This window comes from Myxocyprinus asiaticus, chromosome 23 (assembly GCF_019703515.2).
Source record: "Myxocyprinus asiaticus isolate MX2 ecotype Aquarium Trade chromosome 23, UBuf_Myxa_2, whole genome shotgun sequence".
NCBI lineage: Eukaryota > Metazoa > Chordata > Actinopteri > Cypriniformes > Catostomidae > Myxocyprinus > Myxocyprinus asiaticus.
Window position 1 is genome coordinate 9,509,738 of NC_059366.1, and position 121,896 is coordinate 9,631,633.

The 121,896-nt window shown below is 40.5% G+C and overlaps 1 protein-coding gene across 2 annotated transcripts; it reads right to left on the reverse strand.

The window, feature by feature from the left end:
• Positions 1 to 49,496: 49,496 nt before the first annotated feature.
• LOC127413712 (synapse differentiation-inducing gene protein 1-like) lies at positions 49,497 to 121,153 on the reverse strand. Of its 2 annotated transcripts, none has more exons than XM_051651073.1 (4): positions 120,837 to 121,153; positions 114,198 to 114,827; positions 94,590 to 94,727; positions 49,497 to 50,695 (listed from the first exon to the last, which is right to left on the reverse strand). In XM_051651073.1, exons 2-4 carry the CDS (start codon positions 114,735 to 114,737, stop codon positions 50,537 to 50,539), a joined length of 837 nt encoding a protein of 278 aa, XP_051507033.1. In that variant the 5' UTR covers positions 114,738 to 114,827; positions 120,837 to 121,153; the 3' UTR covers positions 49,497 to 50,536. The 2 variants fall into 2 exon arrangements, with proteins under 2 accessions (XP_051507033.1, XP_051507034.1); XM_051651074.1 differs by having other exon boundaries at positions 114,198 to 114,872.
• Positions 121,154 to 121,896: the final 743 nt, after the last annotated feature.

A 121,896-nucleotide genomic window follows, 5' to 3' on the forward strand; every position in this document is an offset into this window, starting at 1 on the left:
AGGTTTTGGAAATGTGTGTGTTCATTCAGTATCGCCACTGGGTGACATGTGAACTGCCTTTAGCAGGGTTATTGAGTGCCACCCTGTCAGTGACTACCACCTGATGTGGGCTGGCCAAGCACTTATCGACATTAGATGGAGAAGGTGAACAGAGGACCGTGACGGGAGATGAGAGCGGAGGCACTGAAATGATATGCAATAAAAATGTCTCTCGTGTGCCAAGGTCATAAAGGCATGAAGGCCACGCAGAGCTGTATAAAACTTCTCCTAGCTGTATAAAACATAGCTATCAAGCACTGTATGTGAGCCATACAACTGAAGGACCCTTTCCTAAGTCCCTTGGTTACAGTTGCTTGCTCAGACAAGCTTGACTCAGGAATAACAGCCTGATCTCACAGTAAAATCGAAAAGAGTAGGTTGTCTTTAGGAAAAATTGGTATATGCTGACCAAACACTGCCCTCAGTGGCCAAAACGGTGTTGTAGGGCATATAGGCACGTGTGAGCTCCATTTATGTCCAGGAGAGGTCACCAAAAGCTAGTTGTGAAGCGAGTTCAATTCAGCTCTATAGGATGTAAAACGGTGGAGAGGAATGCACTATTTATGGACTCTACCAACCCCAACCTAAACCTAACTATTAGTGGAGTAAATTAATTGTTAGAGGGGAAAAGTGCAACCTCTGAATCACGCTCGTCACTGATCAAGTGAACGCTATTACTTCCTGGTTTCAATGCAAATACGAACCTGGGTCTCTCTCGCTGTTGGTCAAACCACGTGGGAAGGTAAACTCTGAAACCGATGCAAAATATATGATGGCAAATGCCGCATGCTGTCCTCGATCCTAAGGTACTGTAACTTTCGGAAACCACATGCCGACTTCCTGTGTGATCACGTTGCAGCAGCCTTGAATAATTGTAGATTTCTTTGGACAGTGCAATTTTTAGTAAATGCTCAATGTGGTGAAATTAAATGGATATTGTTCTTAAGTGGGCTGGAATGAAGTGTGGCATTTCAAAGCATTTTATCTGCCATTTTTCTTTTGAGGAAATTGATATATTATACAGAAAAATGTGGAGAGAAATCATATTTGTTTATTTGGGAATGAGGGCTGATGTACAGTTTAATCCATAGCATGAAATTTCTCAACATTTATTTAATGATTTGGAATAGTCAAAACATCCTCATGTATCTTCTCTGGCAACAATGTTTCAATGACCAGTTTTTCTCATTCCAATCCATATTGATCATAGTCAGCCTTTTGAAAGGGTAATTATCACTGGATTTCATATTGCTTAAAATCTCACACAAACCGTGTATTCACCTGGTTTCCAGGTGGAATGTCATGTTCTTACATTTGGGTCACCTGGCATTTGAAATTCTTGGTAAGTAGCCAATTTAATAAGGTAATGTAACAAGCACATAATCTCCAATTAATAGACTTGTAGACCTCTTGGAAAGCATCTTCTACACAAACGCATGAAGTCCCTTTGGTGAATCAAATTATGCTTAAAGAGAAGCCTGGCATATTCTCAAACATATCTGTGGGGGATAAGAACTACAAAACCACCCATTGAGGAAGTAAACGTTCAGGAAAATTTTAAAGACAAGTTCAAACAACAATGAAAATGATGTCATTTACTCGCATCTCTTTCTGTTTCATGGAAGAACGAAAATAATACAGGGTCAGAAGAACATGAGAGTGGATAACAGATTCTTTATTTGCATTTCAGCCTTATTCATGTTGTTCAATTTTTTTTTTAAGTTCTTAGTGAACAAAGTACTTGAAGTGGTGGCGCTTGACTTTGTCAGCTTTTCCAAAATGTATTTGTCCTTGTGGAACTAGCACCTGTTTTGTGCTGAATGTGTCGTAAGCAGACAAAAATCGCTTTCACACATACAGCCTTTTCCAGAAAATTAACTGCAATTTTTAGTTTAGAGGTTATGCTTTTGTCATTCAGGATGGGCCCTTTAGATTAGAAACCTCTGCCAGGGAGAAAACTGATACAGCTTATCATGCTTCCATGAAAGAGGCACAATCTTGATTCCACATCTTCCTCTTAGGATTTCTGTAGTTTATAGTATACTACAGTGTTGTTGTTTACTAAAAATAGTGACACTACTAACATAACTACAAATTTTCAGTAGCCTGACAGTAGCTCAGCTATTTTCACAATAGTGTAGCTTTTCCAGGAATGAGCGACATTTTCCAACGAGTAGCATCACAAAATGCTAAATCTGTCATTTTAGGTGCGGCACCAAACAGCACACTTTAGCACTATTCCACTGAATTTTGTAGTGTGAGTAGGATGTTTACACTGAAAATGCCACAAAGAGAAGTGTACTATACTGGAAGTACTCGGATGATGTACTTTTCAACCGTCAAAACAGAGTGTGGAATGTTGGACACTTCATGCACTCAGCGCTCGTGGCTTGCTGTATGTAGCAGAAGGTGTTGTTTTGTCAGACTATTAACAATTATAAATGGAGAATGTAGCAACTAGCAAAACTTCACTGAAGACAGCACCTTACAAATGTATGTTGAATGCTTTTACAGTGTATTCTTGAGTGATGGTAAAGATGTCTGTAATTTTAACGGTAAGAGACTGTAAAAATGCTACAGAAAAGTTAATTGAGTATTAACCGTAAAATATACAGTAAAAATTTGTAATATTGACAATACAGTAGTTTTTACAATAAAATGTTGTAAATTGAATTTTTTTTTCTGTAATTATACATTGTTTAACGAGAGTACATATACTTTTTTAAAGTGAATTATTGTTAAAATTACAGTAAAAAAACAATCGGGCGTTCCCACAATTCCTTGCATGACCCATCATATTTCATTATATTTTATGGGAATAGTTATGTTTCTTCTTTCTTTTAATATCAGTTACGTACATTGGGGTGTTCTGTTTTATATTTTGATGTAGTTTAGTTAATGTTTATTGCATAATTTAAACTTCACGTGTGTTACACAAACACTAAACACCATCAGGGTGTGACACTGAACACTGTCTCTACGTTTATTGGTCATTGCTCCTGGAAGAGCCACTATTGGTGAACTTCATGTCATCATGTGCCCTTCTGTAATTACTTCGGTGAATAACAGTACATTTATAAAGTGAAAAGCAGATTTTTACAGTTTCAGAAGGATAATATAAAATAAGTTTTTTTTTTTTTATTTATTTTTTTTTTTTCAGTGCCAGTGTACAACAGTTTTAAACTATAAAATTTTACAGGTTCTGTAAAGTTGTTTACATTTTTACTGTAATTTTACATGATGATTCTGGCAACCACAGCTGCCAGTGTTTTTTTTGTTTGTTTTTTTTTTTTTTTTTGTGTGTGTGTGTGTGTGAAACAACAGGATTGTTTTTACAGTGTATGTACGTTGTTTGAGATACGTGTTATAGCAGAGATTATTTTATATAAATTCAGCAAAAAAGAAACGTCCTCTCACTTTCAACTGCTTTTATTTTCAGCAAACTTAACGTGTAAATATGAACATAAAGATTCAACAACTAATACATAAACTGAACAAGTTTCACAGACATTTGACTAACAGAAATGGAATAATGTGTCCCTGAATGAGGTGGGGGAGGGGGGTCAAAATCAAAAGTAACATCTCCTCCTCATGGACTGCACCAGATTTGCCAGTTCTTGCTGTGAGATGTTACCCCACTCTTCCACCAAGGCACTTGCAAGTTCCCGGACATTTCTGGGGGGAATGGCACTAGCCTTCACCCTCCGATCCAACAGGTCCCAGACGTGCTCAATGGGATTGAGATCCGGGCTCTTTGCTGGCCATGGCAGAACACTGACATTCCTGTCTTACAGGAAATCACGCACAGAACGAGCAGTATGGCTGGTGGCATTGTCATGCTGGAGGGTCATGTCAGGATGAGTCTGCAGGAAGGGTACCACATAAGGGAGGAGGACGTCTTCCCTGTAAAGCACAGCTTTGAGATTGCCTGCAATGACAACAAGCTCAGTCCGATGATGCTGTGACACACCGCCCCAGACCATGACGGACCCTCCACCCCCAAATCGATCCCGCTTCAGAGTACAGGCCTCGGTGTAACGCTCATTCCTTCGATAAATGCAAGTCCGACCATCACCCCTGGTGAGACAAAACCGTGACTCGTTAGTGAAGGGCACTTTTTGCCAGTCCTGTCTGGTCCAGCGAAGGTGGGTTTGCGCCCATAGGCGACATTGTTGCTGGTGATGTCTGGTAAGGACCTGCCTTACAAAAGGCCTACAAGCTCTCAGTCCGGCCTCTCTCAGCCTATTGCGGACAGTCTGAGCACTGATGGAGGGATTGTGTGTTCCTAGTGTAACTCGGGCAGTTGTTTTTGCCATCCTGTACCTGTCCCGCAGGTGTGATATTCAGATGTACCAATCCTGTGCAGGTGTTACGTGTGGTCTGCCACAGCGAGGAGGATCAGCTGTCCTTCCTGTCTCTCTGTAGTGCTGTCTTAGGTGTCTCACAGTACGGACATTGCAGTTTATTGCCCTGGCCACATCTGCAGTCCTCATGCCTCCATGCAGCATGCCTAAGGCACGTTCACGCAGATGAGCAGGGACCCTGAGCATCTTTCTTTTGGTGTTTTTCAGAATCAGTAGAAAGGTCTCTTTAGTGTTCTAAGTTTTTATAACCGTGGCCTTAATTGCCTACCGTCTGTAAGCTGTTAGTGTCTTAATGACCGTTCCACAGGTGCATGTTCATTAATTGTTTATGGTTCATTTAACAAGCATGGAAAACTTTGTTTAAACCCTTTACAATAAAGATCTGTAAAGTTATTTTTGATTTTTACAAAAAAATTAAAATACAGTGTCCTGAAAAAGGGACATTTCTTTTTTTGCTGAGTTTATAAAGAGATAACAACCTCTGTGGCTCTACAATAGGAGCGTAACGGTCAACTAGCGTGTTACGACAGTAAGTCACCATTTGTGGATACCATATTAATGAGTGTGGAGAGCTGTAAAGTGACATCTACCAGTCGCAAAATTGTCCGTGTCCTCTTATAAAACATCAATTTATCATAGTAAACTCCACTCGTAGTTCATTCCAAAAGCATTTTTAGTGTAAAACAGGTTGACGATTAGCTGAAAGGCAGTCATTTCATTAAGTGATGAGCTGTTTCCTCACAAAAGCAGTTTATTCAGCACATTAAGGCATCTCCTCCATAGACTTCCATTAAAAATAACGGCCTCTTGTCTCCTTGCCAGTGTATCACCATAAAATTTCTATGTGCCACTTTATGCTATTTTAGGCTAAGCTTGTAGGCTCCCCTATTAGAAGGGTTCTGGTTATAGACCATTTCAAGAATGTAAACGATTGCGTTGAATTCCTTGTTAGTTTTCCTGCAGCACTTCCAGTATCATTAATGGATCCTTTAAATAAAGCTCTGAGCTAACATTTTATCAAAGAATGTCCAACATTTACCTGAAGTGACTTATCCAGACGTTTTGCTGATACTGAGCATCTGTGTGGGAGAGGCGATGAAATTGTATCGTAGTTTAGATTCTAATAATTTCCTCAGCGGAGAGATTGGGAATATTAGATCGGTCCTGTTATAACAAAGTCTTTTTAGGCAAGTCAGGTCACTTGGTGGACATCTTTGGAACTCTCTCGGGCAGATATTTTCTATGTAAACAAGCAGCACACAAGTGCAACTCCTATACTTTAATAGAGGAAAAAACTAAATCCCCAAAACATTTGATCAAGATTACCATCAAAGAACATTTCAAATCAACAGTAAAATCTGACAACACTGGTATCATTAATTGTGCTTCTTTACCTCAGATTATGCTAAAAGAAAAGATTTTTCCCAGCCTGTATAGCTAATGTGCATGCACGTTCTCGAGTTGACTGACAGGTGATTGGCTCGTTTATCTGTAAGGCGGTACTTCCTTTCTACATTCGTTGACTGTTGTGTGCTCCAATTTCTCCTGTTCATTTTTAATAAAGTGACCCATCTCTGCTAAATAGTCTGTGGTTATAATCAATTAAGCTGTCTGCGTGACCTGCGGACAAGGTAAGGATTTCTTTTTTTTAATGATTAAAATACTTTTCTTGTCTCTTCTGGATAAAAGCATCTGAAAAATGACTAAATGTAAAAGTAAATGACTTGGAGAGCTTAGTAATCATGTTAAAGTTGCTATGAATGAAGCGCCTCGTGCTTTTTTTAAATGAGGGTGCGTTCTATTCAGAAGTGATCATCCCTATGCATTTTGAAGATTTTACTGTTTACTGCGAGATCTTTGAATGTCTAAAAGGTGTGGATCTCAATTTTGTAACTCTCTTTTGAAGTAATTGTTATTGGAAATTCTGTTCAAAGTGATCTTGCAGCATGATTGTTCTCCCCTCAAAGTGCTCTTCGGAATGTGATTTTTTTTTTATTTTTTTTTTTTTATCCCGTTTAGAATGTACAACTTGCAGGAAATGTTCAGGGATCAAAAAAACATCACTTCCTTAAACCATCTTGAAATGGTCTGTACTGAGGATGGCTAACGCGCTAAAGCTCGCAGCAATACAGTGCATGCATTTGAGACGTCACTTTCGTCAGCTGTTAAACGGCGAATGCTTCTGTGTAGTAAAAAAACATTAAGAGTTCCATTTGGGATAGATTATAAATTGTAAGTGTATAGTGCATAATCTGGGACACCGCTCTTCTATTACGAATGCAGCAATGGAGCGTAGGGAGTAATCAAACACACCAAAGGCTATGTAGCCCTAAGACGGAGCATTTGTATTAAAATGAATAGAAGAAATTACCCAATATGGTGGGTGCAGAAAGGTAAGTACCTTACCCCGAATCACTACAGTAAGCCTATAAAAATGATTTGGATTTTGAGCTGTCGGGTCAGATTTGGCATGAAACCGCTGGCTTATGTCATTCCTCTTTGCGTCATGATGTCATGTCCGTAAACACAGGAAAGAAGTACCGGCTGGCACGTGTTCCGGCTGAGGATGCTGTTTGGTTCAGTCCGTCACAATCACACAGTTGAATGGCATCGCTGAAGTCTGGATGGATGTTTATCTGTTACCCGTTTGCCTGCTATAATGCTTAGAATTGGATACAGTGTGTTGTCTGGTAGGGTTGCATGCTTTTATGAATCAAACATTACCCATGTGTTCAGGGGCAGACTGGCCATAGGGAGAACTGTACTTTTCCCGGTGGGGCGGCCGCGAAACTGGGCCGCGTTATGCCGAAGGGGGCCGCGATATGCAGAAAAGGACGGCGAAAATGTTACACTTATATTGATACTTATACTGTATAAAAGGTGTAAGAAACACTACATAATAACAATTTATGGTCCATTGCTATCATTAGTCTCAATTGAACTTACAAAATGTATCTCAGAGTAAGACAGTTTCTTGCTGGCATGGTGTACAGTACACTACTAAAGCTTGATATTAAATATCTATTTAAATTAATAGGTTTTATTACCTGTTCTTTTAATTAACTGTAAAAATGGGTAACAATTTATAATTTAATCAACTAATACATACATTACCTTATTCATAATAAACTGTTAAGCATTGTATATGTATGACTGAGTGTTGTAATGTTCGCGTTAACATGTTATCTTATATTACGATATACAGTGCATAAGAATTCATTATTAGGTTATTTGTTTTGTGTACAAAAATGTTCTTTGTATAGTGAAATAGCTTTCCTGTTAAGAAATATAAATTAAGATAAGTTGATATCATGAGGAAAAAAAGGCACCACTGACAGCAGTAAAAGATATCTGATACAATTAATCCAGTGTGTTGGTGATTTCTCCACTTGAGCTGTGTGAGTTGAACTTGCCAACACGGGCAAAATTAACTGCTTTAAAACGCATCCTATTTATACATGATTCATCAATATATCCACAACATATATGGAACAACTTATAACAACAAAACGAATTAACATGTGAACTTCAGTTAAATGAATAATCGTAATTTGCATTACGTTTCCAAGAAACACGCTGCACGCAATGTATACCGTCACGGAAAGTGTCTAAAGCATGAAGATTTCAGAGTACAATAGGCCAACTTCTAAAAAGTAGCTAATATTTCAGTCTATTCATTATTATTTCAGGATCTTGAATTTTTCAGAATGACATTTATACTGTATGCTTGATACATGTTTACATTAGAAAAAAACATTCTAAATATTTGAATATTTGATTAAAGTTTGGTCAGTTACAGTTTAATACTTGTCCATTTTGCACGTCATCAAGTAAAACATTATTTTTGTTGACTAAAATGTCATTTTTGTAAAACTGACTAAAATTAATGAATATAACATGACATTTCTACAATTTTTAAAGGACATTTGTCAAAAGACTAAAATTAAAAACTGAAAAAATGAACACGGCAGTTGATGAAGCAAGTGAAACTGTTCTGGCACTGTAAACTTAAAAACATAAAATGATCAATAATGTGTGTGGGGAAACCACGCACCTGTGCCCACCTATCTTTCAAATGATTTTGCGTATGCCCACCTAAAGAGTTCTGATCCGTATGGCCGCCAGAACAGCGAGGAGGCTTTTGACCCATAACTTAATTTTATCGAGGAGATGCTTCAGCACCGTTGAGTGAATTTGTGATTTTATTTTATTTTATTTATTTATTTATTTATTTTTTTGTATTATTATTTTAATTAGTGTACAGAGATTCTCTCTAACCACGCACGGAGCAGCGGGAGGCGGGACCGCAACTGAAGGCACGGGCAGAATTGACAGTTCGACTCAGCTGAGCTACCAATCAGAACCGTTTCTTTTAGACGCGATATTTTTAACCAATCATATTTTTCGTTTTAATAAGGGGCGGGACATTTCTAGCGTCTACAGTGAAATGCTGGTGCGCCAGCAGCGCTGGAGTCACCATTTTTACTGTATATTACTTCCCTGATAAAAGTGAAAATATATGAATGCATTTAAATAAAAACTTCTGCTATTCAACTCTGGGGAAAATACTGGGTGTCACTGCACCCGTACTTGTTTTTTTTTTATGCTCTTCACAGATGACGAGTTATCTATAATGGATTAGATGAATCCATATCTACAAGGACGGATTACGAATTGAGAGGCCCATGGCCGGCACACTTTGGAGGCCCCCCCATGATGTGTCACTTGACTGTTCACTTTTATGCACTACAGAACAATTACCAGATTTGGTAGGATTTTTCAAATTGTTGGGTGAAATTGTGAACATATGTACTTTTTAATTATGAACCGATCCAAACTCATGCATTATTTATAGGTATGTGCATGGTATTCAAATACCAAAATCACTGTTTGGTTATTCTGCACGTGTTTTGAGGTCTTCAACCCGATTGGAGTTCTATGGTACCCAACAAACCTACAAGTTTTGGGCCAGGTTCGGGTCAGTTTTTCCAAGTAGGCTATCCACCTTTTTTCCTACATCCCGTGATGCTTGGTGCGAAATGTGGGCGTTACTTCCATTCATTCTTTCGTTACAGTGTTGGGATTTTGAGGAGAGCATGTATGATTTCATGAGGACATGCATCAATCGCTATATCAATGTGTTATTGAATGATAATGAACTGTAAAAAAACTCAAAGACAAAGAAAGCTCAAACAAAACCGGCACACTATTGAGATGCAGTTGAGATTTTAATCTAAGCACAAACGCAACATTTTCAGCAAAATTATCGGTCGTTTTAGTGGAGTACCTGAGTTTGTTCAGCTTCAGATGTGTGTGCTTGTCATCTTGTCACCCAGCATGTTGTTATCAAACTGACACACTGAGGAAGAGCTGTGAAGTTCTCATACTTGGGTATGTAATCGCTTTTTCAAGTTTTCCGATCGGATGGTTATTTCCTTTTTAAATCTGCATGTAACTTTGCTGCCATCCGGGAAGCATCAGGACAGTGCTTTAAACCTCAAATGTAATGTGGTTTTTGACTACCTCTGTATGTGTGTTTTGCGATCCAATCACAAAACATTTTACACCCCATTTACAACTATATATAGCGCTGATCAGATCGTCCAAAACGTGTCTTACTACCAGCTGTAAACCGGGTCTAAAATGACTGCAGCCAGAGCAAAGGAATGCTTTAGAACAACTTCGGCGGAAGTCCCACCCACATTCGTCTCTCCAGTAATACCCCCAGGAAAAAGGTGGATTGGATGAGTTACAGGCTGTTCACCCGTGTGTCGAGGCCATGTAAACATGCACTGGATGGGCGTCATTGATCACTGTTAAGTTTAAAATAAATATTTATAAATGCAGTTCAAGACACCTGCATTCTGTTTTACAATTCGTTGTGCTGGACCGTTGCTCTTTTTTTTTTTTTTTTAAGACTCCATTAACTTTAAAAATAATTTCAATATTTATTAACGCATCTCGACACACCTGTGTTTCGTTTCACCATTTGTTGCGCTGCATCAAACTTTATCAACACTGGTGTCACAAATCGACATTCTGGTGAAGTTCAGGTATGAAAAATGAAGACCTAATGTGACTTACACATGATTCCAGATTTGTTTTTCACCTGGCAAAGTTTCAGAGCTTTATAAACTGGTGTGCCGACAATAATTACCCAAGTTAAATGCTGAATCATTTAAAAATCAAAGCATCTTGAAATAGTCCTATAATCTGTAGTGTTCGCTGCCTCATGGAAAGTGAACCTGCCCGGGCAGAATTATGCATTTTCCATTGATTAAGAATAGGCCTACTATGTTACAAGCAGTGACAGATTATTTTTGTTCGACTTTAATGTGATTTTATCTTTTGAAGATCTATGTATTGTGCTATTTAGACTCTGCTCACTGTGCACTTTATTCCCCGCTACCTGAGCTATATGTTTGATGCATCCATGGCAATAAACGTTCTTTATCCCCGAGTCTCGACTCCCGACAAATAACACAATAACCGTTCGTGAACACTTGCGGTTAACCAAATATTACCAAAGGTTAGCATGTACATATTTAGGGTATTAAGGCATCTTTCGCTTTATCATTAAACATTAAATGTATGCAGGACTTAAACAGTTTAAAGTCCTCTATACTGTTGCACGAATTCTGTCACGAATGCTTATATGAATTTAAACCATCAGCTTTGTATACAGCACTGCACCTTATCTTTGTGTTTGGAAGCATTTTGTAAATCAGACACTGTTCTCTGTAGTGCTGCACCCGTGAGACGCAGATTCCCTGAGTGCGCACTCAAGTGACTGTGCTCGCGCTGCTGTAGACCAGCACGCATTCGGCCAAACAAATGGAATTTCGCATGAGCCTGACATTTACATGGATTTATAATAGATATCTCAAAATAAATTTAATTTGATTTAGAGCTCTGGGCCCTTTGAGTTTAGAGGCCTCTGGGCAACGGCCCAACTGGCCCGGTAGTTAATCCGTCCCTGCATATCTAATATCTTCTATTTACAGATTATCAAGATATTTGTTCTTCTGTTTATACTTTGCACTGTTAATATCTTGCAGTATAATTTTTTATCGTCATATTTTTGTCAACAGTATGCTTTAATAAAATAATTTAATCTTCATGATTAGCGTCTTTTTCATCTCGTTTTTGTATCATAGACTAAATCAAACTTTCGTCATTGAACGTTTTCGTCAGTGATTTAGCTGACAAGATTAATAATTAAGTCTTACACTGAACTCAAATCAGCAGTATCATGAGTTTCACCTCTTAAAATGATAATACAATACAAATATTAATGGTCGATAAAACACTTGAATAATCATAAGAAAATATTCTGGTAACTGGTGGTCCCCTGTTCTCTATGTAAAGCACTTTGGGTATAGTGTCAGAAAAGTGTACCATTCATTCAATATATGTAAATAAGTGTTATCTTCATCAAAGCAATTAATATTTCATTTCTTAATGTTTAATCGTATAACCTAATTATATCAACATGACAATAGCACGTTATGACTCCGTCTCTGAATATCTTCCAGTCATGATCACACACAGGCGATGTCCAGGTAACCTCAAATCATGAGATTCATCCGCCAGAAGAGCAGTGTCGAAACACAACTGATGTAAAGTATTCGTCCATAAATTACTTGCAGTTTTAAATTTCAACCACAGATGTCGCTAGAGAGCACAGTTACGTAGTGCAGCTTTAATGAATTGACTGCCTGTCTGCTAATCTTCAACATGTTTTATACAAAACAATCATTTTGGAATGAACTGTGTGTAGTTTACTACGATAAAATTGCTGTTCTATAAGAAGACTCAGACAATTTTGCAACAGGTTGGTGTCGGTTTATGGCTCTCCCTATTCTTTTGTATGGTATCCACAAACTGTGACTTACTGTCGTGACACACTAGTTGACCGTTACTCTCTCTCCTATGATTTGAGCCGTGGAGGTTATCTTAGTAATTTAAAAGAATCTCTGTCGTAAACTCGAACACGCGTGTGGTTAGCTGGATTAGCCTGAAGAATTAGCGCTGTGATCTGAACTAAAGAAGCACAATTTATGATACCATTGTCTTCAGATTTTACTGCTGATTTGAAATATGTGATCTTTTAACCAACCGTTATAGAGTTTTTTTTGTTTTGTTTTTTCTCCCCCATTCAAGTAGACTGGGAGCGTTCCAAAGATGACTGCTGAGTGAACCGACTTGCCTTGAAAGGGTCTTTCAACACACTCACCTAAACCGTCTTCTCTCTCTCTCATAGCAGTGCTGAGAAAACCAAATCATTAAAGCTAATCAGTTCTTTCGGACCTTTCATGTAAACAAACCAGTTAAAAGAAATGAGTGTGTGTGTATAAAGAGCCAAACGCGTGTGTGAACACAGTGCTGCAACAGCTGACTGATCAAATCACAGACACAGAACAACAATACCCGGACTCAGTTATTATTATTCTTGGGGATTTTAACAAAGCAAATCTCACACGTGACCTGCCCAAATACAAACAGCACATTACATGCCCCACCAGAGACAGGAACATACTGGATCATTGTTACACAACAATAAAGGATGCATATCGCTCTGTCCCTAGAGCAGCTTTGGGACTCTCTGATCACTGTCTGGTTCATCTTCCAACCTACAGGCAGAAATTAAAATCAACCATGCCAGTAGTAAGGACTGTAAAGAGATGGACCAATGAAGCAGAGCGGGAACTACAAGCCTGCTTCGATTGCACGGATTGGAGTGTTTTTGACACAGACCTGGATGAGCTCACGGATACTGTTACATCATATATTAGTTTCTGTGAGGATATGTGCATTCCTACTAGGACTTATTTAAAGTTCAACAATGACAAACCGTGGTTTACAGCAGAGCTCAGGCAGCTTCGTCAGGCCAAAGAGGATGCTTACAGGGGTGGGGATAAAGTCTTGTACAATCAGGCCAGGAACGCACTGAATAAGGAAATCAGAGTAGCTAAAAGAAGATACTCTGAGAAGCTGAAAAACAAGTTTTCAGCTAACGACTCTGCATCAGTGTGGAGTGGCATGAAACAACTCACAAATTACAGGACTCCTATCCTCAACCCTGTAGTGGACCAACAACTGGCTGACGACCTGAATATGTTCTACTGCAGATTTGAAAGGCCCAGTCTCACACCCCACACCCACTCTGACCTTCACTTCACACAAACACCAACACCTCCTGCAACCCTCCTACCCCTCCTGCTACTCAACCTGCACTTAAGATCTGTGAAGATGATGTGAGCTGGGTCTTTCGGAAACCAAAGATGAGGAAAATCTTCAGGCCCAGATGGCGTCTCACCTGCATGTCTTAGATCCTGTGCTAACCAGCTGGCCCCCATCTTCACACAGATCTTCAATATATCACTGGAGCAGTGTGAAGTCCAGTGCTGCTTCAAAGGCTCAATCATTATTCCTGTCCCAAAAAAATAAATAACAAAATCACAGGATTAATGACTACAGACCTGTTGCCCTGATGTCTGTGGGCATGAAATCATTTCAGAAACTGGTGTTGGCCCACCTGAAGAGCATCACTGGACCCTTTCTAGATCCCCTTCAATTTGCTTATTGAGCAAACAAGTCTGTGGATGATGCAGTCAACATGGGATTGCATCATATCCTGCAACATCTGGACAGAACAGGGCTATATGTAAGGATCCTTTTCGTGGACTTCAGTTCAGCTTTCAACACCATCATCCCAGATATACTCCAGAATAAATTACATCAACTCTCTGTTCCCATGTCTATCCGTCAGTGGATTACCAGCTTTCTGACAGACAGGCAGCAGCTTGTGAGATGGGAAACTCACTTCCAGCACCTGTACAATCAGCACTGGTGCCCCCCAGGGATGTGTGCTCTCCCCACTAGTCTTCTCCATCTACACCAATGACTGCATCGCCAAGGACCCCTCTGTCAAGCTCCTGAAGTTTGCAGATGACACCACTGTCATCGGCTTCATCCGAGATGATGATGAGTCTGCATGCAGAAAGGAGGTTGAACAGCTGGCTGTCTGGTGCAGTCAAAACGACCTTGAGCTGAACACACTCAAAATGGTGGAGATGATTGTGGACTTTAGGAGGAACACCCCAACACTAACCCCCCTCACCATTCTAAATAGCACTGTGGAAGCAGTGGAGTCATTCAGGTTCCTGGGCACTACCAGCTCACAGGAACTGAAGTGGGAGACACATTGACTCCATTGCGAAAAAGACCCAGCAGAGGTTGTACTTGCTTCGCCAGCTGAGGAAGTTCAACCTGCCACAGGCGCTGCTGATACAGTTCTACTCAGCAGTCATTGAGTCTGTCCCCTGCATTTCAATATCTGTCTGGTTTGGTTCAGCTACGAAATCAGACATCAGAAGACTACAAAGGACAATTTGGACTGCTGAGAGGATTATTGGTTGCCCCCTGCCCCCCTTCAAGAACTATACACTTCCAGAGTGAGGAAAAAGGCTGGAAAAATCACTCTGGACCCCACTCACCCTGCCCACTACCTTTTTGAACTGTTTCTTTCTGGCCGACGCTTCAGAGCTTTGAGCACCAGAACCGTCAGTCACAGGAACAGTTTTTTTCCCCTCAGGCTATCCATCTCATGAACAGTTAAATTTCCCCACTGAGCAATAACTATGTGCAATACACAGTTTAATCTTTCTTATATTTATCCAACACATCCAACCTCTTCTGCCATTTTCATTCCTCCTGAGAAAAAAAACGAAAAACATTTGCACTGTACATAACAGATTTGTATTAGATTTGCACTATGTATGTGTGTATGTACGTATGTGTATAATTATTTTTTATTATTATCTATGTCTTGCTGCTGTTTTTGTATTGTTGTATACTGGAAGCTCCTGTCACCAAGACAAATTCCTTTTATGTGTAAGCATACTTGGCAATAAAGCTGATTCTGATCACTGTACTTCGATTCAGCTAAATAAAATCAAGTGTTTTCTAGTTTTAGTGTATTAAGAATAAATGAGTTCATTTAAATGTCACCCTGTTTGCTTAACCCTTACAAAAATTAACCATGATTTTACTTTAGCAGTATTGTAGTAACCATGACTGTAGTAACCATGTTTTTTGGTAAAAACTATGGTTTTGATGCAAATAACAATGATTTTAACTTGCACCATACAAATAGAAACTTAATTGATTTACTAGTTATATTTTAGTAACCATGACTGTAGTAACCCTGGTTAATTTTCTTTACAATAGTTTTACTACAAATACCATGGTAAAACTATGGTTACTGATTAACCAACATCATGGTTAATTTTCGTAAAGGAGCTGTCATATTAATTATATAGCCTACTAACAGAACTTCTGATTAAGTAACATCATCCGACTGAGATACACTATATTGCCAAAAGTATTCGCTCATCTACCTTTAGACGCATATGAACTTAAGTGACATCCCATTCTTAATCCATAGGGTTTAATATGACGTCGGCCCACCCTTTGCAGCTATAACAGCTTCAACTCTTCTGGGAAGGCTTTCCACAAGGTTTAGGAGTGTGTTTATGGGAATTTTTGACCATTCTTCCAGAAGTGCATTTGTGAGGTCAGACACTGATGTTGGACGAGAAGGCCTGGCTCGCAGTCTTCGCTCTAATTCATCCCAAAGGTGCTCTATCGGGTTGAGGTCAGGACTCTGTGCAGGCCAGTCAAGTTCTTCTACACCAAACTCGCTCATCCATGTCTTTATGGACCTTGCTTTGTGCACTGGTGCGCAGTCATGTTGGAACAGGAAGGGGCCATCCCCAAACTGTTCCCACAAAGTTGGGAGCATGGAATTGTCCAAAATCTCTTGGTATGCTGAAGCATTCAGAGTTCCTTTCACTGGAACTAAGGGGCCAAGCCCAGCTCCTGAAAAACAACCCCACACCATAATCCCCCCTCCACCAAACTTCACAGTTGGCACAATGCAGTCAGACAAGTACCGTTCTCCTGGCAACCGCCAAACCCAGACTCGTCCATCAGATTGCCAGATGGAGAAGCGTGATTCGTCACTCCAGAGAACGCGTCTCCACTGCTCTAGAGTCCAGTGGCGGCGTGCTTTACACCACTGCTTCCGACGCTTTGCATTGCACTTGATGTATGGCTTGGATGCAGCTGCTCGGCCATGGAAACCCATTCCATGAAGCTCTCTACGCACTGTTCTTGAGCTAATCTGAAGGCCACATGAACTTTGGGGGTCTGTAGCGATTGACTCTGCAGAAAGTTGGCGACCTCTGTGCACTATGCGCCTCGGCATCCGCTGACCCTGCTCTGTCATTTTACGTGGCCTACCACTTCGTGGCTGAGTTGCTGTCATTCCCAATCGCTTCCACTTTGTTATAATACCACTGACAGTTGACTGTGGAATATTTAGTAGCGAGGAAATTTCATGACTGGACTTGTTGCACAGGTGGCATCCTATCACAGTACCACGCTGGAATTCACTGAGCTCCTGAGAGCGGCCCATTCTTTCACAAATGTTTGTAGAAGCAGTCTGCATGCCTAGGTGCTTCATTTTATACACCTGTGGCCATGGAAGTAATTGGAACACCTGAATTCAATTATTTGGATGGGTGAGCGAATACTTTTGGCAATATAGTGTATAAACTATTTAAAGAAAATATTATATATGTAGTTAGCTACTTGTTAGTAGCTTGTAGTGTAGCTAACTACTATTTTAAAAGAGTAGCTTGACTAGTTTAGAAAGCTACAGTTTCAAAGTAGGCTATACTGGTATGCTGTGCATAGTATGTGAATGTACTGGATCAGTGAATACCTGGAGGACCAACTACATTTTCACAAATTTTGTTTGGGATAACCGTATTAAAGGTTTTTTTTTTGTTTTTTTGTTTTTTTCTCTCTCCTTCTCCCTTCTTCCTGATTCTGAGCAGTGTGTGATGACCATGATTGATGAACATGATACTTTTCTGTGATGTTTTAAAAATATTTGAAAATTTCATTTAGTGTAGCCAAAAAGGAATGAATAATGAAGGGGGCATACATTTTCTAAGAATATGCTGTTATTTTGAAGACAAATATAGCATATGAGCTCAGATAAGAAAACCTAAAAAAAATTTATTTTAATGATGCTGTCTGTACTGGTTTATTGTGAAAAGAGACAGTGCTATTTAAACAGGGAGACTCAATTGCAGATTGCTTACAACATAAGATGGTTTTGCTGATGGATATGCTTTTTAAATTAACAAAAAAAATAAATAAAAAAAATGCTGGGAAAACAGATTTAGTTTGATTTTCACTTGATTCAGGAAAAAAACTTTCACATCACAGCAAAAAGCAGCTGAGACATGTTGTTCCCACAAGTATATTTACTGAATGAATCAAATAGATCGTGACAATCATCATATTCAGCACTTGATACAATTTGCCCACTTTTATTCAATAGTCTGAATGATCTGAGATAAAGGAGCAGTCTCCATCTAGACCTTTTCTAAGTCTAATACTTTGAAATAAATGAGAGATGCATTTGAGCATGAAAGGTTTCATCTTGTATTTACCTCCTCCTGTGTTATTTTCTGCTGCCAAGTCATGTATTCTTCGCCTTTTTTCAGGGGTAATATTACAGCACGAAGTTTGACTGAATACAGTTGTTTTATGAAGAAAAACATGACGATTATGCCACATTTTGGTAGAACACCGATGAATGCCTCTCTGTCAAAAATGAATGCCTGTATGATTGCATATCTGATCCTCTGTTCATGCTGATCTCATTTTGCCACTCTATATCTAATACATAGAAATGTAAACAACTGTGTGACTAAGATGGATCATGTCTGTCAGGCATTTGAATAGCACTGGAAGTCTTAATTACTTTTACAGTATGCAATACTTAGTGCACTTTTCAGGCCCTCTCCTGCAATTTGACATATGGCAATGTATAGCCTATTGTTTGCTTTATAAGGCAAGACAAAAAAACAATGTGAATTCATCACATAAGGAGCCATGCTTGGATATTGATTTAATTTGGTAGATTGATAGTTTGATTAATTTCCGTTCAAACTATCGGTTTAAGTGAATCAATTCAAACTGATTTGTTCCTGTTCAAAAATGCTGTTCAAAAATGTTGTCTTTTTTTTTTTTTTCCTTATTAAAATGTTTTAGTAAAAATATGTAGGTAAATATTGCTATTTACTATTTGTTGCTATATTTCTGTCTATAAGTGAAAATAATCATTGTGTTTATCTGGTGAAAAAGAGTATAGAGCACAGGTCAGGATTTTACTATATTTTATTCTTGCATTACCTATTTTCAATCAACTTCGCAATAATGGTTATTTGGTTGAAATGATGGTTTCTCTTATTGAAAAATAAAAACCCCTTTTAAGCCATTTCAGAGCAAATGCATTCAAATATATATTTTAGAAGGGGGAGGAGGGGGACAGTCCGGTCAGAGTGCCCATGCTGACCCCTGTCCACCGTTGAAAGTGCCTACAATGGGCACGCGAGCATTGGAACTGGACCATGGAGCAGTGGAATAAGTACGCCTGCTCCAATGAGTCCTGTTTTCTTTTACATCACATGGACGACCACGTATGTGTGTGCCATTTACCTGGGGAAGTGATGGCAGCAGGATGCACTGTGGAAAGATGACAAGCCAGTGGAGGGAGTGTGATGCTTTGCCAGACGGGCTGGTTGAAGTATTTCTGTTACTGCAGATCTCCTGGGATTCTCTCACAAAACAGTCTCTAGAGTGTATAGAGAATGGTGCCAAAAACAAAAAATGACCAGTGAGTGGCAGTTTTGCGGACAGAAACACCTTGTTGATGAGTGAGGTCAACAGAGAATGGCCAGACTGGTTCGAGCTGACAAAGTCTACGGTATCTCGGATAACCCTTCTGTACAATTGTGGTGAGAAAAATAGCATCTCAGAATGCACAACGTGCCGAACCTTGAGGCGAATGGGCTACAACAGCAGAAGTCCACGTTGGGTTCCACTTCTGTCAGCCAATAACAGAAAACTGAGGCTGCAGTGGGCCTACCATTTGTGTACCTCAGCAGAAATCCAGATTTGTCAGACCAGGCAATGTTTTTACCAATTGTCTACTTTCCAGTTTTGGTGAGCCTGTGCCCACTGCAGCCTCAGTTTCCTGTTTTAAGCTGACAGAAGTGGTACCCTGATGGGTCTTCTGCTGCTGTAGCCCATCTGCCTCAATGTTTGACGTGTTGCCACGTTCAGAAATGCTTTTCTGTTGTAACGTGTGTTTATTTGGGTTACCATCACCTTCCTGTTAGCTTGGAGCAGTCTGGCCATTCTCCACTGACCTCTGCCATTAACAAGCCATTTTCGCCCACAGAACTGCCCCTCGCTGGATGTTTTTTGTTTTTTGCACCATTGTCTTTACACTAGAGACTGTGCTTGAAAATCCCAGTAGATCAGCAGTTACAGAAATACTCAAACCAGCATGTCTGGCACCATCAGTCACGCCACGGTCAATCACTGAGATCACATTTTTTCCCCATTCTGATGGTTGATGAGAACATTAACTGAAGCTCCTGACCCATATCGGCATTATTTTATACATTACACTGTTGCCACACGATTGACTGATTAGATAATCCCATGAATAAGTAGATGTACAGGTGTACCTAATAAATTGGCCGGTGAGTGTATGTTTGTGAGCATTCCAGAATATCCTTGGTTAAACACGTATGGTAACCATTCACTGTGTTGCTCTGTTGCATTAGTGAGAAGTCTCTTGGTGGTTGTTGGATCAGGAAAGAGATTTAAAACCAGATGCTGCGATTTTTTACATTTTCTTAAGAAGTGTTGTTTGCCCATGCAACACTCGTCAGTTCAACTCAAGGGTGTTCTGAGTGGTGATAAGGGTGTTGCTGGGCAGTTTTAAGGGTGTTTATAGGGGTTGCTAGGATGTTTCAAAGTGATCTGGTTGTTTGCTAGGGTATTACTTGGAGGTTTCTAGGGTGTGGCTCGTTTTTGGTTATTGTGAGGGTGTTGTGGTTACTAGGGTGTTCTGGGTAGTTGCTATGGTGTGGCTCGTTGTTAGGTAGTTGCTAGGGTGTGGCTGATTGTTTATTATTGTTGCTAGGGTGATCTGGCTCGAGTCCACCCCCAAGTGTCTATAATATTGTGGTCCCTATAGACATGGCTTGGGTCCCTCCTGGTAGTTGCTAGGGTGTTCTGGGTGGTTGCTAGTGTCCTGGACAATGTAGCTCATTGTTGCGAGGGTGTTCTTGTGGTTGCTATGGTGTGGCTTATTGTTGTTAGGTAGTTGCTAGAATGTGGCTGATTGTTGCTAGGGTGTCCTGGGTATTTGATAGAGTTTGGCTCATTATTACTAGGCAGTTGCTAGGTTGTTCTTGTGGTTGCTAGGGACTTGGTAGGAGTTTGCTTGGGCATTGCTATAGTGTGGTGAGGATGTTCAGATGGTAGCTACAGTATGACACTGCTAAGTGATTGCTAGGGTGTTCTTGATGGTTGCAAGGGCATTACGAAATGGTTGCTCGCTGGCCCAAGTCAAAAGAGCCCACCCCCAAGTGTCCATAATATTGTGGTCCCTATAGACATGCCTTTGGTCCCTCTTGGTAGTTGCTAGGGTGTTCTGGCTGGTTGCTAGTGTCTGGGTCATTGTTGCTAGCGTGTTCTTGGTGGTTGCTAGAGTGTGGCTCAGTGTTGTTAGGCAGTTGCTATGGTGTTCTGGGTGGTTGCTAGGGTCTGGGTCATTGTAGCTAGGGTGTCCTTGTGGATACTATGATGTGGCTTATTTTTGCTAGGTGGTTGCTGTGGTGTTGCTTGGGTGCTTTCTAAGGTGTAGCTTATTGTTACTAGGCAGTTGCTAGGGTGTTCTTGTTTTTACTAGGGAATTGCTAGGTGTTTGCTTGGGCACTTCTACAGTGTGGTGAGGATGTTCAGATGGTAGCTACGGTATGACACTCCTAAGTGATTGCTAGGATGTTCTGGGTGGTTGCTAGGGCATTACGAAGCGGTTACTCGCTGGCCCAAGTTTAAAAGAGCCCACCCCAAGTGTCTATAATATTGTGGTCCCAATAGACATGGCTTGGCTTCCTCCAATATAAATCTAGCTATGGGATATTCTATCTAGCTATTATGGATATAATATTTTTTTTATTTTTTTATTTTTTTTGTCATCCACCAGGCAAAAATCTAAAATTTGATCTCTTGGAAAGGTAATAGCATGCCTGTCCTCAACAGGCCACATGATTTGAGGTATGATTCATGGCCGTAGCACACATGATGCAGGACAAGTTACACACCAAAATGTAATACTTAGTAACACAGGATTTGACCTAACTGCTATGAAAAATAATAATTATGCTTTCCTTAGCAAACAAATGTGACTAATGGTTTAAAAATGTATAAGTAAACATGTCATTTGGGTGTTTAAAGATAAACATTACCTCATCATTCTCTAGTACTATCACATCTGCACGATGAACTTTAACCCTTTAAAAACAAATGCATATTTCTCACTGTTTAAACAAGGACAGACTGCTCTATTGCAAAGAAGGTAACCTAGCAACAGTTTGCTGAGAAATGATGCTGGATGAATGTTTTACACCAAATCCCAGGATGCTGGCTGAGATGTAGGATGGGCATCTACTCAAATCTAGACATCCAGGTCTGATAATCTATTAGGGTTATCATACATTTTACATCGGGTTTATGCTGACAATGAACATCTGGGAGAGCAATCATTCTGCAATGTAATTATAATAATAATTAATAATTTTCTTTATTTATCACACATTATACATTTGCACATATACAGTGAAATTCTTCTTTTTCACATATCCCAGCTAGGCTGGGGTCAGAGTGCAGGGTCAGCCATGATATGGCACCCCTGGAGCAGATGGGGTCAAGGGCCTTGCTCAAGGGCCCAACAGTGGCATCTTGGCAGTGCTGGGGCTTGAACCCCTGACCTTCTGATCAGTAACCCAGAGCCTTAACCACTGAGCTACCACTGCCCCTAAATCTACTACTACAATGTATGAAACATTGTAAATAAAATGATTCAAAAGGCTTTCCTTATCCAGTTTTAGGAGTTTTTTTTTTTTTTTTTATCTATCTCTTTCATTCATTCTGTGAGTGCTAAAAATCAGTCAGAGTCTAGAATGGTCACTGGTAAATTTGTGAATGGGAGAGAGTAACTCAGAATCTGGTGGCTGTAGGAATGGAAGGCCTGCTTTACAATTAAAATAACTAATCATCTTTTTGATGGAGACATCGGATGTTCTCAATCTGAAGGCTGCAACCTCGAAAGGCTATCTCATCTGCCACATCATCAAGCACTGTTGAAGACCATCTCAGTTATAAGGACACTTGGAAGGCAGCCTCGTTTTGCAGCCTTCATTTGTCATATTTTGGAGGATGCATCGGGTGTATCCTTCGTGGTCTTCAATCACCCACAGCCCTTTGCCCATGTCCCAAATTATTTTAAAAAAGGGCAGAAAACGTCTGTTACGTATGTGTTGTGTCTTATGATGTAATACACTATGCTGCCACTAGAGACGCTGGATAGGAGAGTGTGTGGAGGTTGGCGAAAACCGTGGAAGTGAGGAAGAATGTGCTTAGTGTTAACATGTGAAGTTAATGTTCCAAATAAAGCCGAGTTATTGGAATAACTGTGTCGTGCCTACAATCCCTAACATAACAAATTGGCAATGAGGATACTAAGTTTGAGTACTGGATATTACTGGCTGACCGCCAATGTTCCTGTCCTGCCCGGGAGAGCCGACCATGCCATTCGACATGTGGCTGCGCATGTTTGATAACTATTTGATGGTAATCAATGCAAGGGGCTCTGCATGGCCTGATGCCCGGAGGAGGGCTACATTAGAGAGAGACTGTTACTCGAGCCAGACCTCATACTACAGAAACTGCTCTTGCAACAAAATTAGAAGCCGCGGCTGAGCACGTAAAGAAAATGACGGCTGACAGTGATGTTCCAGTTCAGGCTGTACAGGCCAAGCCACATCATAACGAGAGGGAAACATCATTCACATTCAGCTGCTGCCCCCTCTTCTACCCGTAAGTCATGCTTTCAGTGCGGTTCAGACAGACATCTAGCTAACTCAGCACAGTGCCCTGCTGCAAAAGTTCATTGTAAATTGTGCAATAAGAAAGGACATTTTACGCAAGTGTGCCTTTCAGCCCCAGCTGTTGATGTACTTGCGCCTAATGCACATGACGTCACAGTGCTGTATTTGGAGATTTCTGCCGAAGTACCAAAGAAACTACGTTGCGAAGTTACTGTCAATAACCCTACCTCACCTGGCACCACAATACAATTCGTTGTAGATACAGGCTCTTTTGTGTCTATACTTCCACTTCAGATATACAAATAACACTTCAGTGCCACACCATTGCCTACACCTTCCATCCATCTTGTGACATATACTCAGGAATGCATACCTGTGCTCGGATGCCTGCAAGCACAAGCACGTGTGCTAACTGCAACAGTTGCTGCCACATTTTTTGTTGTGGATAAAGGGACTGCTTTGCTGGGCATGGACTTGATTTCTGCCCTGCAACTTCAAATTAGTGGAGAACACATCTGCACCTCTGTGATGGCCACCAATCCCACACCCCTGGCAGCTATTGACATAGGATGTGTAAAAAACCTTAAGGTAAAAATCAACCCCACGGTAAAGCCTGTGCATCAAGTTGCGACGCTTACCTTTTTGCTGTCAGAGCTTCTGTTTCAGCCGAATTGGACCGCCTACTGAAAGGAGGTGTCATTTAACGTGTGGATGCTTCTGCCTGGGTGTCCCCCATCATCGTAACAGGGAAGAAAAACGGTGGAATACGAATGTGTACTGAAACAAAGCCGTAATTACAGACTGTTATCCATTACCACAAATTGATGAAATGCTTACCAGCCTTAGGGGTACTGCAGTATTTTCTACTATCAACTTAGCTAATGCATACTACCAGCTTCCTCTGCATAAGGATAGTAGACACATAACAGCTTTCATCACTCATGATGTACTTTTTAGATTTTGCAGGGTTCACTATGGCTTGGCATCGGCACCCTCTGCTTTCCAAAAGATGATGGCTACCATCCTGGAGGGGGTGCCGGTTGTCAAAAATTACCTGGATGATCTAATCATATATGGGGAGACAGCTGATGAACATGACCAGAATCTCAGTACTGTATTTTGGAAACTGGAAGAGTCTGAGCTAGTGTTAAATGAGGAAAAATGCAATTTCAAACAGACCTCACTGAGGGTCCTGGGTCACGTAATCAATGCCAATGGAATCTTACCTGACCAGGACCACCTAGATGCTGTCCGGAAAGCCCCGCCACCATCTGATGCAGCATCTTTGCAATCGTACCTAGGATTAGTGTCTTGGTGCTTGAAATTCCTCCCTGGATTTGTGAGGGTCCTTGCCCCTATGCGCGAATGTGCTAAAGTAAAAGGACCGTTCTCTTGGACTTCTGCTGCACAAAGCAGTTTTTAGGAGATGAGACAAATGCTTGTGTCCAGTCCTGCACTTGCCATTTATGACCCCACACTTGGTTCAGTGATTTCTACAAATGCAAGTGACCTACAATGTAGGTGCAGTGTTTGCCCAAATACAATCTGATGGAACTGAAAAACCAGTAGCTTTCGCTTCCCGCACACTCATTCCTGCTGAACAAAAATATTCTATAGTTAAGGAGGCACTGGCATGTTTGTGGGCTACTGAAAAGTGGTGGACGTACGTGTGGGGCTACTGTTTTACACTTCGCACTCACCATCAGGCACTCACCACCCTACTAACTACAAAAGGAATGGTGAGAGCCGGAATGCGGATTGCCCATTGGTCAGCACGTCTGCTTTGCTTTGATTACGATATTGTCTACCCGCCTGGTTCCCAAAAGCACACAGCAGACTGCTTGTCTCGTCTTCCCTTATCTACACCTGCTGACCCTTCTGCTGATATAGAGCCTGAAATAGTGCCACTCATTTCTTCGACATTTGTGCTCTTTCAGTGACTGATTTTGAGACTGCCTGTGCTGCTTGCCCAGAGCTGGAAAAGCTGCAAAAGCAAATTACACATGGCTAGCCATCTTCCATCAAAACGGTGAGTCAGGACTTGATTACATACATCAGAGTAAGATATGAACTCTCAGTGAAACATGCTTTCATTTTCAGAGGAACAACATTTTTTGTTCCTGTTGCCCTATGACACACTTTGATTTCTCTGGCACATGAGGCTCGCCAGGGGGTCATGCACACAGAACAGCAGCTGCGGGATCTCTACTGGTGGCCGCAGATGGCTTCTCAGGTTCAGTCAAGTATTTCTGCATGCATACCCTGCCAGTCTAACAATAAATCTGCTGTTACACACTCAGCACCCTTGCAGCCAGTCTAGTTCCTGAGGGTCCATGGAAAAAACTGGGTCTAGATATAGTCGACCATCTGAAACTGCCATTCCTGCTTGCCGATATGCCATAACACTCACAGACTATTATTTCAAGTGGCCTGAGCTTGCAGTGCAACTACTGAGGACATTATAAAATTTCTGGGTACAGTCTTTAGTCACCATAGCAACCAAGAGAGCATTGTTACGGACAATGGTTCTCAGTTCACCTCAGCTGTTTTCGCTGAGTTTTTGCAAGCACGAGATATAAAGCACATTCATACACCTGTGCACTACCCTGCTTCTAACGTTGTTCTTGAAAGATTCCAATGCACAATGCATTCAGACAGCAATTCAACACTCGCAACAATGGAACAGAGCTGTCACGGAGTAGCTTCAGATATACCGAGCAACCCCTCATGCTACTTCGGGTGTGTCTCCATATGAACTGTTGTATGGGAGAAATATGCGAACCAAGCTTAACATTCAAAAAATGTGATCTTGTTGCTGTCTGTGAGAATGTGCAAAAGAAACAATACACTGATCACAAATGCAGTGCTCGCAATTCTGTCTTTGGTGCGGAAGGGAGAGTGAGGATAAGGCTTCATCGTGCAACCCCAAAAGGCCATTGATACATTTATTGAACGTGCGGGGAGACGGACTGAAATGAAGGACTTTAAATTGATACGCAGTTCCCTCAAAATCTAATCTGAAAAGCTGCCTGTAACGCGGTGCAATTGGTACATGAAGGATGTGTCCTTCAGATCTATTGACGCAAACCAGTCTTGAGGACAGATGTGTGATGAGATCTGTTTCTGGGTTAACATTTTGAATGGGCGCGTCGCAAGTGCGCGATTCAAGCGTCTCCGAACTAGAATGGCCCGAAGCCTGCCATCCTTCTCCAGAACGAGGAAATAATGGCTGTAAATCCCGCTGTGTGTGTTGCAGTCTGGGGCAGACTCTATTGTGCCAGGAGTGCTTTTGCTGCACGTGGGGGGAGGGGGTTCATTGACCACTTGCCAGATGCAGCAAGAGACATTACATCATCCCCAGCGTCAGAACTGGCGGACGTGACAAGGTTGTGCGCTCCTGCAGAGGGCTGAAGCTCGTCACGTACATATTGTATCGGCATAGTATATGGAGATTGAGGGGCTCGAGGGGTGTGTGCCAGCACGAAATCCACCTCAAATTCATCCTGCTCGACCTGTGCCTCCTCATGTGATCCCTCGGGAGTCACAGAGGAGGCGGTGGGAGGGCACGGGAGGCTGAATCGTCCCTCAGAATGAGGCCGATTCACGAGCGAAGCATCTTGAGACTCATGCCCTCACAGTGAGGGCAGTCTGTCTCTGAGAGCTGTCTGTGCATGGGCGCGGCCCAGACAGTGAATGCAGCTCTCATGCTGATCTGACGGCGGGATGTGTCCCCCGCATAATGAACACTTACAGAATGAAATCTTAAAGATGCGAATACGTAAGCGGGTCTTTTAGTTATTTATATACACACACAATATCACAATAGCTTATAAGGTTACAATACTCCTGCCGAAGCGCTTCGGGGAATCAGGATGCTGAAGCGGCCCGTTCACCAGCGAAGTGACAATCAGCGAGACAGTGTAAATGTTCACCGGAACACTGCAGGGGATCGGAGAGTCTTCTTGTTGCCATGAAGATCCCGCCCGCTGACTCATGTATGTTGACGGCGAAGTAGTAGAAGGTTTCTAGATGAGAGATGAATCGCTGTCTTAATAGAAGAAAATTCTGGGGAATGGCGTTTGCGTGCCCCCTTTTATACCGGACAGCTTCGTACCTAAGAGGGTGTGGCTTAAACACCACAGCCAATTTTAGATTTGCCGTTATTGTAGAAAGGTTTCAACTAGGTCATTTAGAAGGACACTCCCCAGAGTATCAGCTTAGTGACGCAATGTCAAGTGTACTGAGTCATAAGGGAACGAGCCGCGTGACCCTGGAGGCAGAAACCTTTATGACGTAGCTTTTGCTTTTTATTAAAACGTTTTTATTTACTTTTGCTACAATGACTATATGTAGAAAATTTTTACAAAAATGCAAGTAGTTTAGACAATAAAACAAATTAGAAGATACAAAGCATCAAAAAAGAAATAAATACAATTAATAAAAGGGCAATTACATGAATTTGAAAAGCTTTAAAAGTTTATAGTTTAGGGTTCTGGTTTTTCATTATTGAAAGGATTTAAATATAAATTCTAAGATCAGTGTTGTAAAATGTATTTTTTATATATACTTTTTTTGAGTGACTAGCTTTGTGAATAACACATTTTGCTAAAATAATTTCGAGATTAAGGACATATTTCTTGTTTTCTGAAAGGTTTTCTAACAAAGATAAAATATCACATGGTTCTAAGCATATGGTTTGCCATGCGCACTTACTAGACCGTCTCATTCTAGTGCTGAAAGCTGAGGAGTCTAGCCTACAGCCAGAAAGAGTAGTCTAGTTAGGCTGTATCCTTCCTAGGCTGCAGAATTCCGTTTGAGAAGCACCCATTGCCTGTCAGTTTTCATCGAGAACGCGTATGCGCATAGAACAGCCTGAAAAATAGTGTTTTTAGCAAGATCTGAGCTGAAGAAGTACATTTATGGTACCATTTATTGTTGTCAGATTTTAACTGCTGATTTGAAATGTTATTTTAATATATTATTGACGAAAATATCTGCCCCCCCCCCCCCATTCAAGTAGATAGGAGCTGTAATTGCATGACTAGAAAATAGCTGCCCGGAGATGTTATGAACACGGCCACCAAGTGACTTGACTTGCCCTCAAGGGACTTTGATTATAATCATTAGTAGGCATCACTAACGTAGACACTGCTTAATCTCACATATAAACTTTTGTGTATATTTCGTTCTTGTTGTATGCGTATGCACAAAAGTCAGATTTCGCACACATTTTTAGATTCAACCGTATTTATGTCTGAACCTATGGAAGGATTTTCAGGACTATTTTCAAAACAAATTGCAAATTGAATTTGCAATTGCGTTTTCTAATTGTGGACGCATAAATTGTGACAATCCAAATGCAATTGCTATTTGCATTTTCATTTACACAAACTTACAAAGTCTGCCAAATTTCAATTGGAAAAGCAAAGTCCATTTGCAATTGCATTTCCTAAGTCTTACGAGTTATGAATGTGTTATATTGATAAAGCAATATTAATTACCCCATTTGCTGTTGAATATATATTTTATATCACAATATATTATATCAGCAGTTAAGGCTCTGGGTTACCAACCAGAAGGTTGGGGGTTCAAGTCCCAGCAATGACAAGATGCCACTGTTGGGCCCTTGAGCAAGATCCTTGACCCTGTCTGCTCCAGGAGTGCCATATGGCTGACCCTGCGCTCTGACCCCAGCTAATGATGTTACATAAGACAGCTTCAAGGCGTGTATCGAGTATGCAGTGCAACTTCCAAGCCCCATATTGAAACATGGATTGGATTATGCTTACACATACAAGGAATTTGTCTTGGTGACAGGAGCTTCCAGTGCACAACAATACAGCAACAAGACATAGATAATAATTAAAAAAAAAATATATATACACACATTGTAGGCTCCCTTTTAGGAGGGCTCTGGCCTCACTTTCTGTGCAGTCATGTGAGCGTTTCGAGTTTAATTCTAATTAGAAACGGCTTTCAGATTACATTATTATATATCCTGTCTGACAAATAATATAAAAGCCACAAAATAATTAAAACACATTTTTACTTAACTCAAACAACTCTGTTAGTTGTGTTTTTGTATTATTATTTTTATTATTGCATTGAGTCTTATTCACTCTTTTTTTAAATATATTGCCACACTTTAATGTGTGAATCATATTATCAGAAGCTTAAAATGAACACACTTGGCATTGTAAGGCTTTTATTTGTGCATAATGGATGAAAACTTTAACAGGCGCTCCATGCAACAGAGTTGCGCACTTAGGTTTATGACTGCTTTATATTTGACTAACCACCGGATGGTTTTCGACACTCCCGAGACTTTGAAACTTTTCCCGAAAACACACAGCAGAAAGCATCAGAGCTTCACTCAGCTTCATTTCCCATCCCTAGTGGCAAGTTGAAATAAAGTAATGTACAGAAACACAAATCTCCTTCTTGGCCGTCAAATGGTAATTTGCAATTGCATTTGGATTGTCACAATTTATGCGTCCACAAATAGAAAACACAATTGCAAATACAATTTGCAATTTGTTTTGAAAATAGTCCTGAAAATCCTTCCATGTGAACCTGCACACTTTATAAATCACAGTTAGCAGAAGACTGAGCGTACATATACATGCTTTATTCCCCACCCCATCTCCTCCCCAAAATTACAATATATGGTGCATACAACGGCTGTTTTTTAATATGCATAAAACCTCATCTGTATACAGGATAATTACCAAATGTGTTGTAACATCCACGCATGTGATACTACCACGTTTAACAGCATGAGCAACTAGGAACATAGTTGATTAATACAGACTGTAAATGCCTCGAGTCCATAAGATAGATGCTGCTGCTAAAAATAATTTCTTAATCTTGGTCTTGTTTTAAGAGTAAAATATTAAGACATCCTTTAAATAAGATCGATTTACCTGATAAATTTTATTTGATAAAATATTAACTTTGAAGTACTTTGAAGCATCATGTAAATAAAATAGTATCTGAATACGGTAGCCATATCAAGAAACCATGGTAGTACCATCTAATACCATCAGATATCATAGTGTTTTTGCTCAGATGTATTGCACTTTACTGTACTATGCTGTACCATGGCTATGATGAACATCATGTGAATAAGTCTTTTAGATGCTTTGTCTATGACAGTATGCTCCATACATCTGTTTGGAAAAAAAACTGAAGTAGCTTAAATGTAGCAAGCTGCTTTTGGCATGTAGCTTGTAGTGTAACTTGCTGCTTTTTATTAAGTGTAGCTTTCAGCGTAGCTTAAATAATGTTAGTAGCTTAACTAGCAACATTTTTTGAGTAGCGTGCCCAACACTGAAAGATTCACATTTTCTGTTACTGAGGTTGAGGTACGGGTGGGTTTAGAAGTAGGGTTAGGGTTAGGGGTCAGGTTAACTGTGTAATTAAAGATGTAATTAAATGCAGGTACTTTAAATGTAAGTACAATGCAACAACACGTGTACATAAGAATTTGATACAATGTACAGTACTTGTGTACATTGTAGTTAAAGACACCTAATATAAAGTGGGTCTGAAATAAATATAATATATATATATATATATATATATATATATATATATATATATATATATATATAATGTGTATATATACATGCATAACATTAAATGTGTACATTACTGTGAGATAAGATGCTTAATTGTCATGAAAATAATATCACAATGCAAAAAATAAAATAAAATAAATAAATACAATTCTTAATGATTACTAATGAGCTTCATTACCTTTGTGCAAAATATATTTATTTTAGTTTTGGGGTGAAATGTGATCTGGATATGTTCTTGACAGGTTTCGTGAGATTCACCCACACAGCCCCCTTAATGACAGAATAACGGTATTTAAAATGGAGTGTACAAGGAGAAGAGATGAATGGCCATATGAAGCAATAACTTCAGTTGAATGAGGCTCAGGGAAAGTAAAGATCTGGGTTTGTTTTTCTAGTAGACTGGGGTTGATGGATGACATGCAACCAATAAGCAACACTCAGCTTGGACATTCTATGAAATATCTCCTTTGGTGTTCCACAAAAGTAGTCAAACAGGGTTTATAGTACGAGGGTGAGAAAATGATGATGGAGTAGCCATTTCTGGGCTAATTATTCCTTTAAATATTCACTTGTTCTTCCGAAAGACTCGGGGGAATTCACGAAGGAGGAATTGTGCCCTTTGAATATTCTTTATTGGGGATGGATGGTGTGACTTAAGGACAGCAGACATCAAGGAAAGGCTTTCATTTTTTTTTTTTTTTTTTTAAATCAAACTCTTGATAATCTATCCACAAATCACATCCTATGACATAATCCCCCCCCCCCAAGACTTCCTTCCCTCTGACTGGACACAGCAGAGTATCATAAATCAGAGTCGAAAAACATAAGCCAGGTGATATCACTTAAGGGAAGCACCCAAATGAGTGTCCACAGAGGGAAATCTGAGACCTGGACCAATTCATCTCTCCTATAAATATGTCATTTTCTATAAATAATGCATAATGTGTAAAGAGGGGACTCAATGAGGGTAGGATCGGTGCTATATTGGACTCCTTGAACAATACCTGATGTAATGCTGCATAACAGCACTTTAGGCTAAAAATGGAGCTGTTGTTGAAATGTGATGGCATGTTGTTCCATTCTCTTCTCAAGAGTCATTAGTTACCAGAGCAGAAATAATTCCTGTATTTTTAACAGACATCATACGTCAGGGAGAAAAGTGGTTTTGTCTAGCAACTTTTGATCCAAATCATTTCTATGCTCTGTCTGACATTCTTAAAATATTTTTGGTCTCTGTCAAAACAGTGAATCATTAGATCATTGGGTTATGTTATGCAGTACCTTTTAAACTTTTACAGTTTGTAAGTTTTGGAAAATGATTATTCTTGTGTTGAAATTCAAGGAAGTATTTTTTATAAAAGGGTATACCAGACTTCTAAATATATGCTCTGGTAGAACTCAGATATTCAAAGGGAAATTTCAAGTTTCAAACCTGTATTATTTTCTTTTCTAAATCTAGATGTCTACTGCATGTTTATGAGCATTATGAGAAGCCTGTTCACACAAGAAATTGTGTGGGTTTTAGCACTAAACAACGCAAGCACATGTAGACACGCATGTCACTGTAAACAAGCTTCTTACATAGTGCTGATAAACGCATTGTGAAGATTTCCCCTGAGCTGTTTTTGGAACGTATAGAAAATAATCTAATGTTTGATATGGGTGGCACGGTCACAGCAAGAAGTTCCTGGGTTTGAGTCCTGCTCAACTGGGCCTTTCTGTGTGGAGTTTACATGGGTTTCCTCCAGGTGCTCCGGTTTCCCTCACAAGTCCAAAAACATGTAGGTTATGTGAATTGGAGACTCTAAATTGCACTGTAGGGGTGAGGGAGTTTCAGGAAGGGCATCCAGCATAAAATCTGTGCCAAGTCAAATATGCAGATCATGGATGGTCCACTGTGGTGACTCCTAAAAGGAGCAGCCGAAAGAAAAAGATTTTGACAGCAATGCAATAGTCAATGTAATAAAGGACCATTCAGGTAAACTAAATATCTTATTAACAACATTATTGGGGTCCTATGTTTTATCTGAGAATGTAGGTCAGAGTAAAAGCTTATACTATTATTCTGTTTGAGGCTTTCAGGAATTATATGTAGGCTCAACATCAAAGAGATGGCAGGGAATCTGGAGACCCCCTCTTCTGCCATTTACCTCCCCCTCATATTATGGTTTCTTTCTCTATCCCATCTTTTGGTCTCATCTGTTCCCTACATGATTTTTATTTTATTTTTATTTCTTCATATTTAGATGCCATTTTTCCTACGAACAAGACTTGCAATCCTTCAATAGCTTCACGTAAAGCTACTCTGTGACCTTCCATATGAAAATAACCAATACAGTTCTACCTCAAGCACTGAAAATACCTCACTGTGTAAGTTATACAGTAAGTCAAAAGCAAAAATGAAAGAAGGGCACTATTTATAGTTGGATCAAGGGAGGCCTGACTGACTTGTGAGGTAATAAAGAGAAGCCGAGGCATCCTGTGAGGTTACATCCTGGTGTATCCGGCATGTATTTGCAATGATAATTAAAAGCCCATTGCTGGGTGAGAGTGATTTGAATATGACTGCATTAAATGTCCTTTTAAAATGTGATTTTTCTTTTAATGAGCGTGTCGCTTCCATCACTCTTTCAGCGACCAACTGTTGTTCTGCATTCTGGCATCAGTTAAAGCTTATTTCCTCTGTAAATAATCTCCCTTACATCTGCCACCCAGCCAGAGGTGACCTCCTGTAAGCAGAAAACAATGTATCTCTGTATCACTGTGACTGCTAGTGTTTTACTGAACCCAGTGTTTCTCAAATGGTTTTGCTTTGGGACCCAGATTTAAGTCAAATGGCGATCCAACACGATAACAATTCATAACACAATATATTGTTATTGTCAAGTAGCAAAAATTGTCCTTAAAGTCAAACATGAAATGTGTTAATGTTACAACAAACTGATTAAGCCCAACAATATGAAGTATTCACATGACACAGGCTGAATAGGAAAGCTGACAATTTTGTAAATGCACAAACAACATCAGAAGTGTGATTTAGCAGCCAAACACATGGAACAAACAGTGGGCCAAGCATTAGAAAAGTCCACAAATGAAAATGATTTAAAGATGAAAACATTGAAAGATTACAAAATGTGGCTTTAGACACAAGTATTTTGTTTGTTGTATTTCCATATCATACTGTAAGCCTGTCGCTGGCCAGACTGATCTCACAATGAAATCGGAAACAGTTGGTTGACTTTTCTTTAGCTGTAATCGGTATGTGTACTGAATTATGAAACACTGCCCCCAGTGGCCAAAGCGGTAACTGTTGTTGGGTGAATGGGCATGTGTGAGCTGCATTTTCTGGGTGAAATGTGCAAGGAGGGGCGCCAAAAGCGAGTTGTAAAAAGAGTTGTTTTCAGCAGTACAGAATGTAATACAGCGAAGAGGAATGCATATTTTATAAACCGTACCCTCCACTCCAAATCCCAAACCTAAACCCAACCATCAGTGGAGTAAAAATGTATTGTTAGAGGGAAAATGCAACCTCAGAATCACTCTTGTCACTGATTATGCAAACACTTCTTGGTTTCTATGCGGGATCCGAACCTGGTTCTTCCACATTGCTGAAGTAACGTGCCACCAGTTGCACCACAAGGGAAGGTAGAAACAATGGAGCCAAAGCAAAAAAATGTCTGATGAGGGATGGTGCTTGTCGGTGAGTCGGCATAATTTGTCCGATCCTAGAATACCAGAACTCTCAGACACAACATGCAGAATTCCCATGTCCTGAATTCTACAGTCCACGGCGATATATTTCAAGTAGGTATAGCTGCAGGCTGGTGATCTCCAAATGGGGGGCGGAATATCAAAATGGGGCGTGGTTTTTCCAGAAGGGAGCAGTTACTCCAAAAGGTGGTTGCGCCAACTCCAAAAGCAGGGCAACACTTCCACAGAGGGTTAGGGAAAGGGTTAGGTAAGTACCTCCCTATATTCAGCTCATCAGTTGAGTCAATCTGTCCGAAATAGATTAAGGAGGTGTTCACAAAGGATGCGTTCTTGTGTCCATTCAAAAACATCTAGACGCAATGCAACTGAATGGACCAGAATGCAGGGGTTTTGAGACATGGAACTTCTTTTAACTTGACATGCTTAACTAGATGTTAAAAAAACAGTGAAGACACATCGCAATGTCTATCTAGAACAGGGGTCAAGAACCTATGGCTCTTTGTTAAAAATCAAGTGGCTTGCCGGGTGTCTCACCATTCACCAACACATGATCGTTTAAAACTTTCTAGAGATAATTTTCCTGCAGAAAGTGTGGGTGTAAATGTTTGGATTTGGGGAGGTGGTTATATATAAGATTTTTTAATCACTTAGTTATTGTAATTGCTTTTTTAGTTTCATTTAAAGTGCAATTTGAATTTAGAAATGCCTTTCAAGTTTTTTGTGTTTCAATAAATTAATGTAATTTTTAAAGCAAAATCAATAAAGCAAAAATATTCACTGGCCCTTGGCAGGGGGGGTTGACCATGTAATCGGATATCGCAATATTTTAAAGGCGATTATCGTTAAAATATTTTTTACATGTCGTCCAGCCCAAACGGGAGGTTACATTTTTCATGAACAATTGTAAATTGAAGTAATTTTATGGAGACACACACAAACATGTGTACTCAATTCCATATTGCAACAAGTTACCTATTAATTTTAGCATATTTGTTTGTTTTTGAGTGGTCTATGCACAATATAACATTTAATAAATGTTATAACTGTGGATTCTGAAAAACATTAAGGTGGTACTTCAAGCTTGAAATACTCTATACAGGAAAATTCCTTATATAGGAAGAATTTACTGTGCTAAATGGTTCTCGGGACCATGATAATTTCCATTTATTTTTATTATTATTATTTTTTTTACAATTATTAAAGTATAAATTGTACCAAATGAACACACAAAATTGACAGCCCATTACACTGATATACAGTATATACACTGATCAGCCACAAAATTAATACCATCTGCCTAATATCGTGTAGGTCCCCCTCGTGCCACCAAAACAGCTCTGACCTGTTGAGGCATGGACTCTACAAGACCTCTGAAGGTGTCCTGTGTTATCTGGCACCAAGTCGTTAGCAGCAGATCCTTTAAGTCCTGTAAGATGCGAGGTGGGGCCTCCATGGTTCGGACTTTTTGGTCCAGCACATCCCATAGATGCTCAGTCGTATTGAGATCTTGGGAATTTGGAGGCCAAGTCAACACCTTGTCATGTTCCTCAAACCATTGCTGAACAATTTTTGCAGTGTGGCAGGGCGCATTATCCTGCTGAAAGAGGCCACTGCCATCAGGGAATACTGTTGCCATGAAGGGGTGTACGTGGTCTACAACAATTTTAGGTAGGTGCTACGTGTCAAAGTAACATCCACATGAATGCCAGGACCCAAGGTTTACCAGCAGAACATTGCCCAGAGCTTCACACTGCCTCTGCCGGGCTGCCTTCTTCCCATGGTGCATCCTTCTGCCATCTCTTACCCAGGTAAATGATGCACACGCACCACCGGCCGTCCACATGATCTAAAAGAAAACTTGATTCAGACCAGGCCACCTTCTTCCGTTGCTCCATGGTCCAGTTCTAAAGCTCACGTGGCCATTGTAGGCACTTTCGGTGGTGGACAGGGGTCGGCATGGGCACTCTGACTGGACTGCGGCTACACAGCCCCATACACAGCAAACTGCGATGCTCTGTGTGTTCCTTTCTATCATGGCCAGCATTCCGTTTTTCAGCAATTTGTGCTACAGTAGCTCTTCTGTGGGATCGGACCAGATGGGCTAGCCTTCGCTCCCCACATGCATCAGTGAGCCTTGGGCGCCCATGACCCTGTCGCCGGTTCACCAGTTGTCCTTCCTTTGACAACTTTTGGTATGTACTAACCACTGCATACTGGGAACACCCCACAAGACCTGCCGTTTTGGAGATGCTCTGATCCAGTTGTCTAGCCATCACAATTTGGCCCTAATCAAAGTCCCTCAGATCCTTACGTTTGCCCATTTTTCTTGCTTCCAACACATGAAATTCAAGAACTGACTGTTCACTTGCTGCCTAATATATTCCACCTTTGACAGGTGCCATTGTAACGATATAATCAATGTTATTCACTTCACCTGTCAGTGGTTTTAATGTTGTGGCTGATCAGTGTATATACTGTATATGTAATGTGTGTATGTATATAAATGTATGTATGTATGTATGTACAGGTATATACAGTATATACTGTGTGTGTGTGTGTGTGTGTGTGTGTGTATGTGTATGTATATAGTGTATGTATATATACTGTAAGTGTGTGTGTATTTAATTTGTAATACATGGTACAACACTAATAATTGTTAATTAATATATAGTAATTAGTTGTCGTACTCTTGATATCATGTTAAATGTGAGCCTATTTATTGCTCTTTGATTTGCATTGTAGTCCCAAAGCACGGAATAACCTTCAAAAGGCATTTAGAGCAGTCATCTCCCTGGCTAAACTTTGCCAAAGGCTTAAGACACACCTTTATAATATACAACTTGATTAAATTGTTGGCATGACATTTGTTTTTAATATTTACATTCCAAAAATGTAATTAAGATTGCAAATTGTTCTTTCTTTTCTTGTGTCACATAAATTACTACTATGATTGAGACATCTGAAAAAGACACAACAGTACTACTAAAAAAAAAAGTAACAAGGAATAATTTTGGATCTGTTAAACATGTTTATACATTATATTTATGAAATACACTGATACAGCTTTTTTTACTTGCTCAGGTTAACATTTTGAAAAAACAAGTCATCATGTAAGCCATGAACCTGTCTGAGATACTTTGCTGTGATCGATGTTGATGTGCACGACTCCCCTCTTGACAGAGCCAGAGGCACAAATAAGTTTATTTTTCATTCAGGATGAGTGCTGATAGGTGCTGTGTCTCAGCAGACGAGACAGAAAGTCAGGAACATTTAGGTCTACTCTTCTGATCTTCAGACAGCACAACAAACATTATTTATGTGTGTACTGAGATTGAAAGAGCAAGCAAAAAAAAAAAAAAAAAAAAAAAGGACAGTATATAGGAGGATTTGATTCATGGTGGCATATTTGCCTGACACCAATATTTTTTACATAACTTTTTTAATCAGTGATTTCAGAGATTTTAGGCAGACAACTAATAATGACTGCAATAATGAACAACGTTATTTTTCCTAATTGTAATCCCAAACCTAAACCGAAACATGATTGTAACATGAAAAAATCTTTTATGTACCATGGAAGAAAGAAATGAGGCTTTGGAACGAGACGAGGGATGCGAATAACAGGTTGCTGTTCAGTTTAGTGTTACTTATGCTATTTTATTATTTTAATCAATTAAAATGGCATTTTCTTTCAGTAAACTGCGCTGAAGGTTGTTTCTCAAACCACACATCTAATAGTAATGGGAGTATTTTTTTTTTATTATTATTATGTCTTATTAAGTTTCATTTTTCAGTACAGACATTTTAATGCCTGGTGTGCATAATGGTTGTATAATTTCATTAAATTTAATTTCATGTATTTGTCTTCTTAATACATTGTACAAGGCTGAAGAAAGTAAGACTTACACATCTGGGATGGCATGAGGGTGAGTAAATGATGAGAGAATTTTCATTTTTGGGTGAACTATCGCTTTAAACATATTGCTTTTAAACCCTTTTTCCCTTTTAACTTCTGCATTGGAAGAACCTTGCAGAAGTTAAACTGTGCCAAAGTCTTAAGACACACCATTATAATTGTCATGAACGCCGGTGACGATTCCTCAATCAACCACCGGAGGTCTCACTCACCTGAATATTAACATTGAACTACACATTGCATGTGCCCACATGCCTGAACTGATTACCCTACACCTGCCTCATATCACTCAGACTATTTAAGCCCGATGTGTGTGTTCATTCATTGCGAAGTCTTGTTTGCCCCGGCTACATTTCTGAGTGTTATTACTTACTCTGTTGATCTACCCGTGTTTGACTCTGCTTTGGAAATACCTTGTACAATTCTCTGCTGCCTGCCTATTACTGTGTTTGCCTGGACTATCTCTATTGCTGTTTTGCTGCCTGCCCCGATCCTTTGCCTGTTTGACTACGTTACTGCCCTGTCTCTGATATTGTTGGTTGCCCTTGTTATTTTACCCATGCCTGTTTGTACTCTGAACTTGTTGTGTTAATAAACTGCACATGGATCCCACTCAGCCTGAGTCAGTGTTACAGAAGACTTCGCCAACTACCGATCCAGTGGTCCTCATGCATCTGTCCAGTGAAATCTCTGCCCAAGCTAACCTACTGGCATCTCACCAACAACAACTTTGCTGACTCACCGCACTAACGGAAGAGTTAGTGAAATCCGTGCGGAGTCTCCATCAGCCCGCACCTGAATCTGCTTCCACAACGCCTCAAGCGAGTCAGGTACCAGTCTCAATGCCTCATAGTACAGTGACTGCTAATCCAGGTTTAGCCTTTCCAGTAACATTTTATGGCACCCCAATCAAGTGTAAAGGCTTCCTTATGTAATGTTCTATGTTCCTGGCTCGATAGCCCTCGTTATACCCGTCTGATGATAGTAAGATCTCTCTTGTGTGTTCTCTGCTCACGGGTAAGGCATTGGAATGGGCAACAGCTGTCTGGGCCAATCAAGGACTAAACCGCACCACTTTCAATGAATTTGTTCAACATCTGAGAGAGGTGTTCAAACATTCTGAGGGAGGAAGGAGTGCTGATGAGCAACTGCTTGCGCTTCGTCAGGATAGAAATACTGCAGCTGAATTCGCTCTGTCTTTTCGCACTCTCGCTGCGCAGACTCTGTGGGGGAGGATACATTAAAACTGCTGTTTTGTCAAGGATTAAACATTGATGTGCAGTCTGAGCTGGTCCGCCATGATGAAGGCAGAACCCTGGACCAATTAATCGACCTCGCTATTCGTATTGACAATCTCATTCGCTCCAGGAGATCAAATAGATTTACCAGTCCTCTCACTCAAACTCATCAACTCAGTGATGTCGCTGAACCCATGCAGGTTGGTTGAACTCATCTCACCACAGAGGAGTGTGAACACCGCATCAGGAACCATCTCTGTTTATATTGCGGCCAAACGGGTCATTTAAGAGCTGACTGTCTGACATGACCCCCTCAAACACACAATCGCAGGGTAGGTGTGTTGATTCCCTCTATCCAAACCACTGCTTGTATTGAAGTGCCAATAAAATTAACGTTGCTGTCAGATACCATCATCATTAAAGCCTTGTTAGATTCAGGGGCAGCGGGCAACTTTATTGATGAAAATTTAGCCCGACAGCATAAGATACCACTAATTCCTTGCGACTCTCCTTTGGCAGTGGCAGCACTAGATGGATGTCCCCTGGGGACCGGCCAGGTTCTGTACACCACCACTGACCTCATTCTGCAAGTTGGAATTTTACACACTGAAACAACATGCCTCTTCATCATCCACTCTCCACACCACCCAGTTATCCTCGGATTACCCTGGCTGAAGGACCATAACCTGCAAATTTCATGGCGTGAGAAACAGATCATGCGATGGGATCCCAGCTGCTCGTCCAAGTGTCTCAAACCAATCATCCCTATGTCTGTGAGTACCACTATGGTGACTAACGAGTCCAACATAGCACCACATATACCTTCTGAATATGCTGATTTGTTTGAAGCCTTCAGTAAAACCAAAGCCTCGCAACTACCACCGCATCGATCTAGTGACTGCACCATTGATCTGTTACCTGGTACCTCACCTCCTAGAGGCAGAATCTTTCCCCTGTCAGAACCTGAGGCTAAAGCCATGAAATTGTACATTGAAGAAGAACTGGCCAAGGGTTTCATTCGTCCATCCACTTCACCGGCAGCAGCAGGATTGTTCTTCGTGGGAAAGAAGGATGGGGGCCTTCGTCCTTGTATTGAATATTGTGGTCTAAATGATATAACGGTTAAATTCAGATATCCCTTACCCCTGGTCCCTGCAGCTTTGGAACAACTAAGAACTGCTAAGTTTTACACTAAGTTTGATCTACGCTGCACGTACAACCTCATTCACATTCGAGAGGGGGATGAGTGGAAAACTGCCTTTTCTACCAGCAGCGGGCACTATGAATATCTCGTTATGCCATTCGGACTGTCCAATAGTCCATCTGTGTTCCAGTCTTTTATAAATGATGTATTCAGAGACATGCTTAACCAGGGCTTAAATGTATATATAGATGACATCCTGATTTATTCAGACACCCTGGAGGAACACATCAAGCAGGTCCAGGTAGTTCTGAAGCATCTCATGGAACACCAATTGTATGCCAAAGCAGAGAAATGTGAATTCCACCAAACTTCAATTTCCTTCCTCGGTAATATCATCAGTCTAGAAGGGGTGTCTATGGACGAGGGCAAGGTATAAGTGGTTCTAAACTGGCCTCAACCCACTACTGTAAAGGAACTACTACGATTCTTAGGATTTGCACATTTTTACAGAAGATTCATTTAAAACTTCAGCACTGTCGCTGCTCCATTCACCGCCATGACAAAGGGAGGTAATACCAAGCTTCGCTGGTCTTCTGATGCCATCCAAGCCTTTAATGAATTGAAAATTTGCTTCACTTCTGCTCCTATTCTGCATCATCATGATCCCAACGTACCTTTCGTGGTTGAAGTAGATGCATCAAACACTGGTATTGACGCTATCCTCTCTCAATGCCAAGGTAATCCCCCTAAGCTTTTCCCTTGTGCATACTACTCACGTAAACTCTCCTCTGCTGAACAGAATTATGATGTGGGCAATCGTGAACTGTTAGCCATGAAAGCAGCATTTGAAGAATGGCAACACTGGCTGGAGGGGGCGAGACATCCATTTCTGGTATTAACCGATCATCGCAACCTCGAATACTTGTGCTCAGCCAAAAGATTAAACCCCAGATAAGCCAGATGGGTACTATTTTTCACTCATTTTAACTTTTCAGTCACTTATCATCCAGGATCAAAGAACATCAAAGCCGACTCACTATCCCGTCAATTTGACTCCACTCCTCAGAATCCCTCTCCAGAACCCATCATCTCATCCTCTCTGATCCTAGCTCCGGTCCAGTGGGACATCATGTCTGAAATCTCCCAGGCACATGCACAGAACCCGACCCCTCCAGAATGTCTGCCCAACCGAACGTTTGTGCCACCTACTCTACGAGAAAAGGTAATCCGCTGGGTGTACTCCTCCACAAGCTCTGGCCATCCAGGCATTACTACCACAGTACAATTGTTAAGAAATCGGTTCTGGTGGGAGACATTACAGGCAGAAACCAGTACATTCGTGAACGCTTGTCACACCTGCGCACAGCAAAAACCCCCAGACAACTACCGGCAGGGTTGCTACAACCTCTACCCATTCCACAACGACCTTGGTCCCACATCGCCATTGATCTTGTCACCGATCTACCCATCTCCCAAGGTAACACCACCATATTAACTGTCATTGATAATTTTTCTAAGGCATGTCGACTAATACCCCTGTCTAAGCTTCCATCAGCCTTTGAAACCACAGAACATCTTTTCCATAATGTGTTCTGCTACTATAGTCTTCCTGAAGACATTGTCTCTGACCGGGGCCCTCATTTTACATCAAGGGTTTGGACAGCTTTCTTTCGACTTCTTAATGTCAATATAAGTCTCACTTCAGGTTATCACCCCCAGTCTAATGGCCAGATGGTACGTCTGAATCAAGAACTCACCAAATTCCTTCGCATGTACTGTCAACAGAATCAAGCCGACTGGAGCCGCTCTCATCCCTGGGCAGAATATGAGCAGAACTCGATTCTCAAACCCTCCACAAAATTGACACCCTTTCAGTGTGTTCCAACCCCCTATATTTCCAAGGTCTGGTGAACCGTCTGATGTACCTGCTGTTAATGACTGGTTTCAGTGTAGTGAGGCTGTTTGGGATCAAGCTCATATCCATCTACAGCGTGCCATCAACAGGGGAAAGGAACAAGCGGACCGCCATCGTCGTCCCAGTCTCAACTACGTTCCAGGACAGTGGGTGTCACTTTCAACCTGGGACCTTCGTCTCCGTCTACCTTGCAAGAAGCTCAGTCCCATATATGTGGGTCCGTTCAAAATCCTAAGACAAATCAATCCTGTGTCATATCGCCTACAATTACCTGCTAATTATCATATTTCTCCCACTTTTCATGTCTCTCTGCTGAAACCTGCTGGTGGCCCGAGGGTGGAGGAGGAAGGCGGTGACGCCGGCCCCTCACCCATGATCGTGGATGGCGAGGAGGCATTCCTAGTACAAGATCTGCTAGATTCCAGATGTCGGGGAAGCCACATCCAATATCTGGTAGAATGGGAGGGGTACGGTCCGGAGGAGAGGTCCTGGGTCAAGGCGGATGATATCCTCGACCCCAATCTCATCTCAGAATTTCATAGGACTCACCCAGAGAAACCAGCCCCTCGACCATGAGGAAGACCCCGACGTCGGATGTGCTCTCGTGTCAGGAGCCGCTCGCGGGGGGGGGGGGCTCTGTCACAAACACCGGTGAAGATTCTTCAATTGACCACTGGTGGTCTCACTCACCTTAATGTTAACACTGAACTACACTTCCCAAGTGCCCACATGCCTGGACTAATTACCCTACACCTGCCTCATATCACTCAGACTATTTAAGCCCGATGTGTGTGTTCATTCATTGCGAAGTCTTGTTTGCCTCGGCTACATTTCTGAGCATTATTACTTACTCTGTTGATCTACCCGTGTTTGATTCTGCTTTGGATTTACCTTGTGCGATTCTCTGCTGCCTGCCTATTACTGTGTTTGCCTGGACTATCTCTATTGCTGTTTTGCTGCCTGCCCCAATCTTTTGCCTGTTTGACTATGTTACTGCCCTGTCTCTGATACTGTTGGTTGCCCTGGTTATTTTACCCATGCCTGTTTGTACTCTGAACTTGTTGTGTTAATAAATCGCACATGGATCCCACTCAGCCTGAGTCAGTGTTACAATAATATACTGTAAAAAGCTTGATTCAATTGTTTTATATATATTTAACCATTATTCCAACCATTCATACCTTAAATAAGTTTGTTAATCTTTTCATTTCTTTGTCACTTAAATTAGTCAACTGATTGTTGAGACATGGTACAAAAGAGGCTACAGGACTGCATTAATAAAACATAGTTGGCACATTTGGGTAATGGAGCCATACAGAAATTTCTTTTGAAATGGTTCAAAAATGGTTCATTTAAGAACTTTGCACCAAAAAAATTATTCTATGTATTATCTATGTAATTGCTGCAACCCACAAACTTTATTTTTAAGAGAGTATCATGATATCACGACACAGAAAAAAAATAAGCATGATTACATACAATGATTAAAAATGAGAAAATTAACTTACCAGAGCCTGTGGGACATTGTTTAAGTTCGGAATAAGTCATAGTTGGTGGAACATGGAAACTGACTTTGATATTGAGTGTTTTCATAAATATCTGATGGTGTTGACAAAAAGTATATGTACACAGCTGTGAAACCATATAAAAGATGTGTATTTTTTAATTAACAATGTCATTCTATCAAGACATATACTCAGTTTATTTATTTATTTTTTCATTACATGCACACACATATTGTAAAGGAAATAAAGATTCCTCACTCGCATGTAAGAGTTCGGTACAGATCTGGGTTGTCTGCAGAAGGGTCTCTAGGTGCAGTGTTTGTGTGCAGGGGAAACTCAGTTGTTGTTCATTTCTAATTAATGGCCCTGGAGGAAAGACAGCAGCAATGATTCCTTGGCCAGTCACCTCAGCTCATGGCCTTGCCATTGTGATGAATGCGCAACCATTTCTTTTTTTCCTATTTCAGTGAGTAATTTATTTATCTGTCTATTAATTTTTCATGTTGTTCAAGTCATTGACATGACTGTGAAATATTACTGCAGAAAAAAGCTTCAACAGAGGTGGGATAAGCCAAAGCATAGTGATCTGTCATTTATAGAACAGAAGTGGTGCAGAACATTCTATAATAAGCGGTGCGGTTGAGAGTCTATGGCTCCTTTCCAAACAGTGAGCTGCCTACGTAGACAGCATGTTAAAGGTTAGTTCACCCACAAATGAAAATTCTCTTATCAGTTACTCACCATCATGCCATTCCAGATGTGCATGACTTTCTTTCTTCTGCAGAACACAAATAATTTTTTTTAGAGGACTATTTCAGCTCTGTAGGTCCATACAGTTCAAATGAATGGTGACCAAAACTTTGAAGCGCAAAAAGCACATTAAGTACATATAAAGTAATCCATACGACTCCATTAAATCCATATCTTCAGACGCAATATGACAGGTGTGGATGAGCAACAGATCAAGATTTAGGTCCTTTTTTACTATAAATTATATAAAGAATGTGGAATTGAAAGTAAAAGTGGAGATTCATAGTTAAAAAGTACTCAAATATTGATCTGTTTCTCACCCACACCGATCATATTGCTTCATAAGACATTGATTTATCCATTGGATTCATATGGATTACTTTTATGCTGTCTTTATGTGCTTTTTTAGAGCTTCAAAGTTCTGGTCACCATTCAATTGCATTGTATGGACCTACAGAGCTGAAATATTTGTGTACTGGTGAAGAAAGAAAGTCATACACATCTGGGATGGCATGAGAGTGAATAAATAATGAGAGAATTTTAATTTTTTGGGTGAACTGTTCTTTTAATCATACTGCCTTCGAAGATGTCTCCTTTTGGCCACATTCCAAGACAGCATCGCATGTGTCTCTTGGTGAAGAAATGTCAATTTTACTTCATCGAATAATGACAATTATTAATTAAAAAACTAAAATTGACTGATTTACTAATATTCAAGTGTAAAACTTTGAAGCCTTTTAGCCTTTTCCCCTCAGTTTCAGTGCTGGTGTAGTTACTGCATTTTGCCCTTATTGGTCATTTTTCTGACTACAGCCTGCCATTTATTGAACAGATATGTGGCACGGAACATTCTAAGCATTGATGTTGAGAGGGTCCATACATCTGACCAGCTCAATTGACATGCACCTCACATAAACCAGAAAGAACATGACAAATGTTTTCCAATACCCTCTGGCTTAGCAGGCTTAGCAGGATTCACAGCAAAATCGGTTTTTACTAACAGATGAATTTCCAATCTTTAGGTGCTCATTGGAATTATAAGTTCACTGGACAGTCTGATAAGGCCACAAGAGTAATTTTGATCTGCCAGTTAGACTGTAAACCGCAGTGTTTACAAAGCCGTCTCTGACTCAGTACAACAGGTATTATGGTGTCAGAGTTTGGGTTTTAGTGGGTGAGAGCGCTTACCCAAAGCCTACAGATGGAGTAAACACATTCAACCCCCTGTAACATTATTACAGCTCTTGAGATCACATCTCAGCAAATGATCATAAACATGGAACAACTGCATTAGGCTAATTGGACTCTTATGCCCAGCTGCCATTAAACCCTTTTAGCAGAATGAGAGCAGGAGCTGCGTAGATACAGATGCTTGCACTATGAATAACAACCGTATTTGTTGTGAATGACGATTGCAGGTTCACTACAACAGATGGATGTTCATAACATTTTTGTTTCTGGTGTTGTCAACACAACCATCTCATATCCCCACCATTTTAAAGGCACAGTTGACCCAAAATGAATTCTGTAATGATGTACTCACACTCCAGTCGTTCCAAATCCATATGCTGTTATTTTTTCAGTGGAAGACAAAAGGGGGAATTTTCCATAAATTGTCCATACGACTTATACTATATTTCAAGTCTTCTGAAGTCATACGATATCGAAATTTAGGTTGTTATTCACTGATAATCTTCCCCTCTGCCGAGGCTCTGAAATGTCATTTGTGTTCATGGTCAGATTCAAAAATGGCAAGTTGGTAGCAGAGATAGACTGATATATCGATTTTACCGATTAATCGGTGCTGATAGTTGCTCTTTGGAAACTATGGGTTATTGGTAAAAATCTATGGTGATAGTTGTCAATTGTTTTTTTATCTGTGTTTCTCTGTGGCCGGCACTGGAGGATTCTAAAGTTAGAACAGCTTGGTTCTACAGTATAACAGCAGTGTCTAGAAGTGGATATTGGTTGCACAAACTGCATTTGGACTCTTGTAGCCTCTATGTTTGTACCCATAATAATAAGGAAAGACTAAGACATTTTTGTAACATTCTACAAATCCATTAAAAAACTATCAGCCCTTTAATCGATTATCACCCTTTTCCACCACCCTAGTTATCGGTATCAGCAAAATCCGTCGTCCTGTAGTTGATAGTTTGTGTACTATTCATACACATTTTATATAATATTATAAAGTTAAGTGTATTATATAAAGCACTATTTTTTTATTTTAAAGCTGTAGATAAAAAGAAATTAAATTATGCAAATTGTGTACGCTTGATTTATTATAGTAAGCATTATAAATGTCAAAATGTGCAATCAGCCGGTCATTATAATAACTCCAGAGAGGGTTATAAGGGGGTTTATTTTGTGATAAGGACCGGCTGACAGCACATTATCCCACTTATTACACAGCTACTTGCCAAATAATGAAATAAATGGGCATGAAATATCAGTTTGTGCTGGAATGATTTCATTATGTGACCATGAGAAACTAGCCCAGCTAAAATCGGCTGCTTGTGACAATGGTCAGTTATACAGTTTACTGGTCAATATAAAGAAATGTTTGACCACAGAGTGCTGCGATTGACCAGTAAGAATCAAGTATTCCAGAGATGTGTACTAATCACGTTTATTTGTGTAATAAGTCTGGTGTGGTCCTTTCCTCCCTTGCTAGTGGAAAACTGCAGATGTAAACTCAAATGAATGACTCATCTCATCTCTGTATACATGCTGCTGTAAGCTCTCAGAGAGAGAGAGAGAGAGAGAGAGAGAGAGAGAGAGAGTTGGGACTTAAACTGTATATTAAGCAATACATGCTCCTAAAAACTATGAGCTAGGACTGCAGATTTACTGAGATTAACCTAGACAATGCATTATATAACAATCCACACTGATGTAGTGACATTCTTAGGATGTGTTGGGTGTAATCTAATTACAGAGTAATGAATTACTGTAATCAAATTGCTTTTTGTGTACAAAAAATAGTGTAACATTACATTTTAAAGTCTTGTAATCAGTTTGAAGTTACTGATTTTCAGTTAAGTGAATTGCTTTTAAAGACATTATTTGGGTCACATGTATTCCTAAAGCAACATTATTTATGCAAAATACAGTACATGTAAAACATGAATTATGTTCATATGTGTCATGAACGCCACCTCTGAAAATCCTCTCATCTGCCACCGGAGGTCTCTCTCGCCTGAGTATTAGCAATTAGACTACAAATCCCAGAACCCACATACCTGGACTTATTGCACACACACCTGTTCCCCATTTCACAGACTATTTAAGCACTGAGCAAGCTAGGCTCAGTGCCAAGTCTTGCTTTGCTACATTTCTGAGCGTCTCTCCCACGATTGCTGCCTACCTTCTGACCCTGCCTTGTTTATCTGGATATTGTAGTTGTCTGTCTGCTGCCTGTCCTGACATTCTGCCTGCTATGACCACGATTACTGCTCTGTCTACGTTGCTGTTGTTATTCTCGGTATTTCGACCCATGCCTGTTTGTATTCTGATTCTGCAGTTGTTGTTTAATAAACCGCACATAGACTATCCTCAGTTACAGTACCTAAAATAAACACTTTCCCTAATACATTTTAATAAAATGTAACCTAAAATCTTGATGTTAATTAAAAAAGGTTCATGGACATGTTATGCTTCAATTACCCAAATGCACTCTTCTTTTATTCTGTCTTTCCATCCACAGCTAATAGGTCTAGAATCTTTATTAATTGTGTCTAGATGAGCATCCTGCTCCGGCAACTTGAGGGTTTCCTTAATTAAGAAGCAATATGTTTGTCATTTAATCTCCATCTATAGAGAGAAGCCCACGCTGCTTTAGTTGGAAAGCTAAATACACATCCTACCCTCAGTCCTCCTTGCATGTTAAATACATGAATCAGCTTGAAGATGAGGTAGCTAATGTCTCTGGAAATCAGATTAGTGATTCAGTCGGCCCCTGGGAGCTAATGTACTGGCAGGAAAACTACAGGAAAGAGAACAGAGAAAGTCAAGAGACAAATGTTGTTGTCTGCTTTTAAAGGAATAAGTCATCCATCCATCCATCCTTCCATCCATCATCCATCCATCCATCCATCCATCATCCATTCTTCCATCCATCCATCCATCCATCCATCCATCATCCATCCTTCCATCCATCCATCCTTCCATCCATCCTGTTTTTTTTGTGAACATTGAGGAGTTGTTCCTGGATGACACATTATACTCAAAGTTGGCATAAAAAGATGTTACAAACTCAAAATAGATAACCACCATACTTGAATGAAAAGACCACATTTAATTAGCATGAGCTTGCTGGCTAAAGGTGGTTCCCAGATTATGGGAGAAAATTTGATAGTTATTACAGCTTTATACATTGACATTGAAACCGAAAGCATCAGGACGTATTTACAGAGACGTTAAGATAGAATATTACAGCCCCACAAGAATGACTCCATCCATACGTTCTGAAAAAAAAAAAAAAAGTCCGCACACAGGTTTGAGCAACCCATCCATATGGCTTTGTTCATTTAGTGTCTGTAATATCAAAAGAGAGTCACAGACCTTTAGATTCAGTAGCTCTTATTAAAAATGCTTGAAAGCACTGTGGCACTTCATATAGACTGTGTTCTCGATAAACATCACACCCCCCACAAAAAAACATTCAATAAAATCACTGATTGTTTAGATATTTTTGACAGTTTAGATCGGCACACCAAATAGTGTTTGTGACAATCTGAGATGAAAGTTAACATGAAACCCTGTTTGTAACTAATTTTACTTCTGCAATCTGAAGTATTTCCAAGCGAAACAGGATATTCAACAAAGGAAAATGTAGAACGGGACTTGTTTTTTTCATTTTTATTATTATTATTATTATCTATTGGGAATTGATTGGAGAGTGAAAAGTGGGCATGATTCATACTGTTAAGATCATTTTTTTAACAACTTATATGTTGCTTACGAAATTCTGTCTGTGTATTACCTAAGTAAATAGGGTCAATTTGGATTTCATGTTGACTTTAACAGCCGAAATTTTATGTGAGTAGCATTAGATTTCCCCTTTCATTAACAGTGAGTGTAACAAACAATACTGATAATGTCACATGATAGAAAAATGCTGAAAGGTGACCAGCTCGTTTGCACAAATGACGATCTTCTAAATCAAATGGGGCAACTCTTAAAAGTGCAGGAGTGGAACACATTGCTGGTGAGTTCCATATCGTGACCTTTGCTTTTTTCCCCAGACAGCTAAGCTGGCCTTGAAGTGAACCAGTCTCTGTCCGTCTGCTGAAAGGTAAGATTGGGGTGTGCATGGGAAGGCTATAAGTGATTGTTTTTGGAGAGGTATGCAATGAGAGCCACAGCCACACCCACATAGATGCCAGTCCCGATGGTGATGGACAGCACAGCGAGGAAGAGTGCACGTCTGGAGCTGGAGCTGGCGTGGTGGAAGTCCCCTTTAGTCACCGCTTTGTTTGTCTGCGTGAGAGACAAGAAGACACAAATAGCATATGTTGACACGTAAGACCACTGCAAGGTTATTACAATTTTCCATTTCAAATATGTTTTATTTTAATACTATTGTCCAATTTACTTGAAATTTAGGCAGCAAAAAAGTTTAATATTTTTAGTGATAGTCACTACACTAGTTTTGTGATCCTTCCTTGTTTTGCGACTAGCGACCATTAGGGCGTTAAAACAGATTTAAAACAAATTTTAAATATTTTTAAAGAGATTTATAACGTAGATTCTTAAACTCGTGTAAACTGCTGTAATAGTGTCTCTGACTGAAAGTACAGTAGCAAAAAAGACAATATTTGAAGGACCCCTCCTCCAAGAATCTTGTAGTGTCAATAGATCAAAATAAATAATCACAATTCATTTTGTGATTCAGTAAGTTTCAGGAACTGTCAGATTCTCTGTTGGTTTTTAGCATTTTAATTACAAAAAACAATACCAATTATTTTAATATAACTTAGTTCATTTTTAAGTCTTGCTGTGCCCTTGGAAGTTTGCTGAGGCCCCTTAAGGCCAAAGCATAATTCAGTTGTCTACGTTGCTGATTGCTCCATGCACAGTATGCTTGATGCAAATTTCATCATCAGCACAATCCGCGTGGACGGTTTTTGTGGAGTTGCAGTATCTCGGAATGCTTGCCTTTATGTTATCGAACCTTTTTTTTAAAAATTAATATAGTCATAATAAATCCAAATCATTCAAGATTCACTTTTGAAGTATGTGACAATTATGGTTTATTTAAACTGCAAAGGTGAAACATGAATTAAAACTGTTGTGTCAGATGCGAAAGGGGAGTAGAATTTATACGCGTGTCAGGTGCTTCGACCAAACAGTCTTCCGCATAGGATGCTCCGGTGTTTCCTAGCTCAAGCGTCCTGGACAAGCTTCCTCAGTCCTCGATCCTCGCCTCCTTGCAGACTTGCGCACACAGTCCTCAGCTGTGCACGTCTGCGCATGCGCTGGCCATTAACTGTACTAAAAGATTGTCACAAAGCAGTTGTAGTGCGCATGCGTCAAACGCGTTCCTATTAGTTTGCAGTCAAAAAAGTATACTCAGAAAGGCAACACAGTCAGCCAGGCGTGATCCGATCCGTAATGTGCAAAAATGAAGTATTCTTTGTGTACTGTATTATTATTTATTTTATTCTCTCTTTCAATTTTTTTTTTTTTATATTCGTAGTTACACCTTTTGCTTTCCAGTCTTTATTCAGCAAGTGTCAAGTTCATTGTCAGGGTGCGAGCCGCCTGCAGTTCTTCACTTACCGCCTATCTGAGGCCCGCTCGCCATTCCAATGAATTGATTAAATAAAATGCAACCAAATGCGCCCTGTTCCTGATTTACTTTCACTGGCATGCAGTTGCATTTTGCTTCTTTTTCTTTTCTTTTTTTTTTTTTAATCATTACACCTACCTATTTGAACCTGAAAACGGCCCCCTCACACTCAAAGCATGAATCCCTAGTGTAATTAAACTATTGATCATCTGAGTAATTGATCCTCTGTTTTATTAAACTTTTTTTTGTATCAGAAATTTAAATGTAATACCCCAAAAGTGTATTAAAAGTGTTGCCCGTTAATCCAACCTGGTCTTAGAGAAATGGGTTGCTGTTAGGCTACATCATGCCAAAAATCCAAGGCACTCACACGGGGTATAGGCCTAATATTAATAAGGCTGGCTATTATAATGGGGTAATTTAAAAACCATAATCAAATTGTGGCTAGAAGAGCCTTAATCACGTACAACAATTATTTTTCCAAATTCCCAATTTTTAAACACATTCACTGTCCATAAATAACATTTTATTACGTAATGGTTGAACACATAGTGAAGGTAACATCTTGTCTGTATGCAGATCATATAGTCAAGATGTTAAAGAGAGACAACTGAATCATAGATAATGGTTTCATTTTACTCAATCAGTTCATGGTTAGTTGTTGTATCCTAAAAATAAAATGAAATCTATTTGTAGCCATTAAAATGTAAGGTTCATTCTGTTCTGTTTAACACATAGCCTACTGTATATGGACACAAATTTACTCCCCACTGATATTTCACTATAAAAAAGGTATACAGATAGACATGTCAGGCAAAATTAAGTCAAGTCATATTTATTTGTATAGCACCTTTCACAACACACATCGTTTCAAAGCAGCTTTACAGAAAATCATGCATTAACAGAAAATGAAACCGTAATATCTATAAAGTCTTAGAGTCATCATTGTGTAGTTTGATTAAATACGATTATGAAGTGTGTATAAAAATAAGTAATTAAATAATAATTGTATTTAGAAACCCAGTGAGCAAGCCTAAGGCGACTGTGGCAAGGAACACAAAACTCCATAAGATGTTGATTAATGGAGAAAATAACCTTGGGAGAAACCAGGCTCACTGTGGGGGCCAGTTCCCCTCTGGCAAACAGCATGAATTATGCCAATATTACTTATTTATGTGCAGTGCAAGTCATGGTTTAAAATGATTAACGACTACTGTCTTTGAAGTTCATCCTGGATTAACTGCAGAAGTTAATATAGATGCATTGTCCTTTGTTAGTTGGCTGATGAAGGCTTTTTTGGCAATTTATTGATAGTCTATGTATTCCATTTTAAGAGTGTAGTCCATCATTAGACCAAGGTGATGCAGGCCGAGATCAGTGAGGTCCTTCGTCCTTTCTGAATGTAGCCATGGCAATGTGTGCACCTGAAAACACATCGCGAGCACCGCATTGACGGTAAAACAAAAGCTGTCCTCAAATGTAGGCTATGCGATAAACTTGTGGTGATTTAGCGCTAGCCATGTCCCATGTGAAAAGGCTTTTATTCTGAAGAAAAGGAATGAGGAAGGACAGATGACAATGCAGGTTTAACCAATCAGTAGAAATGGGCGTGTCACATCCTTCAACTTGTGCAAATCAAATAATAAGATTGTACGCTTATTTTAAGCACTTGAATGAAAAAACAAGAAATTGAGCAGAATTCAGATGGATCTCAGATGGATTTCAGATGGATTAAAACACTTAAATGACATTTTAAAAAGACAAATTATTGGGGAGGTCATGTGTGAATGGCGAGCTCTGCGCATTTTGCAAGTTTTAATACTTTTTATGACATAAACCGGTGAGATTCGATACACTCTGTTTCATAACTGTTCTAGGAGGACAATATGTCAAAGAATTCAAAATCCTCGGGCTCTGGAGACATTAAAAGACACTTACGTGCTCCAGCTGACACCCCCGAGCAGGCCGCAAGCCTGGGAATTGATTTAGTCGGAGAGGTGCAGGAAATGCGGCGAGAGATGCTGAACGTGTTGGCAATGCTGACGAAGGTCATTGCTGACTTGGAGGATCTTGCTGTGATACATCGATCGATCACTGCCATGGAGGCAAAGTTCACTAATGTGGTTACAAGTGTGGGGGATGTCGAGAAATGGATCGATTACTTGGAGTCATCGGAGAGGGAATTATCTGCTAATCCGCTAGCAACCAAGGTGGATTTGGAGCGTGTCTGGGAGAAGTTAGAGGACATGGAGAGGTAGCCGGCAGAATAACGTCCGTATCGTTGGAATCCCTGAGGGAGCAGAGGGACAGGATACGGTGAAATTCCTGGATGGGCTCTTTCCGAAATCTGCTCGAAATAGCAGGACATAAGCTGGAAATCGAGTGAGTTCACAGGGTTTCTGCTCAGCGATCCGTGGAGGGAGATAGCTCACGATCAATTCTGGCCAAATTTCTGAGATCATCCGATAAAAATCTTGTGTTACGCGAGGTTAGGAGTAAAGGAAGGATTTCTTGGAAGAACCACAAAATTTTCTTGTTCCCAGAATTCGACAAGAGAGAAACGTGATCGATTCAAGGAATGCAGGAAACTTTTACACCAATGGAAGTTTGCTTTTGCACTAATATTCCCAGCCAAATTGAGAATAGATTCTAAGGATGGCCGTAAAACATTGATATTCCCACAGCAAGCAATGTCCTTCATAAAGTCAATGGAGTGAGTAAGTCATCTTGTTGTACTCATGTTGCAGCCAAGTGGACCGGCTCACTGAACATTCGCTTGACTGTTTGAAGATTCTGCACACTTTTTTGTGCTGGTTCCGCCTAGCGGCTGGAGTTTATTTGTAGAGTGGCACACCTTCGGGACAGTTTTGTGGATGAATCTACAAGTTCTTTGTGCTTATTTCTCCTGTTGGCTGGGGTTTGTTTCATGGAGTATTTCTTGCAAAGACATTGGAGTGATTAAGTCATTTGTTTGCATTCATGCTGCAGCCGAGTGGACCGGCTCATTTAACATTCATTTGACTGTTTAAGGAATCTGCACGTTTGTTTTGTGCAGGTTCCGCCTAGCGGCTGGAGTTTATTTAGTAGAATAACACACCTTCAGGACAGTTTTATGGATGAACCTACATGCTCTTTGTGGTTGTTCCTCATATTGGCTGGAGTTTGTTTTGTGGAGTATTTTTTGCAAAGTCAATGGAGTAAGTAATCTTGTTGTACTCTCGTTGCAGCCAAGTGGACCGGCTTACTGAACATTTGCTTGACTGTTTCAGGATTCTGCGGGCTCTTTTTGTGCTGGCTCCACCTAGCAGCTGGAGTTTATTTTGTAGAGTGTCACACCTTCAGGACAGTTTTATGGATGAAGCTACATGCTCATTGTGCTTATTCCGTCTAGTGGCTGGAGTTTGTTTTTAAGATTATCCTTTCCTGTGTAATTCTGTCTCACAGAATTTGTATAGAAACACCGGATTTGAGCAATCTGACGGCATAGTTATCGCAGGGGGTCTCGTAGGCGTGCATGGACTGTTTGAGTCTGGAGGGACGGACGCCAGTTGGCGCTGTCGTGCGTGGGGTTAATGTGCACGTTTTTCTTTTTTCTGTTTGTTTGGTTCTGGGGGATGTTCGGGTTTTGATTGTTGCACTAATGTTGTAATGTGGTCTTTTATAATCTTGTTTTTGACACACAATCTTTTTTTCTTATATGTCCAAATGTCAAATGTTAATTTGAGTGGATTGTCTCTCTCCACGTGGAATGTGAATGGGTTGGGGTACCCCATAAAAAGAAGGAAGGTTATTTCTCTTCTTAAGCATAAGAAATATGATATAGTGTTTCTTCAAGGAATGCATCTTTCTCCACAGGAAGCTGAACAATTTGGGAGAATATGGGGTAGGCATGCTTCATTTAGTGCTGGCTCGAGTAAGTGCAGGGGAGTCATTATGCTGATAAGTAAACATCTACAATTCAAATGTCTCAAACAGATTAAAGATAAATTAGGAAGGGTCATTATTGTTTAGCTGAAATTCAGGGGCAAAGTCTTATTTATGGCTAATATTTATGCACCTAACTTTGATGATCAGGGCTTTTTTATAGATCTTGAAGGGATATTGCAAGCCGCTGGCACCCCTCATGATATAATATTGGGAAGAGACTTTAATCTTTTGATGGACTCAGTCCTTGATCACAGTGAAGCAAAAGTGTGCAGGCCCCCTAGAGCAACATCAACATTTCACAGGATGTGTAAAAATCTTGGTCTTACAGATATTTGGAGACTTTTGAACACATCTGGGAGGGACTATACATTTTTTTCATCAATCCATAAGATTTACTCTAGAATAGATTTGTTTTAAATCCAAGTCCCTCATTTCATCTGTTGTTGATTGCTCAATTGGAAACATATTAGTCTCAGATCACACCCTGGTGTGTTTAGAGGTGTTGCCACATATGAAGAAAAGGATATATTGTTGGTGCTTTAATGTATTCCTTTTGCAAAATCCTGAATTCCAACAAATGTTAAAGGCTTAAATCAATGTCTATATGGAGACCAACTGGTCCTCGGTATCCTCTGTGGTGTGGCTTGGGAGGCACTTAAGGCAGTTCTTAGGGGCCGGATCATACAGTATGCCGCATTCACCAAAAAATCCAAAGCACAAGAACTTGTGGAATTGGAAGGGAATATTAAAAGTGCCGAGGCAGAGCTGAAACACAGAATGTCATCTAAATGCCTCAGACAACTGACCCGAATGAAATACAGATATAATACTATTTTGTCACGGAAGGTGGAGTTTTGGCTATTCAGGGCAAGACAGTCATACTTTGAGTCAGGGACAAAGTAGGGAAGCTTCTGGCTAGATATATAAAACAGAAAGAGTCTTTTTCTACCATTCCCTCAGTGAAATCTGCTGGTGGTGAAATATTTACCTCGGCCACTGATATTAATAATGCTTTTAAAGAATTCTTGATCTTTATAGTTCCACATCTTTATCTACTGATGAGGATATTAGACACTTTGTGGAACCATTAGAACTTCCTAAATTGACGACTGAGCAAAAAAATTATCTTGATTCTGAGATAACCTTGGAGGAGCTTGGCGAGGTAATTAAGGCCTTGCCTACAGGCAAGGCCCCGTGGCCAGTAGGCTTTGCTGCTGAATTTTTTAGATATTATGCTACAGAACTGGCTCCACTTTTGCTAGAAGTTTATACAGAATCATTAAAGAATGGAAAGCTTCCGCCAACCATGACACAAGCCCGGATCAGTCTGATTCTTAAAAAGGACAAAAATCCAAGTGAGTGTAAGAGTTACCGTCCCATTTCCCTGATCCAGCTAGACGTTAAAATATTGTCAAAAATTCTGGCTAACCGATTGAGTAAAGCTATGACATCTCTTATATATATATATATATATATATATATATATATATATATATATATATATACACACTACCAGTCAAAAGTTTTGAAACACTTGACTGAAATGTTTCTCATGATCTTAAAAATCTTTTGATCTAAAGGCGTATGCTTAAATGTTTGAAATTAGTTTTGTAGACAAAAATATAATTGTGCCACCATATTAATTTATTTCATTATAAAACTAAAACTTAATAAATAAAAAAAAAGTTTTTGAAATTGATGACTTGGACCAAATAATAAAGAAAAGCAGCCAATAAGTGCCCAACATAGATGGGAACTCCTTCAATACTGTTTAAAAAGCATCCCAGGGTGATACCTCAAGAAGTTGGTTGAGAAAATGTCAAGAGTACATGTCTGCAAATTCTAGGCAAAGGGTGACTACTTTGAAGATGCTAAAATATAACACAGTTTTGATTTATTTTGGATTTTATTTAGTCATAACATAATTCCCATAGTTCCATTTATTTTATTCCACAGTTTTGATGACTTTACTATTATTCTAAAATGCGTAAAAAAAAATTATAATAAAGAATGAGTAAGTGTTTCAAAACTTTTGACCGGTAGTGTAGATCAGGTGGGGTTTATTCGGGGCCGTAACTCTTCTGATAACATTAGGCATTTCATTAATGTCATGTGGGCAGTGGCGAACGATCAGTCTCCGGTCGTTGCCATCTCGCTTGAAGCTGAAAAAGCGTTTGATATGGTAGAATGGGATTATCTTTTTAAGATTTTGGAAATGTACGAATTCCGGAATATTTTTATTGGATGGATTAAGTTACTTTATAGATGCCTGTTAGTGGCGGTTCAAACGAATGGATTCATTTCAGATTATTTTACTCTGGATAGGGGCATCCAGCAGGGTTGCCCTCTTTCCCCCTTATTGTTCTGTCTTGACCTGGAACCATTAGCAGCCGCGATAAGAAAGGAGGATGATTTTCCAGGGGTGGTGGCGGGAGATGTGGCACATAAGCTTTTGCTTTAAGCAGATGATATTTTATTATTTGTCTCTTACCCTACTAGATCTATGCCTTGCCTGCACAGAATGATTAATTCCTTTTCTAAGTTCTCAGGATACAGAGTGAATTGGTCTAAATCCAAAGCTTTGTCTCTGACAGTTGGGGAGTACACGGCTTTTCAGCCAGGCGCCTTCCAGTGGCCCAAACAGGGCATTAAGTATTTGGGTATTTTGTTCTTAGCAAATGTGTGTGATTTGGTTAGAGTTAATTTTGACCCTTTAATAAAAAGGTTTTCGAGCTATGTGGGCAGGTGGGCTTCAATACATTTATCTATGACTGGGAAGGTTAATGTAATTAAAATGAACTGTATTCCAAAATTCAACTACCTGCTACAATCTCTCCCTATAGATGTCCCCCTCTCTTATTTCAAGCAATTTGATAGCATAGCGAAGTCTATCATTTGGAATGGTAAACGTCCCAGATTACACTTCAGTAAATTACATAGGCTGATTGACAAAGGTGAGTTAGGCCTCCGCAAGATTTTGTTTTATTATTATGCATTCGGTCTCAGACATTTGGCTCATTGGTTGCTTGCACCTGAGAGAGCCCCTCCCTGGTTTTGTATTAAACAGGAAGTTCTTGCCCCATCTCACCATTGCAAAGCCTTTCTATCAAACTAACCGGACAAGTTAAATTACACCCCGTTATCTCGCATTTGCATGCGGTATGGACAAAAGTGTCAAGGATGTTTAATTCAGAGATGTATTTAAATGTTGCTTTGACTATATGGCTGAACCCAAAATTATGTATTGATAAGTCCCCTTTCTGCTGGACAGAGTGGATTGTGAGGGAGATTAATATGCTCAGTGACCTATATGAGAGTGGAGTGTTGAGATTCTTTGAAAATATGGTTCAACATTTTGGGATTCCCTGGTCTCAATTCTTTAGGTATTTACAATTGTGCCACCAGCTCTGTACTATTTTTAGGAGTAGCATACACCCCCCTAAAGCGGCAGACACTCTGTGAGTGGTGATTTCTGCCTTTGGAAAAGGTTATGAGGCATCAGTGTATTACTCCCTGCTAATTCAGAGTCTGGGGGACGGAGCTTCAACTTCTCTTAATAGATTATGGGAGAAAGGTTTAAACTTGGTATTGGAGGAGGGATTGTGGGCTAGGATTCTAAAAAAATGTCAAGTCTGCATCTAGAGATGCAAGGGTGCGCCATATGCAATTTAAGATTTTTCATCAATTCTGTTGGACCCCCTCTAGATTGTATAGGCTTGGTCTTAAAGACACACCCACCTGCTGGTGATGCAAATCAGAAGATAGGGACACAACCCATGTTTTTTGGTGGTGTGTTAAAATACAAGAATTTTGCTTGAGGGTTCAGAGTTTTATATGTGACATTTTAGGCACTCAAATTTCATTTTGCCCCAGACTCTGTATTTTAGGCGATGGGGTGCCCTCATTAATATAGGGGATAAATGTAAGTAAAGATGCTGACTACCACCCCTGGAGTCACAAGTTCGAATGTAGGGCATGCTGAGTGACTCCAGCCAGGTCTCCTAAGCAACCAAATTGGCTCGGTTTCTAGGGAGGGTAGAGTCACATGGGGTAACCTCCTCATGGTCACTATAATGTGGTTCTCGCTCTCGGTGGGGCATGTGGTGAGTTGTACATGGATGCCGCAGAGAATAGCGTGAAGCCTCCGCGGTAACACGCTCAACAAGCCACGTGATAAGATGTGCGGATTGACGGTTTCAGATGTGGAGGCAACGGAGATTCGTCTTCCGCCACCCGGATTGAAGTGAATTGATTATCACTCCCATCACACAATTTTGCATTGGTTCCTGCATGTTTACCTTCCCTTGTGACACGTTGCTTTTTGCACCCCTCTGTGGACATTTCACCCAAAAACTAGCTCATAACTAGCTGTGACCACGATGAGCAAAAGGACACTCTGTCGATCACTTGATTTTTAATTTTGTGGTGTCGTGCCGGTTAGTCCTGACCACTGTGAACTCTCATTGGTCCAAAATCCATTCTCTTAACAGTAAATTAAACATCAAATATGTTGTGATTTGCTGTGATCCTGTGTCGTAATTAGATAAATTGCTTGTCGCTGGAACTACAGCATCACATCTGTTTAGGGCACAGTATTAGTTTTAGTGTATACGAAAATAAGCCTGGTCTGTTGAAAAGGAGCATCAGGAGTAAGATCGTATAAGAGAAATGCAGAGAGAAAGATTCCAATGAAGAAAACAGAGAAATGATTAATTGGCCGCTCTCCAGCAGCTGACTGACAGAGAGCTGCACATGGTAAAGAGCTAGTGCATAAATAATAAGTGTGCATGACTCAGAGCTCTCCTACAGGCCCAGCAGCCTTTGAAGTCTAGGAAATGTTGCCAAGATTAAGGACAGATATTTTGATGAATTCATTTCAATTCTCAACACCTGCTGCCATATTGTTTTCCTTCTCCTGCTCGCATACAGATGCTACTTCCTGACAGTGCAGAGATAGTGCTCCATCTATTATCTTGATGTATTGCATAATGGTGGTAACTGCATCCTGAGAAAAGCTGGACTGTTTGTCTGTAGGCTTCTGTCTTTCATCTTTGCCTTTGTAAACATCCATCAAACAGACCGGCCCACAACAATAACCTGAAGATGCTAATCGTGCCATATTGAACTTGCCCTCACATTTAGCGGCCAATAATAGTTCAGGTACTTCTGACCTAGTCAATATGAGGAAGGAACAAAAGCTGATTATTCAAGCCATACTTGACCTAGCTCAAAAATCTCAAATTTGCATTTTTCTTTGGCTGGGTCAAAGGTTGGGCGATATAAAACATATTGAAAAAAGCGTCCACCTGACACTTGTACATACAGTGGATGCATCCTTAGAAAAGTCTACCTTGAACAGATTGATTAATTTAATTGCATAATGGATTGCTGTAGACTGTAGTCCAAAGATAGGATTATGATCAATGATATCAATGTATTGCCTTCTTAAGCCACTTTTTGTAATGTCAAATCAATGCTTTACTCATTTGTCAGAATAATGTAATTTATTTTAATTATCTGAAATTATCATATTTATTATATACATTTATAATTATTTAAATGTAATTAAAAAATATTTTTAGCTATTGATAGCCCTGATAATTCAGCAACATAATGAATTTAACAGTGATTTTAATGCGCTTTTCATTTGGCCATTAATTTTCCCAAAGGCCACGTCATTAAACTTGTTTTGCAATCCTTCCTTGTCTTGCAACTCATGATTTTGTGAGCAGTCAGACAGAGATGTGTCCGGTATCTCTGATTTAACTCTCAGAAACCCACTGAAGCAGAATTGCAATGTTTGTGTAAAGCAATTAAATATATATATATATATATATATATATATATATATATATATATATATATATATATATATATATAAAATAATATTAAATTATATTATAATATAATATTAAATATAATATTAAATATAAAATAATATTAAATATATATATATATATATATATATATATATATATATATATATATATATATATATATATATATATATATAAAATAATAATAATGAAAAAGTCATACAGAATTCACCCCAAAGCAAACTGTGCCTAAAAAGATTTGCCTGTTGAATGCCACCCAAAATTCACGGCAAGACAAAATATGCTTATGTGGATGAGTTTTAATATGAGTTTTAATATAATTTTCATTATCAGTGGCTTACTAAAAATATCTCCTCAATATCAGTGCTTGGGTCTCAAAAATGGCATTAGAGTTGGTAAATTCAATTTATTTCTGTGAATCAATTCAAAACTCTGATTCATCTATTTATTTGCTCTAAATATTGTACAAAAGCTTGAACCGGAGAGTTTACAACCTTCTTATCATTACTGCTCATCCTCTGGAAATCTTGCTCTCAAATATTTGTTGAACAGAACAGAAATGACAGCTGAAATAATGGAGTAAAAAATGGTCTTGAAGCACTTCCCTCTATGGGATTGTTTTAGAGACTGATTACTTCAGTAAATCTGAAATATGAGGTAATAAGGTCACATATTTTTCTATGTCTCTAAGCAGAACAACATCTTTCTCTTTATCTGCAGTGCACCACTTTAAAGGAACAGAATGATTTGGAACAACATTAGGGTAAATAATAACAGCATTTTCATTTTTGTAGATTAACTATTCCATTAAATCCACATGGCTGAGATTATACAGAGAAAGGATGAGATACAGTGATGTGAAAAAGTATTTGACCCCATCCTGATTTCTTCTGTTTTTGTGTATATCTCATACTAAATTGTTTAAAAAATTCTGACAAAATCTATCATAAAACAAAAGGCAAACTGAGTGAACACATAATATAGTTTTTAAATCATAATGTTATTTGTTGAAGCAAAAAAGTTATCCAATACTAACTGGGCCTGTGTGAAAAAGTATTTTAGTTACTAAATCCCCAAATCTATGAAACTGTATTCATAATGGGGTTCAGCTGGACTAGACACACCCAGACCTGATTACGGCCATCCCTGTTAAATCAAATCAACACCTAAATATAACTTTTTCAGCAGCATGAAGTTGGCTGAAAGGTCTCACCCAGTTGCACACTATGTCAAGGTCGAAAGAAATTCCAGAAATAAGGACAAAGGTGATTGAAATACATCAGACTGGGAAGGGTTACAAAGCTATTTCAAAGGCTCTGGGACTCCAAAGAACCACAGTGAGAGCCAATATCTCCAAATGGAGAAAACTTGGCACAGTAGTGAACCTTCCCAGAAGTGGCCGACCTTCCAAAATTCATCCAAGAGCACAGCGACGACTCATCCAGGAAGTCACAAAAAAGCCAAGGACAACATCCAAGGAACTGCAGGCCTCTCTTGCATCAATAAAGGTCACTGTTCATGACTCCACTATCAGAAAGACACTGGCCATGAATGTCATCCATGGAAGATTGGCGAGGCGAAAACCACTGCTAACCCAGAAGAACATTAAGGCTCGTCTAAATTTTGACAAAACACACCTTGATGATCCTCAAACCTTTTGAGAGAATGTTCTGCGGACTGATGAGTTGAAAGTGGAACTGTCTGGAAGACAGGGGTCCCGTTACATCTGGTGTTAATCAAACACAGAATTCCACAAAAAGAACATCATATCTACTGTCAAGCATGGTGGTGGTAGTGTGATGGTGTGGGGATGCTTTGCTGCTTCAGGGCCAGGGCAACTTGCAATAATTGAGGGAAACATGAATTCTGCTCTCTACCAGAAAATCCTAAAGGAGAACATCCGGTCATCAGTCCGTGAGTCAAGCGCAGCTGGATTACGCAGCAAGACAGTGATCCAAAGCATAGGAGTAATTCCACCTCTGAATGGCTCAGAAGAAGCAGAATTCGAGTTTTGGTGTGGCCTAGTCAAAGTCCCGACTTGAACCCGATTGAGATGCTGTGGCAGGACCTTAAACGGGCAGTTCATGCTCGAAAACCCTCCAATGTGACTGAAATAAAGCAGTTCTGCAAAGAAGAGTGGGCCAGAATTCCACCACAGTGTTGTAAAAGACTGATCTCCAGTTATCGGAAGCGTTTGGTTGCAGTTGTTGCTGCTAAAGGTGGCACAACCAGCTATTAAGTTTAAGGGGACAGTTAGTTTTTCACATGGGCGATATAGGTGTTGGATAACTTTTTTGTTTCAATAAAAAAAATATATATATATTTTGTGTTTTCTCAGGTTGCCTTTAGTTTATGTTATATCTCGTTTGAAGATCTAAAACAATTTAGTATGAAAAATACACAAAACCAGGAGAAATCAGAATGGGGCAAATACTTTTCCACAGCACTGTAAAATGAGAGAGTATCAGAGAGAAAAAGAAAGAGAATAAGTTAGATAGACAGAGAAATACTGAAAGAAACTAAAAGGAGCTTTTCACGAGGATAACTGGCCCATGAGATACATTTTTTTACCCCACTTTAAACGCACCCTTCCCCTTCATCGGTTCAATGCAAATGGCAGTGTTCTCGCCTGCGCTGATGATGCATTTGCAGGGCACATCAAAGGGAGCACAATCCATGCTTTAGGGTCATTCCAAACAAAATTTCCAATAAGAATGACTTAAAGCGAGTTCTGAATGACCATTATAACCGTTCAGCCCTATGAAGCTCTCACAGTGGAGGGTAATTGTCTTTGAAGGGAATAGGGCATAGAGAAGATCACTTCTGAATGGAACACGGGAGTTGAATGCGAAGAAAGTCATATTTTTTTCGAAGATATCTTTGGATGTACAGCACGAGTTCTTTAATCTTTATGTTTAGTGTATAGTAATTCAAATCATTGATATATTGTGATCTTTTACTCGCTTGTTTCTCCTTCATCTGCATTGGACTTTCACAACTGCTCCAGCAGAAGGATCCAGCTTCATGTTTCAGTTGGAAATACATCAACACACCAAAGAAAATGGCACTTGTCAAGGCACTTCACAGGTACTTTAAGCAAAACATTACATAACACAGAAACAGTTCTTGGTTGATATAAAGTTGGACATAAAGGAAGTCATAACTTCCAGGTCAGTAAGATTAATTCAGAAGCTTCTCTGACAGAAGTGCTTTTGATTCAAAGAAAAGAACCTGTTCATAAAAGTCATTCATTCAGAAACAGCATTACACTGGTCACGCTGTGCGTTTCGAGCTGTAGATTCAAAAGATCCGGCTCCTAAGAGTCATTGTGTTCAGAAATCGGACTACACTGGTCGCACTGTATGTATGTTTTGCGCAGTATATTTAAAAGAACTGGCTCAAAAGAGTAATTTGTATGGGAATACTACTACACTTGTAGCACTGTAGATTCAATAGTGTGGCAGCACCGCCGCTGAAAAGCGCTCCGGGAAACACTGTCAGAGTATTTTTGTACAGTGTTCCATCCACATCTGTGGAACAATACATGTTCAAGAATCATTAACGAAACCTAAAGTCATGAAAATCATACGGTTCCAGTATTTTCAAATAATGGGGAACCTGTGGAAAAGAAATCTGTATTTGAACAAACACTTAATCTTAAATATCAAACTTTGGCGTGTAATTCGTGCTGTAGGCATGAATGACACCTAAAATCTTGCAGATTGTTGAGGAGAGGTGAGCTATCACTTTTACTACTTTTACTTTTCAAGCAATCAGATGTTTTCTAAGCAATCCTCAATTTTCACCTGGTGGACAATCTAACAAGCAAAAAATTCCAGAGATTTTCATTGAATAAGGGACCCGAGCCATATCAGAATATCAAAGCAACCACATATAGCGACCACCATGAACACCCCTGCATCCTCCCTAGCAACGTACTAAAAATAACAGAAATTCCTTAGTACCCACATAGTAATCATCTGGCAACCACCCACAACACCATAGTATCAAGGCGGCAAATTTTGCATGGGCAAGAACAACTGACATTTTCTTAAGAACATATAAAGCTATATTTTTTAAATCTAACATTTTCTCTTTTTGAAATACATATGAAGTAGAGCAAAGCCTTCATGGTTCTATTTCATTCACAGTTAGTCCCAAACAAGGGCCTTGTAATGTATAAATAAGAACTGTTATGTCATTTTTCACAAGGTTGAGTACACTTTAGTTCTGCTTTTACCCATACAGAATACACTAAATCCATCACAGAAGACGTCATCTAATAAAACTGTCACTGGCATTATCATGATGCATTGTTTGTAAAGCAAATAGTCCACTGGTAAGCTCTGAGCCCTCATTGGTACACAGGAGTGTCTCGTGTAGATGGTTCCCTTTAGGCTTGCAATACAAACCATGTTAACATGATTTGTGTAATGCTTTCTGTCAAGGTATACATTTTAGCCCCACATGCAGTCCAAGCAGCGAACCAGAATGTTGTTATCTCCAGTTGTGTTGTTTTTCTGGCCTACATCTTGAATGTTCTTAAAGGGATAGTTCACCGTCATTTACTCACCCTCATGCCAATTCTTTCTTCTGCTGAACACAAACAAAGGTTTTTAGAAGAATATTTCAGCTCTGTAAGCCCTCACAATGCAATGAATGGGTACAAAAATTCTGAAACTCCAAAAGCATATAAAGGCAGCATAAAAGTAATCCAGTGGTTAAATTCATGTCTTCTGAAGCAATATGATTAGTGAGGGTGAGAATGTGATCAATATTTAATTCCTTTTTTACTATAAATCTCCAATTTCACTTTCGCATTCTTCTTCTTTTGTTTTTCGCAATTTACTTTCTTTTTTACATATCGCCACCTACTGGACATGCAGGAGAATTTATAATAAAAAAGACTGGACATTGTCTCTAAATGGTCAGCTATTTTTACTTTGTATATTTTTGATTCAATAAAAATTACTCTGTCATTATTGAGGCCTTTAATGTCTCATTTACTCTCAGTGGGAAAATGGTTACAGAGAATGTTGAAGGACAATTGAGTCTTTCCATTATATCATATTCTGAGTGTTTCAGCTTCATGAAAACTGTAAATCCTCTCAATAAGCTTAGAGCTGACAGTTAGTTTCACAAGTGTAAACAAATGTAATCTTCTTAGATTTGGATAAAATGTAAAAGGGACTTTAAACCGCACATCACCCAATAGAACAAATGCCTGTTTTGTGTAAATTAAACTGGAATACAAATAATAGTCATAATAGTTATACATTTTCAACAACCATATTTATTATTCTGAAAGAGCTCTACAGCTATTGGAAAAATCTTATGGAAACACCCAAAATTCTCAATCTTGCCATTTATTATGCTGCATTTGAAGTCATTCTGAACAGTGTTTTATCATCTCATCAGTTCTCATTCATGTAATTGACAAGAGTGAAATGAATAACAAAATGTAGGTCATGTGACTTACAAATACAGGCCATATGAAATTTCTTTTAAAATATGTTATTTAAAAAATCAAGTTGTCTCCTCACTCCAAGAATGTGTTGCATTCAATAGCTGTCTGTGTCTAATATGACCCAGAATTACCTTTGTTTGGACATGCACCAATACAAAGAACTATTCATTTACAGTGTACAGTATATTCTGAATAAAGTGTTGACATGACTCAAATTCTGATTAATACAAGCATGCTAGCTGTCGCCAAATTTCTAGAAACTTGAATATTGCCTTAATCAGGTCATGGAAATCAAATTCACAAGTGTAAATGATGCTCGCATATTTGGAATATGACCGCATTCTAATTAATATTGGAACATTCTTGTGCATGTTTCTTTTTTTTTCTTTTTTTTTGGAATGCCCAATTCCCAATGCACTCTAAATCCTCGTGGTGGCGTAGTGACTCGCCTCAATCTGGGTGGCGGAGGACAAATCTCAGTTGCCCCTACATCTGAGACCGTCAATCCACGCATCTTATCACGTGGTTTGTTGAGCACGTTACCGCGGAGACGTAGCGCATGTGGAGGCCCACGCTATTCTCCGCGGCATCCACGCACAACTCACCACGTGCCCCACTGAGAGTGAAAACCACATTATAGCGACCACAAGGAGGTTACCCCATGTGACTCTAGCAACCCTCCCTAGCAACCGGGCCAATTTGGTTGCTTAGGAGACCTGGCTGGAGTCACTCAGCACGCCCTAGATTCGAACTCGCAACTCCAGGGGTGGTAGTCAGCGTCAGTACTTGCTGAGCTACCCAGGGCCCCTCCTTGTGCATGTTTCTTGTGCAGCTACTATTACTTTGGTATGATCCTGACTGACCCTAACAATTTCAAAACTGTCCTAACCCTGAGGATTGGATTGGTGTAAATCTCATGCATTTTCTTTTCAATTTCTTTCAAACAGCGCTTGGGTAAAGTTGGGACAATAACTAAGAACCGTATCCAAACACAGTGAGAGCAAAGCAACAAAATGCAATTAATCTGTGCTTAATACCATAATTTCACAAAGGGACAAAACATCCACACAGATGTGCATGTTAGCGGCCTCAAATTCACTTTTAGTTGGACATCAGCTCTGGTCAGTGTAGGACATTTCTCGCACCAGTAAATCGTTTGACATTCACATTTAGCAGATAAAGAGGCAGGAATTGGACCCAATTATTTTGCTTGTGTGGCCTCATTCATACACATATTCACCATGTATCTTCTATTTTTATATTACATTATATTATATTATAATAGAGAACGATTCACTTGTTGAAATCAGTAAAACAGCACAACTTTGCAAGTGAGCAAAGCTACTTAAATTAATTTGGTCATTCCAAAAAATACTGTTTGAATACACAGTATGTAAAAAAAAAAAAAAAGATACAACTGGTGAGTCATTACTTGCCATTTGGTTCATTCTGCAAATAAAACCAGGGCAGGTTAGGGCTCTTACATGAATTTAAAAGATGCATGCCATGGCCTAAATATTACATGAAATAACTTTGGAATGACACACAGTTTAACTGAATTATTGGTTAAAATATGAGCAGAACTATCAGTTTGTTCAACCAATGAAAGACAGTGAGAGTGTTCAAGAAACCTGTTTGAAAACAATCATTATTTTTGAAATTTCATCTGGTGATACTAGCGGCACAGACATTATACACTTGACCTTCAAAGATGCCCTTAAGTGACACCCTTAAGAATCTATTGGCAGATGCACGCATCATAGCGAGCATATACACAGAAGTATACATTGCCATTTCATCACAATTTTTCTCTTCAGGGTCGCGATTTCATCTCTCATGCTCTGAAAGCCCAGATCTTTGCTTCGTCGTTGAAACTGCACACCTTTACAGCAAGTGGATTATTTCTACTTCCCTGCTTGTGCTCTGATGAACAGCATATCCTTCTGTTTGATATTGTGTGTTGTGTTGTATTGTGTTTCTATCGGTGAAAATAAAAAACTAAAAGGGCCTTTTGCTTAATGACATCTTTATAAAGATGACGTTCTGCAAATGAAAAAACAAGCAATATATCCCTCTATTTGATTGGCAAGAGTGCTGTTTTACATAAGCTAAGCTTGTTGAGACTGACTGCGTTCACTGTGAGCGTATGAAAGTCAAGACGCTTTGCTCGCTGCTCGCTTTTATTCTGAAAGCCGAAGCTGTTCCCCTCTCTGGCTACTATACTCCTGCGGCATTTGAGAAAACACACAAGGGAGGCACGCAATGACCTGTTCAGTGCGCCTGTGGTGATTTGTGGCTTGCTCCAGCATGCTGCTATCGTTTAGGTTCGGTGTTGGTGAAAATGTATTTTTTTGCTGGGCTTTAAGTAGTGAGACATGTACATGCTCAGGTGAGGTGCAAACCTAATTTTTTTCTAGCTTTCCCAGCCGGGAACGGGAGCATGACATCTCCTTTAGTAAAAAAAAAAAAAAGGGCAAAACCATCCTGTGTTACATTGTTTACAGCTTGCCAGGAGACTACCAAGCTGCAACATGGAGATTTAAGGAGCCCCCATGCCACTTAGTAGCCCTCTCGCTTTCCCCACTGTTGCCAAACTGGAACAAGCTTGCGGTTTTAAGCTGGTCAGTTCATTGCCCGTCATGCTGTTGTAAGCGATGTGCCAAAAGACTGCCATGTCACAACACAATGACTTAAGTGCTAACATGGGTTTTCAAGCTGGGTGCTGAGCACAGTCGAGCGGCTATGTGCTTCAGTTTGCAAGGTGGCCGTCTCACCTCAATGGTATTTCGTCCTCCAATCTACAGTGCAGGATGCACCGATTTTTACACTGAGGTACAGTGTCTCCTCACAAAAAGATGTAATAAAGCAGGTACTGGCATGCGACACACAGAAAGGATCCTATAGCCCTTTTTTATGGTCAGCAAGATGGACAGTGGGCTGCAGCCCACACTGAACTTTAAGTTCTGTTCAAGATGGTTACAGATTTTGTCTCTTGTTCGTCTGACTGAATGATTTGTATCAGTGGACCTGGGCAATGCGTATTTTCATATATAAAATAGCCCCTTGCCACAGGCCACTCTTGACATCCACCTTAGAGGGGGCGGCGCCTCAGTTCAAGGTCCTTCCTTCGGATTGTCTCTGGCTCCATGCACATCTGCATGCACTGAGATTGAGCGGTGTCCCTGTGCTGATTTACCTTGATGAATGGCCCTTAACCCTTGTGCGTCAATTTAAAAAAGTTACTCAGAGGTCCTTAGAGGAAGAAAATAACTGCATCAAAAAAAAAAAAAAAAAAACTGTCATAATAATATTATATACTAATATTATTTTCTACTTTCAGTGAGTTAATTTTTTGGACCAACATCAGCCCTGATCAGAATATTCATTCATTTTCAGGATTTTAACCCTTTATACACACACAAAAAAATGGAGGAGTCAGGAAGCGCGTCATTGTTTACATTGTTTTTTTATTATTATTAGGAAATGATTTTTTTATTTTTATTTTATATTGTTTTTAAATAGTTTTGGACTGTTTTGGTTTGTGAACGGCACAAGTTGCTCTTGTAAACAATGACGCGCTTCCTGCCTCCTCCTCCACGTGACACGTGACCTTACCAATGAGCTTACGTCATCCCTCTCATGAGCGCAAGTCACAGAGATGTACGGAAGCAAACATTTGTAGTTAAAAAGTATATAAGTATTGTTTTGTTTCTCAAAATAATCAATCGTTTGGGTTCAGAAGAACTTTATTTGTCGACTGGAGACGTGTGGATTATTTTGATGCACTCTAAATATGCATTTTGGACCGTCAAAAAATGGAGTACATTCACTTGCATTGTTTAAAGGAGGAGGCCTGAAATGAAATCCTAAAAGTCTTAAATTCTGTTTTGATGAATAAAGAAACTCAGATACATCTTGGATGGCCTGAGGGTGAGTAAATTATCAGCAAGTTTTCATTTTTGGGTGAACTATTCCTTTAAGTGGTCAGCAATTGACTTATACTAACAGTACTGATGTTTATTTAGCTATTTGTTGTATTTTTATTTATTCTTTATTTTCTCAGTGTTCATTTCTAGAATTTGTTGACAATGTATAATAATAATGTCAAATGTTCTTTGACAAAAATATTTGTTTAAGAAAGCAGCCTTCTGAGTACCTTTGCACAGTCATATCGGTGCAAAATCGGTGCACAATCCACATGGAAAAGGCCTGTTTTCATTCCAGCTCAAAAATTAGCTATATTGGTCACCAAATCGGTAATCGGTGAATTTTTCCTCTCTAAAATCGGTATCAGTCTCAAAAATCCCATATCGGTCGGGCTCTATTTTCCATATACTAAATAATAGGGGGATTTGTTTCTGGGATATGTCAATTATTAGCAAAAACATTGATTTTGATGTATTATTATTTTTTGTACAGTGTCAGATAATAAAAAATAAAAAAAACTCACACTCAGTACCTTAGAGGACAAAATTTTCAGCGTCAAAAAACTGCCATAAAAATATGATATCTTAATATTATTTTCCACTTTCACTGAATTAGATTTTTTTAACCAACAACAGTCCTGATCATAACTACCAAATATTCATTCATTTTCAGGATTTTAACCCTTTAAATGCCAGTTTGTTTACATAATGCCACTGTTGTTTTTTACACACACCCACACACACACAAATTTCTCAATAAACACATACAAAACACATTCTGACATCCATACCAACACACCCACATCATTTTAGATGCATCATTTATTAAATTGGCCTGCATCGCTCTATAGTACAGCAAACAGAAAATAGGAAAAACGCATGTATATGCTCCATAGGCTTAATTTAAGAAAAATTGCGCCATCTAATGGAAAATATTAAAAATTAAAATTTTTAAGCCAGGGCTCTGGGATCAAATATTGCAGTTTTAATGGGTTTTAATGGGGACATTTTTGTCCTTAAGGTCCTGAGTGTAAGTATTTTCTGTACACAGTGTATTATAGATGTATTATAGGAACTGAGGTTGAAATATCAAAATTCCCCCAAAAATACACACCTTTGGCTAACTTTATGCCGTTGGCATTAACACAACCAAAATGATCGAAAAAAACAAAAATGAAAAAGACAGAAAATTTCCTGACAGTCGCACAAGGGTTAAACACAATCAGAGGAACAAGCATGTAAGCACAGGGATCTGTTGCTCACACATTTGAACATTTGGGCATCACAGTCATTTGGGCAACTTGAGAATGCCTCGTCATATGTGATGCTTACGTTTCGTTTTCATGCGCTGCTGTGTGGCCACCCTTGCAATTTTGAGAACAAATTTCTCTTGGACGAGTGTTGTGCTGGGCCAAGTGGCAAGATGCAGAGTTGTTGCCTTGGACATTTAGACTCTGCAGGGCGTTGGCGCCCTGGCTCACAAATGGCCAGGGAAACGCAAATGTGCCTTCCTTCATTTTCGCTTGCTACACCAAATGTTGTGCAACGTTCGGGAAGACAGGGAAATTATGCTGTTGGATATGCCAGAGTGGCCCAACTGCCCTTGGTTCCCGGAGCTGGCAGAGCTGTTGGAAGGCCCCCATTGAGAATTCCACTGATGGGAGATCTGCTCTCGCAGGCACAATCTGGCATCCTCAGCTGTTGCAGTGGAAATGTAATGTCTGGCCCCTGAACAGGGCTTGTGAGACACAGTGGATTGTCTTCACTTCAGACAAGAGCATTTGGTTGCAGGGCTGACTCAGTCTACCCTAAAAGTGTATGTCGATGCTATTGTGGCTGGCCACAACCCTTTGGATGGTTTATCTTTGGGAAATGGTCGTTCAATTCTTGAGAGGCGTGAATGACGGAGACACTCTCACCCACTACTGTCCCAGTCTGGGTCTTACCGCTTGTACTGAATGCGCTTTCGGGTTCCCCGTTCGAGACACTTGATGCAGTAAGCTTGGGTGTACTCTCTCTGAAGACCGTGCTAAGTACCTTGGCTTCAGTTAAAAGTGTTAAGGATCTTCAGGCCCTGACGGTCCACGATGCTTGATTCATGCTTGTCAAAAGCCATTCTCAAGCATAGGGAGGGTTATGGTTAAGGTTTGGCTACTCTCTTCAGCGCTCACGTGGTAACATTACATTTATTTGTCAGTCGATAACAGTTCTGAACTCTTTTCCCTACTGTGGGATGGGAATTTCTGTACAGTGTTTCACAACCCAGTATGGCTAGTGATATTGTTATATTTGGTGGTCTGAAGCCTTTATACAATCACGCCGGAATCCTCCTCGTGTTTGTCATCTTTCCCCTCAGCAAAAGCGTAAGTCTCGTCGGACATGCTCTGAGGCCTAGTTCGGCAGCCATTTTCTGATGAACAACGCATGCGAGAGCCACGCACGTTGTGAGCCATCGCCATTAAGAAAATGAGAGAATTTGTTCCTATTGTTTTTTTTTTCTGTGTCATTCTGGGAGAATGCACATGAATAAGACAATGGAAGAGCGGCCTCGGCCTCTTTCTCCCATCCCCATTCGAAGCACTGCTCGTGGCAGAGGAGATCTTGCATGGAAAAAAGAATGAGGGGGCTGGAATAGGAGAATATTCCCCAACGAACCAACACGTGGAGTGCTTCGTCAGTACCATTATTCTCTCGGGATTCTATCTGGAGATGCGAGGTATTTTAACTAGTTTTTTCTTTTACCCATTTTGTGGATCACACGGGCGTTCTGGCGAGAGAAGAATTTTGTGTGCTATCTCTGCTCGATTTTATGTTGGCGGCATGGATGTCGAGCTTTACAGACAGCTGTTGGATCTACACACATTAGTTTTGCAGTCCAACCAAGCGCATCGCGTTAAGGAGTGTCTTTTTGAGTTCAGCCGGCACTGTTTGGACTTTCCCTCGATTTATCCCACGGCTCGCTTTGGGGAATGAGTTGGTCAAGGTGATGCTTTTGTTTGCGAGGGTGATGGACAATGGACTTTGTGCCTCCCTTTACGAATCGGGGTTAGCAAATGCTCTCCCCCACATGTATCGTGTCTCACGAACGAGCGCTTGTGGTTCGGATCGGCGCCGTTCAGAGGACCGCAGTCTTCTGACCAGTCAAAGCCCGCTAAGTTCATTATTCATTATCGAGTCAAGTTTGCCGTTCTTAACACCTTGAATGCTTGAAATTGTGTCTGTCTCCCCCCGTAAATAATGTTGTAAATTAATGTTGAGTATTCTCAACTAAATTCTCTATCCAGTGTGCAAAAGCACTTTGTCTCAAGTACTACACGTTGTTCCACAATTGTATATGCTGGGACCGGTTTAGTGTCTAACCCGTTTTTCAGTACACCAATTTAGCTCAGTTTTCCCCGTAATTTGCACTGACGAACGAGCATTGCATATTTTGAGCTTGAGTTTTGCCCATGCCTCCATGACCAAGGGACTTGGGGCATGCGTAATATAACTCAATGTACAATAAAAATCGGTCTACACACAAGCCTTACGGGCTTGCTGTGTAACGAAGGGTGAGCCCCCTATTCAGTTAATGAAATTGGACCGTATAAACGTATCCGTTTCTCCCCCGTTTGCCCTTCGATCAGTATCGGAATGGGTTTGCCGTTGTACACGCCTCGAAAGCCCGACAACCAGAATAAAGTTCAGTTTCCCCCTGCAGGGTCTCGAAACATGCATAACAGAATTCGATGTTCAACAAGCACAAGTGTACACAAAACACACAGTCACAAGCACCACACGCTGTTCCCCCACAGGAATGCTGCAGCCGTTGTGGCTGACTAGTTTGTTCCCAATATCCCCCATGTTCACACACTCTTCCCTGCACAAAATGCCAAGGAAGAGGTTTTATAAATGAATGTCCCTGCAGTATACACACTTCAGGACAGTTTTTTTACATACCTAGCTATAATAAAGGCAATTCTACCTACAATCTTCCCCGTTTAACATGCCAGGGAAGAGGTTTTATTCCATGAGTGTCCCTGCTGTATACACACTTCAGGGTGACTTTTATACATGCATAGATAAAATAAAGGCAATTCTCCCTACATTCTTCCCCGTTTTCCGTGGGGGAACAGGTTTGCTTATTCCAAACAACTGGACATTTTCACCACACTCCTCCAAATGTAACAATACTTCTTTTGAATTCCATGCTATTATTACAATACAACCCACAAAAATCCATGTTTTTGTCATCTATGGTCCTCCAGGTCAGCTGGCAAACTTTCTTGAGGAGCTGGATGTCCTGCTGTCCTCCTTCCCTGAAGTTGGTAGGCCACTTGTGGTTCTGGAGATTTCAACATATACCAAGACAAGCCCCAGGCCATTGAACTTCATGCTCTTCTGGCTTTGTTTGACTTGGAAGGACTAAGCTCTACAGCAACTCACAGATCGGGCAACCAGCTGGACCTCATTTTTACACGTAACTGTACTAACATGAATATTCTTGTTACTCTTTTACATGTCTCTGATCACTACTTTGTTCAGTTCAACATGACTCTCCCCTCTATATTAAAACAGACTCCGCCTTTGGCTTCCTTTTGCCATAACCTCCATTCTCTTTCACCCACATGCCTCTCTACCTCTCTTCCCACACAACACTTATTTTCCACCCTAGATGTAAAAACAGACACACTAGGATCTACTTTAATAACCTGTCTAGACAGCATCTGTCCTCTCTCCTCTAGGCCAGCATGTATGACACCACCCAGCCCCTGGCTCTCTGACGTTCTTCGTGAACATCGGACTGACCTCAGGGTGGCTGAGAGGAGATGGCAGAAATCTAAAGATCCAGCAGATCTGGGTAAGTATCAGTCTCTACTTGCATCTTTTTTCAGATAACATTAAATCTGCAAAAACTTCCTATTTCCAGGACAAGATCAACAGCACCACAGACACTCGCAGCTTATATAGAACATTCAACTCTGTCCACCCCTCCACCGCCTGACACTTCACTGACAGCAGATGTCTTCGCCACATTTTTTACTAATAAGTTTGCAGCCATCAGCAATACATTCTCAGCACCACACCCTCTCAAACACCCGCCTCCTGTATGCAGCTCTTCTATCTCTATGCTCTCTCCTCTGACTGACACTGAGGTCTCTAAACTCCTCCTCTCCAACCACCCCACCACCTGTCCCCTTGACCCCATTCCTTCCCACCTTCTCCAAGCCATCTCCCCGTCCATCCTACCTGCACTCACACACATAATTAACACATCTCTACTTACAGGCATTTTCCAACTACATTTGAGCAGGCTCAAGTAACCCCACTTCTTAAAAAACCTGCACTTAACCCCATACAAGTAGAACACTACAGACCAGCTTCGATCCCATTCATGGCAAAAACACTTGAAAGGGCAGTTTTCAATCAGATCTCTGCCTATTTCTCGCAGAACAAGCTGCTGGATGACAATCAGTCATGCCTCATATGTGGACATTCCACCGAGACTGCCCTGCTGTCTGTCACTGAATCGCTGAGACAGGCGAGAGCTGGATCCAGATCATCCATACTGATTCTACTGGACCTTTCTGCAGCCTTTGACACAGTCAACCATCAGATCCTACTCGCCACCCTCTCTATTCTGGGCATCACATGAACTGTGCTTGACTGGTTTAATTCATATCTCTCAGGTAGGTCCTTCAAGCTAGCCTGGAGAGTTGAGGTGTCCAAGTCACATCAGCTACTTACTGGGGTACCTCAGGGCTCAGTGCTTGGGCCACATCTCTTCTCTATATACACAACATCACTGGGACCCATCATTCAGGCACATGGTTTCTCTTACCACTGCTACGCTGATGATTCACAACTCTACTTGTCTTTCCAGCCCAATGACACCATGGTGACTTCTCAAATCTCGGCCTATTTGGCAGACATCTCAGCCTGGATGAAGGAACCCCACCTGCAACTTAACCCAGCGAAGACTGAGCTCCTCGTCTTTCCAGCCAACCCTGCTGCTGAACACATCATCACCATTCAGCTGGGTTCAACTACAGTAACGCCTTACAATACGGTCAGAAATCTAGGGGTAACCATCGATAAGCAACTCAATTTCACAGACCACATCTCAAAGACAGCACGATCATGTAGATTTACACTCTTCGATATCAGGAAAATAAGACCCTTCCTCTCTGAACATGCCACACAACTTCTTGTTCAGTCACTTGTCATAACTAGACTGGAAAAGCAGCCAATAAGTGCCCAACATAGATGGGAACTCCTTCAATACTGTTTAAAAAGCATCCCAGGGTGATACCTCAAGAAGTTGGTTGAGAAAATGTCAAGAGTACATGTCTGAAAATTCTAGGCAAAGGGTGACTACTTTGAAGATGCTAAAATATAACACAGTTTTGATTATTTTGGATTTTGTTTAGTCACAACATAATTCCCATAGTTCCATTTATGTTATTCCACAGTTTTGATGACTTTACTATTATTCTAAAATGTGAAGAAAAAAATTATAATAAAGAATATGTAAGTGTTTCAAAACTTTTGACCGGTAGTGTATATACTTGTTGCACTCTAATCTGTCTTGGATACTACTATGCTGATGCTAGTGAAACTTTGTAATACAGCACTGTTTGGACTACTGTCTCCTTAAGATGAATCGCTCATGATGTATTATTCCTCTTTTGTAAGTCGCTTTGGATAAAAGCATCTGCCAAATGAATAAATGCAAATGTACAGGTGCATCTCAATAAATTAGAATGTCGTGGAAAAGTTCATTTATTTCAGTAATTCAACTCAAATTGTGAAACTCGTGTATTAAATAAATTCAATGCACACAGACTGAAGTAGTTTAAGTCTTTGGTTCTTTTAAATGTGATGATTTTGGCTCACATTTATCAAAAACCAATTCACTATCTCAAAAAATTAGAATACATCATAAGACCAATAAAAAAAACATTTTTAGTGAATTGTTGGCCTTCTGGAAAGTATGTTCATTTACTGTATATTTACTCAATACTTGGTAGGGGCTCCTTTTGCTTTAATTTTTTGGTCTCTTGTTTCTCATTTTCCTCTTGACAATACCCCATAGATTCTCTATGGGGTTCAGGTCTGGTGAGTTTGCTGGCCAGTCAAGCACACCAACACCATGGTCATTTAACCAACTTTTGGTGCTTTTGGCAGTGTGGGCAGGTGCCAAATCCTGCTGGAAAATGAAATCAGCATCTTTAAAAAGCTGGTCAGCAGAAAGAAGCATGAAGTGCTCCAAAATTTATTGGTAAACGGGTGCAGTGACTTTGGTTTTCAAAAAACACAATGGACCAACACCAGCAGATGGCATTGCACCCCAAATCATCACAGACTGTGGAAACTTAACACTGGACTTCAAGCAACTTGGGCTATGAGCTTCTCCACCCTTCCTCCAGACTCTAGGACCTTGGTTTCCAAATGAAATACAAAACTTGCTCTCATCTGAAAAGAGGACTTTGGACCACTGGGCAACAGTCCAGTTCTTCTTCTCCTTAGCCCAGGTAAGACGCCTCTGACGTTGTCTGTGGTTCAGGAGTGGCTTAACAAGAGGAATACGACAACTGTAGCCAAATTCCTTGACACGTCTGTGTGTGGTGGCTCTTGATGCCTTGACCCCAGCCTCAGTCCATTCCTTGTGAAGTTCACCCAAATTCTTGAATCGATTTTGCTTGACAATCCTCATAAGGCTGCGGTTCTCTCGGTTGGTTGTGCATCTTTTTCTTCCACACTTTTTCCTTCCACTCAACTTTCTGTTAACATACTTGGATACAACACTCTGTGAACAGCCAGCTTCTTTGGCAATGAATGTTTGTGGCTTACCCTCCTTGTGAAGGGTGTCAATGATTGTCTTCTGGACAACTGTCAGATCAGCAGTCTTACTCCATGATTGTGTAGCCTAGTGAACCAAACTGAGAGACCATTTTGAAGGCTCAGGAAACCTTTGCAGGTGTTTTGAGTTGATTAGCTGATTGGCATGTCACCATATTCAAATTTTTTGAGATAGTGAATTGGTGGGTTTTTGTTAAATGTGAGCCAAAATCATCACAATTAAAAGAACCAAAGACTTAAACTACTTCAGTCTGTGTGCATTGAATTTATTTAATACACGAGTTTCACAATTTGAGTTGAATTACTGAAATAAATGAACTTTTCCACGACATTCTAATTTATTGAGATGCACCTGTAAATGTTCAACATGCCAGGGAAGATGTTTTATTCCATGAGCGTCCCTGCTGTATGCACACTTCAGGGTGACTTTTATACATGCATAGATATAATAAAGGCAATTCTCCCTACATTCTTCCCCATTCAAAATGCCAGGGAAGATTGTAGAAAAGAAGGTTTTTTTTATACATGCCTGGATATAAAACAGGCAAAACATTATTTACTTTCATTCAATCGGCCGCAGTAGCGAAGGCACAGGGGTCTCCTTCCGCTGTGCTTCTGATTACAGTCACCAAAAGTAAGCCGAGAGCACCATCTAGTGGTTACATGTTGCACTACAGGAGAGAGCTATGCATTAATTCCTCTGTCTGCCTGTCTGGCGGCTTGGCAGCAGTTGCAAAACATTTTGAAATGGGTAATTCGAACGATAGATCATGGTTATATCACAGCGGCTTGCGTACCATTCTGGATTTGAGACATTTGAATTCCAATCTAATGAAATGTCAATTCAGAATGTTGACCCAGAAACAAATAATGTCACAAATAAAGCCAGGGGACTGATTTGTGACAATAGATTTGAAGGACACTTATTTCCAGGGGCCTGGGTAGCTCAGTGAGTAAAGACGCTGACTACCACCCCTGGAGTTTGCAAGTTCGAATCCCAGGGCGTGCTGAGTGACTCCAGCCAGGTCTCCTAAGCAACCAAATTGGCCCGGTTGCTAGGGAGGGTAGAGTCACATGGGGTAACCTCCTCGTGGTTGCCATAATGTGGTTCGCTCTCGGTGGGGCACGTGGTAAGTTGTGTGTTGTTGCCGCGGTCAACAAGCCACGTGATAAGATGCACAGGTTGATGGTCTCAGATGTGGAGGCAACTGAGATTTGTCCTCTGCCACCCAGATTGAGGCAAGTCAGTACGCCACCACGAGGACTTAGAGTGCATTGAGAATCGGGCATTCCAAATTGGGGAGAAAAAGGGGAGAAAATAAGGACACTTATTTCCATATTCAGATTGTGCTGAAGCACAGGCGCTTTCTCAGATTCACTTTTGGGGGCAAAGCGAACCAATTTTGCATCCTTCCGTTCGGATAAAGGGCAGTTAAGTCCACATAGCTTAATTCTCACCCTCTGGGGGGCAGTTCATACCAAACTCATCCCTGCGCTGTAAAAGCTAGGTGCAGCACCACAAGAGCATAAACCAGGTGTTGAAACGTGTCTAAAACTTACTCTGGCACCATGCTCTTTCACGAAATGCATGGATGCAGCTCTGACACACTTGAGGCTTCAAGACATCCGCGTTTTGAGTTATCTCAATGATTGGTAAGTGTTAGCTCACTCAGAGAGTCTGGACAAGAGCGAGTAAACTTAAGGCCCAGGCATACTTCAATTTGCGTGTTCTGTCTCACGCACAGTTGTGTGCGCACAGCTTTGAAATTATACCTCACGAGGATGAGCGCGAATGGACGGGTTCGACACGAGCAATACAATTGCTTTGTTATACACTACCAGATGTTAGAGGGCAACACAATGTTGTGTCATTTACAGGACATCCACTCTGAAGGATAAAAAAAGAAGAAAAACTAAGGATCCGCCATTAGAGGAAACAAGAACAACAACAACAAAACGATTGAGAAGGATATGTTCTTTGACTACTGCTTGACTACAGCCCAACTGTGCATATTGCCACCTAGTGGACCCTTCTATCTCAACAGTCTACCTTGCGCATGCGCGTTTGTCCGCACATAGTCCGTGCAGACAGAAAAATTTGGCTAAATTGACACATACACTGTCTGGAGATGTTCACGGTGCTGCTCGTGCCATGCTGAGACTGGCACATCGCATCCTTCTGTGGGCACAGAACAAGGTACTGTCCACAAGCCGTATATGTTCCGGGCCAGTTGAATTAAGGGGCGGTTCTCCTGTCCAGACAGGGTCTGATACCCAGAGAATGGACATAAAATCCACAGATTGTGAAACAAATCTAAAGGTAAACCTTCTCAGTGATGAAATTAAATATAAAAGTAGATCTCGGCATCATTGACACGCGGAGGGGTAATCATTGACGCAAGCAAATGCAAGCGAGAGACATATATGTATATGTATTTTTAATTTGTGCAATTTAGAAATGTTGAAGTCCCTTCGCACCTGTATGTTAATCTAACACTTGCAGTAATCATTTATCATAGTCATGCAGCCTGTTTTATTCAGCTGTGTGCTGAATCGAAAGTAAAACCATTGACGAGACCCGCATCATGACCCTTTTAGCATGTAAACAGGTAATGCTTTGAGAATAAAATAAGTAAACTCGCCCGCTTTGCAACAAACATTTAAAAACAAACATATTTTTTTTATTTTATTTGTTTTATTTGAACAGATGTAGAGAGTGATAAATTGAATAATAAATTAACAGGGAAGTAGAGATGGTAAAATAAATAATTTATAATAAGCTCAGCCTTTATACAGTTTTTTAATGCCTGATAGAAAAGTATCTACCTTTGTAGAGCAATACAATACTTTAGGCAATTGCAGAATAGTCCCATTAGTCACATATACACTTCAGAAAATTGAGTACACAACTATTTCTGGGCTTAAAAGATACAAAAACCAAATCAATGCGGAACATTGTATCTCAAAAGGAATACAATGTGCACCCCTATGCACTACTTAAAGCCCGATGTGGCCCCTTTACCAAAATAGTTGCCCATCCCTGTTATAGAACATGCTAAACTTAAATCTAATTATGTTACAATTTAAAAGTAAATGCACATTGTTCTTAACGGGGGAAACAAACACCTTCTACACAAATTAATTTTACTCATATTGTAATGAAAACTGTTGCATTAAATTATAAAAGAGTTTAAAATTCTTCACTGTGGCATGAAGAAGCATTTTCACTAGTGAATCCCACTGTACATTTGCTACAAAAGAAAAAAAAAATACTGAATCAACAAAAATGGAGAACAGATAAATATAATACAAATAACAGTGAAAACTTTTACAGTGTGTTGGTCGAGTGGTCTTTTGATCTCAAGTTGTATGATATATTGATCAATGTTATTGTTGCTTTGGATGTGAGTGATTTCGGATTCAAAACCCTTCACCCTTCGTGTATACAAATTTGTAACATCTAAGCAAAATCATTACTGCATATCAGTGTATCTAAGAAGAAATGGGTGAGCAGTTGATGCCATTCTTTTAAACAGAGATCAGACCACGGCGCAGTACAGAAGCGGAACACGCGTCTATATGTGGGGGCATGTGGTCTCGTGCTGCTCTTGTATATGCTGCCTCTACAAGCCCGCAACTGACTTGAGCGAAGCATAATTAACTTGAAATATTTTTTAACAAGCACGTTTGCTAAATAGAGATGGAATGTGTCAAATGGATCAAACAAAAACCGCAACAGAGAATACAATAAATGGGATGGATTGACAAACAAGCATTTTTTATTTATTTTTGGAATCGAAGGTGCCGGAATGCCGCTCCAGACCGTATCGGCACAATTTAACCCCTGGTTGATACAATTCTAAATGCTAGAGCTCCATCAACAAGAAGGCTATATACGTTTAAATCCAGTTCACTACCATGTCGGTACAGTGCTGGAATTTTTTTGCAGGAGCATTTCGGGCCTGGGTTACACCGGCAATGCTTAAAATCTATGTTGCCACTATAGTGGCTGAACATGCGGTTATCAATGGAGTCCCTGTTTGTAGGCTTTCTCTTGTCTCTCGTTTTATGGGGTACACAGGTTAGACCTTTCGTCCTATCTGCGTTCGGTTGCCCCGTTCGAGCCCTTGACAACAGTTATTGGTAAGTTTTGGACTCTTAAAATGTCCATGCAAGTGGCATTGGTATCGTTTAAGAGAGATTTGAATGCTCTGTCGATCAATCCCTTGTGTGTTGATTTTGCACCTGGGCGTTCAGAAGTCGTGTTAAGACCTCGTTTGGGCTATTTGCCCAAGGTTATTTCTACCTCATTTCACTTGAAGACCATTAATTTACAGTCCTTCTCTCCTCCCCCATTTAAGTCAAAGGAGCATGAAAGGTTACATATGCTTTGCCCAGTTCAGGCTCTGCGAGTGTATGTTGACCGTACTAGCCAATGGGGTAAGTCAGAGCAGTTGTTTGTGTGCTTTGGTGGTTGCAACAGAGGTGTTTCGGTGTCCAAGCAAAGACTGTCTCATTGGATTATTGATGCACTTTTGAGTGCTTATGAAGCACGCGGTTTACCTTCGCCTTCAGGTATTCAAGCCTATTATACGAGGGGCATGGCACCCTCATGGGCTTTGGCTAGAGGTGCATCCTTGGAGGACATTTGTATAGCTGCAAGGTGGTCCTCTCCACATACATTTGTTAGATTTTATAATCTGGATGAGGGTTTGACTCCTGCTTCCCAGATTGTCTCTGTTGGAACAGGAGTAAATCCATAATTTCTTTTATTCAGATGCTTTAGCTCACTTGTGCACCACTGTATGCTTGCCGCATGGGCTTAGACAGTTGGCAGCTATTGTTCGCATGGCGTGAATGTATATAGTTTCCATAGCGTTCAAACGCAGCTTAGACTTCCTATGAGAGGGAATGTCTTGGTTAGGAGCATAACCTTGGTTCCCTGAGTGGGAACGAGATGCTGTGTAGCTGGCCGTACTCTCTAGTAACTGTATAGGCTTGTGCCTCTTGCAGAAAATCTGACTCGATGGCGCAAAAGCGAGCGCCTTTATGGAGCCCATGACATAGCTCCCTAGGGGCATTGCTTAAGTGGCATCAGCCAATAAAATGCCATGATTGTATAAGGGTTTCAGACCATGTAACACTCGGACGTTGTCACATAGTGTTCAATGTCTCGTTCCCAGTAACATATTTCATGAGGCAGAGTTTCCTGCAAAGTTACATCTGTAACCGAGACGTTTCTCTCTTTTCCTTTGTATTGTTCAATATGAAGGGGGGACTAAGTCAACGTCTTTTTAATTACCATAATGACTAGTAGGCATTGCTTGTTCATGTAAATCTGAAGCACGGTGCGATGGTATACATTTTCCCATAGCATCATTTACTGACATAGCATTGAAGTGACCGAATTGAAAGGGAACCTTCTGGTTATGACTGTAACCCTGGTTCGCTGAAAGGAGGGAACGAGTCATTGTGTATGCTCGCCATACTGATTTCTCGTTGTTAAGGGACCGAGAGATGTGCTCTCTTCCCTTCAGTCAAAAACTTGGGATTAAATGGCACTGTGCTCTGCTTTATATGTCAGCATTGACATGTGTATCGGGAGCAGAGCATCAAGCGTCCTCTGTTAATAGATTGGCGTCTAAAGTGCATCAGAAATCATCACTCCTGACGAAGCGTATCGTTCCTTCCCTTCAGGGAACCAAGGTTACAGTTCTGACCTGAACATTAATATGCAGTAATAATGTCAGTGTGCAAGCATCATTATCAGCCCAATGGTTCTATGCAGATGAAGGACTATACTTAGTAATTACTGCTTCATCTTAAACATGCCTACTTAATTACCATCAAATAATACTAAAGACACTCAGGAAAATTAAATAAACCCAACTGAGTAACAACAACCACACAGGTTGCTGTATGTATGATTAGATCAGATCATACTGTGCAGAATATAATTCATAAAATATGAATGTGTGACATTCCTGCACAATCTTCATAACTACAGCAGAAATACATATTGACGTGTGAAGTGGGCTTGAGTGCATCTCTGTGGGGATCAGCACACAAAGCACCCACGGCATGGCTGACGAAATGAAAACCCCTTTTTTCAGTGCATCCACCCATTGTGCAAAAAGGTATTTTATTCAAAGCTTATGTTTGACAAGGCCCACACTCACACTCTCCCTTGCCAAACCATTATATAAGGAGCTTATCCTGTTTGTGTGAGGGCACGCTCTAAAAACAACCAATCAGATTATGCACAACAGCTTAGCAAAAACAGATTGTTGGATAGTTCAGTTTAAGAACAGAAAAGGAAGAGCATTCGCTGGCCTCCCTTATTTAATTACTCAGGGTTTAGGGTCTAATGAGGAGACATTGTCCAAAATGACCATTTGATAGTAACATATCTGATGAGACAGTGTTTCCTGCAAAGCTCTCCAGGAGCGGCATAATGCAGCGCCATGGGGAAAAAAATCATCCATTCATGCATCCATCCATCCACCTACTATGTTTATCAAAAACACTCTAGAACAAACATACAGCGCAATGTACTGTCCAGTTCACAGACACAGACTCACAGAGTCATTGGTCTGAATCATGAACTGAATTAGTCAGACAACACACTTCCTCACTGTATCAGCTCGGATTACTCACTCACTCAACTAAACTGCTATTTATTATATTTGACTCAAAATAAGTCAGGAACCGTTACTCTGTTATTTGTACTTTTTGACAGCAATGTTACAGTACAATGCAAATTTGTAAGCAAGAGATGCTTAAATTAGTCTAATTACTGACTGGCTGTTTATATGACAATGTAAAGGTAAATATACTGTAAATATCCGCAACATAGTTTTGTTATAATAAATAGTAGTGTAATTTAAAATGAACAAAAGAAAAACATATTTTAAATATTTTTGGGGTAAAAGTATATTGATAACACTTTACAATAAGTTTAGATATGTTAAAGCTGCACCATGTAAGGTTTTTTTGGTGACAAAAAACAAAAGTTAATTATTGAGTGAGTACATAAAAATCCATGTTCAAAAGCCTGTTCTTGTCTTACTCCGATTCACTACGGAAAGCCTACAATAATTATTTTTATCAGATTTTATCAGCTGTCAGGTCAGATTTGGGCCGAATGCACTGTTTACAACTGAGTAGGAGGAACACTGTACAGTAGCTTGGTTGGTTTTGGTTTAGATCTGTATTTGTATCTGTTTCTTTACTCACAGTATTGCATTTGTGTGCTTATTCTGGATGTCTCAACCGAGATGAGAACGTGAGATTACATCTGTATCATGGAAACACGAATACCACAGGGTCTCCACCCTCTCGTGAAGCTTAATGGAAGCGATGGTTTATAGTTAAAAAGTATTTAAACATTGATCTTTTTTTCGCACCAAAAGCGATCGTGTCGCTTTAGAAGACATTAATTTAACTGCTGGAGTCGTATGGATGACGTCGTGACGATGACGGATGACTGTCGTTGATTTTTGGAGCTTCAAACGTCGGATCATCATCTGCTTGCATTTTAAGGACCTACTGAGCTAAGATATTTTTCTATTTTTCTTCAAATGTGTCCAGGTGAAGAAAGAAAGTCATACACACTTGGGATGGCATGAGGGTGAGTAAATGATGAGAGAATTTTATTTATTTAATATAACTTGACTGCCGATGTCAATGATAAAAGAAAAGGTTTAATAATGTAATTCTTATATGGCAGATTTCTGCATATTATTTTTATGTTTAATAATTTTTAAAGTTTAATAATAATAATTTAATCCTCATCATTATTGAATCCTTGTTTTGTGTTTTTATACAGTCTTACTATTTGCAGTGCTTAGACCTACTATTGTAATATTACGGTTCACTTGCATTGTACACTGACGCAGTAGATTGTAATATAAAAATAAGCTTCTTCAATTGATCTCAGATCCATAATTTCTCGAGTTTCACCTCCTAAATCGATGTGTAGTACAATACAAACATTAAGCGGAAAAACACTTGAATAATCATATTAAAATATGTAATTAAGAGTGTTGTTTATCTTCCTCAAAGCAAGTAATATCTCAGTTATAAATGTTTAAACGAATAACATAATATTATGACTCCATTATGCCGTTATGACTCTGGCTCTGCTGGTGAATATCTCCGAGTGATCACAGGCAGTGTCCAGGTAAGTGGAATAAAATCACAAACTTATATGACACAATATATAACCGAAATATTAAACTGAGTATTGTTTGAGTACAGGATCATTGAGGGAAGATGAAAAGTAAATGACTAACAATAAAAAGGGTAATTTAAAGGCGTCAACATTCTTCATATTGATTTTCTGAGCAGAGTCTGTGCAGCAACAGTCTGCCCAATGAAAACAATAAATCTGTTCCTTTGCAAGAACTTTGCCATAAAAATGAAAAGGTATTTGGGAAATTGATAAGACCAAGAAAAGACATTTTTCAAAGAAAGCTGCAGCTTAGAGCAGCAGTACTTTTATTTAAAATCGTCACGATATGTGCTTCAGTCTCTGTTTCCAGTCAGACAGATCTAAAACAATTAACTACCAAACATTTTTAAAGATCTACAGTATATATTGTGTAGTCAAGCCAAGTTAAATTGCTATACAATTACATCAGCAGACAGCAAAAACCTTTTAAAAAATTAAACCAATAAAGAGAGAAATAAAGAAGCTATTCAAAGCTGTTGGCCTCCCTAAAAGACACATCCCAATGCCGGATGACTTTCACATTGCCCATCCATTAGCTTCTCGCCAAACCCAGCGAGCAGATGAAAAGCCTCATAGTGACACTAGATGCATAATACATGATCGTTCAAACTGCATTACACTGTGCCTACAGCACACATTCACACACAACTCCTTATTTGGAACTACAGCATTTTAATAACCATAAAAAGAGCAATTTAAAAACATTTTCATTAAGCCTTGAGTGTCAAGGATAAAAAAAAAATAATAATAATATTGTAGAGATGGGGCAACCAGAAAAAATAATAATAGTGTTTACCATTGAAAACCTGTTCATTTTGCTCTGTCACAAAGATAGCTCTCGCTAATGACACATGTAATGTGTTCAGAAACATTTTTACTAAATTGTTTTATTGTTTTATTAATTTTTATTATAGAGAAACATAATTGCATTTGAATACAGTATAAATGAACTACTTTCTTGTGAGGTTTTCTCCAACAGTTTTACTGAAGTTCTTGATTTGGTTCGGTGCGCCTACATTTGGTTCGGTCCGCTTGTGTAACTTGTGTTCTATTGATTGCTGAGTAATTACTCAAAAGGACAGCATCAATTGAAGCCCCAAATTAAAAGCTCTGCAATCTTATTTTCAAATTTTCTCCTTCACCTCTGAAATCAAGTTGAATACTGTGATGCAGTGGTGGCTCAGTGGTTAAGGCTCTGGGTTATTGATCAGAAGGTTAGGGGTTCAAGACACCACTGTTGGGCCCTTGAGCAAGACCCCTGACCCTATCTGCTCCAGGGGTGCTGTATCATGGCTGACTCTGTGCTCTAACTCCAGCTTAGCTGGGATTTGTGAAAAAAATAATTTCACTGTATATATGCAAAATGTATGATGAATAAAAATAATAAATACAATTAATTCCTAATTGCTTATGCCTCAAAAGTGTAGAAAATGGCTATTATTCCCCACAAACTTTGCTTTTGTGACCAGGACAGTGATATTTTGAAATGTATCTATTTCCAATGAGAAAACAGGCGAATTTGTGTCTTTTCGTTCACATAAAGTCAGAAAAAAACAACATATGAATCCAAAATCCTTCTTTATCTGTGGTCTGACGAAGACACCAGCTTTGACCTTTGCCTCAGACAGCTTAGGGAAGAAGTCTTGAAGGTACTTGAAGGCTGCTGAATCTTTATCTAGAGCTCTGACAAATTGATTCATAAGGCCCAATTTGATGTGCAGTGGTGGCATCAGCACCTTCCGGGGGTCCACCAGTGGATCCCACTTAACGTTGTTCCTCCCCATAGAGAACTAGGTCTGCTGTGGCCAGTCCCGCCTGTGGTAGTGTGCCTTGGTGTCCCGGCCGTCCCAAAGGCAAAGATAACAGGGAAACTTGGTAAAACCTCCTTGGAGACCCATCAGGAATGCCACCATTTTGAAGCCACCTATGACCTCCCAGCTGTACTCATCATACTTCAAGGCATCCAGCAAGGTCTTGATGCTGTTGTAATCCTCTTTGAGGTGCACCGAGTGAGCCAGGGGAGGAGATAGGTACTTGTTACCATTATGGACCAGCACGGCTTTGAATATTACTTTAGTATATATACATGTTAATTTGGATTCATATGTTGTTTTTTCTGACCTTATATGAACGAAAAGACACAAATTTGCCCGTTTTCTTATTGGAAATAGGTAAATTTCAAAATATCACTGTCCTGGTCACAAAAGCAAAGTTTGTGGGGAATAATAGCCATTTTCTATACTTTTGAGGCATAAGCAATTAGGAAATAACACTTACTACCCAGGAAAAAAATAAATAAAAATTTGTTACACAGTGTTATTAGAGCCTAATAACCTAAAACCTACTCTGTATATAGTCCTTGTCTACAGGCATTTAAGTGTATAATGTCTGTGCCACTATAGCAGGAATTGCAACAACATCTGTTTGAGCTGCCTGACTGGGCGTGACAACCGATGGCATGAGTTTAGGGCAGAACTTCCTGTTTGTCCAAGCAATGGAATGAGATTATTATTTTGCATTATTTTGAAATTGTGTTTGGCTTCATCTTTAACATATTTTAACACAGATAGATAGCAATATCATAAAATCTATCACTAGGCTTAAACAAACAATAATTCTGAGTGTTTGTTCTGTTTTAATTCCAACCTTTGACATTACTTAATTTTTATTAACAGAGCCAGTGCGATCAATAAACATTTCTGTAAATGTGTGAGTTTAGCGATTATAGTGAATTTTCAATTGTAGTAGTCCCTGAGCTGGCATTACTAAAATTGATTGCAAACATTTTTACATGATGATAAAAATGTGAATATCTGTTTTTGTAGTTGACAGGCTTTGTAGATGGATTTTAGAGAATTGATTTTGGTGTAGGCTTAGATTTTAAGAGCAGGCTGAGAAAGGTTTCTGTAGAGAATTACAGAGCTGTGGGTGTTGAGTCGTGATGTGCTGCGTGAAAGAGAAAGAGAGAGATGGAGAAAAACAGATAGAGTCAGACAGACAAAGAGAGAGAGGGCCATAAATTTCCTCTGAAGTCAAAGTCAAATATGAACACTGAGAGTGATTTAAACATACAAAAATCTCACATAAATATGTCCAGGTCACTTTTAAAGGGATAGTTCACCCCAAAATGAAAATTCTCTCATGATTTACCCTCATGCCATCCCAGATGTGTATGACTTTCTTTTTTCAGCAGAACACAAATGAAGATTTTTAGAAAAATATCTCTTCTCTGTAGGTCCATACAGTGCAAATGAAGGGTGATCAGACCTTTGTAGCTCCAAAAAGCACATAAACGAAACATAAAAGTAATCCATACGACTCCAGTGGTTTAATCTACAACCCCAATTCCAAAAAAGTTGGGACAGTATAAAAAATGCTAATAAAAACAAAAATAAGTGATTTGTAAATTATAATCACCCTTTGCTATATTGAAAGCACTACAACTACACATAATATGTTTTTCCTTGTGAATTTCATTTTTTTCTTCTTTTTGTTTTAATGTACAGTAATTTCAAATCAGATGATTGCAACACGCTCCAAAAAAGTTGAGACAGTCAAGTGTTTACCACTGTGAAACAACACCATTTCTTCTAATAACACTTATTAAGCATTTGGGCACTGTCGACACAAGTTTAAGTTTAGAAAGTGGAATTTCCCCCATTCATCCATTATGTAGGTCTTTAGCTGCACAATTGTATGAGGTCTACATTGCCGTATGGAGTGCTTCATAATGCGCCACACATTCTCAATTGGAGACAGGTCAGGACTGCAGGCAGGCCAGTCTAGCACCCACACTCACTGCTCATACAGCCATGCACTTGTAATCCGGGCAGTATGTGGTTTGAAGTTGTCCTGCTGGAAAATGCAGGGACGTCCTTGGAAAAGATGGTGCTGGATGGCAGTATGTGTTGCTCCAAAATTTGTACATATCTGTCTGCATTCATGGTGTTCTCACAGATGTGCGAGTTACCCATGCCATGGGCACTGACACACCTCTGGCACATACAGACACTGGCTTTTGGACCTGACACTAATAACAGCTTGGATGGCCCTTTTCCTCTTTGGCCCAGATAACACGATGGCTGTGTTTTTCAAAAACTATTTGAAATGTGGACTCTTCGGACCAAAAAACACGGTTCCACTGTTCTACCTTCCATCTATGATGAGACTGAGCCCAGAGAAGTCAGCAGCGCTTCTGGACAGTGTTGATGTAAGGCTTCTCCTGTAAATAATAAAGTCTTAGCTTGCATCTGTGGATGCAGCGGCGAGTGGTGTTGACTAACAAAGGTTTATCTCAAGCCCATGTTCATGACATCCATTACAGATGAATGATGTTTTTTAAGACAGTGATATCTGAGGGATCAGAGATCACGCACATTCAGAAGTGCTTTCGTCTTGCCCTTTACGCACTGAGATTTAACCATATTCCTTAAATCTTTTAACTATTTTGTGCACTGTAGAGGGTGAAATGCCCAAAATCCTTCCAATTTGTCTTTGGGGAACATTGTTCTCAAAGTGCTGGATTATTTGCTGAAGCATCTGTTGGCAAACTGACAAGTCTCGAATGATCTTTACTCTTGAAGGACTAGGCTGTTTTTGGAAGCTCCTTATATACTATAGCACGATTGCCTCACCTGTTTAACATCTCCTGTTTCACATCGCCTTGTTATTTCAACTCGTCAAATTATTTTTACTCTTAAATTGCCTGTCCCAACTTTTTGGAGCGTGTTGCAATCATCTGATTTGAAATTATTGTACATTTGTGTTCCGCAGAAGAAAGAAAGTCATACACATCTGGGATGGCATGAGGGTGCGTAAATGATAAGAGAATTTTCATTTTTGGGTGAACTATTCGCTTAATCCCAAAATAATATATATATAGTCTTATAGCCATAGTGTTCCTAATAAAGTGCTCGGTGAATATATACACCGATCAGCCACAACATTAAAACCACCTGCCTAATATTGTGTAGGTCACCCTCGTGCCACCAAAACAGCGCCATCCCGCATCTCAGAATAGCATTCTGAGATGATATTCTTCTCATCACAATTGTACAGAGCGGTTATCTGAGTTACCGTAGACTTTGTCAGTTCGAACCAGTCTGGCCATTCTCTGTCTGAACTGCCGCTCACTGGATGTTTTTTGTTTTTGGCACCATTCTAGAGTAAATTCTACAGACTGTTGTGTGTTGAAATCCCAGGAGATCAGCAGTTACAGAAATACTCAAAACCAGCCCATCTGGCACCAACAATCATCCATGCAATTATCTAATCAGCCAATCGTGTGGCAGCAGTACAGTGCATAAAATCATTTAGATACGGCTCAGGGGCTTCAGTTAATGTTCACATCAACCATCAGAATGGGGAAAAATGTGATCTCAGTGATTTCGACCGTGGCATGATTGTTGGTGCCAGATGGGCTGGTTTAAGTATTTCTGTAACTGCTGATCTCCTGGGATTTTCACACACAACAGTCTCTAGAATTTACTCAGAATGGTGCCAAAAACAAAAAAAATTCAGTGAGTGGCAGTTCTGTGGACAGAAATGCCTTGCTGATGAGAGAGGTCAACAGAGAATGGCCAGACTGGTTCGAACTGACAAAGTCTACGGTAACTCAGATAACCGCTCTGTATAATTGTGGTGAGAAGTATATAGTCTCAGAATGCTGTTCTGAGATGCGGGTTGGTGCTGTTTTGGTGGCACGCGGAGGACCAACAGCATATTAGGCAGGTGGTTTTAATGTTGTGGCTGATTGGTGTCTATATATATATATGAATTTTGCATTCATTTTTAGGACAAGATTTAAATATTTTTTAATCACATTTGCCCCCATTATCATTATCTTAATGCAAAAAAAGTTATATATATTTCTCATTACTGTAATGAGAAAAAAACAACAATGTATTATTTAAATTGTAAAGTATATATACATCATTGTATTATCTGTTGTACTGTCTCCAATTTATGCTGATTAAATAAATAAAAAAACATTGTATTTAAGAATTTTTATTTTAAGAGTAAAACTTTACAGTATTGAGAATCTAATGAGAATGACAATTGATGACAATTGAGAATAATCAAATGACAGGATATATTACAGCAATGAGAACCTCTTAATGATCCTAACATTTTTATTTTGGGGTAAAATTCACCCGAGTATCGGTGCTCCCTATATGCATATTATGCCGCCTGCGTAGGGCACCAGCTCCCTAGGGGGACATCATCTTACCCTAGGGGGGCACCAGAAAGTCTACTTTATACGTTATTCAAGGGCCTGATTGCAGTCGCCGAACATAGATGATCGCCTTGCAGCTCGCACCATGCCAGACTGTCGCCTCGATACCACCTTCAACACCCCTCCATCCTCATGTCTGATGATCGTGGAACTCTGATTCTGCCTAGCATCCTTGTGTGCTCAATGGGGATAACAAAGTCATATGCATTTGGAACAATATGATGGTGAGAAAAAGATGACAGAAACTTCATTTTTGGGCAAACTAACTCCAATACATTTGGGAAATGTGTTAAATACTGCAATTATAACTTCTGCTCTGAACAGTTCCCTTTTGAATGACCTCTCTCTCTCTCTCTCTCTCTCTCTCTCTCTCTCTCTCAGCATGGCTTCTATAAGTAATCTCTCTCTCTCTTCTCAAGAGCATTGCAGTAAGCTATAAATACACCTGACACTGCAACACGCTATAGTCACCTTTATGAAACCTTTATGTGTGGTATAACTGCATGGGGAATTCTCCATCCTGTTTTTTCCTTGCTGCCCACACAAGATTGACAAACGTAAAGGGATATTTGCCTGGATATTGTTTGTAATGCTCAATATGTGACGTAACGACTGGCTTTTCCCTGCAGTGTGGGCCTGATGTACACAGTAAGCTGCTAAAATTTACTGTTTAGCCATGTGTCCTTATACAGATTTAGTGAACAGATTGTCCTTTTCTGAACTTATTGTCTAATGAATTAATTTAAATTAAAAACAAAAGTATCACTGGATGTGACTCAATGCACATCCAAAAAAATCCTGGCCGGATGAGCCGCGTTTAAAGCCAATATACATGCACATGCACTGATACTACATTGGCAACTATAAATAGGCTGCTATTAGGCTAAATAACTATATAACATATATATGTTTATTCATATTATTATTATTATTAATGCATTTAATTGTTATATATCTGTTGGACATATGGATCTTTTGCCATATTGCCATTGTTTCGGTTAGGATTAGGTTAGTGCCAAAGAACACCAGTTTAAAACACCAGTGCATGGCCTCACATGGCTGATTGTTTTAACCAGAGATGTCAGCTTATTAGTTAGTGCTTGAGAGATTCTCACCTCGTGAGACAGGTAGAAAGCTGCGATGCCAAGGGGCCAGAAACAGCAGAGCATGGAGAACACGCTGAGGCCCATGTGGTCCTTGGGGGGCATCATGAGGAAATTGTCCTCGCTCTCAGAGTCACTTGAGTACTCACTCTGCAGAAAACACAAAACACTCAATGAATCACGACATCAACTCCCTCTGTTTCACATCTTTTATCTTCTTTTTAGGGAAAAACAACAAGCCATCTAATGAGTAATAATGGTAACACTATAAAATGTCAAGGAGGTCTTCTCCTCTGTTGTTGTTGTAGTTGTCAGAAACACGTCACATTACAAAAGTAAAATGGATTGTGCCTGCCATTCTCTGTTGACGTCAATACCTTCCTGAGCTGAAAATACATTCAGAAATCAAATAATTTTTTACTTGATTCATTCTGTGCTTCTTTTGTTTGTACATATACGATAGACAGATGCTTTTGCAGCATCTCACTGGTTTTCAGCATCATAAACATCACGTTTAAGAACGCCGTGGCAAGTTAAAAGTAGTTAAAAATTTGAAAATTGTGTATCCAGATCCCTGCTTTCTGCAACTACTTTTATTTGGCCATTGACATACCTTGGGTCTTGTTATGTTACGTCAAGCAATCAAGAACGCATCTTGTGACAGGTGTTGTGCCGATTTCCGACCCCCTGTGGTTATTGTGGTTATTTTTAGGGATAGGTGTAGGTGTGGCATTTAGGGATAGGGACCATGGAGTCCTTAAAGGAATAATTCACACAAAAATTTAAATTCTCTCATCATTTATTCACCCTTATGCCATCCCAGATGTGTATGACTTTTCTCTGAATTTCTCAGCTCTACAGGTCCATACAATGCAAGTCAAAATTTTGGCACCCATTCACTTGCATTGTATAGACCTACGTAGCTGTATTATTCTTCTACAAATCATAATCTGTTTTCTGCAGAAGAAAGAAAATCATGCACATCTGGGATGGCATGAGGGTGAGTAAATGATGAGAGAATTTAAATTTTTGAGTGAACTATCACTTTAAGGCCTTTACACACCAAAAGCGAATTTTCACGGCAAGACTTTTTGAAAAAAACAAAACAATGGATTCCTAATGAGCCATTCACACCTGGAGTGAACATTCACACCAAATCTCGTGCCATCAAAGTGAGGCTTTTTTTGCAGCAAGTGTGTAGGTTTTTTTTTTCTTTGCCGGGTGATGAAATTCCCTGACCAATAAAATATGAGCTTTGGATCACGTGTCAGAAGCCGTTGCAGTTACCAAAACCAGTGCAACAGGTGGCGCTAAAGCACAGAAAGCTGTTTTGACCACCGACATTAAAGGCTGAAGGAACTCGAGGAAGAATTGCTGTGCTATTGCTGTGGCTCTCTGCACTCTGTATAACTGTCTTTGTATCAAAATGCCTTTGTATACCAAAAACATGGTGGTGTCTCCACAACATTATGTAATTGTTATTGCTGGGCTTATCATTTGCAGTCACTGACAGCAGTTAAGTTTTAAAGTATCTTGTAATGGGTCAGACTGAAGATGGGTTCCCTATCTGTCACTCACTCGACGTTGGTGTCGATGTAGTGACACTAGGGGTCACTCTCGGGAGCCCGAGACACCTCTGGTCTTCGATAAAAGGCCAATGAAAATTGGTGAGTGGTATTTGCATGCCACTCCCCCGGACATACGGGTATAAAAGGAGCTGGTATGCAACCACTCATTCAGATTTTCTCTTCGGAGCCGAACGGTCATGCTCATTGAGCTGAATACTACTGTTCATTCACCTCTGCTGGATCTGACGGCGCATTTCAGTGGCTTCTCCCCCCTCTGCACTGGTGCACTGCAGAGAACACCCCTGGGCGCTTCGGCAGAAAAACTAGAGAGTATATTTTCTGAAAGAGCATTTTTCCCCTCTAAAAGAGTATATATTTCTCTAAAAATGCGCACACACGGAACGTCTTTTTAAAGACGCGTCTTTTTAAAGATGCTTTTCCGATTGTGTGTTATTCCTGGTTGTGCTCGTTATCTCTCGCCTTCTAACGGTCACGGTCTTCGTGTCTGGGCACTGCTCACGCGGAGACAGCGTTCGTGGATGGTCACATTCTCATTGCGAGAATATGTCCATGGCAACGTTGCGGTCGCGGCTCGCCTTCGTAAGAAAGCGAGCCACTCCAGAGGCTCCCGCCTCGGTCCTTTTACCCACGGGTATGAGGCCAGCGCGGCTAGCACTGGGGGCGATTTGGGGACCCCAATGGGACTGCCTCCGCCGGGTATCCCCCCGCGGACCTCCCATTCCCCAGCACGCTCGTCTGCCCCGATCGGGTTTCCAGGTGAGTCCGCCAGCTCGTCTCACGGCGAGTTCGACCTCTTATTCGGAGCCCGCGAAAGTGATGAGCTCTCGAGCACAGCATCGATGAGCGGGCTCGTCCAGTCGGAAGCCTCAGCTGGGCTCCTCCCTTCGGGGTCGATTGCCCAGTCACAGGCTGACGCGGAGACGGAGAGCGGTAAGGCTCGTCACCTGGGCTGTCATTATCATTAGCACCTGTCTCTCGTTATAGTGATGGTGGAGAGAGACCTGAAAAAGCCGACAAGCACATCAGTCGGGAGAAAGAGAGAGACCAGAGAGAGACTGTTCTTGTGTGTGCGAGAAGAATTATTGTCTCGTTTGTGTGTGATTACTTTGCCACTGAGTGCCCTTATGTTTGAGTTTTGTGAACGACGCTGAAGAGTAATAAAATCCTCACGTTGACTGTTTCTGCTGCCTTCTAACTCCTCCATTTGCCCTGAAAATATGAACTCTGTTACACTGGTGCCGAAACCTGGGATTTGGAGGATAACGTCGTCATGGACCCTTCACCACTGGGCGACGTAATCAAGTCCCTCGCCAGCATCCAGCAGAGCCAACATCAAGCCCTCATGGATTTACACCTGGAGCAGGAACAGCGTTTCCAACTCCTGCTCCAGGCCTAAGCGGAGGATCGGCAGGCGTTCCGGAGACTGATCGCCAGAGAGGGGGCTGCAGCTGCGACCCCAGAGTCCACAACCCCTGTTACCCTCATCAAGATGGGGCTGAGCGATGATCCCAAGGCCTACCTCGACTTATTTGAAAAGACGGCTGAGGTGTGGAGATGGCCACCCGACGCTCTTTGGGGAAGCACAGCTAGCAGTCCGGCAACTTCCTGCTGCCAGCCTCCTCAACTACAGAGACCTGAAGAAGGCGACTGTGCAACGGGTTGGCCATAGTCCTGAGCAGAACTGCCAGCACTTCAGGACCCTGAAGTTTGGGAAGCACGGCCGCCCACTTGCTTTCGCGCAACAGCTCCGGGAGGCCTGTCGAAGATGGCTGCTGGCAGAGGGAACCCACGGTACTGTGGATATCATCAACCTGGTGATACTGGAGCAGTTCATCTCTCAACTCCCTCGGCGGATGACCGAGTGGGTCCAGTGCCACCGCCCGGCATCACTGGAAGAGGCCATCCAGCTGGCAGAAGACTACATGACAGAATTTCCAGGAGGCAGAGAACCAGAGGCGCTTTCTTCTCTCTCTTCTCTCTCTTTCTCTCCTACCTCTCAAACCCCCCCCTCCCATTTCCTTCCTGTTCCAGCTCACCGGAAGTGGGGAGGAGCCCTGCCCAATCCCTTCCCCTTGTCTGTGTCTCACCCTTCCCCTGTCTCCCTCTGCTCTTCCCCCATGGTTGTCGAGACCACCCCCATGGGCACGGTAGGGAAGCCTGGGCCAGTCTGTGTGAGCTGCGGGGAAGCCGGGCACTGCCAGGATCGGTGTCCAGTGATGGAGTTGGGGATGCTGATCCAGATCCCTGACGCTCCGCAGGCTGCCCCCGATGGGGCAGGGATGTATCGGATACCGGTGAGTTTAAAAGGGGATACATATCAGGACCTGGGTAGCTCAGCGAGTACTGACGCTGACTACCACCCCTGGAGTCATGAGTTTGAATCCAGGGTGTGCAGAGTGACTCCAGCCAGGTCTCCTAAGCAACCAAATTGGCCCGGTTGCTAGGGAGGGTAGAGTCGCATGGGGTAACCTCCTCGTGGTCACGATGAGTGGTTCTCGCTCTCAATGTGGGCTTGTAGTAAGTTGTGCATGGATCGCGGAGAATAGCATGAGCCTCCACATGCTGTGAGTCTCCGCAGTGTCACGCACAGCGAGCCACGTGATAAGATGCACGGATTGACTGTCTCAGAAGCGGAGGCAACTAAGAATTGTCCTCCACCACCTGGATTGAGGTGAGTAACCGCGCCACCACGAGGACCTAGTAAGTAGTGGGAATTGGGCATGTCAAATTGGGGAGAAAAGGGGATAAAAAAAAATTAAACAAATAAAAAAATAAAAAAGCTTTGGATACATATCAAGCTTTGGTGGATTCGGGTTGTACCCAAACCTCTATTCACCACCGCTTGGTGCAAGGCAGGACATTGGGTATGAATAAACGGGTGAGTGCGCGGTGTGTGCATGGGGATATTCACAGGTATCCAGTGGTTACCACTGAGATACTATTTAGGGGGGAAAAGCATAGATTAGAGGCTGCGGTTAATTCCCGCATCACCCATCCACTGATATTGTGAATTAATTTGCCTGATTTTAGGAATTTATAAAGGGAAATATATGTGGATGGGTCCTGTAAAATGTTGTCTCGGTGTGTGACGTGCGATGCTATGGCTGGGGAGGCTGTTTCCACTGCCTCCTGACTCCTCCAATTGCCATGACAATATGAACTCTGTTACAGTGATAAAACTGACAGTCAACTTGTCCAGCAGGTAAACTGAAATAGTTAAGGCTTAAGGGATAGGGACCAATCAGGAAGTGGGAAGTAAGACTCTGGTGGGGAGTCAGATTTCAGTACACCACCGGCTCACATGAGTGTGTTTACATTCACTTTAAAAGTCTGATTTCTTAGTTAAAACTAAATGATGACTAACCAATTCCTTGCAAGTTCTTTGAGACAAAGTATAAAGTACATTTATTTATGATGATTTTTTATTGTTTGTTGTAATGCCTCATGTACCATAATTTAATCACAATTCACAGAAAACTGTGTGATTAATTAGTTAAAAAATCTGAAGCGATTCACAGCCCTAGTTACAAGCTTAAATAACTCTGGTAGGTAAATACATACTTTTATTATGTAATTTACAAACTGTTCTTTTCAAGAGTCATGACTAAATGAGTACATTTTTTTAATACATTATTTTTATATGGTTAATTGCACTATATTAACGCAGTAAATCGACAGCCATAATGATCAGCATTTAAATCAGGCTGAATCCCATAGCAACTGAAGGTTAAATGAAGGTTATGAAAATACAAAAACATATTATATGGCATAATGTACTTTTGTAATTGGCTGTCATTGAAACTTCATACAGCACTATTTTAAAGACTACAGTTACTGTACATGCAACATATTTTCACCTTTTTTGGCAACATATTTTCATAACATATTTTTGTGAATAGTTTGTAAATATTGTTCACTAAATACAAATTCTGTCATTTCTGTGCATCCTCTTATTTTAATGAGGATTTTGTCCCCAACTAGCAAAAAAACAAAACAAGATTTTATCAGGTGCTTTACCTCATAGAAACTGAAATTCTCAAGTTCACATGAATGACGCAACACATCTATCTATTCACTTCATCTTTGCTTGATAATGTTGTGTAATGTGTTGTAGCTGCTTAAATGTGTTTATAATGTAAATGTGATTGTTGCCTTTTTAACCTTACTTACTGTATGTACAAGGGCACAAACAGCTTGCACAATCTGGCTCTCTTGTAACAGATTTGCACCAAAATGACCCTCTGCATATGTTAATTCAAATGGGCAGATTCAACTGCACCACCTGGACGATGCTCCGCTCTGTGTCAGGATAAAGGGTGGAAACTACGTCACTCAAGCTTTAAATCCACTATAGAGGCTATAAAATTGGACTTACATAGACAGATACTTGACAGATTAAATTAAAGAAAATAAATAAATTTATTATATATATATTATTGCCTTATACCTCATTGGGTAAAACTGTATATATATATAACATCCATAAAAAATGCACTCTGGGTTATGAATTCGAAGGCAGTGGAAATGTACAGAATTCTGAGTGACCACTGAGAATTTTCAACAATGCATTTATACCATATCACAAGTAGCATGAAGAAATTAACAAAGGGAATTACAAAAGGTATACTTTTGATAAGCCATATTTCTGATCATGCAAATGTAATGAATGTTAAATGAGCAGTTTCATTGCTGAGCTCCGTCCAACCACATTGACAAATCTCAGCACACATCTTGAATGCTCTCATTTGCTCAAATTGGCTTTTTTGGTGAGATGGCACGTTGCACTTCAAACCTGGCACATCTTATTCCAAACAGTGTGTCATGTGTAGCAACGTGAGGGGAGACGCAATGATGCAACTGTTTGAGAAATGCGCCTGCATAATAGGAATGTCAAGTGTTCCATTAATTTTATTCCGAAATATACTTCAAAAAGGTCAGAACATATTCTAAAGGCTGTGATAATGAAAGAGAGCTGCTGCCCTTTCATTTCTTGGAGGCATGATAGAGTTCTCTCTGCTTAAGTAAGAATGCTGCAGACATAAGAACAGCTATGTGCTCGTGAAAGCAATATGGAAAAGTGTTATATACGAGTCATCAGAGATGCCGCGCATGCTTTCCTGTCTGACAGGGTTTTTTGTTTTTTAGGACAAAGCAATCAGACTTTCATTCTCCACATTTAATAGACTGATTAATGTCTCCATGAAGTAGATTTTTAATTAGGCATTCAGATTGTATTATGGAATACCCAAAACAGACATGTAAGTATGTGAAGATGGTTTTGCAGTAAATGCAGTGTGAAAAAAATTACATTTTGCATGCAGGAATAACATGCAATGACATTCTACATTTTCTAAAACATTTGAAAGAAAGAATCGGATGTCAGGAAAACTTTCCAGTAAATGGTGGAATTTTGGAATCTTCATTAAAGAAATAGTTCAAATAGTCTGGATCTATTAAGTTATTCAAAAATACATCAAAAATGCAATTCACACACAACAATTACTTGAATTACACCTCTTCCATGATGTAGATACTTTCAATTTCTGAATTCAAAGTCATTTTGATATTTTTTCTGGGGCTTCAAGTTAAAAATTTCTAAGTGGTGTAACCGTCTAAAGACAGTAAAAATAAGGTTTCATTAAAGCTGAAATTCTTGAAAAAAAACAAACCTTGGCATGAGTAGTTTGGAATAATCTTTAAATTATTATTATATTTATATATAAATATGTATAAATTGTTTACGATTTTTTTAAAAACATCTGTTCACCAAGTCAAAGTCAAGTGGTGTAACCAACATGCCATTCTGTTGTCAAGTGGCCAAAAAGAATAAAAGAAGACACCTTAAGTCTGCATTTAAATTTTTATGAAAAGGCACATTTTGTTAATGTCAACAATCATGTCATGGTCCAAATCACTGAGATCAAATTTTTTCCCCATTCTGATGGTTGATGTGAAAATTAACTGAAGCTCCTGACCCAGTTACTGCTGTACTGTACTGCTGCCACGCGATTGGCTTATTAGATAATCGCATGGATGATTGCTGGTGCCAGACAGGCTGGTTTGAGTATTTCTGTAACTGCTGATCTCCTGGAATTTTCACGCGCAACAGTCTCTAGAATTTACTCTGAATGGTGCCAAAAACAAAAAACATCCAGTGAGGGGCAGTTCTGTGGACAGAAATGCCTTGTTGATGAGAGTGGTCATCAGAGAATGGCCAGACTGGTTTGAACTGACAAAGTCTACAGTAACTCAGATAACCACTCTGTACAACTGTGGTGAGAAGAATATCATCTCAGAATGCTATTCTGAGATGCGGGTTGGTGCGGTTTTGGCGGCACAAGGGGACCTAAACCATATTAGGCAGGTGGTTTTAATGTTGTGGCTGATCGGTGTATATATATATATACACACACACACACACATTTATTCATATCTTGAAAAATATGCTTAAAAACTTTTTCAAAATTAATTTGTGTACACTCGCATCTATTCAAAGAGCAAGCAAAGTATTTTAATACATTTTACTTGATAGTTAAACCACTTGCCACAAAAATTATGAAACCAACATGGACACCATTTTTATATTTCTACGAAATTGACATGGATTTTAAATGAGTTTTAAAAGATTTCTAATTTCTTATCACCTCAGACAACCTTATTTGTCATTGACCCTCATAGGATCTATATTCCAAGTCTTCTTATTCTCTGAAAAGCTTACCATCTGCCAAAGTGACATTAGTGAATAACAACTTAAATTTCCATCTGTTCCTCATACAAAGCTATTGTAAGTCTGTAAAATAAGAAGTAATTGCTTAAGATGTCTACTTTTATGGTGTTTATTTGTCCTTTTTTTGCTTGACAGCCATGGTCACCATGAACTGTCATTGTATGGAAAAGAGCTACATGGAGATCCTTCAAAATCTCTCCTTTTGTATTCCACAGGATAAAATATCAGCATATATGTTCAAAATGACTTGAGGGTGAATAAATAATAATCTTTTTTTATTTTTGGGTAAACTATTCCTTCAAGGAATTCATCGGATAAGACCTTTTAAAGGTCACCTGATTAATTTGAAAAAGGAATAATTGAGACACAACCCACAGCACATCTGCATGTTTCCCTCTGCAGCGCACTTGCACAGGGCTCTTAGAGTAGCACAGCGGACTCAGAACAGGTGGTGCAAACAGGCGGGCAGCAGCGGGAAACTGGCTGTCCAGACCGGCTCTCTTTTCACTCTCTGCACTCTTCTGATCGCCCACTCTCTCTCTCTCTCTCCCAGTCATCTGGCAGGAGCTCTGGACACATGCTCTCACAAAGATCAGCACCACCATGACAGAATGGTCTTAAATTCAGTGTAACAGCACCATGAGACTGAGCTCACGCTTTCGTTACCATTGGACCAAGTGTGGTTTACATTGTTAAGGATTACTTAGGAGCACTAAGGAGCACTTTAGCAAATAGTTCTGTTCTAAAACCTCGTGAGCTGCCTATGTAGGCAGCAATTAAGGCATCATAGGCACTATCATAGACATAATAATTCTGCCTTCTAAGCTACCTCTATTTGGCCAAATTTTAAGGTAGCCTTCCATGCATCCTTCATATTGAGAAGGCATTGTGACAGCTCAGTGAAAAAATCTATCCAAGATGGTGAACAAAGCGAGAGAACTGTAGATTCTAAATATATTTCATTCAATATCAATAAGTAGGATATTGTTATTTTTTATTTTACCCAATATTTTTGTATGCTTTGTATTTTTATGCTTACTAGAGTATGTCATCGTTAGCCTAGCAACATGCTAATGTCAAACCCTATTGAAATCAATTGTGAGTCGAGCAAGCACCTCACATGAAAAGCACTATGTGTATTAAATGTAGAATTTCTGCCTACTGTATGTAAAGCCTTCTAAATTGGTCCCTTATGTGGTCGTTCAAACCGCTAAGATACGTTTTTAACAGTTGAAGTTCTTTTTAACTTGACACAGTGTCTAAAAAATGGTGCGCTCCTGCGCAAGATGCTGAAAATCAGCAAGACATTTTGCAATGGTCAAAGACACCCATCTAGCGCATCTTTACATAAAACGGATGCTAAATGCGTCCAGAGGTGTGCTATCTAATAATTTAGTTTTTTATTCAAGATTAAGATTTTAAAATCTCCCTTTTACCCATTGGTAGAATATTGGTAATTAAAATGAAAACATCAACAAAGATATCACCTTAACCTTGTGTATTTTGGCTTCGCTATACGCAACGCATAATTAAAATTAATTTAAACTTACTGAAAACTGTTTGCAAGACTCTACACTGTCAATTAAGGGTTAAACTTCTGCTGCAGCGCATCACATGACACAACACCCTGACCTCGCTACTACGGATGCAGCACCAACAAAAGTGCCTCTGGTAAGAAAACTCTTTACGTTTTTTTTATCTAAACCTGTTCAGATGAAAAGTAGTAGCATCTCTAGTTTCGTTTGATATGCCGCTTTAAAAAATCCATTAATTTTTCGGGCGTCAGCGTGCTTATAAAAATTAAGTCCACATATGTGGAAAATGGGACCTTATTACCTCAAAAATTTTAAATGCATGTTAGTTATTTTGATTAATTTTCAACTATAACACATCTGTGAGGCATTTTGCTTCATTTTAATATCAATATTGTTATATTTAATTTTGTTATCACTGAACAATACGGTTGCCTCGACGTGGTGTCGATGCAGTGACACTAGGGGCCACTCTTGGGAGCCTGAGACACCTCTGGTCTTTGATAAAAGGCCAATGAAAACAGGCGAGTGGTATTTGCATGCATATAAAAGGAGTTGGTATGCAACCACTCATTCAGATTTTCTCTTCGGAGCCGAACGGTCATGCTCACTGAGCTGAATTCCCATGACTGTTCATTCACCTCTGCTGGATCTGACAGCGCATTTCAGTGGCTTCTCCCCCCTCTGCACTGGTGCACTGCAGAGAATGCCCGTGGGCACTTCGGCAGAAATAAAAGAGTATATTTCTCTAAAAGAGCGGCACACACGGAACGTCTTTTTAAAGACACGTCTTTTTAAAGATGCCTTTCCTTTGTGTGATATTCCTGGTTGCGCTCGTTATCTCTCGCCTTCTGACAGTCACGATCACTGTCTTTCGTGTCTGGACACTGCTCACGCGGAGACAGCGTTCGTGGATGGGTCATGTACTCATTGCAAGAACAATGTCCATGGCAACGATGCGGTCGCAGCTTACCTTCGTAAGAAAGCAAGCCACCCCAGAGACTCCCCGCCTCGGTCCTTCTACCCACGGATATGAGGCCAGCACGGCTAGCACTGGGGGCGATTTGGGGACCCCAATGGGACCACCTCCGCCGGGTATCCCCCCACGGACCTCCCATTCCCCAGCATGCTCATCTGCCACGATCGGGCTTCCGGATGAGTCCGCCGGCTCGTCTCACGGTGAGTTAGACCTCTTATTCGGAGACTGCGAAGGTGATGAGCTCTCGAGCGCAGCATCGGCGAGCGGGCTCGTCCAGTCAGACGTGGAAGCCTCAGCTGGGCTCCTCCCTTCAGGTGCGGTCGCCCAGTCACAGGCTGACGTGGAGATGACGACATGCTTTCCCGGGCAACCACGAGTGTCGGGCTAGAGTTGAAGCCTCCGCTCTCCCCTGAACCTTCACGGCTCGATAATTGGTTCCTAGGCTCGCGGCGCCCCTCAAAACCACGCCCTGCCCCTGTTCCTTTCTTCCCGGAAGTGCATGAAGAGCTGACAAGGTCATGGGAGGCACTTTTTACTGCCTGGTCCCAATCTTTCAGCTTCCCCACACTCACTACCCTCGATGGTGGGGCGGCCAACCATCGAGGGTAGTGGCACTCGCGGTGCACCTATGCCCACAGAGCGCCGCCACCTGGCGCAGGCACCCAAAGCTCCCGTCCAAGGCCTGTTGGTTTACGTCATCTCTGACGGCCAAGGCCTACGGTGCCACTGGAAAAGCCGCCTCCGCCCTGCACGCCATGGCTCTCCTGCAAGTCTGCCAAGGCGCTAAAGGAACTGCACGAGGGTAGTTCCGCCCCGGGATTGATGCAGGAGCTGTGCTCGGCGACCGACCTCGCTCTCCAGGCGATGAAGGTCACAGCGCGGTCTCTCGGGCGGGCGATGTCCACCTTTGTGTTCCAGGAGCACCACCTTTGGCTCAACCTGGTCGAGATGGGAGAGGCCGACAAGGCATGGTTCCTTGCTGCCCCCATTTCCCAAGTTGGCCAGTCCAGCGACACCGAGGACTTTGCCCAGCAGTTCTCAGCGGTGAAGCAGCAGACGGCATATCTATTATATTATCCGGCATATCCTGCCCCGGTGCGGCTCAAGATCCTGCACCCCGTCTGCTCGTCGCCAAGGGCGTCCCCTGCAGTGACTGCACCGGCTCCGCCGAAGCCCGCCCCTGTGGCCCGGCCCCAGCGTGGAGCCCACCGCAGGAAGCAGACACCACCCGTCTCGTGGCCGCCAACCGCGAAAGGCTTCGAAGTGCCCCTGAGACGGGCGACCCAGGGACAACGAAACCTGCTGCTCTGGAGCTGGTAATCAGACCACTCCATCCCCCGGTCGAGGGCCGGGAGGAGAATCTTTTGTTACCTTTGCATTTAATTGCGCTGCATGCCCAAGTGGCTGCAGTACCCAAGAGTTCAGCAAGAGCGGTTTCCTTGTTCCCTGGGTCACATATCCGGTGTGCATGGCCGTCATCACGACCACCGTCCACCACTCTATTTGGCAGGTTTGGTGCTCCAGCGGCGGTCTCTCCGCCCCTGAGTGCCCAGCTGTGGCACAAATTCACCCCCCGATGTGACAGTCTCCACGGGTCACGAGGACAGGCCTCTTCCTCCCCTGTCCCAGGCTGTTCCGGGGGTGGTCACAAGGAGCCAGGTAAGTACTTCGATGTCCCTGAACTCAACACGGCCACAACACGGTGTGGCACCTCAGGCTCCGCCCTGCCGCGAGGCCCCACCCGCCAGTACGTCTGACGAGATTGTCCCACCGGCCGAGATGAAGAAGGGGTTTTACAGCCCCTACTTCATTGTACCAAAAAAATGTGGTGGGTTGCGGCCAATCTTGGGCCTTACACAGACTCCCATCCTAGATGCTGACGCAAAGACACACTCTAGCGAGCAGACCTGGTGGGACCTGGTGCTCTCACACCTCAGCCAACTAGGGCTTCGAGTCAACTGGAAAAAGAGCAAGCTCCTCCTGGTTCAGAGCATCTCTTTTCTCAGTTTGGAGTTGGACTCCGTCTCGTTGACGGCGCGCCTCACGAATGAGCGCGCACAGTCGGTACTGACTTGTTTGAAGGCGTTCAAACAGAAAACAGCGGTTCCACTGAAATTTTTTCAGAGGCTCCTGGGGCATATGGCATCCTTAGTGTTGGCCACTCTGCTCGGGTTGATGCATATGAGACCGCTTCAGCACTGGCTTCAGACTCGAGTCTCAAGATGGGCATGGCACTGTGGGACACATCGCGTGGCCATCACGCCGATCTGTCACCGTCTCTTCAGCCCTTGGACCGACCTCACATTTCTACGGGCAGGCGTTCCACTAGAGCAGGTCTCCAGGTGTGTCGTGGTCATGACAGACGCCTCCAAAACGGGCTGTGGCGCTGTTTGCAACGGGCTTATGGACTGGCCCGCGGCTGCGTTGGCACATCAACTGCCTCCAGTTGCTGGCAATTCTGCCCGCCCTGCGGAGGTTCCGGCCATTGATCCAGGGCAAGCACATGTTTGCTCGGACAGACAACGCGGCAACGGTAGCATATGTCAACCGTCAAGGCGGTCTGCGCTCCCGTTGTATGTCACAACTCGCCCGCCATCTCCTCCTCTGGATTCAGCAACACCTCAAGTCGCTGTGAGCCACTCACATCCCAGGCGACCTCAACACTACAGCGAACGTGCTGTCATGGCAGGTTACTCTCAGGGGAGAGTGGAGACTCCACCCTCAGGTGGTCCAGCTGATCTGGAGTCAATTCGGACAGACAGAGGTAGACCTGTTCGCCTCCCAGGAATCCTCCCACTGCCCGCTCTGGTACGCCCTGACCGAGGCACCTCTCGGTATAGATGCGCAAATATGCGTTTCCCCCAGTGAGCCTACTTGCACAGACCCCGTGCAAGGTCAGGGAGGACGAGGAGCAGGTCGTCCTGGTAGCCACATCTGGCCCCTGGACGGGACGCGGAAGACCTAAGCGGTCTACCACCCGCGGTGGTAGACATGATCACACAGGCTAGGGCTCCCTCTGCGAGGCGCCTGTATGCCTTTAATTGGCGTCTGTTTGCTAAGTGGTGTTCTTCCCGACGGGAAGACCCCCAGAGATGCGCAGTCGGATTGGTGCTTTCCTTCCTGCAGGAGAGGTGGGAAGGGCGGCTGTCCCCTTCCACCTTGAACATGTATGTAACCGCTATAGTGGCACACCACGACACAGTGGACAGTAAGTCCTTAGGAAAGCATGACCTGATCATCAGGTTCCTGAGAGGCGCCAGGAGGCTGAATCCCTCCAGACCGTGCCTCGTTCCCTCATGGGACCTCTCTGTAGTTCTTCAGGGTCTACAGAGAGCCCCCTTTGAACCTTTGCAGTCAGCTGAGCTTAAGGCACTCTCCTTGAAGACTGCCCTCCTGACTGTGCTCACTTCCATCAAGAAGGTAGGAGACCTGCAAGCATTCTCTGTCAGCTAAACATGTCTGGAATTCGGTCCAGACTACTCTCACGTGATCTTGAGACCCCGACCGGGCTATGTGCCCAAGGTTCCCACGACCCCTTTTAGGGACCAGGTGGTGAACCTGCAAGCGCTGCCCCAGGAGGAGGCAGACCCAGCCCTGTCGTTTCTGTGTCCGGTGCGCGCTTTACGCATCTATTTGGATCGCACGCAGAGCTTTAGAGTCTCTGAGCAGCTCTTTGTCTGCTTTGGTGCACAGCGGAAAGGAAGTGCTGTCTCCAAGCAGAGGATCGCCCACTGGCTCACTGACGCTATAGCATATCACACCCAGGACGTGCCACCCCCAGTAGGGCTACGAGCCCATTCTACCAGGGGTGTAGCGGCCTCCTGGGCCCTGGCCAGGGGTGCCTCTCTAACAGACATTTGCAGAGCAGCGTGCTGGGTAACACCCAACACCTTTGCGAGGTTCTACCGGGTGGAACCGGTTTCGTCCCGTGTAGTGGCACGCAATACAAGCAGATAAGTCCGGGATAGCCGGCCGGGTGTATCGCTTGCACATAGCGCCTTTCACCTCCCCTGAGTTGAAGACATACGCCATTAACTCCCAGTAGTGAGAGACTCGCTGCCGGCCCAGTACACGTGCTAACTAAAAGCCCTGTACTGGGGTAGGTGCTCTGCATGTGGCGGTTCCCTGTAGGTAACCCCATGTGATGTATATCTTCCGCTAATTTGTTTCCCTGTTGGCAAACTGCATCTTCCTTGGGCAGAGGCCCCTCTGCCACAGTCCCCATGTTTGTAGTAACTCCTCCCCTGTTGGGTAGGACCTACCGTGAGACTTCCCGACATGACATACTTCTGACATAGCTCGGCAAGACCATGTGATGTATTTCCACTTAAATATCCCCCCTCTCTCTGGTCGAGGTATGGTCTCCGTGGTGTCCTCCACTTGGGAGGGACACCCTCCGACTAGACCTGGTCGGCCCAGTCAGATAATCCCCCCTTTTTAAGGGAGTGGAAAAAAAGAAGGGGAAAAGAGGCCACAACTGGGCTAGCCTGTCTCTATCTTTTGGGTAGTCGACTTGTCCCCAAAGTGCCATTCGACACTTATAACTATGTTGGGGGAGGTTATGTGTCGGCCTGGTGCGCTGGCTACGAGGCACACAGTTGTCTGCCCGTCACACATCGCCAGTTCACTTAACACAGTTCAGCCAGTTGCGCCGTTTTGTATAGGGACCCCTAGTGTCACTACATCAACACAACGTCAAGTGAGTGACAGATAGGGAACGTCATGGTTACTTGTGTAACCTCCGTTCCCTGATGGAGGGAACGGGACGTTGTGTCCCTCCTGCCACAATGCTGAACTACCCGCTGAAATGGCCGGGACCTTGTCTCGGCTCCTCAGCATAAAACCTGAATGAGTGGTTGCATACCAGCTCCTTTTATACCCGTGTGTCTGGGGGAGTGGCATGCTAAATAGTTAATTTCAGGCTGCAGATGATGTTTGGCCCACTCAACATGTTTGGCAGACATGGGACAATGATAATCAGTACATAGGTTCAGAATTTTATAATGCAAAATTTTATTTTAACATGGTTGGCAGTGATTGGATGATGCTGGCCATTACTGTGAATCAAACTTATTTATTTAGCTTTATAGAAAATCAGATGTAATGTCTCTAACATCTCAAAAACATGAATAATCAACACTCCTGGACACAAAATAAACAATTTGATGAAACAAATCTGAATTTCTATAGCTTGGTATTACTTAAAATTTCACAACTTAGTCCTGCAGTCCTCATATGTGGACAACAATTTTGTTTGCAGCACCCCCCACCCCCCGGTCAACAAATTTGCCTTTGTGTTGAAGCAGGTTTCGCCCAGGGCGCCATACAAGCTAGAACCGCTACTGCTCTATGCTCTCTCTCTCTCTCTTTATATATATATATATATATATATATATATATATATATATATATATATATATATATATATATTTACGTTTAGCAGGGAAATAAATTTACAGCGCAAGTATGGTTACTTCAGGGATGCTTGTGCATCAGCATTAGATGCTGGAAATGTCCCGCCCCTTACTGAAAAGGAAAATATGATTGGTTAGCAAATATCCAATCATGTCTGAAATGAACGTTCTGATTGGTGTATCAGTTTAGTCAGACTGTCTGTCTGTCTTGCCCATGCCAGCAGTTGTGATCCTGCCTCCCACAGCTCCGTGCATGTTTAGAGAGAATCTCTGTACACTTTTTAAAATAATAATAATAATAAACACACACTTCACACAAAGGTGCTGCGGCATCGTGTTATTAGATCGAAAAAGTTCCGGGTCAAAAGCCTACTCGTTGTACTGGCGGCTATTTATTATCATCACTTATTTCAGGTTGGCATATGCAAAATCCTAAGAAAGATAGGTGAGCATACGGCATACACTACTGCTTCTATGGACATATTCATGTAAAACAATGCAGATAGCGATGGTGATGTGTAATATTTTACACTTTTATTCTCTAAAGTATTGAAATTAACAAAGAGTGATATGTAATTTATATAGATTATTTGTACATACAGTAGACTAAACTCATCATTGCTGCATTTCTTATGAAATTTTAGGGGAAGCTGTGCTTCCTGTGAGAGGTCTTAAAGCAATCGCCCCTGCAAGTGGCTCTGATTCGGCATTTCATTTACACAAAACCAAAGCCTAAAACCTAAAACTTTAAAAGTGTTCTCTTGCTGCTTTGCAAGCACTGGTATTTCCTTCAGGAAATGCAAATCTAGTTTAAAGGTGCAATATGATAAACATTTTCATGTAATATTCGCCCTTTTTTTTGCCAATGTGAGAACGGCTTGTAATGCAACTTAAAAAATGAGTCCTTCCCGGACTTCCTAGGTTGCCTATTAAAGCCTGTAGACTGATATTAATGCGAAGGGAGCGGGTCGCTTTTGCCGTAAAAATCCAAAGGATGTGTCGTTTATGCGCGCTCCCGAGAGCCTTGCCTCAGTAATCACTTCTCTTCCGCTATTCAACAGCGACAACAAACTGCAACACTAGGTAACGTTATCTTAGAGATGGAATCCAGCAAACATGCAGCTCCCAGCACAACACCGACTCCTACACAAACTCAGAGTAAGCCAAAAAAAAAAAAAAAAAAAAAACATTTATCTACTGAATCCCATCTGGCTAAGTGGGAACGTGATCGTGGTCGAGTGAAAACTAGAGAGAGCATTTGACTCCTGGAGTGACCTTCATTCGGTTTTGGGGATCAGAACTGACCCTGAATTGGCGTTCTTCTTATTGGACAGGTAAGCTTACATAATTGCAAATCATGTGAAATATAGTGCCATGATGATTGATCTGTGTAATTTTAGCTAACTTGATCTTGCCTGCTAACGCTGATGAATTGCAAGCTACCTTGCTTCGTAACTTTGAAATAATTTCAACGATCTTCTCTTTATACTAAAAGTCAGGTATGCTGATTCACAGTAACTGACATAATGTTAATCTGTAATTATTTAGCAAGGTAAACTACAATAACACATGAAATGAATGTTAGACAATGTTCAAGATAATGCAAAAGACCCATTCATTAGTGTAACGTAACTTGGTTATACAGAAAATATTTACAATCTATTATTATAAAACAATATACAACAGTTAGTTCCGGACCTCGAATCTGATTGGACGAGAGATGTTCTATGAGTATTGATGGTCTCACACCATCAGCACTCGGACACTTCACTGTGTGTATTACTCCGCTTGTGTTCGTGCCGTTCTAAACTAAAGTGTAAGAGCAGTGCATATGTGTTAAGAGCTACTGTATGTGTGTCTCTTACATGTATTTTTTTTTTTACATTACATATGTTAGCCAGCAGGTGGTGGCAATAGATAATTTGTGTGTGCAATATGAGCTAGTTAGGTGACGTGAATCCTTGTCAGCCAGTGTTTACATACAACAGCGATCCATGATCAGCTTGTATTACTACTACACTACTAAAGCGAGAAAATAGCTAGGAAATAACTTGAAACCACTTTAAATGAACAACTTCAGCATTAAGGCTCATCACAGCTGAGAGACACAACAGAATGAATAATTACAGAACTCAAGGCGCTTACCTCTTACCGGAGTTTCCACATTGGAGAGGAATTACTATTTAAAATGGTGGAGGAGATTGCGGTTTCTATAGTGAATGACTCTTGCGCACCGGCTACCGTGAAATAGGGAGAAATACCCCCACTTGGACGGCTATTTTTCCACTGAGAAAGCTGATCTTCAGAAAGCTGACAGCATCTCTGCTTGGGTGTGGCAACAGGTGATCACAAACGGTCCATCTCTCTCACTCTCTCTCTCTCTCTCTCTCTCTCACACACACACACACACACACACACATCCATCCTTGTTTATCCAATAACTTGTTAGAAACAGCACAAGCCGTGATTCTATTTCTGAAGTGACATTTTTGAATTTCTAACGAAGGCATGGATGCATCATTTGGTTTGAACCAGCAACGGCAGATTCTGATCAATCACATAAGCAAGTAGTTCCATGCACAAATGCGTTTTTATGACCGTACTCAGTTTTTTCTATTTTTTAAAAATGTACTTGTTCATTGAACTTTTGTATATAAGCAATATCACATTCGCAATCATGTTATATGGCCCTAAATCCTCACTGCTGTGATTACCTATGGCACTCGGCCTGCGGCTGAATCACAGCAGTGCTGATGTAGGGTCATATCGCACTCTTGCTCGAGTGATATTGCTTAAATAGCGCATCGATATATCAAAATGACAGTTGTGAAAGAATCACATCAATACTGAATTGTGTCAACATATTTATAAAGTACAGTCTATTTTATAAACAGCTACTGTCATCATCCACCAAATTTAGATAACAGCTATTGATAAAGCTGGCTATCTAGCTATCGCCGACATAGGCTATCGTATAAATGTAGTCAATGTATCATGCAAAGAAAAGTGATTACTTCAAACTACAGTCTCGCATAGTCAGACCTATATCCACACTTTGTTTTAGCCCTGTTCCAGCACTGGAGAGTCAAATATAATATACAGTCTCAAAGTTTGTAGTAAAACAATCATAACTGTGTAATTTTAATTATGCTACCTCATCTGTCAGCATGATGTCGGTGAATCACGTTCAGCCTTTTTGTATGTTACGTCATTGTTTTGGTCGATGCTAGCTCGTTCGCGTCCCTATGGACTGTGTGCACGAGCACAAGCAACAGGCAGCTGGCTGCAGTTCACTTAATGGCCACAGGTGTCATTAATAACAAGGGTTTATGAATCTTACATACTGCACCTTTAAAGTGTAATAGTATTAATCTCTCACCTCAAGTTCTGGAAATTCATCATCATCATCATCTACATCATAGGACAGTGTCTGGATCTTGGCATCTTCCATAGAGAGATCCAGAAGCTTGCTGTCAGTGAACAGAAATCCATCTTTAGAGACAGCTGTTCCAGAAGAGGCAGGGGTCATGTCCTCAATAAAGGTGGTCTCGCAGCAGTCCCCTCCTTCACCCCATGCTCTCAACATGCTCTCGGGGTAAAGAATGAGGTTGGGTCTGTTGTAAGGGTCTATAGCTTGGGGCAGGGTGCTAGGGTTTAGCAACTGTTGAGGCCCTCTACCATCCTGTGTCCCATTTTTGTCCTTGGACACCACATGGCCCTGATACTGTGGGGCAGAATAGACAGTCACCAGTCCTTCCTTAGTCTCCACCATTAAGTTATGAGTATTGATCAAGCCATTACGTTTGCAACATTCAGGTCCTAAGTCCCCACTCCCTGATATTGGTGCATTTCCTTGAGGGAGAGTGTCTTTCTCATCTGCCGCTCCAGTTTCTAATCTTGTTCTGACCCCTCTCTCCATGCTGGTCTATTGAGCACTCGTGCGGAGGAAAGGTTTGCCTCACAAATTATTTTGTTGAGACATGAGGTTCAATTTTTGCTCCTGTCTCTCCTGCAAGAATCCACATGAGCATGGTCATAAAACTGATGGAAGATCCTGACACATCAAAAGAGGTGAAACAACAGGGGTTAATAGAAGATTAATATCAGTGAATGGGTGAATCTCACAAAACCTGTCAAGAACATGTCCTGGTCATATTTCACCCCCAAATCTATGAGAAATTATATTTTGTTTAAAGAAAAGTGCATTGCGTCAGCAGCATGGAAGACCCGGTTCAAATCACGCATTGAAATCAGTAAGAAATTGTTTCACATAATCAGTGGGGCATTGTTTCAAATTTCAGTAAGCACAGACCAATTTTAGCTAAAGAAAAGTCAACCTGATGTTTCCAATTTCACAGTGAGATTAGTCTGCTATTTTAGGACTTTTTTATTTTTTGCATTGGGACATTGTTTTCAAGACCAATAAGCACATTTCCACCCCAATTATCATTACCATAATGCAAAAAAACTCACATTTTCATTACTGTGTGGAACAAAAGAATTATGTATTATTTTAATTGTAAGAAATTTATAATACATCATGGTAGTATTTGTTGTATTGCCTTTAATGCACTATTGGGGAAGCTACTTTAAAACTGTAGTTTCCCAAGCTACAAACTACTCATAACTAAAAAGTAGTTAAACTACAGTCAAGCTACTCTTTTAAAAAGTAATTAGCTACACCGCACGCTACAAACAAACTACACTGAAGTTATTTAAAGAAGAAAATATTTTTAGACAAAATAAATGGTTTCTACAGTCTTTGTATTTCTCCCTCGGCTCCCTTACTGCATTTGTAATACTATGTGAAGAATGTAGTGTTTTGTGATACTTAAGTGCTACCCACTGGAAAATGTAGCCCAATGCTGTTAAAACTCTACTATTTGAAAATAGCTGAGCTACTGTCATGCTAATGAAAAATGTAGCTAAGTTAGTAGCATTGCTACTTTTAGTTAACTACCAGTACTCCTCAACATTGCTTTAATGCATGCTGATTTAAATAAAACAAATCATTATTTTACAGTATGTTTTCTCCCAGTTATATGGTAAAATTGGGGGAGCTCAAAAAGTCTGAACACATGAAAGTATTTTTTCTAATAAATTCACAATGCAAAAAATAATAATGGCCCTATTTTTCACTTCATTTTAAGGATAAAAAATATTATTTATAATTGTTTCATTTGATTTTGAGATTAAACATGACCTGGATGTTTGTGTGAGAGTCAAACAAATTATGAAGAAAGATAAAAACAAAAAAAATCAATTCATTCACAAACAAGAGCCACAAACCTGTGGAAATGTGTATACTGATTACTATATTGTCTATCTTGCACAATTTTGTCCTATACCAGGTAATGCAAATTTACCAATGCAAATTAATTACTCTAGTAACATAAGAAGCCTCTAACAAAGTGAATTTAATCTTTTTTATACTGAATATTGAAGACAGTATCTAATTTCTGAGTAATCAAGCTAAAAGGGTAAAAACAAAAATAAAATAAAAATAAAAAACATGAGCATCTGAATTTAATTTGTCCATGTTTTTGGACATTGAACAAATGTCTGATGTTCTCAGACTGTCTGAAAAACAGCATTAGCTGTTTTCCTCTGAATTCTCAAAGAACCCTTGAATTGTTGATTCCCAGCCATGCAAATATTGGTTGCTCTTATCTAATGCAAGTCTAGATCATTGATCCTAGACCTCTGTACCACTGCATTATCAAAACCCAATGGCCAAGTTCCCAGAAATGCATAAACTTTCTTTTCTGCTATGTTCAGCAGGAAAACCATTTTTGTGCCCACTGCTAGTGGCACCTAATGGGTGCAGCATCTTGATCTGATTTAGAGTTTACTGCCATGAGCACAGAAAATCCATCATACCATCAGGAGCGTCCTGTAATCAATTACTGGAAAGAGTAGGAACTCTAATATCTGATCTCAGCACTTTGGACATCAGCTTTCTAAAGTGTTTCTTCTGCATCACAGGGCCACAAGGAAAGTCATTACAGCTTTATCTACAAGTTAAAGAGATGTCTGAAAATGGGTGAATCAAATCATCAAATCATGAATTTAAAACAATCAATTTAAATTATGTGTAAAAACTAACAACTTTTAGTCTGTGGTAAGGCATAATATGAGGAAATAAGGCACAAAATATGAAATTCTGACTAGTCTGACCTTGTAAGCACATTAAAGACTGCAAGCATATAGCATTAAACATAGTTAATTTAAAACAGACAATGTTGTTTAGAGTTAAACATTAAGTATATAATTTCATTTCAATCTAAAACAAAGGCTCTCACATTTTCAATACACTGTTTTGTGTAATAAATAAAAAAATGTGTCTATATTTGTCATTCAGAAACAAAACTTTTAATACAGAGATCTGCATATGGGTAATTCTCAAGTAAATATCCTGGTCATATTTAACCCCAAATCAAAATATTTTTTTTTATAAATAAATAATTAAAATAATTATATTTTGCATCAATCAAATGAAGTCTACATTCAGGCCTATTAAGATATTTTTGCATTGTGACATTATTTTCAGGACACTTAATTACATTTTAAACCCCAGTTCTCATTACCATAACACAGTCATGTTTTACTGTATTACAGTAAAATCAGGCTGTTGTACAATGATTTTCTTTTTAATGATTAACATTTTTTTATTGATTCATATATTAAACAAAGAACAACAAAACATATATAAACAGAATCAATACTTAACTCCCACTAATACCCCTAATGGTTGGCGGAAGCTTTCCATTCTTTAATGATTCCGTATAAACTTCTAGCAAATGTGGAGTCAGTTCTGTAGCATAAGATCTAAAAAATTCAGCAGCAAAGCCGTCTGGGCCCCGGAGCCTTGCCTATAGGCAAGGCCTTAATTACCTCACCAAGCTCCTCCAAGGTTATCTCAAACTCAAGATAATTTTTTTGCTCAGTCGTCAATTTAGGGAGTTCTAATGGTTCCACAAAGTTTCGAATATCCTTATCAGTAGCCGAAGATGTGGAACTATGGAGATCAAGATAGAAATCTTTAAAAGCATTGTTTTATTTTTTTCCTTTTTTCACCCAATTTGGAATGCCCAATTCCCAGTGCACTTTTAAGTCCTCGTGGTGGTGTAGTGATTCGCCTCAATCCAGGTGGTGGATTTATCCTAGTTGCCTCTGCGTCTGAGACCATCAACCCGCGCATCTTATCACGTGGCTTGTTGAGCGTGTGTGGAGACATAGTGCATGTGGAGGCTTCACGCCATCCACCATGGCATCTGCGCTCAACTCACCACGTGCCCCACCGAGAACGAACCACATTATAGCGACCATGAAGTGGTTACCCCATGTGACTCTACCCACCCTAGCTTAGGAGACCTGGCTGGAGTCACTCAGCACACCCTGGGATTCGAACTAGCGAACTAGATAGTTACTCCAGGGGTGGTAGCCAGCGTCTTTTACCACTGAGCTACCCAGGCCCCCCTTTAAAAGCATTATTAATATCAATGGCCGAGGTAAATATTTCACCACCAGCAGATTTCACTGAAGGAATGGTAGAAAAATACTCTCTCTGCTTTATACATCTAGCCAAAAGCTTCTCTGCTTTGTCCCCCAACTCAGAGTATGACTGTCTTGCCCTGAATAGCCAAAACTCCACCTTCTACGACAAAATAGTATTATATCTGTATTTCAGTCGGGTCAATTCTCTGAGATCATCAGACGACATTCGGCACTTCAGTTCTGCCTCTGCACTTTTAATATTCCCTTCCAACTCCATGAGTTCTCGTGCTTTGGATTTTTTGGTGAAAGCGGCATACTGTATGATCCGGCCCCTAAGAACCACCTTAAATGCCTCCCAAGCCACGCACACAGAGGACACTGTGTACCAGTTGGTCTCCATATAAACACTGATTTCAGCCTTTAACATTTGTTGGAATTCAGGATTTTGCAAAAGGGATACATTAAAGTGCCAACTAAATGATTTATTTTTCTCCGTATGTGGCAACACCTCTAAACACACCAGGGCATGATCTGAGACTAAAATGTTTCCAATTGAGCAATCAACAACAGATGAAATGAGGGACTTAGTATAAAAAAAATCTATTCTAGAATAAATCTTATGAACTGATGAAAAAAATGTATAGTCCCCACCAGATGGGTTCAAAGTCTCCAGATATCTGTAAAACCAAGATTTTTACACATCCTGTGAAGCGTCAATGTTGCTCTAGGGGGATTACACATTTTTGCTTCACTATGATCAAGGACTGAATCCATCAAAAGATTAAAGTCTCCTCCCAATATTATATCATGAGGGGTGCCAGCGATTTGCTGCATCCCTTCAAGATCTATAAAAAAGCCCTGATCATCAGCATTAGGTGCATAAATATTAGCTAAAATCAACTTTTGCCCCTGAATTTCTGCTAAAACAATAATGACTCTTCCTAATTTATCTTTAATCTGTTTGAGACATTTGAATTGTAGATGTTTACTTATCAATGTAATGACTCCCCTGCTCTTACTTGAGCCAGCACTAAAGAAAACATGCCCGAATCTCTTTCACTTCTCCAGCCAAATTGACTCCCTGGTCCGAGGCCTCCGGAGGAGCATCAGCTTGAGCACGTAAGTGTCTATTAATGTCTCCAGAGCCCAAGGATTTTGAACTATTTAACATGTTGTCTTCCTAGAACAGTTATGGATCAGGGTGTATCAAATCTCACCGGATTATATCATTAAAAGTATCAAAACTAGCAAAGTGCACAGAGCTCGTCATTCACAAGTCCGAACCTCGCATTGCGTCACATGACCAGCATACAATGATTTTCTTAATTAAATCAGCAAAAATGAAAGGCAGAAACAACGGAGCACTACTATGCTGTATACATGTGTATACATACTATACATACAATTCAAATAATATATATTATTTTTCCATGTTGCGTTAATGAGAATATCATAATAAACATATTTTTTTGCATTGCGGTTATGAGAATTGGGGGTAAAATGTGGTAACTATCATGAAAATAATGTCACAAAGTAAAAAAATCTCTAAATAGATGTAATTTTCTATAACCAAAATATAATTTCTTCTTTGTTTCTTTAGATTTGGAGTAAAGTGGGACCAGTACATTTTCTTGACTGGTTTCATGACAATCACAGATATTAAATGCTCTGGATTTCATATCGCTTGAGCTTCAGTGGGTTTCAATCTTAGTAATAATGAGACATCAAACCAATGGATTCCTCCAAATGTGCAGTTTTAACAACATGCCACCAAACTAATTTATTGTTTACCTGAAATTAAGCTACATGCATTTAAAAATTACATTATTTATTTATTTTAATTTTTTCCTTTTTTGAGTGTTGTGATAATGAAACAATGTGATTCACTACACGCTTTTCCATTTTCCCTTCTTCTTCAATTTTATTAGTTATCTAAAAACAGATGCTTCCATTTTCATTAATGCAGACTTACTGGATTTAAACCTCAGGTGTCACATTCTATTAAACACAATTCAAACAAATGTATAACTCCATAACATTAGGTTCTCTCGTTAAATAAACCATGGAATGTCGAACAATGGGAATTCATTCTTGACGTTCAAAAACAGCCGTGCGTCCTGGAGCTCTCCATGGTATCTCAATCGTCGGCTATTTGAGTATGACTGACACACAAACAACGTTATTAGATTAGGCTGCTTGTAAATGTTTCACATAACCAACCAGTCTAAACATACCACTGCAAATATTAAGATTTTATGAGTGGGATCATCTCCCATTTCTTTAGATCATGGCAGAATCATGAATCAATCAACTCTCATAAACGAGCCAGTGCATCAAGTGATGCTTTATGGTCCAATGCGTAAAATGCACCAGTGCAAGAATGAGATCAGATGTTAGTTAGACAAATAGACCAAGAGAGAGGTTTCTGTTGCCAGGCTTCAGAAAGCCTCTGATGCACTGATGTCATCTTGGTGCAATCGTTCATTTGCTGTACAAGTTCGTGATCTGACTGGTAACTTACCTTTCAAGGTGAGCTGGTGTAGCTGTCAGTAAATGTTATGTTGAATAACGAATAATCTCATTGACTAAATGTTCGTGTCGGACCTCCTTTTATAGTAATGTTATTTTTGGAGCAGAGCAACAAATAAAAGTACAAAGTGTCCAGTTTGTGTCCTTCTTTTCAAGAAGTCGTCTATCACTTTAGTGAAGAAGAAAAAACGATCACCACCAAAAACCTTTCATGCGGACGCGATGTCGATTATACTGCATGTTGACAGACGTGTAATCACGACTGTAGTCAGACCAGGTAAAGAGGATGCCACGGCAGGACTGTTGATGTCTGTGCACTACAACGCACTCACGTTTGCCGTATCTGCGCTCTTTATATCGGCGCGTTCACGTTCCCCAAGGTCCTAAAGATAACATATCACAGGACGTCTTCAATTTATAAGCCTCTGTTCAGTGTTCAATGTTTTTTATTTTTATTTTATAATTATTATTATTTCACATGATATAAACAAAGAACAGTGAGCACTGCGTTAAAAACATACAGGAAAAGGGAAAAAATAAAGATGATAGACTATATCATTTATAGCATATTAAAAATAAATAAAATAAAGTAAAAAAAAAAAAAAAAAAAAAGGAAAGTTAAAAAAAAAACTTTGTTCAATCTTTATTCTTCTTTTTCACATTTGTTTTTTCATTGTTAAACTTTTTTTATAGATTGTTATACAGGACATTAAGTGACCATGTGACGTCACACATGTATGCTTAGTGTATTAAAAAATAAATAAACAGATAGGTGTTAGTCATTTAAGATTGCAATACGTGGGGTTTTCAAACTTTTTAATGCCAAGGACCCCAAAATATTGCGAGAGGCCCCCGTCCTTAAATAAAAAGGCAGCTTTATATTTTCACATATAAAAACCCCTTTATTTTGTGTGAGGAACATAGTGAGTGCTCTAATAAAGACAACATGTTGTTTGTTAAGTTAAATAATTAGCTTTGATATTTTTCATTGTACTACAGTCAACGCAAATTATTCAAATATCAGCTAGAAAATATTTTCTTTTGTACTAAGT

Coding starts and splice junctions, on each gene's coding strand:
- LOC127413712 (XM_051651073.1), bottom strand. CDS start 114,737: ATGGAGAGAGGGGTCAGAACAAGATTAGAAACTGGAGCGGCAGATGAG. Junction 94,728..114,197: donor ATGAATTTCCAGAACTTGAG/GTGAGAGATTAA, acceptor TGTTTTCTGCAG/AGTGAGTACTCAAGTGACTC. Junction 50,696..94,589: donor CTTTCTACCTGTCTCACGAG/GTGAGAATCTCT, acceptor TCTCTCACGCAG/ACAAACAAAGCGGTGACTAA.